The sequence below is a fragment of the Homo sapiens genome, chromosome 1 (assembly GCF_000001405.40).
Source record: "Homo sapiens chromosome 1, GRCh38.p14 Primary Assembly".
In the NCBI taxonomy this organism is placed as follows: Eukaryota; Metazoa; Chordata; class Mammalia; order Primates; family Hominidae; genus Homo; species Homo sapiens.
In genome coordinates, this window is record NC_000001.11 from 109,584,425 (window position 1) to 109,718,691 (window position 134,267).

The 134,267-nt window shown below is 46.8% G+C and overlaps 7 protein-coding genes, 1 non-coding gene and 2 pseudogenes across 27 annotated transcripts in view, besides 24 other annotated features; 8 read left to right on the top strand and 2 right to left on the bottom strand.

Moving 5' to 3' along the window:
* The window catches only part of GNAI3 (G protein subunit alpha i3), a 51,581-nt gene extending 35,810 nt beyond the window's left edge, over positions 1 to 15,771 (top strand). The window contains exons 6-9 of the mRNA NM_006496.4: positions 1,792 to 1,921; positions 2,305 to 2,458; positions 7,619 to 7,831; positions 7,921 to 15,771. Of these exons, the coding sequence (NP_006487.1) occupies positions 1,792 to 1,921; positions 2,305 to 2,458; positions 7,619 to 7,809 (475 nt within the window). The 3' untranslated portion in view covers positions 7,810 to 7,831; positions 7,921 to 15,771. The remainder of the gene's footprint in view (positions 1 to 1,791; positions 1,922 to 2,304; positions 2,459 to 7,618; positions 7,832 to 7,920) is intronic.
* On the bottom strand, positions 6,881 to 7,216 carry RNU6V (RNA, U6 small nuclear variant sequence with SNRPE pseudogene sequence; annotated as a pseudogene).
* On the top strand, positions 14,469 to 14,543 carry MIR197 (microRNA 197). The gene has a single exon (NR_029583.1). It is a non-coding gene; the product is annotated as a microRNA 197 (primary transcript).
* On the bottom strand, positions 18,667 to 35,192 carry GNAT2 (G protein subunit alpha transducin 2). 3 transcript variants are annotated; one of them, NM_001379232.1, is made up of 9 exons: positions 35,151 to 35,192; positions 28,329 to 28,499; positions 26,041 to 26,083; positions 25,616 to 25,757; positions 24,207 to 24,364; positions 21,884 to 22,012; positions 21,546 to 21,675; positions 19,527 to 19,680; positions 18,667 to 19,120 (listed from the first exon to the last, which is right to left on the bottom strand). In NM_001379232.1, the coding sequence occupies exons 2-9, from the start codon at positions 28,444 to 28,446 to the stop codon at positions 18,930 to 18,932; spliced, it is 1,065 nt and encodes a 354-aa protein (NP_001366161.1). In that variant the 5' UTR covers positions 28,447 to 28,499; positions 35,151 to 35,192; the 3' UTR covers positions 18,667 to 18,929. The 3 variants fall into 3 exon arrangements, with proteins under 3 accessions (NP_001366161.1, NP_001364224.1, NP_005263.1); NM_001377295.2 differs by having other exon boundaries at positions 35,059 to 35,192; NM_005272.5 differs by lacking the exon at positions 35,151 to 35,192 and having other exon boundaries at positions 28,329 to 28,660.
* Positions 21,469 to 21,669: a silencer, noted in NCBI's record as "peak357 fragment used in MPRA reporter construct". NCBI's record gives its function as "represses an SCP1 promoter by STARR-seq MPRAs in K562 erythroleukemia cells {active_cell/tissue: K562}" and the evidence as "EXISTENCE:reporter gene assay evidence [ECO:0000049][PMID:32103011]".
* Positions 34,580 to 35,110: an enhancer, noted in NCBI's record as "H3K27ac hESC enhancer chr1:110161626-110162156 (GRCh37/hg19 assembly coordinates)". NCBI's record gives its function as "activates a minimal SCP1, AML or CMV promoter by ChIP-STARR-seq in naive H9 embryonic stem cells {active_cell/tissue: H9 hESC(naive)}" and the evidence as "EXISTENCE:reporter gene assay evidence [ECO:0000049][PMID:30033119]".
* Positions 35,091 to 35,140: an enhancer, noted in NCBI's record as "active region_1446". NCBI's record gives its function as "activates an Ori minimal core promoter by ATAC-STARR-seq in GM12878 lymphoblastoid cells {active_cell/tissue: GM12878}" and the evidence as "EXISTENCE:reporter gene assay evidence [ECO:0000049][PMID:35858748]".
* Positions 35,091 to 35,639: a biological region, named in NCBI's record as "H3K27ac hESC enhancer GRCh37_chr1:110162157-110162685".
* Positions 35,111 to 35,639: an enhancer, noted in NCBI's record as "H3K27ac hESC enhancer chr1:110162157-110162685 (GRCh37/hg19 assembly coordinates)". NCBI's record gives its function as "activates a minimal SCP1, AML or CMV promoter by ChIP-STARR-seq in naive H9 embryonic stem cells {active_cell/tissue: H9 hESC(naive)}" and the evidence as "EXISTENCE:reporter gene assay evidence [ECO:0000049][PMID:30033119]".
* Positions 35,331 to 35,520: a silencer, noted in NCBI's record as "silent region_1156". NCBI's record gives its function as "represses an Ori minimal core promoter by ATAC-STARR-seq in GM12878 lymphoblastoid cells {active_cell/tissue: GM12878}" and the evidence as "EXISTENCE:reporter gene assay evidence [ECO:0000049][PMID:35858748]".
* Positions 35,413 to 47,631, top strand: AMPD2 (adenosine monophosphate deaminase 2). 5 transcript variants are annotated; one of them, NM_001368809.2, is made up of 19 exons: positions 35,413 to 35,854; positions 36,490 to 36,842; positions 40,879 to 41,009; positions 41,238 to 41,368; positions 41,736 to 41,804; positions 41,895 to 42,003; positions 42,302 to 42,488; positions 42,751 to 42,892; positions 43,005 to 43,094; positions 43,350 to 43,479; positions 43,659 to 43,853; positions 43,940 to 44,071; positions 44,219 to 44,382; positions 44,685 to 44,811; positions 44,903 to 45,066; positions 45,372 to 45,492; positions 45,809 to 45,982; positions 46,259 to 46,369; positions 46,519 to 47,627. In NM_001368809.2, exons 2-19 carry the CDS (start codon positions 36,752 to 36,754, stop codon positions 46,726 to 46,728), a joined length of 2,478 nt encoding a protein of 825 aa, NP_001355738.1. In that variant the 5' UTR covers positions 35,413 to 35,854; positions 36,490 to 36,751; the 3' UTR covers positions 46,729 to 47,627. The 5 variants fall into 5 exon arrangements, with proteins under 5 accessions (NP_001355738.1, NP_631895.1, NP_001295099.1 ...); NM_139156.4 differs by lacking the exon at positions 36,490 to 36,842; NM_004037.9 differs by lacking the exon at positions 35,413 to 35,854 and having other exon boundaries at positions 36,718 to 36,842.
* Positions 36,161 to 36,210: an enhancer, noted in NCBI's record as "active region_1447". NCBI's record gives its function as "activates an Ori minimal core promoter by ATAC-STARR-seq in GM12878 lymphoblastoid cells {active_cell/tissue: GM12878}" and the evidence as "EXISTENCE:reporter gene assay evidence [ECO:0000049][PMID:35858748]".
* Positions 36,161 to 36,698: a biological region, named in NCBI's record as "H3K27ac-H3K4me1 hESC enhancer GRCh37_chr1:110163216-110163744".
* Positions 36,170 to 36,698: an enhancer, noted in NCBI's record as "H3K27ac-H3K4me1 hESC enhancer chr1:110163216-110163744 (GRCh37/hg19 assembly coordinates)". NCBI's record gives its function as "activates a minimal SCP1, AML or CMV promoter by ChIP-STARR-seq in naive H9 embryonic stem cells {active_cell/tissue: H9 hESC(naive)}" and the evidence as "EXISTENCE:reporter gene assay evidence [ECO:0000049][PMID:30033119]".
* Positions 36,771 to 36,890: an enhancer, noted in NCBI's record as "active region_1448". NCBI's record gives its function as "activates an Ori minimal core promoter by ATAC-STARR-seq in GM12878 lymphoblastoid cells {active_cell/tissue: GM12878}" and the evidence as "EXISTENCE:reporter gene assay evidence [ECO:0000049][PMID:35858748]".
* Positions 37,759 to 38,288: an enhancer, noted in NCBI's record as "H3K27ac-H3K4me1 hESC enhancer chr1:110164805-110165334 (GRCh37/hg19 assembly coordinates)". NCBI's record gives its function as "activates a minimal SCP1, AML or CMV promoter by ChIP-STARR-seq in naive H9 embryonic stem cells {active_cell/tissue: H9 hESC(naive)}" and the evidence as "EXISTENCE:reporter gene assay evidence [ECO:0000049][PMID:30033119]".
* Positions 39,659 to 40,472: an enhancer, noted in NCBI's record as "H3K27ac-H3K4me1 hESC enhancer chr1:110166705-110167518 (GRCh37/hg19 assembly coordinates)". NCBI's record gives its function as "activates a minimal SCP1, AML or CMV promoter by ChIP-STARR-seq in naive H9 embryonic stem cells {active_cell/tissue: H9 hESC(naive)}" and the evidence as "EXISTENCE:reporter gene assay evidence [ECO:0000049][PMID:30033119]".
* Positions 43,216 to 43,777: an enhancer, noted in NCBI's record as "H3K4me1 hESC enhancer chr1:110170262-110170823 (GRCh37/hg19 assembly coordinates)". NCBI's record gives its function as "activates a minimal SCP1, AML or CMV promoter by ChIP-STARR-seq in naive H9 embryonic stem cells {active_cell/tissue: H9 hESC(naive)}" and the evidence as "EXISTENCE:reporter gene assay evidence [ECO:0000049][PMID:30033119]".
* Positions 43,216 to 44,901: a biological region, named in NCBI's record as "BRD4-independent group 4 enhancer GRCh37_chr1:110170748-110171947".
* Positions 43,702 to 44,901: an enhancer, noted in NCBI's record as "BRD4-independent group 4 enhancer chr1:110170748-110171947 (GRCh37/hg19 assembly coordinates)". NCBI's record gives its function as "activates an origin of replication core promoter dependent on BRD2, P300/CBP, MED14 and CDK7 cofactors, and independent of BRD4, by STARR-seq in HCT116 cells {active_cell/tissue: HCT116}" and the evidence as "EXISTENCE:reporter gene assay evidence [ECO:0000049][PMID:35650434]".
* Positions 44,901 to 45,460: an enhancer, noted in NCBI's record as "H3K4me1 hESC enhancer chr1:110171947-110172506 (GRCh37/hg19 assembly coordinates)". NCBI's record gives its function as "activates a minimal SCP1, AML or CMV promoter by ChIP-STARR-seq in primed H9 embryonic stem cells {active_cell/tissue: H9 hESC(primed)}" and the evidence as "EXISTENCE:reporter gene assay evidence [ECO:0000049][PMID:30033119]".
* Positions 46,023 to 46,582: an enhancer, noted in NCBI's record as "H3K4me1 hESC enhancer chr1:110173069-110173628 (GRCh37/hg19 assembly coordinates)". NCBI's record gives its function as "activates a minimal SCP1, AML or CMV promoter by ChIP-STARR-seq in naive H9 embryonic stem cells {active_cell/tissue: H9 hESC(naive)}" and the evidence as "EXISTENCE:reporter gene assay evidence [ECO:0000049][PMID:30033119]".
* Positions 58,963 to 59,257: an enhancer, noted in NCBI's record as "tiled region #1493; K562 Activating DNase unmatched - State 5:Enh". NCBI's record gives its function as "activates a minimal TATA promoter and a strong SV40 promoter by Sharpr-MPRA in K562 cells {active_cell/tissue: K562}" and the evidence as "EXISTENCE:reporter gene assay evidence [ECO:0000049][PMID:27701403]".
* Positions 59,632 to 60,505: an enhancer, noted in NCBI's record as "H3K4me1 hESC enhancer chr1:110186678-110187551 (GRCh37/hg19 assembly coordinates)". NCBI's record gives its function as "activates a minimal SCP1, AML or CMV promoter by ChIP-STARR-seq in naive H9 embryonic stem cells {active_cell/tissue: H9 hESC(naive)}" and the evidence as "EXISTENCE:reporter gene assay evidence [ECO:0000049][PMID:30033119]".
* On the top strand, positions 66,932 to 67,534 carry RPL7P8 (ribosomal protein L7 pseudogene 8; annotated as a pseudogene).
* Positions 71,393 to 71,442: an enhancer, noted in NCBI's record as "active region_1449". NCBI's record gives its function as "activates an Ori minimal core promoter by ATAC-STARR-seq in GM12878 lymphoblastoid cells {active_cell/tissue: GM12878}" and the evidence as "EXISTENCE:reporter gene assay evidence [ECO:0000049][PMID:35858748]".
* On the top strand, positions 71,675 to 83,303 carry GSTM4 (glutathione S-transferase mu 4). 7 transcript variants are annotated; one of them, XR_007059238.1, is made up of 9 exons: positions 71,675 to 72,001; positions 72,288 to 72,363; positions 72,791 to 72,855; positions 73,166 to 73,247; positions 73,348 to 73,448; positions 74,390 to 74,485; positions 74,576 to 74,686; positions 80,587 to 80,659; positions 81,692 to 83,303. XR_007059238.1 is itself a non-coding variant. In XM_017001085.2 (9 exons), the coding sequence occupies exons 1-9, from the start codon at positions 71,966 to 71,968 to the stop codon at positions 76,766 to 76,768; spliced, it is 765 nt and encodes a 254-aa protein (XP_016856574.1). In that variant the 5' UTR covers positions 71,675 to 71,965; the 3' UTR covers positions 76,769 to 77,276. The 7 variants fall into 7 exon arrangements, 5 of the variants coding, with proteins under 5 accessions (XP_016856574.1, NP_671489.1, NP_000841.1 ...); XM_017001085.2 differs by lacking the exons at positions 80,587 to 80,659; positions 81,692 to 83,303 and adding exons at positions 75,366 to 75,535; positions 76,741 to 77,276; NM_147148.3 differs by lacking the exon at positions 81,692 to 83,303 and having other exon boundaries at positions 80,587 to 81,073.
* Positions 72,316 to 72,901: an enhancer, noted in NCBI's record as "H3K4me1 hESC enhancer chr1:110199362-110199947 (GRCh37/hg19 assembly coordinates)". NCBI's record gives its function as "activates a minimal SCP1, AML or CMV promoter by ChIP-STARR-seq in primed H9 embryonic stem cells {active_cell/tissue: H9 hESC(primed)}" and the evidence as "EXISTENCE:reporter gene assay evidence [ECO:0000049][PMID:30033119]".
* GSTM2 (glutathione S-transferase mu 2) lies at positions 83,633 to 99,573 on the top strand. Of its 4 annotated transcripts, NM_001142368.2 has the most exons (9): positions 83,633 to 83,727; positions 84,001 to 84,076; positions 84,501 to 84,565; positions 84,866 to 84,947; positions 85,047 to 85,147; positions 86,863 to 86,958; positions 87,049 to 87,159; positions 97,385 to 97,410; positions 98,783 to 99,573. In NM_001142368.2, the coding sequence occupies exons 1-8, from the start codon at positions 83,692 to 83,694 to the stop codon at positions 97,391 to 97,393; spliced, it is 576 nt and encodes a 191-aa protein (NP_001135840.1). In that variant the 5' UTR covers positions 83,633 to 83,691; the 3' UTR covers positions 97,394 to 97,410; positions 98,783 to 99,573. The 4 variants fall into 4 exon arrangements, 2 of the variants coding, with proteins under 2 accessions (NP_001135840.1, NP_000839.1); NM_000848.4 differs by lacking the exons at positions 97,385 to 97,410; positions 98,783 to 99,573 and adding an exon at positions 90,323 to 90,862; XR_007059237.1 differs by lacking the exons at positions 87,049 to 87,159; positions 97,385 to 97,410; positions 98,783 to 99,573 and adding an exon at positions 85,727 to 85,761 and having other exon boundaries at positions 85,047 to 85,639; positions 86,863 to 86,951.
* Positions 83,715 to 83,884: a silencer, noted in NCBI's record as "silent region_1157". NCBI's record gives its function as "represses an Ori minimal core promoter by ATAC-STARR-seq in GM12878 lymphoblastoid cells {active_cell/tissue: GM12878}" and the evidence as "EXISTENCE:reporter gene assay evidence [ECO:0000049][PMID:35858748]".
* Positions 85,400 to 85,499: an enhancer, noted in NCBI's record as "active region_1450". NCBI's record gives its function as "activates an Ori minimal core promoter by ATAC-STARR-seq in GM12878 lymphoblastoid cells {active_cell/tissue: GM12878}" and the evidence as "EXISTENCE:reporter gene assay evidence [ECO:0000049][PMID:35858748]".
* GSTM1 (glutathione S-transferase mu 1) lies at positions 103,393 to 109,321 on the top strand. Of its 3 annotated transcripts, none has more exons than XM_005270782.6 (8): positions 103,393 to 103,485; positions 103,693 to 103,821; positions 104,249 to 104,313; positions 104,624 to 104,705; positions 104,801 to 104,901; positions 105,847 to 105,942; positions 106,030 to 106,140; positions 108,782 to 109,321. In XM_005270782.6, the coding sequence occupies exons 2-8, from the start codon at positions 103,812 to 103,814 to the stop codon at positions 108,869 to 108,871; spliced, it is 555 nt and encodes a 184-aa protein (XP_005270839.1). In that variant the 5' UTR covers positions 103,393 to 103,485; positions 103,693 to 103,811; the 3' UTR covers positions 108,872 to 109,321. The 3 variants fall into 3 exon arrangements, with proteins under 3 accessions (XP_005270839.1, NP_000552.2, NP_666533.1); NM_000561.4 differs by having other exon boundaries at positions 103,746 to 103,821; NM_146421.3 differs by lacking the exon at positions 106,030 to 106,140 and having other exon boundaries at positions 103,746 to 103,821.
* Positions 103,443 to 103,492: an enhancer, noted in NCBI's record as "active region_1451". NCBI's record gives its function as "activates an Ori minimal core promoter by ATAC-STARR-seq in GM12878 lymphoblastoid cells {active_cell/tissue: GM12878}" and the evidence as "EXISTENCE:reporter gene assay evidence [ECO:0000049][PMID:35858748]".
* On the top strand, positions 127,327 to 133,844 carry GSTM5 (glutathione S-transferase mu 5). Of its 3 annotated transcripts, XM_005270784.5 has the most exons (9): positions 127,327 to 127,403; positions 127,869 to 127,924; positions 128,194 to 128,269; positions 128,695 to 128,759; positions 129,060 to 129,141; positions 129,237 to 129,337; positions 130,523 to 130,618; positions 130,706 to 130,816; positions 132,913 to 133,844. In XM_005270784.5, the coding sequence occupies exons 2-9, from the start codon at positions 127,889 to 127,891 to the stop codon at positions 133,000 to 133,002; spliced, it is 657 nt and encodes a 218-aa protein (XP_005270841.1). In that variant the 5' UTR covers positions 127,327 to 127,403; positions 127,869 to 127,888; the 3' UTR covers positions 133,003 to 133,844. The 3 variants fall into 3 exon arrangements, with proteins under 3 accessions (XP_005270841.1, NP_000842.2, XP_005270842.1); NM_000851.4 differs by lacking the exon at positions 127,327 to 127,403 and having other exon boundaries at positions 127,827 to 127,924; XM_005270785.5 differs by lacking the exons at positions 127,327 to 127,403; positions 127,869 to 127,924; positions 128,194 to 128,269; positions 129,060 to 129,141 and having other exon boundaries at positions 128,689 to 128,759.
* Positions 133,845 to 134,267: the final 423 nt, after the last annotated feature.

Consider the following 134,267-nt stretch of genomic DNA (forward strand, 5'->3'; position numbering starts at 1 on the left):
ATTATTTAGTGTTGGAAACTTTCTTATTGGTGTTGTTATATAAATCAGTCTTTAGTTAGGCAAATCCTAACTGTCCTGTCTTTTTATGCCATGATCAATAGCCAGATCTAATTAAGGTGCCACACCTACTTGATTGTTGGCATGTAGATATCTTGTTATGAAGTACTATCATTTCTTCCTTTTCCTCTTCTCTCTAGGCAAAACTACTATCCATTTATTCAAACATTTATTGAGCATCTACCATATGCAAGGCATTGTGTAATTGCTTACTTGCCTCTCAGTTAATGAGGTAATGTTTATAAAATGTTGATCTCTTAGTGAATGATATTGTAAATGTTAATATGTGCTAAAAGCCCACCTTGGAACTTCACAGTGTTATACAGACTTTGTAGAAGAAAATGGGGGAGTAAATTGAAGTTACTGGTGTGTCTCCCCTTGAGACCTCCATGGTGAAATATATGATGTTAGCCTTCCTAAAACCTGTATTGTGACCCTATATTAAAGCCAACTTGTGATTACATCATTTCAGGTGTCATGACCAAAGGTCAAAAAGAATCGTGCAAGATCAACCCAAAGGAAGAGTTGGGTCATAAAGAGATAATTCCTTTCAAGCATACATTGAGAAATCACCAACTGTGTCTTATTTCTTTCAATTTCTGGGGGAAAACATCTCTGGAAATGTAGGCCTCTAGTCACTATAGATCTTATACATTAAACCAGTTTGGCAGAGTTTAGCCTTTAAAAATTGTGTCATTTTCTTCAAACACCGATCACAAGTAACAATTTGCATGTGTACATCATTAGACCTAAGTATCAGCTAAAACACAAAGCAGTGCAGATCTTTTTACTATAGGAGGTAGTTGAGGATGCTGTTGATAGAAGTTCAGCAGTTGACTCAGAATACCAAGTAAGTCACCCAGAAGACAGTATTGGACTAAAACTAATATGGAGTGTAACATAAAGTTTGTGAACAGTTGAGACTTTATTAATTAGGTTTAAGTAAGACTCGGAGTTTGGAAATATTGGTCAAGGCTGTTTTTTAGTTATTGGGTTCATAGAATCCTACCATAAAAATATAATTTATTTGTTTTTACAATTAATCTCTAATTTTTTTTTTAAGGTAAGGAAAACAAACTTAATAGGGAGAAGTTATGGAAGCAGAGTGCAAATAGGGCATTTAGAGGCAAACCATTTTGAGAGTCAGAACATGGGTGCTGGAGTTAGAGTGCCTAGGTTCAGATCCCCAGTCCCTGTTTGTTAGTAGTGTACCTTTGAGCAAATCATTTAACATTGAATGTGCCTCAATTTCTTTATCTGTATAATTGGGATAATAATAATAGTACTTCTAGGAGTGTTACAAGGGCAAAATGAGTTAAGATGTTTAGTAGTAGTGTCTGGCACCATGGTAAGCACTCAATAAATATACCATTATTATTATTATCTCAAACTGTTTTATTTAGCTCTTTGCTTTTCCTGTCTTTTCCCCTCCTTCCTTTAATCCATTTCAGTGCTTATTCTGCTGACTTTTCACACATCTGGTACAAGCTTTGATAGAGAAGAGGCTCAGCTATCTAAAATGAGAATCTAGATTATTCACAAGTTTTATTTTCTCATGTTGTTGTCTTGTACTTTTAGCCAGGATAATTATTTTGACTGCATTTAATCTATTCTTTTTCTTCTATTATAAATGAAGTTTTGAATATGTAATAGTGGGAAGTTTCCTAATCATTTCAGTTTAGGGGAAGGTGTATGTGTGACCTTGCTGAATTTGCTTTCTTTCCCCTTGCGCAGGATGTTTGATGTAGGTGGCCAAAGATCAGAACGAAAAAAGTGGATTCACTGTTTTGAGGGAGTGACAGCAATTATCTTCTGTGTGGCCCTCAGTGATTATGACCTTGTTCTGGCTGAGGACGAGGAGATGGTATGTTGGAGCTTCTGGTAAAAAGCCTGTCTAATGTAGCCAGGAAATGGAAAATAACTTATTAGGAAGATTATCTGCATCCATTTCCTCATTCAACCAAAACTTAGTATCTTTAATTTTTTTGATCTGTGCCCTATTACTCTAAAAAAGATGTTATAGCCACCTTGAGTATGTGGAAAGGATGTTAGCCAGCCCTTCCTCCTACCTCCTCTCCCCCAAAAATTACAAAAATGAGGACTGACACTCAACTTTATCTTATTGGTGTTTGACTTATTTCCGTGAATGCCATTTAGTGCTGCAAAACTTGTTGGTTTGTCTTTTTCATTAACTTAATCCACTTTTACTATTTGCTACTGACCTATCATCCTTTATTTCTTTTTCAGAACCGAATGCATGAAAGCATGAAACTGTTTGACAGCATTTGTAATAACAAATGGTTTACAGAAACTTCAATCATTCTCTTCCTTAACAAGAAAGACCTTTTTGAGGAAAAAATAAAGAGGAGTCCGTTAACTATCTGTTATCCAGAATACACAGGTAAGGGGTTATGAAAGATTTTATTGGAGGTACACATCTTACTTAGATCAACACTTTGGTGGCATTCATAAAACTGCCTTTTTTTTTTTAATGATTGATTGGGAGAGTATTCAGTGGTAGTGGCATTGGCATTAAGCCTGTGATTAAAAGCCCCTAAGTCAAGAGTGCCATATCAGACACAATTGAGTTTTCTGTGTTTATTTTAAATTTCTATCTTCATTTTTTGAGGAAAATACAAAAGGAGAAAAAGTAAATTTGGGAGCTGGGCATGGTGGCTATAATTCTAGCTACTTGGAAGCTTGAGGCAGGAGGATCATTTGAGCCCAAGAGTTTGAGATCAGTCTAGGCAACATAGTGACACCCCCCTGCCTCACAAAAAATAAAGTAAAATTTGGTATATGTTGAAGAAAATACAAGGGTAAATTTTAATCATTGTGCCCAAGAGACTGACATGTAGTTGCAGAGAGACATAAATAATTTTATTATAGTGTTTAATTGCACATAAATAATTTTATTATAGTGTAAAATATGCATTAATAGAAGTGGAATAGAAGTGGTTACTTCTGATGGGGTCACTGTAGTCTTTTTCTAGAGCTACTAAGAGGATGAAATAGAAATCATCAGGCAGACGGGAATAAAAGCATTTTAGAAAAGAGGAATTGCATATATGAGAATATGGAGGTAGGAAAATGGTATGACCAGTTGTGGAACCCAGAAGGAATTTGGTATTACTAGAGTTTACAGTGGCAGGGAAGAAGTGGTTGGAGAGATGGTCAGAGATCAACTCATGGAGGGCCTTATATCTCATGCTGAGACGATGATCAGTTAAAGGTTTAATATCCTACCATGATCCATATCATGGGGTGCATGATATAGAAGAAACTGTGCTTGAGAAAGATTATGCAATAAATAATAAAGATAGATAGTAGGGGATTTGAATTAGTAAGAACTCAGGATGGAAATAAAAACTTTTGATGGGGATTAAGGGATATATCATAGAACCCAAGGGCAAGAATGGACAGGTCTTAGAATGGAATTAGAACTAGGAAATAATTGTCAGGAACCCTGGAAGCACTCTTTATCCCCATCTTTTTTCTCTCCTCTCTGTGTATCTTTTTTATTATTCTTTCTTTCCTAACCAGCTTTCTCTGCTATTCAGTTTATGTGATAACAGCCTAGTCACAGTTTCTGTATCTCTGGTAAAAAGATCAGACTAGGCTGGGCGCGGTGGCTCACGCCTGTAATCCCAGCACTTTGGGAGGCCGAGGCGGGTGAATCATGAGGTTAGGAGATCGAGACCATCCTGGCTAACACAGTGAAACCCCGTCTCCACTAAAAATACAAAAAAAATTAGTTGGGCTTGGTGGCAGGCACCTGTAGTCCCAGCTACTCGGGAGGCTGAGGCAGGAGAATGGCATGAACCCGGGAGGCAGAGCTTGCAGTGAGCCGAGATCGCGCCACTGCACTCCAGCCTGGGCGACTGAGCAAAAAAAAAAAAAAGATCAGACTAGACTGGGATTGCTTGGCCTTGGTTTCAAATTCCAAGGAGAGAGATTCTGGCCGTGGTTAAGTCAGGCAGAAATCTGTAGGCCAATCAGTTGAGGTCAGGGGCACAAATGTAACTGCCAGGGATGGATCACTATGAAACTTATAGATCAGAATCAGGTATTTCCAGAGAAGGGGAACTCTTATTAGCAGAGACACTGTAAATGCTTTCTATAATAAAGTGAGGCTGGGTGCAGTGGCTCATGCCTGTAATCCCAGCACTTTGGGAGGCCGTGGCAGGTGGATCATGAGGTCAAGAGATCGAGACCATCCTGACCAATGTGGTGAAACCCTGTCTCTACTAAAAATAGAAAAATTAGCTGGGCATGGTGGTGTGCGCCTGTAATCCCAGCTACTCGGGAGGCTGAGGCAGGAGAATCGCTTGAACCCGGGAGGCGGAGGTTGCGGTGAGCCGAGATCGCACCACTGCACTCCAGCCTGGTGACAGAGTGAGACTCCATCAATCAATCAATCAATCAATCAATCAATAAAGTGAAGGGGTAAAGCAGGGGTAAGGAAGTGGGAAGAGTCAGAGGTACTCCCAGGTTTCTGTCTTGGATGCTGGTGCTGTGACCTGAATTCATGTATAGGAATGTTGATTTTTAATTATTCATAGAACGTTGAAATAATATCTCATGGACAGTTATATTCGAGGTTGAGGAGAGGTTGGGGTTTGAGATCATCAGTAGTGAAAACATGGAAATGGGTGAAATGACCTATGGAGATAATATTATAGAATGAGGAGAAAAAGGACCACAGGTAGAACGAGAGAGAATAGCAGCCTCTATTGGCAGGAGAGGAAGAAAGATATCATAACCAAAAGGAGAGGTTAAAAAGTGAGTTGATTAAATATTTCAGTCAACAGTGTTATCTGCAGATAAGTAAGATACATACTGAAAAAGAGCCTTTGGAGTTAACAGTTAGGAGGTCGTTGACCTGCTGTTGAGAGCAGTGTCAGTGGAAAGTTGAGTACAGTGAGTTACAGAATGGAAAGTGAAGAAAGAAGACAAGTGTAGACTACTCTTGAGCAACGTGGGTTTAAAGGGAAGGGAGAGATTTAAGAATGTTTATAGGCTGAGGGCTAAGATCCTATAAGCAAAAGAGATACATTAAAAAACAGATGTAATTGAAGGAGCAAGATTTGCAAGCAGGTGGGAAAAAAGGAATTAAGAGTCTAGGTAGGATAAATGGATAAACAAATTGTGTTATATACATACAATGAATATTACTTACCCAAGAAAAGGAATAATAATAGATGGTACAACTTGTATGAAACTCAAAACACTGTGCTAAGTAAAAGAGGCCAATACTTCTATTATATGATATATCCAAAATAGGGCAATTTCTGTCCATAGAGACAGAAAGAATATTAGTGGTTATGAGAAGTGGGAGAATGGGAAGAAAAGGGAGTGATTACTTAATGGGAATAGGGTGTTGAAAAAGTTTTGTCACTAGAGAGAGGTGGTGATTGCATAACATTGTGAATACACTAAGTGCCACAGAATTGTACACTTTAAAATGGTTAAATATCTGTTATGTTAATTTTCCTCAATAATTTTTTTAAAAGAGTATAGGTAGAGCAATTGATTTTTGAGCAAGAAGTAAGACACCTCTAAGACCAGAAGTACAAATAAGTGCAGATATGTAACATTTTGAGTGAGGTGGTAGGCCAAAAAGTTGAGATGTAGTTTAATCCTCATGGCCTCTGTTTTATCAAGGAAGTTGGAAATGTGGTTACCTGTTCAGAGTAAAGAACAGAGGGAGGTGAGAATAAGGTGAGTTTATAGAAAGCAACCAAGTTTTAGGATTGGGGGAGAGAGATGTAAGACAAGTAAAATAATTGGCATTAATGTTGAAGGCCCAGCTTAGAGTCTTCACACAAAGCAAAGAGCCTTTAATATCATTTCCATTTTCTTTGTTGTTGTTAACTTCCAAGCCTATCCTCCATTGTCTTCATTCTGTGTACAGATTCTTACGGTCCTTATTTGCCAGGTATTATTATCTGTTCCTAGCAGACAAAATTCACTTTTCACTCATCTGCCTCCTTTAATTTACAGAGGTTGTTTTCCAGATTTTAAGAACCTGCTTCAAGCACCTACAAAGCTGTTTTCCTTCAGTTCTTTAAATATTTTAATTAATATTCTTTTCCTTTCCTTTTTTTTTTTTGAGACAGTGTCTTGCTCTGTCTCCCAGACAGAAATGCAGTGGCATGATCTCGGCTCACTGCAACCTCCACCTCCCAGATTCAAGTGCTTCTTGTGCCTCAGCTCTACTACAGGTGCCCACCACCAGGCCTAGCTAATGATTTTTTGATTTTTAGTAGAGATGTGGTTTCACTAAGTTAGCCAGGCTGGTGTTGAACTCCTGACCTCAAGCGATCCACCTGCTGCGGCCCCCAAAGTGCAGGGATTACAGATGTGAGCCACCGCACCCAGCTCCTTTTTTCTTAAGCTCCGTTTTGTTACCTGGTCTTCTTTATATCTTTGTTATTGATATTTTTGTTATGCTTCACGTTACTGAAAATAGCCTGTAGTTTATTGGAATAATGAATTGTCTTTGTTGCGTTTCCCTGGCTTTATAGCCAGTTTCTAAGGCTACTCTAAAGGTTCTATAAGTAGACAAGATGGTGTAAAAAGCAGGTGATTTAAGGGTATTAATTACAAATATTGTTGAGACAGGCTTTGCTTTTGGTTCCTGTCACCTTTCTTTTTGTAAAAAATAATAGCTTCATTGAGATATAATTGGGAAACCCTAAAATTCACTCTTTTAAAGTGTATTGCTTTTCCTTATTTAAATTATTACCTTAAGGCTTTGAAGCTAAACCTCTTTAAAACTGTGGAATGATTTTGAAAAGAACAATTTACCTTGTTGAATTCCTTTTTTTTTTGTTTTAATACAAACAATCCCATAGCGTTTATTGCCATCTTTTAGTAACATAAGGGTAATCAAAACACTATGAATGAATGTTCATATTGGAAAAAGGACATCTAAAAGCAAACTGTATCCTTCTCAACAATTTCTCACTTCATTGATCCTTTCTAGTTGGAGACACTTTGTAGCAGAGTAATATTATCTCCTTTTAGCATGATCCGACCCAGTTGTTTTAAAAAATATGGAACGCTTCACGAATTTGCGTGTCATCCTTGCGCGGGGACTGTGCTAATCTTCTCTGTATTGTTCCAATTTTAGTACATGTGCTACCAAAGCAAGCACTACCCTGTTGAATTTTTATTCCAAGATCACTCCAAGGAACACAGCCTCTCTCAGACCTTTTAAGCAGTTGTGTTCCCTAGAAATGCACCTTCCTACTTTCCTAGTTTCCTTTTATACTTTCTAGATTTTTTTAGCTGAAAAGTCTAAATGAAAAGGTAAAGAGAAATTTAACGTTATGTTTTCCTCAATCTTTGTGTTTGATGATTTTATTTTGTTACCATGAGAGTCCACTCTCACGAAGAACCTAATTATAGAAACACCTAATGATTATAGAAATAGAGAATTCTACTCATATTTAATTGGGTTATGTTCCCTCTCCATAAGTAAATGGTAATGGTCTGACTTAGTTGAGTTCAGGCAGCTGTTACAATTTGAACTGAGAGTACTGGGTGTCCGTTTTAGGTTCCAATACATATGAAGAGGCAGCTGCCTATATTCAATGCCAGTTTGAAGATCTGAACAGAAGAAAAGATACCAAGGAGATCTATACTCACTTCACCTGTGCCACAGACACGAAGAATGTGCAGTTTGTTTTTGATGCTGTTACAGATGTCATCATTAAAAACAACTTAAAGGAATGTGGACTTTATTGAGAAGCATGGATGTTAGTGAAAGGTAAAGTTTCATACAAGGTAGTTATAGTGCTACAGTGATGTCTCTTGGTTTTTAAACTTTTTCTAATTAAGAATATTCTTCTCTTCTAGTTACTACAGTGTGGAGTGTTGAGACCAGACACCTTTTGCTGTCTCATGGGGCAGCTACAAGCATGAACGGGACCAGGGAATGGCAGCAGCATGCAGAATCTTAGCACTCTTTAGCACAATATTTTGTATTAGGGAACTTTTAATTGACATGAGATGCTAAAGTCAGACATTGGAATTGGAAGAACTATAAAGTGTGATTCGATCGTCAAGACATCACTTGGATTTCTTAATCTTAAATGCTTATGGAAGATGTGAAGTTGAGGTGCTGCATTCTAGAACTTCAATATGTAGCTTACTCTTTTTTTCCCCCCTTCTTAAACCACCAGTGGTTCATTTTTAAGGTTTTTTCATCAAGAGAAGAATAACTTTACTAAATTTTATTTCTTTATTTGCAAAAGAATCTTTATTAAAACAAACAATCTTAACTATGCACATGATGTGACCAGATCATCTTGAAAATATTCCTCTTTAGTAGGAACTCTTTGTTTTTAACTCTTGGTATGGTCAGAATATAATACTTCCATAATTACTTATAATTCTTTCCGGTTACTGGGGCTATAAATACAACTTTTTAAATGAAATTTATGTTATTATCCTGCTCAAAGTACCATTATGGTTTCCATATGGTAATTACATTGGAAAGTTCTGCAATAAGATTCTAGTTCTCTCTTTTCTTTAAGCTTATGGTTGAAGGTTAACCTTGTTTGTGCAGATTACCAAATTACTGCTGATGTAGTATGATAAAGTCAGCTTCTTGGATACAGACACACCCAGGGCAGCTGCCAATCAGAAATGCAAATTGCTAAATTCCAAACAGAACCAGTGACTTTGCTGCTACATATTTACTAAATTGACCACTTTGATTCTTGCTTGTTTGTCTCAGTTATAGGGAGTTTTGTACATGGTGCCTCTTGTTTTCCATCTTCATGGCCTTTTCTGTTGAGAAACATCTAAAGTGTATTAACAGTGCATGCTTTTACTTTGTAAATGTGGTGCCAAATCCCTGTTTGCCATCGTTTTTACTGTACCGATGTTAACTGTAGTAATCCTTAGCCAGTATGTTCTTTTGCTGAAACTGTTGCATTTTGGGACTTTTTTCCACTTTGTCATGTGTACATTTTTAATCTGTTATAGTTGGCGGCAGTATTAAAATGGTGAGTAAAGAGCCCAGGTTTGCTCCTGTTTGTAACTAGTCTTTTCTGGAAATACTGTCTTCTGTTTCCTTTTGCCTTTGCAGAATGTGCTTTAGCCTTTGTCTGAGAATGGGTTTAGGTAGAAGGGTTTCCTGAAAGTCTAGTCTTTTGGTGTAATAGTATTGTTGAACCTTAGGTTTTATGTTATATCTGCATATGAGTGATATGTGATCATGATTCATTTTGCAGATTTACATTTTGCTTGTGTGGAAAGTTACGTTCACTTCAACCTACAGACCCTTTTGTATAATGTACAGCAAATGTCATTAAATATTGAATGCTCTATTGGGGGAAGACAAATGAAGAGAATGCATTTTGAGCATTTCAAATCAGTAGTTTGGGCAGTGCCTTTTGGGGTCCAATCTTTTTGGATTGGATTCTATTTCATCTTTTGATGTGACTTTTCACTAGTTTACAAAAAAAAGGTTGGTGGTCAACAAAAAAAGCAAGTCATAGCAGTTCAGTGCCTTTGTTGGTAGTTTTTAACTTTTTTTGTGATTCTTTTTGGAAAATCATAGCTTACAGATGGTATAACTGTATTATATAATGGAATTTTCTTTAGGTGTGGGAAAACTTGATCTGAAAGAAAATTATCAGCTTCAATTGGCGATTGATTCAGTGCCCACAATGTAAACAGGGTTGGTAGTTGTTACTCATTTTGAATATACCTTTTCCTTATTGTATTCTGTAATATAGGATCCTGGAAATGAGACCTGGTGGAATATTATTTTCAACTGTAGTCTTTCTATACTGTGGACTAATGAAATGGTGTTGTTGATAATCTAAAATAACCAATAATCCAAAAAAGTTCATTTTACTTTGAATTTGTATTTTCATTTGAATATCTATCTGATATGTTAAATTTTTAGCCCTTCTGTTAAAGAAAAATAGCAGGTCCCCATTTTTCTGCCTCTGTACCATTTACATTTGCTCTCTGTTTGTTAACATGAAGATCACTCTTATTTCACCATCCCAAATAACTTATCTAAATGCACATTCCTTGAGGACACAGGGAGACAATTTAAGTCAGTAGTTTTTAATATGACTTAAGTAAAAATCACTTGGACCCATCTAAGGGATTGACTTTTGGCTGGTGGGCTGGCAATCGATTTTTTTTTTTTTTTTTTTTTTTTGAGACGGAGTCTCGCTCTGTCGCCCAGGCTGGAGTGCAGTGGCGCGATCTCGGCTTATTGCAAGCTCTGCCTCCCGGGTTCATGCTATTCTCCTGCTGGGACTACCAGGTTCCTGCCACCACGCCCAGCTAATTTTTTTGTATGTCTTAGTAGAGACGGGGTTTAACCGTGTTAGCCAGGATGGTCTTGATCCCCTGACCTCGTGATCTGCCTGCCTCAGCCTCCCAAAGTGCTGGGATTACAGGCGTGAGCCACCGCACCTGGCTGGCAATTTATAATTTTTAAAAGGTGATTCTGATTACCAGCCAGGCTTGCAAATCACTGGTTTGTATTGAAATAAAAGATATTTTCTTGTAGCAGGGCTAAAATGTGGGATGAAACATTAAATCTACTAGCCTGAAAAAAAACTTTGGCATTTGTAATCAAAGAAGCTGAAAGTTGCCTTGTGTGTTTCCTCTGAAGAATGCTGGAGATTTGTGATGGATAATGTTTCAGAATTCAGGTGCCTATGCTTTGGACCATCAAAGAAGCCATTAGTCTCTGTGTAAAGAAGAAGTATTCTTAATGGACAGTCCCCCCTAACCTTATAAATTCAGCTTTGCAACAGATTTCACCTCCTAGCATGAAAATTCCAAAAACTTTAACAATTACTCATAAGTGGATCTTGAGATGACATTTTCATCTTGGACAGTTTGAATTCTAAATCTCTAGTTCACAGTGAATCGTTTTTTAAATTTTTACTGATGGATCGTTATTTTTCACAAGGTACTACATTCTTACAATGTAAGACTAGATGGACCAAAATTTTAAAAAAAACTTCTTGCCTTGTTTTTTTAATTTTCATATATATTCTATTTGTTGTATATACACATTAGACTATTTTAAAATAACAGCTGGTTTTTGTAATTCATTCATTCACCCTATATTCTTATATTCTGCTCATTATTCTCTCATTTATAGCTGTGACATTCTTTGGACATTACTTGCCTGGCCTGATTAGTTACTTAATATAATTTATTCATTTGCTTAGCATGTGTGACATAGTTCTGGAATTTCCTGTTGCAGAACTCCTTGCTGTATTGCAGTCATATATAAGGTAAAGTCAGTCTCTTGTTCCTATTAAAAAGCTACCATTGATTATTTTCCCTTTTTACATGTTCAAAAAAAAAAAAATAAGCAACCCTCTACTCATTTGTATAAACCTAAAACGTCACTGTTTTCCTTGAGCGTTAGTACTTGTGGGTTCTTTCCTTTTCATGTGTAATACTGATTTTAAGAGCAATGATCTTAGTTTGCCAGTGCCAGGTAATTATTGTGTTCTACTTTAGGCTTCGTAGTGCAAATCAGGGATCTGACCTGGATCAGCCTCAGCTCTTTACATAGCTTTATGATCATCATATTTTGTTGTATTGCTCCCAACAAGCACAAGAGAAAAAGGCAGGCTTCCTAGAGACCTCAAGTTGAAAGTTGATTTTGCTGACAACTATCAGGGAGTAAAAGAAAGCCTTTTTCAGGCACTGGAGAACTAACTTTAATGATGATCAAGGTCTTTATGCCTTTATCTTTTAGTTTTTAAGATCATTTCTCTCCCTCCTTTCCCCCCAGTTTTCTCAACATTTATGAGTTAGTTCTGCTGAGAACAACATACTTCAGAACATGTCAGGATAGGGCAGTTTTTTCTTGTTTTTCTTTTTTCTTTTTTTGAGACAGTCTTGCTCTGTTGCCCAGGCTGGAGTACAGTGGCACGATCTCTGCTCACTGCAACCTTTGCCTCTTAGGTTCAAGCGATTCTTGTGCCTCAGCCTCCCAAGTAGCTGTGATTACAGGCATGTGCCACCACATCTGGCTAACTTTTGTATTTCTAGTAGAGACAGGGTTTCACCATGTTAGCCAGGCTGGTCTCAAACTCCTGACCTCAAGTGATTTGCCTGCCTTGGCCTCCCAAAGTGCTGAGATTACAGATGTGAACCACTCCACCCACTCAGGGCAGTTTTTTTTCTGATACCATATCAGGCCTAGGCCTGGGCTGACTCAAATCTTCTCAGGAATAAGAGGTAAGAAGGAATGTTAAACAGCAGTAGTTACCTGGGGTACATGGTTAATTTGATTTAGCAGATTCTTTGGCTAAACCCTAGTAAATTAAAATGTCTGAGCCAGGTCATGGGAATATACATGTTTTTAATACATTCCTTAGGTGATTTTGATGTAGCCAATCTGGGCCAACATTTGGGGACAACTGAGTAGGACCTAATACAGGTTGAATAGCCCTTATCCAAATCTCTTGGGACCAGAAGTGTTTGAGAGTTCAGATTTTTGTGAGGTTTTGAAATATTTGCATTATATACTTATTGGTTCGGGATTCCAAATCCAAAAATCTGAAATCCAAAATGCCCCAGTGTGTGCTTCCTTTGAGTGTTATGTTGTTACCCAAAAAGCTTTTGATTTTGGAGCATTTTAGATTTTGGATTTTCAGATTTGAAATGCTCAATCTATATTAAAGATCAACACAGGCTGAGCACAGTGGCTCATGTCTGTAATCCCAGCACTTTGGGAGGCCGAGGTAAGCAGATCACTTGAGGTCAGGAGTTTGAGACCAGCTTGGCCAACATGGTGAAACCCCGTCTTTACTAAAAATACAAAAATTAGCCAGGCATGGTGGTGGATGCCTGTAATCCTAGCTACTCGGGAGGCTGAGGCAGGAGAATCGCTTGAACCTGGGAGGCAGAGGTTGCAGTGAGCCGAGATCGCACCACTGAATTCCAGCCTGGGCGACAGAGTGAGTCTGTTTTTTTTTTGTTTTTTTTTAAAGTCAACACAAATATTGAAAATAAGCAACTTCAGTGCACAAATAAGCTCAAAATCACTAGTGAGTGATCTATTTTTTGCCAATAAGAAGTACCATTTGTACATGACTTAAAGTGCCTTCCACCAAGAAAATTATTGAAAACTGTTGGGTCACATAACATTCCTACACTTTGGATACAGAGTATTTAGTTTTATACAAAATTAAGACAACAAGAAACCTAGGATGTCCAAACATTCATTTCATTTATTTTACTGCATTTATTTATGCAGTGAAAATTGAAAGATACACCAAATTAAAGATAAAACCCTGTGACAGATAACAGTATATGTAATAACATGAATATTTATTTACACTTGGTAGAGAAAGCAAAGCTAGCTAGCTCTAAACTAGAATGAAAGTCGTTTTGAAATGGGTACGGGGGTATATAAGGGGAATGATTGAGTCACATGTAAAAGCCTTTGTATGCCCAGTGCTAGTGTTTTCCTGAAATCTAGTGAGAATCACAAGGTACCAGAAATAATCAAATAATAAATATTAATACACTGCTGGGATAGAAGTATCTCAGTGTACCAGCATTCACTAAGCTATAAAATCTGTGACAGCAGGAATATTAAATTATGAACAACCTGGTTTATCTGTCTCCTCTTATCTTTTACCTCTCCCTACGCCCAAAATTCTCCTTAGGTTATCCAGACATTTTTACTAAGATGCTTATTTATATGTAAGAGAGATTTCCAGTAGATACAACAAAACACAAGAAATCACCTGTTCTGTTTATTCTTGCTCATGTAGGATAAAGGTCCTGAGACCTCTCAGAATCTTACGAGGTTGGAGAGTTGTTTGGAATGCTGGGTTCTGGTCTTGTCTCTGCTTCCAACCAGCTATGGAATCTTGTGTATTCTTTCAGTCTTAAATCACTCATCTGTTATCTAAAGATGGACTAAATTATTCCTTCCTGCTGTGATATTCTGTGGTTCTCATCAGATAGAAATAACATATTTGAAAATGCTTTGTAAATGTTATGATACTCAGGATTATACTGCACAGAAAAAAAAAAATCCTAAGGCAGCACCAACAAAGGTATTCAACGTAGTGGGTGGTCTTTTACAGCATTACTTTGCCCATATTCATTTTGAAGACCTGAAATGAAGTTGAACTATAAATTGCTCTAAAATTCGTGAAGCAGGGTGAAAAGGTCTTTGCTTTGTTTTACATTTAAATCCAGCTGTCTATTTTCTGCTTATACTAGTGCTTTTTCATGGCAAAAAGACAGAAAAGTTCCCTTCTGCAGTCTCCAGTGTCTTCTGACCTCACAGAAATGTTTTCATGCTTTTACCTAGCAGGACCACCAGAGGCTCTGTCACACTTGCAGTCCCTGGCCCAACACCGAAATCCTTCTGGAATCTGTGCTCTGGGGGCTGTGCCGGGTAGAGAGGGCAGTGGGAGGTAAGAGCTCTTCACCCTTCACCACCTTCTCCACCCAGCATGGCCGGCACACTTTGGTCTACGGCACATCTCCAAGTATAGAGTGGGTTTTGAATGCTGTTATGTCTCACCGTGGGGATGGGAAGGAATACTCTGTTTTGGACTATTTGGAGGTACATGTGAGTGGATTTTATTACCAGAGTAGGAACTGTTTCAAGTTAATGTGTCTTTTATGTTGCTTTTAAGACAACTTTTGTGCCGCTTTTATCCATTCTTCCTTTTATCCACAGAAATACAAATTTCTAATTATAGTATATTTTTTCTATTTTTAAAATTGTGATAAAGCATATATAACAAAATTTGCCATCTTAAGTGTACAGTTCAGTGGCATTAAGTACATTCACACTGTTGCACAGCCATCACCACCATCCATTTCCAGAACTTGTTTTCATCTTCCTGAACTGAAACTCTGTACCTGTTAAACAGTAACTCCCCATGCCCCACCTTCTTTCAGCCCCTGGTAACCAGCATTTTCCTTTGTCTCTATGAATTTGACTATTTTAGATACCTCATATAAGTGGAATCATAGTATTTGTCCTTTTGTGTCAATCATATTGTATTTTTGTCTAAAAAAGGAAAACTATCAGATTTATGTGAAATGTAACGTAATTTACATTTGATTTACTGTTAGTAATGTCTCTTTAATCATGCTATGCTAGGGAAGTACATTATGGTCTCTCCCTCTAAGAATATGAAGAGGAAATTTTACCTTCAACAAACAAGCAAACTTAGTTATATTTTTGTGATTTTATGCTGTTTTCATATTCTATTTTGAGATCTATTTGTCTTAGCTTGGAGGTGGTTTTGTTAAATGTCCACGATTTAGAGACGGCATAATGAAAAAATGACCAAGAATTTGGTTGGGAATGGGAGGAGCTTAGAAGAACAAGAAATTGGCTTTGATTTTATAGTGTATGGTGCTCTGTTGGTAGCTGGACATCATCACAGGCTTTGGATTGAGAAGACCTGTTCTGGAGTTCTAGTTCTGCTACTGCCTAGCGTTGTGATCTTGATGAAGATACTCTTCCTTCCTGGGCTTCAGTTTTTGATCTATAAATTGCTAGTGATGGGGCTGGACTATTTTTAAGTTTGTTCTAACTTTAGCAGTCTTAAGAATTAAGGTTGCATGCCAGAAAATAGGGTTAAATATTTGTTTCTGATCTGGTTACAAAAAAAAAAAAAACTTGATGGCTTAAAGTAAATAAAAATTCAACAGTACGGTGTAAATTTAAAATGAGGCAAAAGAAAGATAATGACTTAATTTTTATTTTAATCTTTCTTATAGCTGTTTTATATAAGAACTTTTCATGAATACAATCAAAATGTCCATGAGATAAAAATAAGCTAATTGTGCAGGAAAAGTACAAATGCACTTTTTCTGCAGCTCTAACATGTAAGGTTTGGGAACAATCGTTGGGCCTGACAAACAGTTGAGCTAGGGTAAGGGTGAATGCCTTTTCTGGAAGCCTATCAAGAGCATCGAGGTGAAGTCCTCTTACCTTTAATCATGGGAGAGCCCATTCTGGACCAAGGGTTTGAGAAAATTATTCTGACTGTGTTCTAAGGTAATAGGTGAATGGGTGCTCAAGGGCCCCTGTTGCATTTCATGTAGACTTGCCAGAAGAGTTTTAGCTTGAAAACATCATAAGATGAATATAGGCAGATCCCAAACTCAGTAAAAAAACAGCTATAGAATGTTGCTCTATCCTCCAAGATGAACACTTTACATAATGTTTGTACAAGGTGGCTTGTGTGAGTTTGTTGATAAACCAGTTAAAAGTTGGGATATCCCCCAGCTATCCCAAAAGAAGAGGACTAAATACAACCATGTTTTAGTCTGCTAGAGACTTGTGTTCTGACCTAAGACCTGTCAGAAGACCTGTCCCACTGGCTCTGCTTCTGTACTAGTACTATAAGGCAGGTTCTGTGTGAACATTAATAACCAAGGATCCTGAGTTAGACTTATAGTTTGGTCAATAACCAATTTATACCTAGATTGAAAGACCAAGGAAAAGTTAATAAAATAATCAACAATCTGGTACTATTTGAGGGAAAGTAGGGCTATCCTATTTGGAGATGGAATAAATGGGATAAATTATGTTTGGGGCCTGAATAGACAAGATCATAGCTTGTATAGTAAGGGTTCTTAACCTGGGGCTTCAGAGCTCCAGCGAGTCTACAGAGAGACTATTTGATATGCTAGTTTTCTTTGTATTTCTCTGAATTTAATTTTACGTGTTTAAAAATATGATGATGAAAAGAGGCACATGGTTTCATCAGATTGCCGGAAGGATCCATGATACAAAACAGATTCAGAACTCCTGTATGTTGAGTTAAAGTGAACAGATTAGTAATGGTTGGAGCATGATATTCAGAGTAGTTCCTGAACAGCTCTTGAATATGAGAAGTCTTTCCCAGGTTTTTTGTTTTGTTTTGTTTTGTTTTGAGATGGAATCTCACTGTCGCCCAGGCTGGAAGTGCAGTGGCATGATCTTGGCTCACTGCAAACGCCTCCTGGGTTCAGGTGATTCTCCTGCCTCAGCCTCCTGAATAGCTGGGATTACAGGCAGGCACCACAACGCCTGGCTAATTTTTGTATTTTTAGTAGAGACGGGGTTTTGCCCTGTTAGCCAGGCTGGTCTCAAACCCCTGACCTCAGGTGATCCACCTGCCTTGGCCTCCCAAAGTGCTAGGATTACAGGTGTGAGCCACCGTGCCCAGCCAGGTTTGTTCTTTGGCTTGAGTTTTTTCATCAGCAGTAGCCAGAGTAGTTTCTCGGATAATTCTCCCAAGCTGCTTTCTTTTTAGGGAATCAGAAAGACTATTAAATGAGTTTAACTTTTATAGCTACAAATTTATTCTTAAGTGTATTTCAAGCTCATATGGCTCTCTAGTATTAATATTGCTAGTAGCAGCCTAAGTGTGAGTGGGTGTTTCTGGCAAGGAGCAATTTCCATTTTAATTGACATTTTCTTCTATGTACTAAATCTTGGATGCCAAGAGCTTTCCTCACTGGTAGTTGTAAATGCTAAATCTATATACTTAACTTCATCCCCTTCTGTCAAGATAAATGCAAACTTCATTTCCCCTCAAAGGAGTTCAAAGGAAAACTTCTTGGCGTGTTTGGGGAGATGTTTTCATCCACCATCACATGGACCCAACTGCAAAGATTTTCAGTGCCTAAAACAAGCTCACCTGTCTTGGTTCTTCTGAAACACGTAGCAGTTGAAAAGTTTAGAATTGTTCACTTGTTCCAAATTCTATGATAGAGAGGCGGCAGCAATACATTCATTAATACTCTAAATGAGAGTATTTGATGTCCTCTAAGTTTATTCAGGAAGTATCTTATGTAGCTAAGAAACATTTGTAGAGATAAAGGTCTGTTTGATAGCCTGGGGGCAGAGGGATAATGTTTGCTTAATAAAGATGATCGTTTTGGGATGTGCCTTAGAAACTAACAAACTCGCATCTCCTATCCAGTGATCCAGATCTCTGAGCTAAGGCACATAGAGGTCTGTTAGTAAAAAGGGAATGGCAGGTTTATTTAGGTTTGGTTAATACTAGTTTTTTACAGACTATAGGAAGCCTTGCTATTTTGCTTGGAATAGTTTGTTGCAATAGTTTATTCTAAAAACCAGGTGTTGAATTTAATATATGGCAGCTTTTATATTTTTATATAGGATTTATTTCTGTGACCCTAAGCACAAGCAGGCTTTTTTTTTTTTTTTTTTTTTTTTGAGACAGTTCTGTTGCCCAGGTTAGAGTGCAGTGGCGTGATCTTGGCTCACTACAACCTCTGCCTCCCGGGTTCAAGCAATTCTCTTGCCTCAGCCTCCCGAGCAGCTGGGATTACAGGCGCCTGCCACCATGCCCAGCTAATTTTTGTATTTTTGGTAGAGACAGGGTTTCACTGTGTTGGCCAGGCTGGTCTCAAATTCCTGATCTCGTGATCTGCCCACCTTGGCCTCCCAAAGTGCTGGGATTACAAGCGTGAGCCACTGTGCCTGGCCTGCACAAGCAGTTTTTATGTGCCTTCCCTTCAGTTATGTTCGTGCTCCTCAGAATAACCCTGTAAAGTAGGTAGGGAAGTCATCTTCATTTTATAGTTGAAAGACTCAAGACTCAGAAATAAAGTATTCACAGTTTTGTATTAAGTTGGAAAACCAGTACTGGAACCTGGGGGGTCTTCTAACTACTGGCCTGTGCTCTTTAAGCTGCAATAGCTATCCCACTTTGAAAAGAACGTATGAAATACAGTTGCAGTCATGTATACTCCATCTCCAAAGAATGGATTCATTCTTCATGTCATGGTATATTGACTATAATTTTCTGTTTTTAATTACCCAGATTCCAAGCCTGTTTATAGAACTTATACCTGAGGAATGGTGAGGATTAGAAGAGGCCGCAGTCCTTGAGGTTTTCTTTGATGATAATATCTGTAACTGCATCAAACACAAATTTGACATTCTGTGTATCTGTAGCACAGGTCATGTGACTGTAGATTTCTTTGACATCTTTTCGCATATTGAGGTCAAGGAACTGGCTCTTTATGTAATTCCCCGCATCATCATAGGAGTTGTTACCTGGTTTTCCAGAAAAATAGTGAAAAAGTAGAATAAATGAACCCTTGTTAGTTGCTGACTCACTTTAGGTGATTGACTTGATCCTTGAAATGTTATTAGACAACAGCAGTTGGGGGCCTATTTTTGGAGGGAAGATTCTCTATTGCACTCCAGTGTTTCTCACTTTAGTTGAAAAGAAATTGAGGAGAGGTGTCTTTCCACCTTTGGTTTTCAGTAGGTATCATATGAAGTCAGTGGCTCTCCTGCATCTAATGCCTGCTGTATTCCAGAGTATCTGAATTTAAACCCTGTAACTGTGCCCAAGGTTCTCCCTTAAGTTCCTTTGTGTCATCTTGGCCTAAAAAATGAGACAATTGCCAGTCTCTACTAAAAGGCATTATTATTATTTCCAGCCCCTGACACTTACCATCATACTCTGGAAAACAAATGCTGAGATGGACTTTCTTGATTTTTTCCTCAAAGAGGTCCTTCTTGTTGAGAAAGAGGACAATGGAAGTAGCCGCAAAGAATTTGTGGTTACATATGCTGTTGAACAGATGCAAAGACTCATGCATACGATTCTAGTAAGAGGAAACACCATTGGAAATATCAGATTTGGCTTATAGAATATCTACCTACTTCCTGCTCTTGTTCCCCTTGGAGAGACCAGTGCTCCAAATGTAAAAAGCAAGACAGAGAACAGCTTATCTCAATGTACCAGAGTAAAGCCAGAGAGATGTGGGATCATTCTAGTTCCCTATCTTTCTAATAGCTGTGTGACTTGTGGAAAATTATTGAGCTTTTTCTGAGTCTGTTTTCCTATCTTATAGGGTTACAATGAAAGCTAAATGAGATTGTGTATGTATATTGTCCATGATAGTGGCTGGCATATAGGTCTATAATGTGTTATGCAGATCTTTAGCAGCCAGGATGCAACTGAGAACTTGACATTTTATAAGTAGTGCTGATAATGGGTTGAAACAGGCCCAAGTTAGCATGTGCCCATATGCATCTCCAGGATGATTTTGATAGGCTTCTTTCATGGGGTCCCAGATCTCAGTTTGGGCTACTTTGGTCCTGCTGCCACATGGTGAGAGTTAGAGAATTTCCCAGTGCCATACCACAAGCATTTCTGCTCTCTCATTTCCTTCTCTGATTGCTACTTAGCGAGAAGTCGGGCTGCATATCTGCAGAGGCTGCCCATTGCCCCAGCCCAGCTTGCTTTTAGGGAGCAGGTCTTTAGGGTTTTGAAGTATACTATCAGCTGACTTGCGTTCAGTCTACTTATCTAATAAAGCAAGAACAATCCCATTTGTGGCTTTTTCCCCATAATACTCCTGTACAACCCTTTAAGGTCTCATAGACTTGTTTTATTAATGTCTCATAGACTTTAATAAACCTCATAGACTCATAGACTTTAGGGTTAAAGATGGAAAGTCTCATAGACTGTAATCTTTAGGCTTAAAGATGGGAAGTGAATAGCTCTGTAAGACATTTTGATTAGACGATATTCAGAGTGCTCTAATGTGAAGTTAAAACTACCAAAGGGAAGGGAAGAGAACAAGCTGTGGCAAGGGATAGGAGTATCCCTTTCATCAGCAAGCTGTGGACCTCCATTTGTAAGCAGATGCTTGGGTGAAATTAACATTTTTCACGCCTCTAACCTTTCCCAAATTCAGAGGTCATCAGCAAGGTGTGGACCTCCATTTGTGAGCAGATGCTTGGGTGAAATTAACGTTTTTCACGCCTCTAACTTTTCCCAAATTCAGAAAGCAGATGCTTGGGTGAAATTAACGTTTTTCTCACCTCTAACCTTTCCCAAATTCAGAAACTGGCTGGGCTCTAACACTTGTCCTATAGAACTCCTGTCCTACAGAATTCTACAGGCTAAAGAGAACCACTCTTGGGTAGTCTTCCAGCTGCCAATTTAATTGGCATGAGAGAAAGCTGGTCTGCCAGTCTCTCCTTAAACTCCTACGGACAGTACATTTTTAGCCTCCTAAGTGGGGTTACTAGCTCAACCCTTCTATTATGTTGCAATGAAGATTCATATCATATGTTATTTTCTCTGTTCTGTCATTTTCATCTCCTTCCTTAGGCAATTTGGGAGAGTACTAAGTGTAACTCCTTTGCTTTGCCTAGTTGATGGTCCCTTATCTCTTTGCACTCAATTCCTCTTATGAGCTTTGTGATGTCCAAGTGATACTTAGATGTCTAATTTGAGACCAAGCTCACTGTCAGTAAATTTGGAGCTCTAAAATGCTAATCTAGAACCTGCAGAAGAAGTTGTTTTTTAGAATTATTTGCATGAGACATTGATTGGTCTGCTGGAGGGCTGCTAGACTGAAATTACCTAAGTTGGGGCAGTAGAGTGACACAAGGCTTAGAGAAAGGGTCATGGGGAGAACTTGTTCTACCAAAGCTGCTTGATGCAAAGGCCACTCACCACTTCGTCATCTTCCACCAGCACCATATCATAGGCACTGAGGGCTGCACAGAAAATGATGCAGGTGACTCCCTCGAAGCAGTGGATCCACTTCTTTCTCTCGGATCTCTGCCCTCCCACATCAAACATCCTGAGGGAAGAAGCAGCTATTTTCATAGGTATGCCCAACATACGACCTATATGCCTTTGATGGTCACCCCGTGAAGTGGGAGAGGAAAAGGGGGAGAAGCAGAACAGTAATTTAGATTAGGCTTCACCAAAGGCCAAGAAGCCTGCCTGTGCCCCTTTTCAGGATTCCACACGTGTATCCGAGATGCCCTAGGGAACCATGCACTTACCTGAAATTCAAGTCTTTGACGGAAAACTTGGTTTCAATGATGCCCGTGGTTTTGACTCTGGATCGGAGCACATCTTGCTCACTAGGGAGGTACTCAGGGTCTGTAATTCGTTCTAATTGGTTCAGGTAGCTAGAGAAAAGTGATTAGCATCAATGACAAATTTTCCACAGACGAGGCTAAGAGACGTAAAAGGTATCTTACCCAAAGTCACACAGCTAATTTGGTGATAGAAATCAGGACTAGAAGCCATATTGTTAAATTTAGGATTCTTTCCTTCAAACCTTCATATGTCATTAACTAGAGGAAATGGGGGATGGACTGAGGGACAAGCCCATTTGAGGCTGGAGTTCCAGCGCATTTAAATCAAGTTAGATAAGTTTTCCTTGGGTTTGCCCTGACTGCAAGCTTTTGTAGATTTTTGAATGAGATTTAGTGGGTGCTAAAAGTTCCATCAAGAGGCAGTAAATTGAAAGAGACTTTAAAGACATGAACCAATGCAACACATGGACTTTGTTTATATCCTGAATCAAACTGGGGAGGAAACATTTGAGATAACTGGGGAAATTTGAACACCGACTTGGTGATATTTGATGCTATTAAGGAATTGTTAACTATTTGGGTGTGATTATATTCTTTTTATAAAAAGGGTCAATATTTTAGAGATCCATAATGACATTTTTAGGATGAAATGATACCTGGAATTTGCTTCAAAATAATCCAGTAGGGAATGGAGGTAAAAAGAAATAAGATTGGCCATGAGTTGATAACTGTTGAAGGTAATTCATTATGTTATTTCTACTTTTGTATGTTTGAAAGTTACCTTAAAAAAGAAAAAGTTATTTTTTTTAAAAAAAAAAAAGGTGGCCAGGCACGGTGGCTCGCGCCTATAATCCCAGTACTTTGGGAGGCCGAGGCGGGCGGATCACAAGGTCAGGAGATCGAAACCATCCTGGCTAACACGGTGAAACCCCATCTCTACTAAAAATACAAAAAATTAGCTGGGCATGGTGGCGGGCGCCAGTATCCCCAGCTACTTGGGAGGCTGAGGCAGGAGAATGGCGTGAACCCGGGAGGCAAAGCTGGCAGTGAGCCGAGATTGCGCCACTGCACTCCAGCCTGGGTGACAAAGCGAGACTCCGTCTCCAAAAAAAAAAAAGGCAAGAGGAAGGCAGATGTGAACTGAGATGACTGAGAGGAGGAGGGAAGTACAAGTAACACAAGTGCCTATTGTATGCCAGGCATTTTAATGTTCAGATTCTCGTTTAAACTCCTAAGCCATCAAGTTTCATATCCCCATTTTACAGATGGAGAAATTCAGAAGAGTTAAATACTTGGCTAGGGTCAAGAGAAATTGTGGTGTATTATGAAAAATATTCAGCTTTGTAGTCAAGCAGCCCAATGCAAATGCAGTCTCTGCTATTTATCTACATGACCTTGGGCAGTTAATTAACTTCTCTGAACTTCAGTTTTTCCATGTGTAAAATGAGGCTAATTAGAAAGGTACCATCTACCTTAAGGTCTTACTGCGTAGATGGGTAAAGGGCGTTGAGATGGTATACACAGTACACCTAGCAGTGACTGGGCTTTGAGTGCTCCGGGAACAGTAAGTGATAGCATTATTACAAGATTAGGAGACAGATGGTTAGGTTAAATAAACTCAGGTTTGACTTTGAAGCCCATACTTGTCTATGATCCCATACTGTCTGAGGTAGGATTGATAAATTATGTCCCTTAGCTTTTTGGAAGCAGCTTTGCAATGATGGTACTAATTCCTGACCACCTTCCCTTGGTTTGCCCTTGTAGTTTGTGTCCCCTGCCTTGGCATCGTGACATAAGATGCTCTAGGTGTAGGAGACTCATTTCTGCTTAGTGGCCTAAGTAGATCCTAGATTACCAGATAGAAAATTCTGCCCTGAAAGAGCCATCATGAATCACATTACTCCTGCGAGAGTGTATGACAGAACTGCAGGGCTATCTTAGGGTTCTGGAAGGAGAGGCTTAGTGTACACCTCAATTAAGAGAACAGGGCTGAGGGCTACTAGGCAGAACACGTCTTTTGAATTTTGCATCTTCAGCCTTGTAGGCTGTAGTGAGCCAGTGTAAAGCAATAGAAAGTCATGACAACTGTGGCAGATCTCCCCATAGCATTAAATTCAAAACATTGCTGAAGCCTAACAAAACAGATCCACAGGCTGAATTCAGTCTGGGTCTCCAGCTTTCAATGCCTGAAATTTTGGGTTGGGTGAGGTTTCTCCCAACCAGAGAGAAGACTGGCTAGAAGATTGCTTAAGCATCAACCCACCCTCTCACCAGTCAGTCTTACTAAGATGCGGAGTCATTAAGCTGGTATTCTGCAGCTCTCTCGAAGCAGGCTTGCACCCCACCATCCTTCCACAACCTCCTAATGACCTCCACGAGCTCAGGAGGCATGGTTCCCTCCTCAATGGAGTCAGCCAGGTTGTTGAGCTGTCGCCCGTCATCCTGTAATGCAGAAACCTGGTTAAGAACTTCACAGGAGTAATAGCTTTCCAGGAGGCTTCTGGGAATACTGCTGAATGGAAATCATTTTACATTACTACGAAGACCTAAGATGGAAGCAGTATCCAGTGAAGATTCTATGTAAGAAAACATACTGTTGAATTTTTGAGTATGCTCCCCAGATGCAGAGGGTGGCACTATACCCAGCCCTGGGGTGTGTCTAAAGCGGGGCAGGGGTCCCAGGTATTTCCTCTCTGGAGTTTCTGGCTTCCATCCTTAGTCTGAAAGTTTACCGCCACAAAACGTGGGTCCTCTGCTGCAGAGAGACTGAAAATGTAAAGGCCAGATTGACCATGAAATAGACAAGATAGAAGACAGGGACCCATCACCTTTGTTCTTCAGCGATTGAAAGCTAGAAAAAGTCCAGTACTAGAAGTAGGGATTTCACTTACAAAAGTTCCATGGCCAGGAACCCAAGGGTAGCAATTTAAATGGTAAAGTAAAAAAGCAGAGGAAGCTGTGAGCAGCTTTATTTTGTAAATATGTGTTATAAAGTAGGGCTTGAGGACAGGCACGGTGGCTCACACCTGTAATCTCAACACTTTCGGAGTCTGAGGCAGGAGGATTGCTTAAGGCCAGGAGTTTGACACCAGCCTAGACAAGATGGCAAGACCCCTTCTCTACAAAAAAATTTTAAAAAATAGCTGGGTGTGGTGGTGCACACCTGTGGTCCCACCTACTGGGGCTGAGGTGGGAGAATCACTTAAGCCTGGGAGGGTGAGATTGCAGTGAGCCATGATCACACCACTGCATTCCAGCCTGGGTAAGAGAGGAAGACCCTGTCCCAGTAAAAATAAGGGTGGATGTTGCTTACTTCTCCAGGACTGCATAATTGTGGTGTATTATGAAAAATATTCAGCTTTGTAGTCAAGCAGCCCAATGCAAATGCAGTCTCTGCTATTTATCTACATGACCTTGGGCAGTTAATTAACTTCTCTGAACTTCAGTTTTTCCATGTGTAAAATGAGGCTAATTAGAAAGGTACCGTCTACCTTAAGGTCTTACTGCGTAGATGGGTAAAGGGCCTTGAGATGGTATACACAGTACACCTAGCAGTGAGATCCCACCCAGCAGGTGGGATTTTAGTTACTATTTTTCTTACCCATCTTTCCATATAGTTTGTTGGCCTCTGGTATGTTTCTTCTTGCTAGCCTTTCTGCTTCCACCCTTAACCACATAATAGTAATCACATACCGCACAGCTTGGTTCAGCATAATCGATGCCCAGTGTGGTCATGGCCCGGATGATAGCCAGGATGGACTGCAGCACATTTCCATAGATGATAGCCTTGAACTCCAGGCATTCTTCTGGTGAATAGCCATCCTGGTGAATGATCCTGCAAGGGGCAGACACTCTGTCTTTAGCTGGACCTGAGTAACCAGACCTAAGGGATTAGGAATTTGGGGGTATTTAAAGGATCATAAGAATCCTATCTCTCTGTTGCTACTGCTTTCTCAAAGTGGAGGGTGAGGGACAAGGGGTACAGATGAGGGGCATTGGAATCAGATCCTTTATACCTGGGCTCCTTGAGGCTAAAGAGCCTTTCACTTTGAATACCTCCACTGGCTGTACTGACTTCTTCACCCTATCTTGTCTTTTGGGGCTTTGTTTCTACTCACTTCATCTGTTTGACGATGGTGCTCTTTCCTGACTCCCCAGCACCTGGAAGGAAAAATGCTTATGCTTTCGATTTCCACCAGTTCTCCTCAGCCTTCCAGGAGATGGCCTGGGAGAAGTCAGAGCCACTGCTTGCTTGGGGGTCTTGTTAGGGGAGAATACATAGGGATGACTGCTGCCCTCAATTTCTGGCAGGCTTGAGCTCAGGCCATTCAACCTGGATTTAGAGCAGTTTCTTAACTTCAGTACTATTTAGTTTGGGCTGTCTCATGCATGGTAGGATGTTCAGCAGCATTCCTGGCCTCTACCCACTAGAGGCCAATAGCATCCCACTTCCCTAGTTATGACAACCAAAAGTGTCTCCAGACATTTCCAAATGACCACTGGCAGTCAAAATCTTCCTGTTGAAAACCACTAACAGATTCAGGGGGAGTCCTTTAACATTTCTCCTCTCTGCCTATTTTTGACTCAGGAGAGTGATCTTGGGGTAGGATTGGAGAGAGCTGGATCATTTCACCAAAATAACTATATTTTCATCACCTTGCTGGTTCCCTTTTTTTTTTTTGAGACAGGGTCTCAGGTTTGTAGCCCAGGCTGGAGTGTAATGGCACAATCTCGGCTTACTGCAGCCTTGACTTCCCAGGCTCAAGTGATCCTCCCACCTCAGTCTCCTGAGTAGTTGGGATTCCAGGTGTGCGACATCATGCCCGACTACATTTTTTTTTTTTTTTTTGAGACAGTCTTGCTCTGTCTCCCAGGCTGGAGTGCAGTGGTGCTATCTTGGCTCACTGCAACCTCTGCCTCCTGGGTTTTAAGCAATTCTTCTGCCTCAGCCTCCTGAGTAGCTGGGACTCTACAGGCGCATGCCACCATGCCTGACTAATTTTTGTATTTTTAGTAGAAATGGGGTTTCACTATGTTGGCCAGGCTGGTCTCAAACTCCTGACCTCAGGTAGATCCACCCATCTTGGCCTCCCAAAGCGCTGGGATTACAGGCGTGCGCCACTGCATCCGGCCATTTCCCCCCGCCCCTCCGTAGAGGCAGGTTTTCACCATGTTGCTCAACCTGGTCTTGGATGGGGCTAAGTGGGTTCCCTTTATTGACTAATGTGTCCTAATGTCCTCATTCACACTCTGCTCTCTCCATCAAAAACTCATACCTTCTAGTACTGAGTTTATACTACCCTAATGCCTCGAACTCCTCCTATTTCGCTTGTGCTTGTTCCCTCTAAGCAGCTTATCCTGAATGTAGAAGAAATCTGCTTAGGCTTAAAAGATCTCTCAGTGGCCCCACCATCTCTGTTTCCCCCTGCGTAACCTCCTGGGCTCCTTAGAGTCTGGTCCAGCTTACAAAGATATGCTCCTTTAGTGTGTCCTTACGACTGTGCCACAGATCAGCTGGGGGAAAAGAAGGTGCCTTAGCCTAGTGCGTCAGCTCCCAGATCCCTTATGGGGGCTTGGAAACCCAGCTCAGGCATCTAATCTTCTGCTACGTAGACCCTACCTGCTCCAGCTACCCTACTTCTGTGGTACCAGTGGTTTGTTTTCCTAAGCCACGTGTCTCAAATGTTCTTGTCTTGGTTTTATTTACAGCTGTGATCAATTTCCCTGACAAATTGAGGTGCTTTTATTTTCTCAGCACAGACCAGTGATCTGCTTAGGAGCTCATCAAGTTGATGAACCTTCCATCTGGCAGGAGCTTTGCAGGCAGCTATTGAATAGAGAGCCAGGAAGGGACTGCTGTACATAAAGACACCATTCCTCCTTCCTCAGAGCCCCCTACTTCCAAAGTTTTTACTGAAAGCAAGAAGGAACCACTATACTTGGCAAAAACCAGTGGGACTATCTCTGGTACTGTTGGCACTGACTGTATGGTGGGACTTGTGAGCCTGTTGGTGAGGGAAGGTCCTGTTCTCTTCTGATTTCTTGGCTTAGAGTTCTCTGCAGATTGGGTACAGTCTGCAAGTCCAGGGTCCTTGAAGCCAAAAGGATGTGTTAGGTTTGGTTAGATTTGGAAATGGGTGGGTTCATGGTGGCCCTTGCACTATTCCTCGCTCAAGAGTAGAAAAACTCTGGAATAGCCTTGGCATTCTGGATCCCCTTGGGGTGGCTGTTTAGGCCCCATATTAACTCAGCTCTAGATCTCCTGATCCCCTAGCCAGACTGTGTAGAGGAGAGGAAAAATGACCTGCCACCCTTCCTTCCCATGGGGTGAGGTAGAACCCACCAACCCTTCAGGAAAGTAGGAAGGACCCCTGCCTTCTCTGGCTCATCTTCCCATCTCACTCACCCAGCAGTAGCAGCTTGACAGTCTTGGCTTCCTTATCAGCATCCTCCTGCAGCTTCTTTTCTAGCTCCTTGGACCTCTTGGCCAGTTCTTTGTCCTCAGCACTGGCTCCACTTCCCATATTTGCCGTCTTGTCAGCTTTTTCAGGCCCCTAATCCTCTCTCGTAAGGTTTCCTGTATGTGAGATGGAAGAGAAGGAAAAAAGTTGGGATTGAGTATCCCAACTTGGCTCCCCTAAAAGCTGGTCTGTACGATGGCAGGTGAGAGAGCAGGCTGTAGGGTCTTGTACTCTGCCTACATTGACTGAGACTCCCTACTTCAACTGGAGACCTACTTCTTAGTCTAGGGATTGTAGCCTTTATATCTAGCAATGTGATAGGTCAAGCCAATTAAGAGCTTTGTCAATATGGCAAGGGGTAAAGACTCAAATGTTTCTATAACTAGGGAAATGATCTGCTGGGTTCTGACGGAAGGATAGGATGCACGACTACTTCCATCCTTTAAGGGGTTCATCCCCTGAAAGTCTCTTGCTTCCTTAGATTTATTTGCATCATAGAGCTAGAGATTACTGGCACATATGTAGAAAGCATTCCTTATGTTGAGCCTCCAGATTATAAGGTCTTGATCTCAAGGGCTTCAGGGTATCAAAGCATACTCGTTTACCATAGGCTGGTCCTGGCCAGGAAATTTGTTTTGGGTGGTGCCCTTCCTTGGGAAGATTAGGAATGTTTCAGCTCCCGCAGTGGCTGCTGCTCCAGGAAGCTACTAGCATTGTTCCTTTGCATTGGCCCCTCTCTTTGTACTTCTGTTATTAGCACTTATCACTTCATATTGTACGTCGTTTTACAAATCTTTTCCCTCACTGCATTTCTCCCCCTGGAGCTCAACGGACCAAATCTGACTCATCTTTGAACCTCTCAGAACTTGTAGTTTATTTGTGGATCAAAAGGTTTGGTGAATGAATAAATGCAGGAAAAGGGTGTATGGTGAAGAGAATGGGGTTGCTTCCCTTTGGCCCACTAAAGCCAGCTGAGTCCCAACTTCACTTCATAAATGAACTTTGCTGGTATTCAGTGTGGGGTTTGTGCTGCCTCACACAAAAAACTCTGCTTCTTTGGGAAATTGGACTCCAGACTCTGGCTTCTCAAAGGTTGGGGCAGCTCTCTCTCCTTCTGGCTCTCATCCCAGCTGCCCTTTCCTGGGGGAAAAATGAGGGTGCAGTCTAGCAACTGCCTCACAGACATTTAGGACTCCACAGGTTGTACTCCTCTATGCCAATTATTTCAGTTTACTTAAATGAGTGTTGCTGGCGGAGCCTCCTCAGGTGGAGATGTTTTAGAATTTTGTTGCCCAAAATGTGGATCAAGAGCCAGCAACATCAGATCACCCGGAAGCTCATTAGACATGCAGAATCTCAGGCTTTAATCCAGAACTTCTGATTCAGAATCCGCAGTTTAACAAGATCTCAGGTGACTCTAAAGACATTAAAGATTGGGAAGTACTGCCCTAGGGACCTGTTTTCCGCTAAACTTACCTAATCCTAAGAATCACCTGGGTTGCTGGTGTCTGTGTTTCCTCAAGTCTTAGGTGCCACTGACTAGAAGATTACCCTGCTTTCCGAGATGTTAAAATAGTGTATGTTTTTAAATGGTATGTTAGCATCAAACTCCAGAGCCAGAGAAAATATTTTAAGCTAATACAGGTAGTTATCACATCTGTGAAGTTTGAAAAACCCTGGCCTGAAACAGTTCTCAACTTTTAGTGTACAGTGGCATTTACCTGGAGAGCTTTTTAAAAAATACTGATTTAATTGGTCTGGAGTGCAGTCCAGGCACAAGGATTTAAAAACGTCCCCAGCTGATTCTAGTGTACAGCCAAGGTGGAGAACTACTGAGGTCGAAGGATGTAATTTGCTCTTTCATTTTAGAGCTGGACTTGTGCAGCAGTGGCCAGTTGGGACTGGGAAGGTCAGGAGTAGAATCTAGGTCTCCCCGCCTATCAGGTACCCTGAGCCATAGCTAATTATCTTCCTCCTTCGCACCACCTTTCAGTGACTGTAGGGGCTGATGGAGAAATATGCAGCTGCTGAGGTGCTTTCCATGGTAGCCATGTTTTCCCAATCAAATTGGCAAGTCCTTATTGACTTAAGGAAAAACAGGAGAGTCTCTTTGAAATTGTGACTATCTTGGAATCTTGGTTATAAGGTTTCAGTAATTATACCCCACTGCTAGCCCTGCTCCAGCGTACTCACAATACTGGTAACTCACACTGAGGCCAGAGCCATGCTGAAGGCTACACTGTTCAAGGGGCTGCCTGGAACTATTAATAATTATTATGTTATAGTTATTATAATTAATAACTGCTGAACAATGTAAGTGGCTCATACCAGTTAATTATCACAATAACTGCTATTGTCCCCAATTTACAGACTAGATTAACTGAGACTTGAGAGTTAAGTAACTCATTTAAAGTCAGCTGGGCATAGTGGCGCATGCCTGTAATCCCAGCACTTTGGGAGGCTGAGGTGGGTGGATGACCTGAGGTCAGGAGTTCCTGGCCAACATGGTGAAATCCCGTATCCACTAAAAATACAAAAATTAGGCCGGGCATGGTGGCTCACGCCTGTAATTCCAACACTTTGGGAGGCCAAAATGGGCAGATCATCTGAGGTCAGGAGTTCGAGACAGCCTGGTCAACATGGTGAAACCCTGTCTCTACTTAAAAAAAATACAAAAATTAGCCAGGCATGGTGGCAGGCACCTGTAATCCCAGCTACTTGGGAGGCTGAGGCAGGAGAATCACTTGAACCCGGGAGGCACTGCACTCCAGCCTGGGCAACAGAGCAAGATTCCGTCTCAGAAAAAAAAAAAAAAAAGAAAAGAAAAGAAAAGAAAAAGCCCAGCATGGTGGCATGCACCCAGCTACTTGGGAGATAGAGGCATGAGAATCGCTTGAACCCGGGAGGTGGAGGTTGCAGTGAGCCGAGATTGCGCCACTGCACTCCAACCTGGGTGACAGAGTGAGACTCTGTTTCAAAAACAAAAAAACAAAGTTATATGGCCTAGTAAACAGACAAACCGGTGATCCTTCTTTCTATTACTTCCACATAAGTAGCCAGAGAGAGAAAGCATGGACAAATGCATGAACTCTATAACAGCAGCCCTTGTTAAAGGAACCACTAAGTTGTTTCACACACAGGGAAAGTGGGCTTGTTCCTTTTTCTGCTACTACCTCTGCAAACTTCTGTGCTGCTTCTGCTTTGTTCCCTAACTTACTGGATGGAAGTTCCCCTTTCTCACTGCTAAGCTGAGAGAGGGAACTGCTAGCCCTCGCCTGGCCTGAGAGTACAGATCCATTACTGTGCATACATCATCCTGATGTCTGTGACCTCCTGCCTCTGCCTCTATCGTCAGTTCCTGTGCCTTTCCTGTGGCTGTCCCACTTTATGATCACATTTACGAACAGTTTCCTGATGAAGTAAATAAGGTATGTAGTGCTAGTTCCATTTTGGAGGTGAGTGAACTGAAGTACAGAAAAGTGATCCTCACATTAATAAGCAAGTTGGTATCAGAAGCCAAGCCAGAGCTCAGGTGTTTTGATTCACAGCCCTTTATAACCATTATCATTTTGAATGAAAAGTAAATCACTGTTTCTTAGTGATTTGGGCATGTTTCCTGAGTTAAGGGATCTGTCTGACATCCGTGGTAAGCCTTGTCTTAAGTGAATTGTGGGTAAAGACTTGTCCCAGATGGAGTGGGAGGACATGAAGGATGAGGAACTACCTTCAGGACCTTCCAGTCCATAGGCAGAGGTGGGGGAAATTCACAGAAAAACAAATGAGTTAAAGGGATACTGCAGTAGTGCTGGGAAATTCAGAGCTGTTTAAGACCTAGCATTCACCCCTGGTAGGAAAGGCAATCAAACACACATCTGACTGTCAGACTGACAAAGTTCTACAGCGGAAGAAAGAAAAGGGTGATTGTGAAATGAATAGACTTTCCACAGAGAAGCAGAATAACAGTGGAAGTGGGAGATACGCATTTTGGGGAAAGGAAAGAGCATGAAAAAAGAGGTAGAGGCACAAAGTACAAGGTGTGCTCAGAGAAGACTGGGACTTTGATGTGACTGGACTGGAGTGAAAGGTGCATGGAGTGGAGGGTTGGGAGGTGAAGATGAAGACAAGAAAGGGAAATTGGAGCCAGCCAGTGAAGCGCCTTCAATGGCAAGGGGTTTGACTAAAATCCACTGGGGTCTTATAAACAAGTATAGATGGAAACAGCTGTATGGTGCTATAAACACAATGCTGGGTGACTGAGGTGAGGGGGAGAGGGAGCTGGCTGCTGGGAGAAGCTGAGAAACCAGAGCTGAACAGCTTGTTTCTAGAAGGGCCTAGGCATAAGGTATGGTTTGGGAAATTGCCTTGGCCAAGGACCTTTTTGGAGCTGCAGATATTCTCTCCCAAGTTTAGTATCTGTGAAGATTGTTCTGGCCTAGCTAGGGAGGCGGACATCACAAGTGAGCTGAAGTCCAGAAGCAAAGAAAAGCACTTCTTCAGAGAAACAGGAGTGCACCATCTTTAGGGAGCTGGGATTCCGGGAGGGCCAGTTAAGGAGCCATGTGGGGAACAGGCTAGGAGGGGAGGAAGCTGTGTTTGGAGCTAGGGAATATCTCAGAGGCTCAAAGGCAATGAATGTTAAGGCCTCAGTGTGAAAAAAGCCCAGGCCATAGGATGACTCACTCCTTTATTTCCCAAGCTCTGTTCTGCGTAGACAATGAAACCTCACTGAGATTCTTGCTGGTATGGAGTGGGTGGAGGGATTGATGCCTAACTATAATCAGGGCCGACTTCCTAGCAGCAACAATACACCAGATGACCTGGAAATAGGGGAGGGTTGTAGAGTGAAGGGTGTGTTGCAGATGGGACTAGGGGACTAGCATAAAGGGACTAATGAACTGGTTTGCCTGGGCTGGGTGGAGGGCAAGGATTGCCACCTATTGGCTGCTGAGGTAGGTAGGTCTGCATTAAGCAGGATGCTCAAGAGACCTGGCCCAATGCAAGATACTATCTTTAAAACTATGTCAACATTTGCATCTTATCAGAAGATACATGACATTTATGTAGTTACATGGTGCTTGATTTTTGAGATTCATTTTATTCATTCTTGAGAGTCCATCAGCCTCAAAATCCCTAAGCGCCCCAAGACCAATTCAGTGGGCCATAAATGTAAACAGAATAGTTTAAGTCTGGGGTTAAGACCCCGGGAAGGCTGGGTTGGGGGGACTGTGGAGGCAATTACAGATTTTTACAGATTTTTGTTGATTTCTATCCCCTTGATTATAAAAGTTATGGGTATGTATTATAATTTCTAAAATGCAAATAAATATAAAGAAAATAAATATAACCCATAATTCCATCACTACAGATAATCATTGGTAAACTTGTTGGTGTGTTTCTTTTCTACCCATGTATATCACATAAGTAGGACCATACTGTGTATAGTGTTTTGCATCCATTCTTTTACCTAACTTTATATTGTAAACATTTCCACATCATTAAACATTTCTCCAAGAACAATTTTTAATGGCTGTATTTCATGGTATGAATATTACATAAACATTCCCCTATTGTTCGACCTTTAAAGTATCTAACTTTTCTATGCAATACACATTGTGGTGCTGAACAACTTTTTGCATACATATTTTTCTGGCAGCTCTTTTTAGAAAAACAACTTCCAGAAAGTTGATTACTGGGTCAAATAATAAGAACCTTTTTGAAAATTTTGATTCTATATTACCAGATGGCTTTCAGAAAGATTATATCAGTGTTCAAGGCCACCAGTAATGTGTTTGTGCACATGTACGTGTGTGTGTGTCTCCCATCTCACTAACTATACCCTTGCCAACCTGCATTAGCGTTTATTTTTTGGTTTTTTGTTTTTTAGTCTTTGCTATTTTGATTAGGTAAACCTGGTTATCTCTGTTCTCTTTTTAGTTTTATGGATTCTGTGTGAGGTGAAGAGGCCAAGTTTTTTTTAAGTTTGTTCAGGGAACAGTAGCCAGGGATCAATGGAAGTGGCACCAGATGCAGGTGGAGAAAAGGGTTCAGGGTCCAGAATCCAGCGTGGGGAGAGAAGAGGGAGGCAGAGTTTGGGAAGGATCTCTGCTGTGGGAGTGGTAAGAACTGGGAGGAGCCAGACAAACAGCATTAGAACAACTGGGTGTGGGGGGCAAAGGCCTCCCACAAGAGGGAAAATAGGGAAGAGATTAATTCCTGCTAATGCATTTAATTATATTCAGTGAAGTCTTAGGGACTTCCCTCCACAAGTTCCCTTTAGGTCGGATTATCTACCCCTTGGCAGTGGGGATGCTTGTTGGATAGACCCCAGAACGGCTGCAAGTGAATCAACCTGTGAGTGTCAATAGAGAACCAAGGCCAAGGCTAAAGCAATGGTAATACATGAATACTGAGTACTAACTACAGGCCAGGCACAGTTCTAAGCAGTTAACTTATATTAACTCATTTATCTTAACCACCATATAAAGCAGGTACTCTTACACTCATTTTACAGACGAAATAGAAGCACAGAGAAGTTAGGTAACTTGCCCAGTATCAGTCAGGAAGTAGGTGAAATCTGGATTTGAACCCAGACATTCTGGCTAGAGTTAAAGCTCTTAACCACCAAATACAGAAATGTGGGAAGGGGAGCCAGAATTGCAGGGCACAGCCTCCTACCTACGCCGGCCGGAAGAAAACAGACGACCAAGTGAGATTGCAGGGGCAGGACTTCTGCTTAAAATGAATCCTGGGACAATGATAACAGCTACCTTTCACTGGGCCCTCACTTCGTGCCAGGCACTGTGTAAAGGGACTTTACGTTTAATCTTCACAGTAACCCCTTTGAGTGAGGTACTGTCATTACCCCATCTTACTGATGAGGAAGCTGACGCACGGAACTGGCCCAAGACCCAGGGTCGGCTCAGGCCAGCCCTACCGCGGTGTGGTGGCTGCCCACGTGGCGCCCAGGAAGAGAAAAAAATGGCGAGGCGGGGTCGGCAGGCGGAGGCGGGGCCAGGCGGGGGCGGGGCCAAGGGCCGCAGAGCCTGGCGCGGAGCCGGCGAGATTTTGGTGGGGTCTCACCTGTTGCGTGACTCCCCCACAGTCCGGCCGCGGGAGTCCGACCCTGAATGCCCAGGGAGTGTTGAGAGAAATCTGGACGAGTTTCGGGTCCCGCTCCCTTGGGAGCACGTGGCCTACCAGCCTCTCGATTGCAGGGTTGGGTGGTCGCGACACCGGGGTCGCCTTGAGGCCAGTCCGGCTGCCGAGGTCTGCGGGAGTCCACCTCCGGCCAGCTGGCAATTTTGAAAGACTGCCTTACTTTCCCCATCTCAGTGCCAGGGCAGGGGCCCTTGGAGTGACTTGGCTGGGGTCTGTGGCCCGATCCCCCTGCCGTCCCTCAGGACCCGGGCTTTCTGCTGTACAGACTTCTCGTGGGCAGCCTCCCCTCGGAACTCGGGCATCATGGCCTCAGGTGAGTGTGTGTACGTGTGTTGGAGGGAGGGTCTCTGGGACAGAGAAGTGCTGTGGCCAGAGTGACAAGAGGGTGGGAGTCACAGCACAGCAGCAGGACCTAGGGAAGGCGGTCAGCTCCTCCCAGGAGGGCCTGGGGAGCAGAGCCAGAGTGTGCAGAGACAGAGGAAAAATCCAAAGAGGCTAGGGTCTCTGTCCCAGACCCCCAGACAAGGGGGTCTCCTGGCCTTCCTGCCTTCCTGGGAGGTAGCTATTTGGCGACGGTGGAATTTTCCCGGGACAGGCCCCTCCCTCCTGGGCTGGGATTCTCGGTTCTTCCCCCTCCTCCCAGAGCTGGGCTACCCCGGGAGCTGAGGGTCAGATGTGGAAGGAAAGTGGGTGCTGGGTTTTCACGGAGTATGCCTGCCCTGCCCCGGGAGGACTGTGTTTGAGCTTGGACTCGCTCGCTGCTGAATTCCTGTTTGTTATTCTTTTTTCTTCCAGGCTAGCTGGAAGGACCAGCTAGCCTGGACTTTGGCTTCTTTGCCCGGGAGCCCTGGCATGATGGGGTGAGGGCTCTTGGTGGGTTAGTGGAGAGCTGGGGGCTGGCCCTTCCCCATCTTCTTTTCTACCCACCCCCTCCCCGCCCCCCGCCAGGCCCAGCCACCATCAGTCACGTCACTCCTGGGACTGAGGAGGCAGGGGAGGGATAAGGGGCAGAGATGGAGGCCCCACTCCCCGAGGTTGCCTAGACAACATGAGAAATCGTGGCCAGGGCCTCTTCCGCCTGCGGAGCCGCTGCTTCCTGCATCAGTCACTCCCGCTGGGGGCGGGGCGGAGGAAGGGGTTGGATGTGGCAGAGCCAGGCCCCAGCCGGTGCCGCTCAGACTCCCCCGCTGTCGCCGCCGTGGTCCCAGCCATGGCATCCTATCCATCTGGCTCTGGCAAGCCCAAGGCCAAATATCCCTTTAAGAAGCGGGCCAGCCTGCAGGCCTCCACTGCAGCTCCAGGTGAGTGTGTGCTTCCTGGCCTCAGGATAGATGCTGGGCTCTGTCTTGCCACCTCTCGCCCAAGGTGCTGGTCCCCTCAGAGGGGGCCACCTCCTCCGGCATCCTCTCTGTGGTGGTGCCCCTCAACCTCAGTCCCAGGGACAGCCGGCTTGGAAGGTGGGGTGAGGGGTGGTGGGGGGCGGGGGGTGGATCTGAGATATCTGTGCCAGGGATGCTGTCCTCTGTCACAAGGAGTGGGCATGGTGTGGGTGCAGCAAGAGGTGTGTATGCACACGTGTCAGCGTGTGCATGTGCTAAGACTGCGTGTGAAGCATGTGTGAATGGAGCGGGGGTGTGTGGGACTGACTGTTTTGTGGACTGGCCACTCTGACTGGCGCCTGTGCCTTTACCAGGCAGGCTTAGGCTGTTCTGTGGCTAGTTCCACTTTTTAGGACCCCACATCTAGATCCCCCTCACTGGGGGTCTGACATCTGGGCACAACCATTGCTGGCTGGCATCCCACAACTGGGGGCTTGACTGTATCTATCGTTTGCTATTTGCTCATTCCTGGTCTATATTGTGAGCCTCCTTAGGAGTATGGGGTGTCCTTGGTCAGGTCCGTGCAGGGTTCAGGCTGGGGCTGCTGCCCGCACTGTGTGTGCTTCTGCACCCTTTGGTTCGTCTCTCACTCTAGTAAGCATCTCTGCATCATTTGGAGCAGGCAGTGAGGTGCGGCAGTGCCTGTCTCAGTGAGGGCTTGGCTGCCTGGCTCTGTGCTTGCAGAGGGATATCTGCCTGCTGTCTGCTCCCAGGCCTTGTGGCTAAGGAAAGACCCACCCTGACTTTGATGACCAGATCATGCCGACTGCCCCCACCCTTGCAGCTGTCTGTAGCTATAGCCCAAGTATCAACCTCCTATATTTTTTTGTTTCATTGAAGATGACTGGTGCAAGGTCTCTACTGTCCTGAGGGTGTTCTCTGTGCCCAGGTCTGTGCCATCCAGAAAGGGTGTCCCCTGGGTGGGGCCCTTCCTGGCCCTGTTTGGTTCAGCAATAGGGCAACTGATACGGATCTAGCCCAGAGCTGGAGACCCTTCGGTGGTCAGATGGTAAGAGCATCTGATACTTGTGGGGTCAAAGCCGTGGACACCCCTGTGCCTACTGAGGCAGTCGTGGCAGTGTGTGAGGGGCTCCTGGTCGAGAGGGGAGATGGGGTGCTCAGAATCTCAGAGTTGGTGGGAGTGGCTCTGGAGCAGCCCACTCTGGCTTTTGCTTGACTTCTCCGTAAGTGTGGGTGTATGTGTGTGGTGCTGACCCCTAGAGAAAGGACCAGTAGGCAGCTGAGTCTTCTAGGCCTGGCCTCTGAGAACGTAGCGGTTACTGCCCGTGTGCCACCTTCAGTGAGCCTGCGGCAGCCCTGGAGAGTGGTCTGGCAGGCTGGGGGGATGGCACTGGCTGTTGGAATCTGTCCTGCTCACCCCAGGATTGCTGTGGAGCCTGAGACCCCCCTGCTAGGAGAGGGGGTTGAGATTTGAGCCTTTGACTCAACTCCTGCTGACCCAATATGAACCAGCCATGGAGGTCTGTGGTCGGCCTCCCCTAGAAGGAGTCAGAAGTGGTCTGGGGCCATATGTAGGGAGGAGGTGTGTAAAATCAGGGTTCTCGGGCAAGAAAAGATCTTACACTCTGGGGGTGAGACAGCTTCCCCTCTTTTCTTCCTCTTCCCACTTTGTCCTTTTCCAAGTAAGAGATAGAGTCACCCCATCTCCACTCCTGCCAAGTTCACTTCACTGCCCTTTACTGGCCTATTGCCTTTGCCCTGCACTGGGCCCAGGGAACCTCCCACTGTCCTCAGTGGGCGGGGCTACAGGTAGAATGTATTTTGAGGGTCCCAGGAGTTCATAATTGCAGGCCTTGCCTCAACACAGAGCCTGGTGTTTTGCAGAACACTTGCAGAGCCATTATCTCTGTGAGCCTTATGGCAGTTGTGGCTAGGCAGGGAAGGGACCACTTATCGCCCCACTTGTAGATGAGGACCCAAAGCCTCCCAGAGGTAGGTAGAGACATGCCCGGAAGCAGGAACAGAATCAGATCCATGTTCTCCAAATTCTAGCCCCCTTTCTCCCAAACTTATTCTGGACAGTTTGTCCTGTCCCTGATGATAGGCTTGGATCAGGGGTTGCAGGTCTAGGGGCCTGCGAACCAGCCCCCTGAGCAGCTGGGCAGCGGGGAAGCCTCAGTGACTGGCCCCTACCTAGACTGGGCCATTTCCCCAGCTGCCAGCCAGCTCCTACCCCAGCAAAGGCCCTGTCTCTCCTGAGGGATGCCATAATCAGGGCCCAGAGGACAGTGGTGAGCAACAAGGCCACTGCCAGAAGAGGCCAACCTGGGGCTGTGGGTGTGATGAAGAGCGCTGTTCCCCTCCTTTTTCTCCCCTCTTACTCTTTGGCCAGCCAGGCCCTGCCCACTCACTGTCCCCTAGGGCAGTGGATTTTAAGGAGGCTTGGCTCCTCCCTGTCGGCCTGCCCTGCCCAAGTCAGCCTACCCTGCTACTCCCCCTTAGGAGCCTCACATCTGGCTGGGTCTTCCCTGGCACTGTAGAGGTGGAGGCCCTCTTCAGTTCTGGAGTTCGTCTTATCTCCCAACTCTGATGCTCCTTCCCTTGGTTTCTGGGCTCCCTTGAACTCCCCTAGCTCCGTGCTCACGGCCATCTCAGGGTCTCCCCTGCTTGCAGCTGCACTTGGTACAGCCTGTGCCAGCCCCTGAGGGACCGGCTGCAGCTTCACTGGCAAACAGGCGGGCAAGGGGCACAGGGCTGCTGGCCGGAGCTGCCTGCACTCTGCAGGTAGGGTTCAGGCAGGGGCCGGGGTGCGCAGGGGACGGGGTCCTGGATCTGGGGCAGGCCCCTCCCTCTTCCCTTTGTCCAGCTTTGGGACCAGTCCTGGAGTATTGGGAAATGGGCGCAGAGACTTTAAGGCCGGCTACCTAGGCAGATCCTGTAATCCTTCCCTAAGCCAGGGTGGAGGGTGCTGGAGGGGAGCACTCCTTACAGCCGGCTGAGAGAGGCAGTTTGGGTGTGGAAAGCTTCTCACTGAGGAGCTGGGGCTGCTGAGCCCAGGGAGGGTCCTTCGGGGTAGGCTGGAAGCCTTGGCAGCCCCCATAGACCAGCAGCTTCACGGCCCTCTGGTGCCAGCCTCCTCGTGGTACAGATGGAAAGTCTAGTCTTGATGAAGAAAGACCCCTGGCTTCTGACACTCCCTTCCCCAGGGCCCTCTGTGGTGCCCCCGGTCCAGATCCTGGGGCCTGAGTGGCATAGACTGTTTGTGGCAGCTCCTTTTGGAGGGGCAGGCTAAGGCCAGGCCACATTTTGGCAGCCCTGGGGCCCTGGGGGACAGGGCGGGCCTCCAGGGAGGAGGTAGGGTTCCCTTGCCAACCAGGCCCTCCACTTCCTCTCCTCTTCCCTTGAGGGCTCGTCCCTAGGTCAGAGCTGAGCAGCAGCTGCGGCTTCTCTTGTGCTGCACAGGTCTAGGATGTCAGGCACAGGGCCCTGCCCCTTTGAGTGGAGAATCTGCTAGTCCAGGGGCGGGTCTGATCCTGGGTTGCCTGCCCTGGGAGCTGCAGGCTGGGGGTCCCTGGTGTGGCCGCCTGGTCCTTACCAAGCACCTGGTGTGTGTCTCTGAGGGTGTCTGTGTGCGTACGTGCATGTGTGTGCACACGTACACACGTGCACCTGCCTCTGGGAGGTAGTCACGTGGAGATTCTCATGGCCTGAGGGATCAGGCTCTAGTCTCATTTGTGGAGGTAATGAATCTACTTGTTCTAGGGGCAGACTCAGAATCCCCACCCCAAGCCTGGAATGGGTGAGGGGTCCCTGCGTTAGAGGTGAGGGTGAGCCCTTTGGGAGCCACACACACAGGCCTACTCCTCAGCTACTGAGGAGGGACTGCCCTCTTTCCCGACCCTGGGCTCTCTCGGGAGCTGGCCTAGGCAGGGCAGGGGCCCAGGGCTTTCAGGGGCTGCCCCTCCACCCTTTGACCCTGGCATCACTGTCTCTGCAGAGGCTCGGGGTGGTCTGGGGGCCCCTCCGCTGCAGTCTGCCCGATCCCTGCCGGGCCCCGCCCCCTGCCTCAAGCACTTCCCGCTCGACCTGCGCACGTCTATGGATGGCAAATGCAAGGAGATCGCCGAGGTATCACCTGGCACCACCCGCACCCTCACCCCGTGTCTCCATGCCCTGCCTCTGCTCCCCACACCCCTCACCTCAAGCTGTCCCCTCACCTCACGCTTGGCTGTCTCCTGATCCTCAGCCTCTCCCAGGTACCCCTGGTCCTGCTGCCCTCACCCCATCCCCAGACTCTGTAGGAGAGTGCCCGAGGGCGGAGGGCCAGCCATGCTGACCTTCCTTCCCTCCCCCCAGGAGCTGTTCACCCGCTCACTGGCTGAGAGCGAGCTCCGTAGTGCCCCGTATGAGTTCCCCGAGGAGAGCCCCATTGAACAGCTGGAGGAGCGGCGGCAGCGGCTGGAGCGGCAGATCAGCCAGGATGTCAAGTGAGCCCGGCAGGCAGCTGCTTAGTCTCCCTCCATACCCTTCCAGACCCTTTCAGAGCCCCTTTTCTGCCTCTTTCCCTCGCACCCTGCCTTGGGGGGTCTGCACAGGGAGCATAGAGTGGGCTTTGGAGTCGGGCTGCTGGGTTCTGTTCTGTCTTCTAGCCGCCGGTGTGGCTGGGTCATGTTGCTTAACTTATGGGTCTGCTTTCTCATCTCTAAAGTGAGTGAGAACAGCACAGGGTTCTGCAGCTCTGCCTTTGAGGATCACATGTGACAACATGTGCACAGCACCTAGTGCGGTGCTGGGACCTGGGAGCAAGGGCCGTCCCTCGGGATCTGCCTGACTTCTCACCCCTCTTGCCTCTAGGCTGGAGCCAGACATCCTGCTTCGGGCCAAGCAAGATTTCCTGAAGACGGACAGTGACTCGGACCTACAGTGAGGAGGGCAGAGGGGCACAGGGGATGCGGAGCTGCAGCCTGCCCTTCTGCCGGCTCTAAACCCCTCCCTTGAATGCACCCCCTGCAGGCTCTACAAGGAACAGGGTGAGGGGCAGGGTGACCGGAGCCTGCGGGAGCGTGATGTGCTGGAACGGGAGTTTCAGCGGGTCACCATCTCTGGGGAGGAGAAGTGTGGGGTAAGTATGGGGTGTATGTTGGGTGAGTCGCCATCACCTATGTCTTAGTGGGTTCCCCCAGCCTGGAGAGCTGGGGGTGGGGGCTGGAAAGGGCGTTTCTCTTTCCAGCAGCTGGAGGGGCGGAGGGGCAGAGGGGCTGCCTAGGAGCCACTTGATGTGCTGGACCAGGGTGATCTGAGTGTTCCTGGGGGTCAGGGCCTGTGGGAGGTGGGGATAGTTTGGGTTCTAAGATAAGGCCTTAGGGAGGAGGTCTCTGAGTCCAAGACTGAGGAGAGTGATCGCATATCCTCATCTCCAGGTGCCGTTCACAGACCTGCTGGATGCAGCCAAGAGTGTGGTGCGGGCGCTCTTCATCCGGGAGAAGTACATGGCCCTGTCCCTGCAGAGCTTCTGCCCCACCACCCGCCGCTACCTGCAGCAGCTGGCTGAAAAGCCTCTGGAGACCCGGACCTATGAACAGGGCCCCGACACCCCTGTGTCTGCTGGTGGGACTCCCCATCTCTGCCCCATGCCATGTGCCCTAGCCTCCTGGGCTTCTCAGCCTGGTGCCTGGGCACCTCTGCCCTGCCTGCCTCTCCCTACAACCCAGGCTCATTCCAACCTCTTGGGGTACAGGGGTGGAGGTTGGGCAGGAGCTGTCTGACCTACTGGGTCTTCAACATCTCTTGCCCTCTGTGGGGCCTTTGGGTTGGGCAGTGGGTGGCTTGGAAGAGCCCTGCTCTGACTTTACCCTCCTCACCCCTGCAGATGCCCCGGTGCACCCCCCTGCGCTGGAGCAGCACCCGTATGAGCACTGTGAGCCAAGCACCATGCCTGGGGACCTGGGCTTGGGTCTGCGCATGGTGCGGGGTGTGGTGCACGTCTACACCCGCAGGGAACCCGACGAGCAGTAAGAGGGGTGTGGTGCATGTTGGGGGGATGCAGCGTGGGAGGTTGCGTTGGCTTGGGAGAGGCCACAGGGCTCGGCTTGCTCTCCTCACCCAAGCTCCCCTCCATGCCAGTTGCTCAGAGGTGGAGCTGCCATACCCTGACCTGCAGGAATTTGTGGCTGACGTCAATGTGCTGATGGCCCTGATTATCAATGGCCCCATGTGAGTCCCCTGCCATCCCAGACACTTAGCTCCCCTCCCAGCCCAGATTCTCCAGCCCCAGTTCTGCCCCAGACTCCCATCACCTGGTGTCTTGCCCTTCCTAGTTGCTGAGCCCTCGACTTCCCCGCAGTCTACTTCCCTCTTGGCAGCCTCCATCCTTACCCTCCCACCTGCTCCCTCTGATCTGCTACCCAAGCCCTCCCCAGGTGCCTCCCTTCAGGGCCTAAGTCCCTGCCTTGTTCTCCTCATGCCCAGAAAGTCATTCTGCTACCGCCGGCTGCAGTACCTGAGCTCCAAGTTCCAGATGCATGTGCTACTCAATGAGATGAAGGAGCTGGCCGCCCAGAAGAAAGTGCCACACCGAGATTTCTACAACATCCGCAAGGTGGGCCCTCACCCCGTGGCCGTCTCCATGTCCTCATCCCACACCTCTGCCCAGCCTCCCCTTCAAGGGCCAGGCCCCCCACACAGCATCCAGTACAGAGGGTCCTTTCCCATTGCACTGCCCCAGGCCCCAGACCTTCCTGGCCTCTGGTGGATCAGCAGTGCCCTGTTCCATTCCAGGTGGACACCCACATCCATGCCTCGTCCTGCATGAACCAGAAGCATCTGCTGCGCTTCATCAAGCGGGCAATGAAGCGGCACCTGGAGGAGATCGTGCACGTGGAGCAGGGCCGTGAACAGACGCTGCGGGAGGTCTTTGAGAGCATGAATCTCACGGCCTACGACCTGAGTGTGGACACGCTGGATGTGCATGCGGTCTGTGCCAGTGGCGTGGGCTGTGGGACTGAGTCAGTCAGGGGACCAGGAGTCACGGGTGACCTGAGCCTTCCCATGTCCCCCAGGACAGGAACACTTTCCATCGCTTTGACAAGTTTAATGCCAAATACAACCCTATTGGGGAGTCCGTCCTCCGAGAGATCTTCATCAAGACGGACAACAGGGTATCTGGGAAGTACTTTGCTCACATCATCAAGGTAAGGAGGCAGCCTTCCCTGCCAAGCCTCGAGCCTGAGGATCTGGGGGCTTTTAGGGGGTGAGACTCAAGGAGGGTAGGCAGATGACCCCCTGAAGAGCTCTGACTCAGCTCACCTCATGTCTGACTCAGCTCACCTCATGTCTAGGAGGTGATGTCAGACCTGGAGGAGAGCAAATACCAGAATGCAGAGCTGCGGCTCTCCATTTACGGGCGCTCGAGGGATGAGTGGGACAAGCTGGCGCGCTGGGCCGTCATGCACCGCGTGCACTCCCCCAACGTGCGCTGGCTGGTGCAGGTGCCCCGCCTCTTGTGAGTGTCCCTGGAGTGGGAGGGGAACCTGCGGGGTCATATTCAAGGGGTCAGGGCCTGCCTCCTGCCCTCCTAGGATGGCTGAGCCTCCCTTGTCCCTGCCAACCCCTCTGAGTGCAAGGAAGGGCTTCCTGGTCCCATCCATGGTCTGTCCAGCCTGGCCCACCTGGGTATCCTTGCTTTCCCAATATGGTTCAGATGCGCCCCTGCGCTCTTGGGCCAAGCTCTGACCCTTGCTGGACCGCTGGGTTTCCTCCCACTGGCCCTGACTTGCACATACCTGCATGTTGTCTCACCTGCAGTGATGTGTACCGTACCAAGGGCCAGCTGGCCAACTTCCAGGAGATGCTGGAGAACATCTTCCTGCCACTGTTCGAGGCCACTGTGCACCCTGCCAGCCACCCGGAACTGCATCTCTTCTTAGAGCACGTGAGCAGGCAGCGCAGAGCTGGGTATGGGGAGGGCAGCCGGCTTCGCATCCAGCTGCAGCTCTGGTTCTGACCCCAGGGTTCTGTATTAGGTGGATGGTTTTGACAGCGTGGATGATGAGTCCAAGCCTGAAAACCATGTCTTCAACCTGGAGAGCCCCCTGCCTGAGGCGTGGGTGGAGGAGGACAACCCACCCTATGCCTACTACCTGTACTACACCTTTGCCAACATGGCCATGTTGAACCACCTGCGCAGGTGCCTGCACCACCCTGTGTCTGCTTGCTATGCCATCTCTCGCCCAACAAACCTCACTCTTGGCACCTTGGGCCAGGGCCACTAGACCTCTGACCCACCTGTTGCCTGGACTGGATGGGTTCTTTCTCTGCCCTTGGAGCTACATCTGTCACCCCTCACAGCCAGTAATCTACCCCTGTCCCCCTTATCCCAGGCCTGCATAGTTATTGGCTGGAGGACATATGCGTGCTGGGTGGGGGTCAGGGGCTCCGGTGAGCCCAGGTGATCCCAGGCTCAGGAGCTGACACTGTCTTCATGTCCCCCAGGCAGAGGGGCTTCCACACGTTTGTGCTGAGGCCACACTGTGGGGAGGCTGGGCCCATCCACCACCTGGTGTCAGCCTTCATGCTGGCTGAGAACATTTCCCACGGGCTCCTTCTGCGCAAGGTCAGGATCTGCACCCCTAGCCTTCCCTCCCAATTGTTCACCTTCCTCTGAACCATTCGGGCCCCTTCAGCAACCGATCCTCCTCCCACCCAGCCCTCAGATTGGATTCTGCCTTCCCAATGTAACTACCCTTCCCCACCCCAGCCTTCAGCCTGGGGCCCCAACTTGGATTTTGACTAATTCACCCTTTGCACATCAGGCCAAGCCTGGATTCCCCTCCCCCTGCCCTCTGCTGTGGCCTGGACCCCCAGAACCACTGTGCCCTGCCCAGCCTCGGGGCCACCTGACAGGCCCTCCCTCCCTGTTGCCTGCCCAGGCCCCCGTCCTGCAGTACCTGTACTACCTGGCCCAGATCGGCATCGCCATGTCTCCGCTCAGCAACAACAGCCTCTTCCTCAGCTATCACCGGAATCCGCTACCGGAGTACCTGTCCCGCGGCCTCATGGTCTCCCTGTCCACTGATGATCCCTTGCAGTTCCACTTCACCAAGGTCAGAGCCCAGCAGGCAGCCAGGCGGGCGGGCGTCCCAGGACGCTGGGGTCTCCCGGGTTGGGTGGGGGGCGGTGGGGGGGGCGGTCTCTCGGGTTGGTGCTGCCCCCTGCTGGTAGAGCATAGCTGGCCAATTGACAAGTCTTATGGAGTTGAGGGGTTGGGGGGTTGGGGGGATGGGGGGGCGGGGGTGGGGAGAGTGAGTGAGGAGGCTGGGGAAGGGAGGCAGGGGCAGCTGGCCAGGGCGCACTCGTCTGAGGGAACCTGGCCCGTGCAGGAGCCGCTGATGGAGGAGTACAGCATCGCCACCCAGGTGTGGAAGCTCAGCTCCTGCGATATGTGTGAGCTGGCCCGCAACAGCGTGCTCATGAGCGGCTTCTCGCACAAGGTACTACAGCGCCTGCCTGGACCTTGGCATGGCATCACTCCTCCCCTCCTCTGCATTTGGGGTCCTGACCTGTCCCTGGGATGGCTTGGGGTGGGGCATGACCCCTCAGCACTGGCTGCAGCCCTGCCCATTACCCCCGCTCCTTGCAGGTAAAGAGCCACTGGCTGGGACCCAACTATACCAAGGAAGGCCCTGAGGGGAATGACATCCGCCGGACCAATGTGCCAGACATCCGCGTGGGCTACCGCTACGAGACCCTGTGCCAGGAGCTGGCGCTCATCACGCAGGCAGTCCAGAGTGAGATGCTGGAGACCATTCCAGAGGAGGCGGGTATCACCATGAGCCCAGGGCCTCAATGAGCCTGGTCCATGAAGTGCCCACCACATCGCAGCACTTTTACCACGTTTTGTCCTCAGACCCCGCCCATGCTGTGTGGTCTCTGCATGTCTCCATTCTTCTCTGTCTCTGTCTTGCATGTCTCCTACCATGTCACTGTCCCTGGGCCACCCAGTGAAAGCAAAGCCTGGGAATCTGCTCATTGTTGTTTGGGCTCAGGTATTGAGCCTGATGGCCCAGGTATTGAGGGCCTCCCCTGCTGGTGGCCCTGTCCTGGGATCCTCAGAAGCCTGACTGTCCTATGGGCTTCTCCAGTGTCCACAGGGGCTTGGGATGGTTGTGGGGGGCTGGCCCCTCTAGCCTTTCCGGTCCTTCCTGGGCAAATCTAAGCCTTGGCCAGGGCCGAAGTTTAGGCCCCTGTCTTGTTCATGTAGCCGAGGGGCAGGCGGGGGACCTCTACACCTCTGCTGTGGGCACGGGGCTGCTGAGGGTCTGTGGAACTCCAGCAGCTCTGCACTGGGTAGAGCTGGGCCTAGAGCTCAGTCACAGGCCTGGGCTTCCTGGCCTGAGTGGGTAGACGCAGGCGGCAGAGGTGCTGGACCACATCTCCGCCAAGTCACTGCCCAGCAGCCTTCTCCGTCCTGTCCCCAGCCCACGTGCTCCTTGGGTGTCAGCTTCCTGTGCCTCTGTGGGAGAGGGCAGCTGCCTTGTGTTATGTCTGGGGCCACAGTTGCTGCAAAGTCCTGGATCTGCCACTCAACCCCGGGAGTGGTGTTCCCAGTGTGGCTCCCAGAGCTTTGACCAGATTGTGATCCCAGCTGGCCCCTATGTTGTGTTCTGGACTGAGGCCTTTGCTGTGAACTGCAGTGTTTCATACGAACCATCTTTCCTAGTGCATGAGAAATAAAGATTATTTAAGTAATGAGGCAGGTGGGGTTTCTGTTGGGAGAGGGAACGCCGTGGTGGGAGGTGGCTGTGGATGGAGGCACCGTGCATTCTGAGGGGAGGGACTAGGCTTGGGTGATGTGTATGTTGTGCATGTGGAAACTGACAAAAGAAGCTGTGGGAGAGAGGAGATGCCCATCCAACCCTCATCCAGCCTGTTCCCTGTGAGGGGAACACCTAGCCCCGGGTCTGTGACACATCCCTGTCACACCAGCTTGGGGGCTGGTGTCTGTTTCCCACCTTGTACTTCCTCCCCTCTTCCAGCCTCTGAGGGGATGGCCTGGTAGATGGGAAATATGCACCTACAGACAAACCTGAGACCAGGGTCTTCTGGGGGGGTCTTGTTTAGATGGCCCTCTCCAGGCCATACTCTCAGAGATTCTGATTCAATAGGCAGAAGGTGTGGCACAGACATCTGCAAACTCTCGGGCAGATTCTATTGCAAGAGGTTGGAACAAGCCTGTGCATTCCGATTCCAGCCCCCCGCCCCCGCCCCAATCCCATCTCAGCCTCTGTCCCATGTTTAATACACAATTTCTGGAGCACCTCCCTGGCACAGAGGTTGCTGAAGTCTGTTCCCCAGGTAAAGAAGGAAAGTGGAATGTGCCCTGGGCTGTGCAGGGTCCTGGGTGGGCAGAGAGAAGCCTGTCGCTGCCCCTGCTGCTGGCTGGGGAGGCCTGTCCTCCCCTGGCTGGCTGCCTCAGAAGCAATTAGCCCTGGAACAGCATGAGCCTGTTTAATTGAGGGCCTGCCCAGAGCCAGAGCAGCTGGAGCAGGAGGGGGAGGCTGGGAGGCTGCTGGCTTCCTCCTCCTTTCTTGTCAGCTGCTCTCCCCCACCCCAGCCTCTTTCAGCAAGCAGGTCTGCACCTGGCCCTGGGTCTCCCAGTGGGTGCCCCGGGAAGAAGCTCTCCTCATCCCTCTCCACTTCCCATTGGCCAAGCCCTCTCCTGGTCAAGACCCAAGGCCCTTCAGTTCAGAAGACACCCCTTGCCAATTCATCCTGGCCACTTACATGTCACAGAATTGAACGTTGGAGCCCGATGAGGGTGGGAGGTGGTGAGTCCAGGGCTCCTTCACCCATGCTGGGCCTCGGCTGCCCAAGGATCCCCCTTAGAAGGGTGAGGGGAACTCACTTTTCAAGTAGGTGAATAATTTAATAACACAAGTGAGCTGTGTCTTGTCTTTGTTTTAACAAGGAAGCAGGATTAAAAGATTTTTCTAGAAGGTCTTTTGGAGGCAAGAACTGCCTGTCCTGTCTGCCAGCACTTAGGACTCCATATTTACTTGTTGAATTTGTCATTTAATAGAATCCTTCAGTTCACTTTCTTGTCTCCTGTTTTTCTTAGTGTGTGTTGAGGCTTAGCTCTAAGAATATTACTAATTTAAAGTTCCTTAGCAGCCTCTTCACGGTTTATTTTTGAAACGAGGTCTTGCTCTATTGTCCAGGCTGCAGTGACCTCCTGGGCTCAAGTGATCCTCCCACCCCAGCCTCATGAGTAGCTGGGACTACAGGCACGTGCCACCTGTAGACGGGGTTTCACCATGCTGTGCAGGCTGATCCTGAACTCCTGGGTTCAAAGTGCTGGGATTACAGGCGTGAGCCACCGCACCCAACCCACAATTTATTTTTTAAACAACTTGCCTCTGGTTTCTTAGTTTCTCAGAAATTTCTCTTTCAAATATTTATCAAGAGAAAATAATCTTAAAAGGCCTTAATACTTCTTCCTATTTGAAAAGAAAATCATTTTCATTAAAAAAAATTTGGAAAATATAGAAAAATAGGAAGAAATAAAAGCCCACTCATAATCTACCAGTTTCACCAAATATTTGCTGCATGCCTGAGATATATGTAGATATTTTAATGCATATCTGTGCATATTTCTGTATTCTTTTCAGTTCTTTTTAAAATGCTATTTTTAAGTTGAGATCACAAGAATGATTTAGGCTTTTTAAAATTTTTTATTATTATTATTATTTTTGAGATGGAGTCTCACTCTGTCGCCCAGGCTGGAGTGCAGTGGTGCAATCTTGGCTCACTGTAACTTTTGCCTCCTGGGTTCAAGTGATTCTTCTGCCTCAGCTTCCCAAGTAGCTGGAATTACAGTTGCGTGACACCACACCTGGCTAATTTTTTGTATTTTTAGTAGAGATGGGGTTTCACCATGTTGGTCAGGCTGGTCTCGAACTCCTGACCTCAGGTGATCCACGTCAGCCTCCCAAAGTGCTGGGATTACAGGTGTGAGCCACCGTGCCTGACCCCGGCCTATTTTAAAAAGTATTTTAACATACGTCTTTCCACATGTCATCAAAATACTCTGCAAATATGAATGTGAACTACTGTGCACCACCCCCGGTGAGCCTCCCATGGTTTATGATTACAGCTCTCCTCTGTTAAGAATGACTGTGTCCTAATGTGACCAACAGTGTGCACTCTGGGTTTGACTTCTGTTTCCACCACTTTCAGGCTGTGTGACCTTAGGCAAGTTACTTCCCCTCGCTGTGCCTCCAGGTCCTCACCCATTTCATGGGGATAATAATAGCACTTTTCTCACGGGTTGATTTTGAATTCATTCAGCCACTGGATATAAAGCACCAAGCAAGAACTCAGTAAATCTTAGCTATTATTATCTTTGCCTAAATCTCTCCAGATTATTCCCTTAGTCTAGATGCCCTGAGTGAAATCACCAGGTCCAAGGTAGAATTTTTTTTACTGTTCTTGATAGAAATGAATCAAAGTATGTGAGCAGAAATAAAAAGTCATTTCCTTGCCCTCGACCTTGCCTGCACCTTCCATGCCAGCCCGCCACCTCCTCTCCTCTTTTGGAGCCCCACCCCCTGCCCTTCCTCTCGACCTGCTGTGTGTGCCTGCGTGTGTGAAGGTGCCCGCATCTTCTTCCTGGTCAGGGGCCAGATCTCACATGGAATGGGGGGGTGAGGGGGAAGGAGGGTGGGTGGCAGAGGGAGTAAATAAAATAGGCAACCCAACCTGTCTCCTTCCAAGGTTTGGGACCTGTCCTGAGTGAAGTCGACCCTGGGGGACTGTCCCTCATCTGTCCCTAAAGCTCTCAGACTGGGAAGTATGAGGGCTGTGTGCCAGGCCACATCTCACATGCCCTGCACGGGGTCCCCTCTCCGTGTCCACTCCTGGGGGAGTGGAGGGGAGCAAGTGGGGAGCTATCTGGGCCCCCAGGCTGCGGTAGAGGATGGGTAAGGGTGTTTGGTTAGGGTGACAATAATCCTGATTTCTAAACCCTACATCAGAACATTTACCCTATCAAAGTATTGCCTCACTTATGAATGTATTCATATGAAATTCCAATAAAGGCTTAAGCCTTAACTCAGGTTTAATCCAATGTTTGAGAAATCACTATATTTTCAAAATGAGAGTGAAACTGCCCAAATTAGGATGCCCTGGGCAACCTGGGGTGGGTGGTTTCCGCAGCTGGGCCTGAAGCAGGCAGCCTGCAAGTCTAGAAATGGGGGCGATCTAAGTGCCTTGCTTTTGTGCGCATACCTGTCTTCTCCCGGCAGACCCTCAATGTCACCCCCACCCCCTGGCAACATGGGAGAGCTGAAAGAAAACCTCTGAGGGCTGCAAAATATGGAAAAAAAAAAAAGTTGAAATTGACAAATGTTTAATGAAATGCCTTCAGAAAGTAGCATGTCAACTTCAATATTTGTTAAGTCACATGCCATTATATTTGAAAACAATTTGTAAGTTGGATTTTTGACAAGAGTTCCAGAATATGCAATATGATTAAAGAGAAAGCATAGCCAATAGTAAATTAAATGAGTTACTCATAGTCAAGTAATTTCAAAAGCAAATTTATAAAAACCCCTTTAAAGCAAAGCAGTTATATTTAATGAGGGGGTGTGGGTGCATTTTAAATGCAAGTGAGTGTGGGGCCTCCAAGAATCAGATGCAGGGTCTATAAAGGACTTACTTAAAATGGCTCAGCCCCGCAGTCCCACTCTGGGCCAGGGGGGTTGGCTCAGATTTTGGTCTTGCCGTCACCTTCAACTCTCCTGCCTCCCTAAATAGTCTGGGCAGATTTGGAGCAGCTACTGCTGCCACTGGCATCTTCTCTGAATCTGTGCAACAGATATGCACAGCTGGAATTTCTGTCTCCCCTTTGCAGATGAGAGACTGACCTGGGTTTAAACCTGAGTGTTCTGTTTATTAGCTGGGCAAGTCAGCCCTCCTCCCTGACTTCCCAGGCCTGGAGGAGATATGCAAAGGGGAGTGGCTACCAATCCATTCCCACCAGGGTCCCAAGCTACTGCTGGGGTATGCTGGTGTGTCTACTACGCATTTGCCATGGTGGGGTAAAATACCTATGAGCACCTGGCATTGGGCTGAACTCTTTGTAAGTGTGAATGTACTTCCAGCTCCTAGAACTCTGCATGATATCTATCACCATATTCCCTCGCGTCAACAGGGAGAATGAGGTTCGGGAGGTTATGTAACTTATCCAGGATGACTCAGCTAATGAGTGCCAGAGCTGGGATTTGACCCCAGAACTGTCAGGCTGCAAAGTCTTTGTTCCTCCTACTCTATCATGGTCCCTGGGGTACGTGTCTGGTTGAGGGGGTCCCTCTAGGGGTGGGGTGCTCAGGGAAGGGACAGGGTCAGGCTCTGATGAGCAGAAGGATCAGTGCGGGTGAGTCTAGAGGCAGAAGGGTCATGGAGGAGGCTCCTGCCACATCCCGGGTGTGATTGACAAGGACCTGGCTGGTGGCAGTGTGGGTGGAGAGGAGCTTTTGTGGGGAGGCTGCTAAGACCAGTAGTTAAGACAGAGGTGGCAGAGGTGGCCACAGGATTGTGATTGGCTGGCACAGCCTGATATGAGATCGAGAATGTGAATGCTCTGAGGCGGCTATTAGCCTGACCCCTCCCGGTTACCTTATACCCATCCCAGTCCATACACTGCCAGAGAGGTACTGGGTTTGTGATCCCCGGGCTCTATCCCACGGCACAGCTGTCACTTATTAGCCATAAGATCCTGAAAATTTCTAGGAACTCTGAGCTTTAGTTCTCTGATCTATCAAATGAGGATATCGGGGTCCACGTGTATTGGTTTGCTATGGAGATTAAATGCTGTTTATAAGGCAGAGTTCAACGACAGGGGACTTGAACAACTATGGAGCTAGGTCAGAAACTCCACTGCGGGGACAGAGAAGGGTGGGCTAATTCCTTTTTGGAGAAAATAGCAATAATACCATGCTTGCTTTGTGCTTTATAATTTTCCACATTTGGTTTTTGCAACAGCCTTTTGAGTTGGTCAAGAGTGTGATTATTCCTCCCAGCAGCCTCAAATCCTTTTGGAACCAGGTGTGAGCTAAACAAAAGTTATAAAATGTTACAAGTCCATAATGGATAATGGTACTGAAAGTCAGAGAGTCCCATACTTTGCCTGGTCACAGGGATAGGAGGTGGAGAGTGGAGTGAGGACCTGGTGCTGGACTCCCAGCCCAGTGCTCTTATTTTGAGCTCCCTTTGGGACCTGCTGGAGATTTGAGTCAGAGCCTGGCCAGGGGGCTAATTGGGGGTGGGAGGATGGCTCCAGGTGACCGTGAAGCTGAGGTGGGGATGGCGAGGGTGGAACAGGGTGTGAGGCCTGGGCCTTGATGGGGTCACTAAGACTGGTTTTTTATTTATTTATTTATTTTTGAGATAGAGTTTTACTCTTGTTGCCCAGGCTGGAGGGCAATGGCGCGATCTCTGCTCACCGCAACCTCTGCCTCCCGGGTTCAAGCGATTCTCCTGCCTCAGCCTCCCAAGTAGCTGGGATTACAGGCATGCGCCACCACGCTCAGTTAATTTTGTATTTTTAGTAGACATGGGTTTCTCCCTGTTGGTCAGGCTGGTCTCGAACTCCCAACCTCAGGTGATCTGCCTGCCTCAGCCTCCCAAAGTGCTGAGATTACAGGCGTGAGCCACCGTGCCTGGCCAAGACTTTCAAAGGCAAGTGCCCATGTGTTTGTTTATTTATTTATTTATTTATTTATGTTTTTATTTTTTGAGACGGAGTCTCGCTCTTGTCGCCCAGGCTGGAGTGCGGTGGCATGATCTCGGCTCACTGCAACCTCTGCCTCCTGGGTTCAAGCGATTCTCCTGCTTCAGCCTCCCAAAGTAGCTGGGATTACAGGTGCCCACCACCACGCTTGGCTAATTTTTGTATTTTTAGTAGAGATGGGGTTTCACCATGTTGGCCAGGCTGGTCTCGAACTCCTGACCTCAGGTGATTCGCCCGCCTTGGCCTCCCAAAGTGCTGGGATTACAGGCATGAGCCACTGCGCCTGGCCTCATGTGTGTCTGTTTAACTCCGCTGAGCTCCCTCCTCTCACTTTTCCTACCACCTTGGGCCTGCGCACCCTCTGGGAGAGCCCCTGCTGGCTCTGAATCCCAGTGCACCTCCTGGGCAGCTGTGGAGGCTTGGCGCCCCACCCTCATCTCAGCCTCTTTCGCCCCTGCTCCTGCTCTTCTACTCCTGGCCCCATCAGCTAACTCCCATTTATCTCATTTCTTTCCCTGAATAACTGTTCTTTTTAAACCCTCACAGCAGCACTGTGTAGTATGTATTAGCGTTATCCGTATTTCACAGATGGTTATCCTAATGCACAAAGAAATTAAGTAATCAGCTCTGGTCACTCAGCGGTCATCAGGTAGAGCCAGGACTCAGCCCCAGGCCCATCTGACTCCAGATTCCAAGTGGAGCCATTATGGCGTATCTTCTCCAGTGGACTGGCAACCTCCAGAATCCTGCATGACCAGGCTGTCTCAGAGCATCTGAATCTCACATCAGCTGAGACACAGCGACATCCAGCCAGGATACGGCTGAGATAAGCGGCCTTCGGGTTTTGTCACAGGGTAGCAGGGGAACCTGGGACAATACCCAGCGGCCCACCAACTGCTCCCTTGTTGGGGAATATTCCTTGCCTCGTAGCGTGGGTGAGCCTGCTCCTAGCTGGTCCTCCTGCCTTCCTGATGGCTTCCTCGCTGCCTCCCTCTCTCTACCCACCTCTTCCTTCTCCCCAGCAGGCCAGGAGGCCAATACCTGCTGCAGGTGCCTCGCCTTTCCTTGCAGCTCTTTCCTCAGAGCCTGGAGTCAGGATGGAAGTTGGTTGGGAGAGAAGCAGGTGCTGGGGCAAGGTGGAAGGAGGAGGGGCGAGAGGAGGAGAGGCTTCTCCATGGTGTTCATCGAAAGCCCTGGGTGGACAGATGCAAGATGGACCAGCAGCTGGTGTTCAGGAGGCCACTGGTCAGGCCCTCACTCCGTTCCCTCATGCAAATGTGACTGCCCATAGAAACCAACTCCCTCTAACCCAGCACACAGGAGCTGATAAGCTACTTATCAGCTTACAATAAAGACTGAAAACAACAAGCACAGGATTTTTTTTAAAAAGTCAACCAGAAGTGGCTTGATGAGCAATATATTGGAACCAGGGTTTCGAAGAGTCTGGGTCAGCCCTGGGCCTCCTTCTCCTCTGCACCCATGTGCACTTGAGCAGAGCCCTTCTGCCCAGAAAGTGCCTTTGTGGGTTTAGAAAAAGATGTCCCTTCCTTGGGTAGACACAGCCTCCTGATGGGGAGCACAGCTTGGCCAGCAGAGCACAGGCTGGCTTGCAGTCTCTGATCACCCAGAGGCTCTCGCGCAGCATGTAACCCACCTGACATCTGTGTCAGCCTGGCTGGGGGTCTCTGGAGTGCCCACAGCCTGAGGGTGCACGTGTAGCTGCATTCTCACTGATGCCACTAGTTCTTGTGCCTACTCTTGGAGGATGTCACCTATCCAGGTCTGAACGTTCCAGGCAGCATCCTACATGAGTCTGTAAATCAACTGAAGCTCCAGCAGCCCCCACTCCACCCAGTTGTGTCCTGCAGCTGAATACTTCTCAGTGCCCACAGAGCTGCCAATCACCTCGGGTTGCCATGGGAGTGTGCATATTCATGCCTCAGTGTCCCCAGAGTGGCCGGCCAGAGCCCCACCCTGAAGAAGCCCAGTGCACGGCTCTCTCCTTTCCCTCTGTCACGTCCTCTCCCTGTGCACCAGATACCCTGCTGGGCTGCTTGAGCCCTGGGGTCACGCACAAACCCAGAGCTGAAACATCCTCATGCCACCTTTGTGTGAGTTAGGAAAAGGTGAGCCTCCTGGGCAGATATACCCCTGAAAGCTCAAAGAACGAAGGGCATATTTTGGTAGAGTGTCTCTCCCTCCAGGTGACTGCAGCTGTGCAGCCTGAGTTTTTGGGTGAGCAGAGTGTAGGCTGGGTTTCAGCTCCTGCTTGCCCTTTGGCTGGTAGTCCTTGTGCAGTACCCAACTGGTCCACAGGGTGGCGGTACCTCCTGAGAACAGCTTCTGCCTGAGGCTGGGTTCTGGGAATGGATGGGCTGGGGCACCCTCTCTAGGCACCCATGCCCACTAACTCTGCAGCGGGCACACTTGGGGCCCCACTCACCAGCCTGGTGGGCAGGCTAGCTCATGTATGACCCCTCCAGTGAGAGCTATGGCTTAGGCTCATGCCAGGATCCCTACTAGGAGAGCTGCACTGCCACTAGCTGAGGTGGACCCCGTTTCTGCAGGGCAAGGCTGGAGCCACATGCACACACTGGCTTTTTGCCTGTCCTGTCCTAAGCCCCCACACCACCCACATTATCTCGTGACCACATTTTTCCTCCAGATAATGTGGGCCATGTGTGGTTAGGCCATATCTTCTTTTACATCGGCAAAACCTAATGGGGTTTCCAGACTCCTGCTCTTCATGTGGAATGCCTCTGAATTTCTAGATGATGTCTGCAGGCGTGTTTTGTTTTTGTTTTTCAAGACCGGGTCTTGCTCTATAGCCCAGGCTGGCATGATCTTGGCTCACTGCAACCTCCACCTTCGGGCTTAAGCAATCCTCCCACCTCAGCCTCCCGGGTAGCTGGGATTATAGGCGCACACCACCACACCCAGCTAATTTTTGTACTTTTTATAGAGATGAGGTCTCACTATATTGCCCAGGCTGGTCTCAAACTCCTGGCTTCAAGCAATCCACACACCTTGGTCTCCCAAAGTGCTGGGATTACAGGCATGAGCCACCATGCCTGGCCTTTCTGGGGGTGTTTATTTCATCTCTGAGTGGATTTTCCAGTAACCTTCAGAGCTTTGAGGAAGGCCTAATTGTCAGCCTCATAGACTGGTCACACCCCAGGAGATAAAGCTCCTTGCTAAGAGCCCTGGCAGAAGATTACATGGGCTGTGGGTAGTCAGGACATGGAGGAAGCTCTAGGGTCTGGGGCACTTGGATAAGTCTCCAAGGAGGAGATTGGCTTTGACCAGATGGATGGGGAGAGCCTGCATGGAGGAGCAGGAAGGAGGAAGGCATTTGGGGACTGTGTTGGGGGCATCTTCCCATCCTGCTCTGGTGTGGGGTCAGTGCTCCAAAGGCCCACGGTAGAAGAGGATGGCACTGCCCTTCACTCTCAGACCAGTGCCTCCCTGAGATGGAAACCAGAGGATCTCCTTGCCTCCCTCAAAGAGAGAGAGAGAGGCTCTGCTGGCACAAGAAGCTTGTCCCATGGCACTTAGTCCAATAATTGTTCCCCGTGTGTGCTTAGCCCTGGGAACCTGCTGATCTTGGGTAAGGACACAGGGCCATAGCAGAGCCCAGGAAGGACACTTGGGGCTCCAAGGTTAGGTTCTTGGTATTAAGGTGAGAGACAAAATGATGGCCCTCTGACTGAGGAGATTTGGCTTAAAGAGGATGACCGAGCTCGCCACGTGGCACGGGATAGAAAAGAAGATTTGCTGGCCTCTTATGGAGTTAGGGTTGGGGTTGGCATGGGCTACTAGAGGGGAGGTGGTGGGGCCAATAGAGAGGGACAGGTCTGCAGAAAGCACTTTTCTATCCAAGCTGTAGGCCTTGGGTTTCTCAGTCTCACCCACCCTATCCACATAAGCCTCAGCGCAACTTTACACCCACTAGGATGACTACAATAAGACAAGAATGGAAAATCAGTGTTGCAAGGATGTGGGGAAATTGGAACCCTCATAATTGCACGTGGAAATGTACAGTTGTGCAGCCACTATGAAAAACAGTTTGATGGTTCCCCAAAATGTTAGAATACAATTACCACATGACCCAGCAATTCCCCTCCCAGGTATATTCCCCAAAGAAGTGAAAACTGGCACTTCAAAAATATATGTACACTCTCTGGGCATGGTGGCTCATGCCTGTAATCCCAGCACTTTGGGAGGCCGAGGCAGGTGGATCACCTGAGGTCAGGAGTTCGAGACCAGCCTGACCAACATGGTGAAACCCTGTCTCTACTAAAACAATACAAAATTAGCCGGATTACATGCCTGTAATCCCAGCTACTTAGGAGGCTGAGGCAGGAGAATCGCTTGAACCCCTGAGGCGGAGGTTGCAGTGAGCCGAGATTGTGCCACTGCACTCCAGCCTGGGTGACAGAGTGAGACTCTGTCTCAAAAAATAAATAAATAAAAATTATACACACACACACACACACACACACACACACTCATGTGTACAGCAGTAATGTTCACAATAGCCGAAAGGTGAAAATAGTCCAAATGTGCATCAACAAATAAATGGATAAACAACATGTGTTATATCCATATAATGAAATATCATTCAGCCATAAAAGGGATAAAGTACTGATTCTTCCATTCAGTGGATGAACCTGGAAAACATTATGCTGAGCAATACAAGCCAGACAAGACACAAAGATCACGTGCTGTATGACTGTATTTATGTGAAATACCCAGAATAAGTAAATCTGTAGAGACATATACAGATTGGTGGTTTCCAGAGGCTGGGGAAGTGGGGTGATGGGAAGCAACTGCTTAATGGGTATGGGTGTCTTTTGGGGGTGATAAAAATATTTTGAAACTGGATAGAGGTGGTGGCTGCCCAACATTGTGAATGTACTAATTGCCACGGAATTGTTCACTCTAAAATTGTTCATTTTATATTATGTGAATTTCACTTCAATGTAAAAAAAAGAAAAAAACCAACCTCAGTGTTCTTAATAGTAAAAAGAGGCTAATAACACTACTTATTTCATGGAGAGGTGGTAAGAAATAAAATAATAGGCGCAAAGTAGCCACCATTCAGCTATTGAATAAAGGGTGGCCAATGTTCTCCGAATGCTACTTTCTGGGGTTGCACCAAGGGTGCTCCAAAACTCTTTCTTGGTCCCTGGGGAATGTGGCTTAAGTTCCTGCTCAAAGAACCGAAAAGCCCAAAGAGCTGTAGCTGCGAGGTGGCGCCTAACGGGCTGTCCCTCTACTGTGGTCAGAGCCGTGCCCCTTGCAGGTGGGTAGCGCTGAGAGCAGAGCAGCGCCCGCGGGACTGGCCTGAGGATCCCGCAGGCAGGAGGGACCCCGCGGGCCTTTCCCTACCTGGGAGGTGCACGGTTGGCCACCAGGGCGCGCTGCTGGACTCTCCCCAGAAATCGGGCGGAGGTTTAGGCCTCAGAGTCACTTAAACTTGTAACCCTACCGGTAGCCGTGGAGTCTAGTAAATGTGGGGTCGGCTGGGGTTCGCCAGTCATCCCATGCTGCTGAGGGGCAGGCATGGGGCCCGTTGGCCACAGGAGACCTCCAGGCTTCTCTCCCACTCTTCTGCCTGCACCCCCTCTCGGGTAGAGGCTGCACCTCCTGCTTGGGTTCAGCCACCTTCAAATACTGCATCAATGGCTCGTGCCTCTGCCTGCGGGGCTGGGCCAGCGCGGGAGAGGCAGGCGGAGGGTTCAGGGAGCTGGGGATCTGCGGTATGTCCTGACCCCACACACTTTGTGTGTGCCATAAAGCCACAGCCTTTCCTTCCCACCCAGCCCCGTCTGAATGAGAAAGCATCACCTCTGCTTTCTGTTTGATCCGGCAGTTCTCAGCCAGGCTGGAGGCGGCCTGGAATCCCAGATCGTCTACTGACACCCCTAGTTTCCCTCGCCGCTCCTCTGGAGGACGTCCTTAACCCCTGATGCTGCACCACAGGCAGAGCTGCCAGAACCCCACCACCACCAAGATTGCTACCTGGAGATTCCTGCTTGTCCCCCCAACCCCAGGTCAAACCCCTGCATGCATCCATGGCCCAGCTCCCGTGTTCTGGGGCCATCTTTATAACCTGCTGTGCATTCCTGCCAGATTGAACTCATTGCCTCCCCCACTTGACCTCATTCTCTCTTTGTGCACTTGCTTTCTTTTCTTTGCTTTTTCTTTGTCTTTTTTTTTTTTTTTGAGACGGAGTCTCGCTCTGTCGCCCAGGCTGGAGTGCAGTGGCGCCACCTCGGATCACTGCAAGCTCCGCCTCCCGGGTTCACGCCATTCTCCTGCCTCAGCCTCCCGAGTAGCTGGGACTACAGGCGCCCGCCACCACGCCCAGCTAATTTTTTGTATTTTTAGAGACGGGGTTTCACCGTGTTAGCCAGGATGGTCTCGATCTCCTGACCTCGTGATCCACCCGCCTCGGCCTCCCAAAGTGCTGGAATTACAGGCGTGAGCCACTGCGCCTGGCCTCTTTGTGCACTTTCTTTGTATTTAGGGAAACAGCAACAGTAAACCCCAAATGACAAAGGTCATTACAGGGACCTTTTTTGCAGCCAATGATGTTTGTGTTCCCCGGTGCACTGCTCTGAAGCTTTCCCACGCATTCGGGCTCAGGTCTCTCTCCGGCATGTCTGCTGCCTTGTTTACTCCCCGCTTAGCGTGTGTTTATAGGATCACATTACACGAAATATTCCAGCCTTGTGAAGTAGCATTTCTTGCTGATAATGAAAACAAAAGACACAAAGAATTCTAAGAAATGCCTACAGTGCTTGGCACGTGAGGGCCTCTTGGCCTAGGGCCAAGTTTGTCTACTATCAGCCCCCACGGTGTCTGGAAAGTCTTGGATTGTTGTTGGCTCTTTGGATCCTGTGGTTTCACCCTGCAGCGTTTTGTAGGCAGTGTGGTGTCCTGGGTAGACCCAGGTCTTGGGGTTGACTGGACTGGTCAGATACAACTTGGTGACTTGCTAGCTGTGTGTCCTTGGGCAAGTTACTTAATTTTCCTGAGCCTCAGTTTTCTCATCCATAAAATGAGGGAAGAAAGAAATAATTCAAAGAGATGTTTTGAGAATTTGGTGAGGAGGTATATATAGTAGACAAGTCATAGACACTCAGTAAGTATTGGCTGGGATTATTAGCAAAAGCAAATAAGCCCCTTCTTTAAAGGGAACATAGCTTTTTTCTAAACCCCACTGTCATACTTAAATTGGTGATCAAGAAGTTATGTTTCTCAAGACACCCAGGAGCAGAGGCCAGGGAGAAGGATGTTCCAGGGCACAGGGGAGACCTGGACTGCCACGTGCACTTAGGGATGACCTGCACCTTCAGACGAACAGCAGGAAAAAAGACTCTTTTCCACTTCTCCTGGTTTGAGGTGGAGTTGGGCCCCCTGTCTGAGTAGGGTGAGGTGGCTGGCAGAGAGCTGGATGCCCCTTCCAATAGCTGGCCAAAGGTAGCAGAGGCAGGATTGTTCTCAAAGGAATTAGGTAAAAGCCCCGCAGCCAAGTGTGAGATCAAATCTCAGAAAATATCAGTACTGGGCTGGGCATGGTGGCACCGTGGCCAGTCTTAGCTGGACAGTTTTAAACTTTCTTTTCTCGGGGCTTTTTTTTTTTTTTTTTTTTTGAGAAAACAAGAAGATTGGTTACTCTAATTAAATATAATAATGAGAGTAGATGGTTAATTGTACTGGATACACTAATGCAGAGAGATACAGGTATGTGTACAGAATAAGGTATGATTTTCTGTTTATTTAGAAAAGTTACTACAGTTTATTCAAAATACATTTAATATACACATATTTTATTCAATTATATTTTAAGGCTATAGTTAAAAGCTTTAAAGTAATTTTTGCTATTGAGTTGTGGGAGTTCTATATGTATTTTGGATGTTAGCTAACCTCTTCTCAGATATGTGGTTTGCAAATATTTTCTCCAATTCCATAGACTGCCTTTTCACTGTTGTTTCTTTTGCTGTGCAGAAGGTTTTTAGTTTGATGTGGTTCCATTCGTCTATTTTTGCTTTTGTTGCCTGTGCTTTTGATATATAAAAGAAATCATCGCTTAGACCAATGTCATGAAGACTTTCTCCTATGTTTTCTTCTAGGAGTCTTATAGGTTTAGGTGTTATATTTAAATCTTTAATCCATTGTGAGCTCATTTTTGAGTGTGGTGTAAGACAGGGGTCCAATTTTATTCTTTTGTATGTCCATATTCAGTTTTCCCAAAACCATTTGTTAAAGAGGCCATCGTTTGTCCATTGTGTATTCTTGGCACCCTGTTGAAGATCAGTTGATTATATACACTTAGGTTATTTCTGGGCTGTCTGTTCTGTTCCATTGGTCCTTGTGTCTGTTTATATGACAGTACCATACTGTTTTAATTACTATAGCTTTGTAATATATTTTGGAATCAGGAAGTTGATGCCTCCAGCTTTGTTCTTCTTTCTCAAGATTGTGTTGGTTATTTGGGATCTTTTGTGGTTCCATATGAATTTTAGGATTATTTTTTCCTATTTCTGTAAAAAAATGCCATTAGAGGCTGGGTGTGGTGGCTCATGCCTGTCATCCCAGCACTTTGGGAAGCCAAGATGGGTGGATCACCTGAGGTCAGGAGTTCGAGACCAGCCTGGCCAACATGGTAAAACCCCGTCTCTACTAAAAATATAAAAATTAGGCAGGCATGGTGGCGGGTGCCTGTAATCCCAGCTACTCGGGAGGCTGAGGCAGGAGAACTGCTTGAACCCAGGAGGCAGAGGTTGCAGTGAGCTGAGATCGCACCACTGCACTCCAGCCTGGGCAAGAGAGTGAGACTTTGTCTCAAAAAAAAAAAAAAAATGCCATTAGATTTTGATAGGGATTACATTGAATCTGTAGATCAAAGTAGCGTGAACATTTAAACATTATTAGATCTTTCAATCTATAAACATGGGATGTTTTTCCATTTACTTGTGTCTTCTTTGATTTCTTTCATCAATATTATGTAGTTTTCTTTGATTTCTTTCATCAGTGTTACATACAAGTCTTTCATCTCCTTGGTTGAGTTTATTCCTAAGTATTTTATTCTTCTTGGTGCTATTGCAAATGGGATTGTTTTTTGTAATTTTCTTTTGGATACTTTGTTGTTAGTGTACCAAAACATAACTAACTTTTGTATGTTGATCTTGTATCCTGCAACTTTATGGAATTTGTTTATTCATTCTAAGTTTTTTTTTGTGTGTGGAGTCTTTAGGGTTTTCTACATATAAGATTATGTCATCTGCAAACAGAGATAGTGTTACTTAATCGTTTCCAATTTGTATGACTTTTAAATTTCTTTTCCTTGCCTAATTGCTCCGTTAGGACTTCCAGTACTATGTTGACTAGAAGTGGCAAGAGCGGGTATTCTTTGCCTTGTTCCTGATCTTACAGACAAAGCTTTCAGTTTTTCATTGTTGAGTATAATGTTAGCTGTGAGCTTGTCATATATGGTCTTTATTTTGTCAAGGAAAATTCCTTTTATACCTAGTTTGTTGAGAGTTTTTACTATGAAAAGATGTTGAATTTTGTCAAATGCTTTTTCTGCATCTATTGAGATGATCATTTGATGTTTATCCTTCATTTTGTTAACGTGGTGTGTCACATTAATTGTTTTACATATGATGAGCCATCCTTGCAAAGGACTTGAATAGACATTTCTCAAAAGAAAGCATACAAATGGCCAACAGGTATATGAAAAGATGCTCAACATCACTAATCATAAGAGAAATGCAAATCAAAACCACAATGAAATATCACTTCACACCTGTTAGAGTGGCTATTGTCAAAAAAAAAAAAAAAAAAAAAAAAAAAAAAGGTAAAGAAAGTGAGACAAGCTCCCAACTGGTAACAAGTGCTGTTGAGGAGAAATTGGAACTTTTGTACACGGTTGGTGGGAAAGTAAAATTGTGCAGCCACTGTGGAAAACAATATAGAGGTTCATAAAAGAATGAAAAATAGAACTACCAAATGATCCAGCAATCCCACTTCTGGGTATATATTCAAAAGAACTGAAGGATCCCAAAGAGATATTAGCAGTCCTTTGTTCATTGTAGCATTATTCACAATATCCAAGACATGAAAATGACCTAACTATTCATCAACAGATGAATGAATAAAGAAAATTTGGTATGTACATTCAGTGAAATATTAATCAGTCTTAAAAAGAAGGAAATTCTGCAATATATAACACTATGGATGAACCTGGAGGACATTATGCTAAGTGAAATTAGCTCGTCACAGAAGAACAAATACTGCATGATTCCACTGACATGGGGTATCCAAAATAGGCCAACTCATAGAAACAAAGTAGAATGACGGTTTTCAGGGGATCGGGAGAGGAGGAAATTAAAACCAATCCAACTGTCCAGAGACAGTTTTTGTTTTGTTTTGTTTTGTTTTGTTTTGAGACGGAGTCTCGCTCTGTCGCTCACGCTGGAGTGCAGTGGCGCGATCTCGGCTCACTGCAAGCTCCGCCTCCCGGGTTCACGCCATTCTCCTGCCCCAGCCTCCCAAGTAGCTGGGACTACAGGCGCCCGCCACCACGCCCGGCTAATTTTTCGTGCTTTTAGTAGAGACGGGGTTTCACCGTGTTAGCCAGGATGGTCTCGATCTCCTGATCTCGTGATCCGCCCGCCTCGGCCTCCCAAAGTGCTGGGATTACAGGCGTGAGCCACCGCGCCTGGACATAGACAGTTTTTAAAAAATAAACTTAAAGCTTGAAACTCACCAGATCCAGACAATTAAATACCAGGCCTCTCAGAAGGTATCAAAGAACGGAAACTCACCAGATCATCACATCCAGACAATGAGATGCCAGGCCCCTCATTCATCATGATTGCTTCCTTAGCCCTTCAGAATTCCTGTTTTCCCATACATTGTTACATTTTTTTCTCTGCTATATAAACCCCTAATTTTAGCCAGTCAGGGAGATGGATTTGAGACTGATCTCTCATCTCCCCTACTGCAGCACTCTATTAAAGCCTTCTTCCTTGGCAGTAATCATCTCAGCCGTTGGCTATCTGTGCAGCAAACAGCAGGACTCAGACTGAATCCCTGGTGTTTCGGTAACAAAATGGAGAGTTGCTATTCAAGAGGTATAAAGTTTCAGTTATACAAGATAAACATATTCTAGATATCTGCTATACAACACCGTGCTCATAGTTAACAATACTGTGTACCTGTTTACTTAAAAATTTGTTAAGAGAGTATGCGGCAGGAGAATAGGGTCTGGAGGCAGGGAACCTAAGGCTGATTCACACTGAATTTCTAGAGCTAAATCGAAAGGAAAATCCCAACTTTCCATGCCTAAGTAACAAAAGGACCAGAAGCTACTCCCTTTGCAAACCCCCTGCTTTTCTGCTCTGCAGATGGAAAATGGACAGTTCCTCTGATTGGTTGCTTTCTGCAGCCAATCAGATATTTGCATAGAAGTGTAACTTTGTAACTTCACTTCAGCCTCTGATTGTGGACCACTATTCATTTGCATGGGGTGAACACCAAGTGGCCAATGGCAAACTTCTAGGAGGTATTTGGACCCCAAAAGATTCTGAATCCGGGCTCTTGAGCCCCTATGCTTGGCCTGCTCCCACCCTGTGGAGTGTACTTTCATTTTCAATAAATGAAAATTTGTTTGCTCCTTGTTTTGTTTGTGCGTTCTGTCCAGTTCTTTGTTCAAAATGCGAAGAACCTGAACGCCCTCCACTGGTAACAAGCAGATCTCATTTTAAGTGTTTTTATTACAACTTAAAAAAGAAAGCTTTAATTTGTTACCTATTTGTATATTTATATATCTGTGTATGCCTAAATGCATACAAATAAAGGAATATTAATAGAGCCTTTATTATAATCTATTAGAAAATTATGTACCAAAGGAGTAAAATTAGGATTTGGCTCTGTCATGTAAAATGACTCAGTTGTTTTGCACCCAGATTACTAGAGGTTATTTTTTTTCACCAAATTATTCTGTTAACTCTCAGTGTTTTTCACATGCTCTTAAAACATCTTGTTAGAAATTCCCTTGGATAGCCCTGACCTGATTTTATTTGTTCATATTTTAAAATGCTATCACAGACCTAAATTCACCCTTAAAGTAGAGACCACTCCAGAAATTAAATCAGCTCCAATGACTGAAATAATTGCCTGCATCTGGGTCTGCTGGCTGCTAAAGTGTAAAAGAGTAAGCATATACACTAATGGCAGATGCACTTTTGGGGAGTCTGTGAATTGGGAATGCTTTGGAAATGAAGAGTTTTCTAACCTCCACAAAAATCTGCAAAAATTGGATGACGGATTAAAAATAAAACTTTCAGCTGCTTTGCTGTTACCTGAGGAAATAGCTGTAATAAAAGTAGACCACCATTCAATGCACAAAGACCCAGAATTTCTAGTAATACTTTAGCTGGCCACCATGCTAACCCCAGTAGCGTCACCAAGATCAATGCTCCTGCAAATCACACAGAAAAGAGGGGTCTTGGAGGATTCAAAGAGGCCATTTTTAACTGTCAGAGACAAACCCCTGATTCCCAAAAGTAGAAAAGTGAAAAAATCTGGAAGTGGGAAAAGTTTGGATGTTCATGGCAAAAGAGACTATTTGATGCTGTCAGGATAGCTGACACATAATGGCAAATGATTTAAAGGGGAATTTCAGAAAAATGCTTTGCGATATTACTCATAATAGCAGGGACAAATTGGCAACTATACTAAATCAACATTGGTGGGGGTAATTTTAGAGGTATTTCCAAGGATATTTTAAAAACTTGTCCTACTGCCAACAATGCGATCCTAGCAAATGCAAAGGTGGGATATGAACAAGAACTAAGATCTCGAGGGCCCTTCAGACCTCCAATCACTTTATACAAATGCCTCCTGCAATGGACTATAAATATGCTCTGATTATTTTGGTTTTTTTTTTTCTCCTTCAAGATGGATTAAAGCTTTTCCTTGCCGGAGAGTTATGGCTGTTATAACTGTGGCAAAAATTTCTGCTTGATTTTGTTTTCCAACCTGGAATTTCCACTTATTTCTCTAATAATGACAACGACACTCATTTTACTGGTATTGTTATTAAGGAACTCTGTAAAGTTTGCCTTTTACCCAAAAACTTTACTGTCCTTATCATCCACGGTCCTCAGGAAAAACAGAGAGAACTAATGAAATTTGACAGCTAAGATGAACAAAGCTCCCTTAAACTCCAATGGTCTAAAATCTTCTCTTTTCCAGCTGGAACCATAGAGGGTGTCAAAGAGAAGAAGAAGAAGGTTCCTGCTGTGCCAGAAACCCTTCAGAAAAAGAAAAGGAATTTTGCAGAGCTAAAGATCAAGTGCCTGAGAAATAAGTTTGCCCAAAAGATGCTTCAAAAGGCAAGGAGGAAACTTATCTGTGAAAAAGCGAATAGGCAGATGTACAGAACTGAAATTTGAATAGTGAGGGGGGCAAGAAAAGCTGGCAACTTCTATGTACGTGCAGAACCCAAATTGGCATTTGTCATCAGGATCAGAGGTATCAATGGTGTGAACCCAAAGGTCCAAAAGGTGTTGCAGCTTCTTCGCCTTTGTCAAATCTTCAATGGAAACTTTGTGAAGCTTAACAGGGCTTCAGTTAACATGCTGAGGATTGTAGAGCCATATATTGCATGCGGGTACCCAAATCTGAAGTCAGTAAATGAACTAGGCTACAAGCGTGGTTATGGCAAAATCAATAAGAAAAGAATTGCTTTGACAGACAACGCTTTGATTGCTTGATCTCTTGGTAAATATGGCATTATCTGCATGGAGGATCTGATTCAAGGGATCTATACTGTTGGAAAAGTCTGCAAAAAAACAAATAACTTCCTGTGGCCCTTCAAATTATCTTATCCACGAGGTGGAATGAAGAAAAAGGCCACCCATTTTGTAGAAGGTGGAGATGCTGGCAACAGGGAGGACCAGATCAACAGGCTTATTAGAAGAATGAACTAAGGTGTCTTCCATGATTATTTTTCTAAGCTGGTCAGTTAATAAACAGTACCTGCTCTCAAATTGAAAAAATAAAAATAAAATAAAATCTTACCTCTAGCTTCAGTGTGTATAAGATCAGCCCCTTCTGGGACCCACAGGTTACCTCCTTATGAATTAATACGAGGCCAAGCTGGGTGCGGTGGCTCGCGTCTATAATCTTAGCTATTCAGGAGGCTGAGGTGGGAGATTGCTTGAAGCCAAGAGTTTGAGGCTGTAGTGCACTATGATTGCACCTGTGAAGAGCTACTGCACTCCAGCCTGGGCAACATAGCAACACCCTGTCTCTAAAAAAAAGAAAAAGAAAAAGAAAAATGGCCTGTCCATGTATTTGAAAATTTCACCACCAATCTTTGATTTGGTCCTATTACAATTATGATGAAATATGATTAAGAATTGCAAGGGCGTCATAGAATACCTTCAGCTTTATCATCAACAGATATGATCTTCATTTCCAAACAACTCACCTGTGATTCACAACAAGAGATTTAGTGTTCTGGAAAAGACCTGAGATTAACTGCCTTTGATCCTCGAGGAAATGGACCTTATCAGATACTTAACAACTGACCCAGCAGTAATATTCCAAAGTATGGATCCTTAGGTAAATTATTTCCTAGCTCAAAAGACATACAATATTTCCTCCTGACTCTTGGACACCCATTCCACTGGAAATCTTAAACTGAGATTCTTAGGTATGCTCCAGAAGATGCTGACTTCAGAGGTGGATAGCTTCTGCCCAGCACTTTGGATAAGGATTAACAATCTGACTCAACACCCTTTCCTGGCTATTATTCTACTCTGAAGCCATCTAAAATATTAATGTTAGCTTCCTATTTTCATCCTATTATTTATTTATTTATTTATTTATTTATTTATTTATTTTTATTTAAAAGCCAGGGTCTCACTCTGTTGCTCAGGCTGGAGTACAGTGGCACAATCATGGCTCACTGCAGCCTCAGACTCCTGGGCTCTAGTGATTCTCCCACCTCAGTTTCCCAAGTACCTGGTATGATGGGCACAAGCCACTGTACCTGGCCCTCATCCTGTTACTTCTGACCTCTTATGTTCTCTATCTACCACTTAACAGAAAACAAAATTTTCTTATACTTTTTTTTCCCAAACCATTGCTGCCACTCTGAATCTAACAACCCTGCTGACAAAAATTTCATAGCTGTCCTTTTAAAACCTTCACAAGGCAACCTCCCTTTAACTGGCTCCTTATGGTAATTATGTTTCACTCACATCATTCATCCCAACCTTCAGTCTTGCAACAATTGTGCTTAGACTTCGTGCCAACAAATTGCTTCTGCTGAGGCCATTACAAGGCCAATAAATCAGGACTAATATTGGGTCTATTCTGGCTACCACGGTTGTTTGCTTTCTTCAGAGACATCTGAGCCTGCTTTGCAGAAACTATTTAATTCCACTCAAGGAATCTGTCCATCTTGAGGAACACAAAAGTGACTCATTCCTATTGTAATAAATGATACTTAATACCAGTATAATCAGTGCTCCACTAAAATCCTGTTTCTTACATGACATCAGGATCATTCTGTCCACTGCTACCCTGTGATTCCAATGAATTGTTAGAGATTGCCAGATATTTAAAACTATCATCCCACCAGGAAATCATGTTTTCTTGAAAAAGATATACAGAAGTGCCCAGGCGCGTTGGCTCACGCCTGTAATCCCAGCACTTTGGGAGGCCGAGGGGGGCAGATCACCTGACATCGGAGTTCGAGACCAGCTTGACCAACATGGAGAAACAGTGTCTCTACTAAAAATACAAAATTAGCCGGGCATGGTGGCGCATGCCTGTAATCTCAGCTACTCGGGAGGCCGAGGCAGGAGAATTGCTTGAACCAGGAAGGCGGAGGTTGTGGTGAGCCGAGATCGCACCATTGCACTCCAGCCTGGGCAACAAGATTGAAACTCCATAGAAAGAAAGAAAGAAAGAAAAGAAAGAAAGAAAGAAAGAAAGAAAGAAAGAAAGAAAGAAAGAAAAGAAAGAAAGAAAGAAAGAAAGAAAGAAAGAAAGAAAGAAAGAAAGAAAGGAAAGAAAGAAAAGAAAGAAAGAAAGGAAAGAAAGAAAGAAAGAAGGAAGGAAGGAAGGAAGGAAGGAAGGAAGGAAGGGAAGGAAGGAAGGAAGGAAGGAAGGAAGGAAGGAAGGAAGGATACCCAGAAGCTTCTAAAATGAGGAAAGCACAGATAATCTGGTGGACCATCCAGGAAGGATAATTGATTTCTCTCATACAAGATGCAATTCCCATAGTAGGAATAAAACAAGATATATGCAGCAAAATTTGACAGAATTGAAGGGAGAAATAGACAGTTCTACATTAACAATGGGAGGCTCTAAAACCCCTCTTTCAATTATGGAAAGGCTGAGACGGAAGGTAAGTAAGGAAATGCAGAATGTGAACACACAATGAACCGGTTAGATCTCACAGGCATGCAGAAAATAACCTGACAACAGCGTGCACATTCTTCCCCAGGGCACCACTTCCGCCTCCCTCATCCCCACTGCTCCCGATCCCTGTCCACAGACCCACTTCCCGCCCTGGTGTGATCCTCGTGGCCACTGTGGCCCCTACTTTGGAGATCCTGCTGGTCCAGTTCTTCCCGCCTTCCGCAGAGCCGTACTCCTCCTTCTGAAGAAGCCACCTGGGACCTGGGCCCCGTCTTCCTGGCTCCTCAGAGTCCTTGCAACAGCAGGCACCGCTTCTCTCTCCTACACTCAACCCCTCTCCCACTCCACTGCCTCTCAGTGTGCAAAAACAGTAAGAAGTGTCCCGTATTTTCAAAATCTCTCCCCTGTAGTTCCCACCTGACTTCTAGTCGTAGGTGGCCAAAGTACAGTGTTTTTGAAGGATTGTTTTATTCCCAGTGCCTGGAATATGGTAGGATCTCAACAACTGTTGTTTCAATAAAGGAATGACCAAATGGGTGAATACTAATGTAACAATATCAATTCTGTTTCTTTCATAATTATTCTCATAAGTGTTAGCTTTCTTAAAAAATCATCTTCACAATTGGACCTAGACATTTTATCTTTCCCAGCTCAAGATGGATAAACTCAGAATGACAGGCCAGGCACCGTGGCTCATGCCTGTAATCCCAGCACTTTGGGAGGCGGAGGCGGGTGGATCACTTGAGACCAGGAGTTCAAGACCAGTCTGGTCAACACGGTGAAATCCCATCTCTACAGAAAATACAAAAAAGTTAGCAGGGCGTCGTGGCGCTCGTCTGTAATCCCAGCTGCTCGGGAGGCTGAGGCAGGAGAATCGCTTGAGCCCGGGAGGCGGAGGTTGCAATGAACCGAGATCGCCCTACTGCACTCCAGCCTGGGCAACACAGCGAGTCCCCGTTCCAAAAAAAAAAAAAAAAAAAAGACTCAGAATGACACATTCTTAATGTCTTAATGTATAATGAGAAGTATAACTATTCAGAAGTCCAAGCACTTGTGTGTGCATGGTGCTATCGTCTTGCTGTAGGCAAACCTACATGGGAATCCACCTTGACACATAGGCCACTTCCTGAGCCTGGACCCAGTCTCAGAGCTGGGGAACTGGCCCAATGCAAAAGGGTCGGGAGCATCTGCAACAGAGACTGAGCTCTATCAGCTTCGGTGACATAGCCTCCATTCACGCTCCCCAACTCAGCAGAGAGAGCACACCATCAGACTTCTAAGACTTAGTAGCCAAGAAGTGTTGAATTAAACTCTCTGAGACCTCTCTTTAGTCTGACCCTGGCAGCCTCAGTCTCCCAGAGCCTGTGGGAACTCGGCAGCCGAGAGGCAGAAGGCTGGGCGACGTCCGGAGAAGAAGAAACGGGGGAAGAACTTTTCTCTTACGATCTGGCTTTACTCTCACGCGCACAGCCGAGTCCCTGGGGACCCAGCAGAGGTCCGAAGCGGAGCGGGGCGGGGCGGGGCTACGGAAGCTGGCGAGGCCGAGCCCCTCCTAGTGCTTCCGGACCTTGCTCCCTGAACACTCGGAGGTGGCGGTGGATCTTACTCCTTCCAGCCAGTGAGGATCCAGCAACCTGCTCCGTGCCTCCCGCGCCTGTTGGTTGGAAGTGACGACCTTGAAGATCGGCCGGTTGGAAGTGACGACCTTGAAGATCGGCGGGCGCAGCGGGGCCGAGGGGGCGGGTCTGGCGCTAGGTCCAGCCCCTGCGTGCCGGGAACCCCAGAGGAGGTCGCAGTTCAGCCCAGCTGAGGCCTGTCTGCAGAATCGACACCAACCAGCATCATGTCCATGACACTGGGGTACTGGGACATCCGCGGGGTGAGTGAGGGTCCGCTGCACTGTGGGACCGGGCGCGTGGGCGGGAAGTGCCGAGCGGCTGGGGACCGGCTCTAGGGACGGTTCCCTCCTTAGGGCTATCTCTCACAGGAGGGCCTGTGCATGCCTGTGTGTGTGTGTGTGTGTGTGTGTGTGTGTGTGTGTGTGCGTGCGCCGGGGTGGGGGGGGGGTGCAGTGCAGTGTAGACTAGGGGCTCACCTGGTGCAGAGAAAGTCACCAAGTCAGGGACCCTCCATCTCTGACACGACCTGCGGGCCATCTCTTCCAGCTGGCCCACGCCATCCGCCTGCTCCTGGAATACACAGACTCAAGCTACGAGGAAAAGAAGTATACGATGGGGGACGGTAATGACACCCTTGTGTCCGGGCTCTGCCCACTCACGCTGAGTTGGCACCAAGCAACCCATGGTGGCCACCTGTGGCTACCTCTGCAGGCCTCCCCTGCTGGAGCTGCAGGCTGTCCCTTCCCTGAGCCCCGGTGAGGGAGTCCTGTGGCCTTGCAAGGCAGAATGCTGGGGCGGGATGCTGGGCCCCCTGTTTAATTGGGTTGGGTGTCCCTCAGAGCTTCCCTAAACCCTGGAAGCCTTAGCCGTGTGGGGTCCAGAGCCCTCAGCGGGATTCTTTGTCCCTGAACCCTGGGATGTGGGACTGAGTGGTCAGATTCTAGATCCACCTGTCTCAGGGATCTTGCCACTGGTTCCTTGGGAGGGTCCCCGGGAAGGAGGGCTGGGCTCTGGGGAGGTTTGTTTTCACTTCTTCTTCCCCACGGCAGCTCCTGACTATGACAGAAGCCAGTGGCTGAATGAAAAATTCAAGCTGGGCCTGGACTTTCCCAATGTAGGTGCAGGGGAAGGGGCGGTTTTGGGGGAAAGTGCGACGTGTCTCTGACTGCATCTCCTCTCCCCAGATTAGAGGTGTTCGGATCAGGAGTCTTCTGCCCAATTCCTCTCACTCCTGGTTGTCTACACAGCCCCTGCATGATGTTCTGTGTCCCAGCTCATTTGTTCATGTGACAGTATTTCTATGTCAGGCCTGCCATGAGCGGGCACAGTGAGTGCCTGGTCTCCCCTCTGCCCTTGCATATGGGAAGGGGATGCTGGGGAGCCTGCTGGCCCAACTGAGCTTCCCCGGTTTCCCATCTATCCAGCTGCCCTACTTGATTGATGGGGCTCACAAGATCACCCAGAGCAACGCCATCCTGTGCTACATTGCCCGCAAGCACAACCTGTGTGAGTGTGGTTGGCTGCAGTGTGTGGGGGGAAGGTGGCATCCTCCTTGGCTGGATTGGGGTGCTATGCTCAGAGTGAGTCTGTGTTTTGTGGGTGGCAGGTGGGGAGACAGAAGAGGAGAAGATTCGTGTGGACATTTTGGAGAACCAGGCTATGGACGTCTCCAATCAGCTGGCCAGAGTCTGCTACAGCCCTGACTTTGTGAGTCCCTCCCTGGTCTGGACCAGAAGCCAGGCTTGTATTCCCATCTACTCTGGTCCTATTCACAATTTGAACTCCTCACTGCTATTGATCCTCTGAGGGTTCCCTGTACTGTAGCAGAGTGACTGTCATATCATTAAACTTATAAAATAAAAACTTGAAATCAGTCCCCACCAATCATAGGAAGTCCTATGAAAGCTAGCAATTCAGTTCCTAGACAATAAAGTCATGCGTTCAGAATTCCCTTCACCTCTGACCCCTGACCTCTGCCACGGGCCATCTAACCCAGCTGGTTCATGCCATCTGCCTGTTCGGGGAATACGCAGACTCACACTATGGGGTAAAGAAGTATGTAGTGGGATGTAATAGCACCCTCCTCTGTGGAATTCCGTGCTATTCTTTTCCTAGTGCTTCTCCTTGACACGCACAGGGATGAATGCATTTTCCTAACAGGCAGCTCAGGGGCGGCCAGAGGGCCTTTGTTCCTCTGTCTCCTTCCATGCAGCCTCTCAAAATCTCATCTCTCCAGAAACTACTCAATGTCCATTGTATTATTCTGCCACTGCACTAGGAGGAACTTTCAACTTCTTTCTCTGAGCTCCTTTAGTTCTTTGTATCCTTGATTTTGCTCATGTCTGGGTCCAGAGCCTGCCAGGTACTCAGGTGCTCCTGGGCTGACCCAGAGGAGGGTGGTTGGGAGGTCAGTGGGGACAGATTCAGGGATAGTGTTGCATTCCTCTCTGCCTTCCCATCACCACAAAAGCCTCCAGCTACCCATTTGGAGTGTAATAAATGCTGGTATGTCCAGCTGAAGCCAGTTCCAGCTGTGGGGAAGATGGCTGCTTGCTCGTGGCCAGCTGGGGCCATACACAGCCCTGGGGAGGCCACATCTGTGCAGGGAGCTTGTGTCTGAGGGTGGTGACAGCTGTTTTCTGCCTCAGGAGAAACTGAAGCCAGAATACTTGGAGGAACTTCCTACAATGATGCAGCACTTCTCACAGTTCCTGGGGAAGAGGCCATGGTTTGTTGGAGACAAGGTAATGGGGGCATGTGATGAGGACACTAGAGATTTGCCATACATCCTACGTTACAGAGATTCCAGCCCACACATTCTTGGCCTTCTGCAGATCACCTTTGTAGATTTCCTCGCCTATGATGTCCTTGACCTCCACCGTATATTTGAGCCCAACTGCTTGGACGCCTTTCCAAATCTGAAGGACTTCATCTCCCGCTTTGAGGTGATGCCCCCATCCTCCTTTCTCTTTGATGCCCCTTGTTCCGTTACCTCCTTTCAGATGCTTTCCCAGTCCTGGAGCTACATAAAGAATAACTTGCATTTATTGAGTGCTGGCTTCATGCCAGGAACCTTGCCCAGCACATTATACCTATCGTGTGGAATTTGAAATTTCCAACATTCCTACAGGGTGACAGAATTATCTTGCCCATTTAGAGATAAGAAAACTTTGAATGAGAGGGTCAGTCCTTTGTTCTGGGTCCCAGAGCCAGTGGAGGCTGTGCTGGGCTCCCTGTGAGCATCTGGATCTATGGGTGGCAGTCAGGGCTCTCCCTTTTGTGACAAAAGAAAGAAGCCTCAGGCCTCATCCAGCCTGGATTTCACAGCCCAGGGCACTTTGGAAGAGGCAGAGAACTTTAGGAGCATGGATGCAGCTGGCAATAGTAGGACTGACACACGGTGGCATTGACGTCGAGTACGAAACCCACAGGCAGTATTCATAGCTACTCCCAGAAGCTTTGCACGATCAGACCCCCACGTGGGGAATCCTGAGAGCCAGAGCTGTGGCCAGAGCTGGATTAGGGTACATATGTGGGTGCCCCTGTTGAAGGAGTGTATGTTGAAGTGCTCTGTGCTGGGGCACTCTCCTTCTTTATCTTTTTTCCTCTCTTTTTTCCCTCCAGTGTTCCAAGTGTTCCCCCTGTGAGATGAGTAGCACACTGATTTTACTGCTATTCACCGACCTTCTCCTCTGCATGAGGCAGGGTGTGAGGCACAGTGGGAGTTGCATAGATGACTGCCCCATCCTGGAAATGAGTGCAGTGAGAGGCCTGCAGGCAGAGCAGCCTGTGAGGTGTGTGGCACCACCTGGGTACCAGGCCTGGGGCCTGCCCCTCACTCATGGGGAACCATCCCTCACCCGTGCTGAATTTGTTTGAGAGCAGCAAATCCTACTTTTAGTACAGATGTGAGAATTTGAGGCATTAGTCCAACAAGTTTTTCAGCCTAGAATTTGTTTTCCTTTCCCACTACCCATCAAGGGATCTGGTTACTCAGCTAGTTCCCATCAGCTCTGGCTGTGGTCTCGGCTGAGTGGCCTTGGGGTTATGTAAGAGGTAGTGGGAGGGGAAGAGAGCTGAGGGCTGCAGCATATGGTCCACCTGGGCTTGGCCCTTTGGGAATAGGCAGCCCTGGCTCTCTCTGAATCCTTAGAAATTACACGGCTATTTGATCCTGGAAAGATCGTGCAGAGCACACCTGAGTGTCATACAGCCTGGTCTGAGGTAGTGGGGTTGGAGATGAGGTGGGTTGGGGCACAGTGGTGTTTAGCTCAGGTACCAGGTGGGGAGGTTTAGACTTTCTGCTTTAAAAGGAATGATTAGAGCCTGGTCTGGCGTTTCTTTTGCTGGTCCAACACACCTTGACCACTTTCATCCAGGTTTTGCCAGGTCCTTGGGTGAGATCTGGGCTCTCTTCCAGGCTGCACAGACATTTTCAGAGGTCCCCTCTGTGTGTGCAAACCTAGGCAAGCCAGGTGCCTCCCTGTGAAACAGGAGAATGTTGTGTAGTCAGAGAGTGACAGGACCTCCTGAGGGATTTGGGGGAGGATGGGGATTTGACAGAAAGAGGCCAGAACTGGAGAGAGACAGAACCAGTCTACGTTGCAGCTCTGTCCCCCTTAGTAGCTATTTGAGTGTGAGGAAGTTACTGAACTTCTGTTTCCCACATGAGAAATGGTGATAATAGATTCAGCCTTGCAGAGTAGTCGAGTGGGTTTTCTAAGCTTATGTTGTAATTTCTCTTGGGTACAGAGCACCCAGCACCGGGTAGAATCTTCATAAGTGTTAGCTGTTACTGTGGTACAACATTACTTAAAGGAAGTTGGAAGAGTTAACTCCGCAAATCTGGGGACCCTAAGAGGCTGTGTGATGCCTCAGCACTTGAGCCCACGTGGAAAGGCTGTGGCCAGGGCCCTGACCTGCTGTGTCTGCAGTGGGGTTGTCCCAGCCCTCATGGGCAGCTGACCTTGAGTTCTGGCCTTATTTTCCCCCCTCTCAGGGCTTGGAGAAGATCTCTGCCTACATGAAGTCCAGCCGCTTCCTCCCAAAACCTCTGTACACAAGGGTGGCTGTCTGGGGCAACAAGTAATGCCTTGAAGGCCAGGAGGTGGGAGTGAGGAGCCCATACTCAGCCTGCTGCCCAGGCTGTGCAGCGCAGCTGGACTCTGCATCCCAGCACCTGCCTCCTCGTTCCTTTCTCCTGTTTATTCCCATCTTTACCCCCAAGACTTTATTGGGCCTCTTCACTTCCCCTAAACCCCTGTCCCATGCAGGCCCTTTGAAGCCTCAGCTACCCACTTTCCTTCATGAACATCCCCCTCCCAACACTACCCTTCCCTGCACTAAAGCCAGCCTGACCTTCCTTCCTGTTAGTGGTTGTATCTGCTTTGAAGGGCCTACCTGGCCCCTCGCCTGTGGAGCTCAGCCCTGAGCTGTCCCCGTGTTGCATGACAGCATTGACTGGTTTACAGGCCCTGCTCCTGCAGCATGGCCCCTGCCTTAGGCCTACCTGATCAAAATAAAGCCTCAGCCACATTTGCTATAGTCTTGTCTTATTTGCTCCTGGCTGCCCAGACTGTGTCTGTCACTGCCTCTTCTGAGGGACTGGCTGGTGACCCTGGCAGTAGCTGGGTTCATAGAGATTATGATGGGCTTAGTAAGGTGTTTCCAACTTTGTTTTTTTTTTGAAATAAGGTCTCCTGCTTCCCAAGGTGAAGGGCAGTGGCGGCATCGTAGCTTACTGCAACATCCAGTCCTGGGCTCAAGAATCCTCCCACTTCAGCCTCCCAAATAGCTGAGACTATAGGTGTGCCACCACACCTGGCCACATTAAAAAAATTTTTGTAGAGATGTGTCTCTTTATGTTGCCCAGGCTGGTCTGGAACTCCTGAGCTCAAGCGATCCTCTTACCTTGGCATCCCAAATTGCTGGGATTGCAGGTGTGAGCCACCATGCCTGGCCCTGTTTCCAACTTCTTGATCTCTTTTCTGACTGCCTTAGAGCAGGAAGCCACATAAAGTGCTCTATAGAAAGGATGCCTCTTTCTGGGCCTAGATCTTCATTTATTTTTATGTATTCAGTATTATTCAGTGCTTTCCATGGTTAGGCAGAGCTAGGTCTCAGTGAGTACGTCTTAGATGCCCAGAGGTGGTGGAATTCCCATCACAGAGAACCAGGATCCTTCTGTCTTCCACACTGACTGACTCCATCACAGCTTAGATCTCTAGGACGCAAGCTCTACTGTGAGCTGCTTCACCAGAAGGTTCTCCCACTCAGCAGTTCCCAAGCTGTGTTATCACAAATAGTTGTTGATTTTGTGGGTTAGGAATTCAGGTGATGCCCAGCAGGGAGAACTTATTACAAATCAACAAAGGTCTTTTCTCCAAAAACTATATATCCAGAAATACGGCCCATTAAAAAATGAGTCAAAACTTGAACAGGCATTTCCGAAAAATGAATATCCAAATTGCCAACAAGCTCATGAGAAGGTGCTCAACATTATTAGAAAGCAGAAAGTTAAAAACCCATAAGATCCTACTGTATCCCCACTAGAATGGCTGACATTGAAAGGACTGACAATTGCTGGTGATTTATGCAGTAACTGGAACTGTCATGCATTGCTGGTGGGAAAGCCACTTTGGAATACTGGCAGTGTCAACTAGAGCTAAACATACATCTACCCAGGACCCAGAAATCCCACCCTATAGGAATGAGTCTTAATGGATTCCAAGAGCCAGGTATAATGATGCCAAAAGCAGCTTTATTTTAAATAGCCAATAACTGAAAACAATCCAAATTCCATGAATAGAAGAATGAACAAATAAACTGTGGTTTATCAACATAATTCCATCATTCATATAATGGTATATTTACTCTGCTATAATGAAAATAAACATGCTAACACTATGTGCAAAAACATGGATGGGTCTCACAGAAGTGTTGAGTAAAAGGATCCAGACAGGAGAAAGGACACACGATCTCATTCCACTTACACGAAATTCAGGAGAGGGAAATGAGTCCATGGTATCAGAGGTCAGATGATTGGTGACCTTGGTGAGAACTGGAAGGTTGCCTATTGAAGGCTCCTGGTGCAGTGCTGTAAGTTTTCTCTCTTTATCTGGGAGGTGATTCCAGAAGAGTATCCAAGTGGAAAAGCCCACAGAGTAGCACACTTAAGGCCTATGCACTGTATGTATTACACTTCAATGAAAAGCATGCTTGGCCAGGTGCGGTGGCTCACGTCTATAATCCCAGCACTTTGGGAGGCCGAGGCGTGTGGATCATGAGGTTGGGGGTTTGAGACCAGCCTGACCAACATGGTGAAACCCCGTCTCTACTAAAAATACAAAAATCAGCCAGGCGTGGTGGCAGCGCCTGTAATCCCAGCTACTCAGGAGGCTGAGGCAGGAGAATTGCTTGAACCCAGGAGGCAGAGGTTGCAGTGAGCTGAGATCACGCCACTGCACACTCCAGCCTGGGCGACAGAGCAAGACTCCGTCTCAAAAAGAAAAAAAAAAAGCATGCATTAAGGCCTGTGCACTGTATGTGTATTACACTTCAATGAAAAGCATGCTCATATGTCTTACATTATTTGTGTGCTTGTGTTGGTTTGCTTTCCCTCATAAGATGTCAACGTCCTCAGGACATGTGTTTTTGTCTCTTCTTGTTCGCTGATGTAACAGGTGTTTGCATATCACCTAGGACAGTCCCTGAGCATAGCAGGTGCTCACTGAATAGTTATTAGGCAAATTATAGGCTCTATCTTAATGGTGTCATTTCAAATTCCCTTTAGATTTTTATTTATGCCTACTTCTTTGGATAGGTGAGATTGATGGGCACATACACTCTTAGGTTCTGCAGTTTTTTCTCTTTAACATTTTACCTAAGAATCTGTACATGTTGGCAGTCTATATGCATGCCTATTTCTAGCATTTAATGGCTATCATTACTTCCTGTGGATAAATTATAGTTTGCTTAGTCATTCTTACCCTATTGGGCATGTGGATTTTTCTCATTTATTTATTTTTAGAACAGAGTGATCATGTTTAAACTAATTCCTTCTCTGGTTTTTGGGTACTTTATTTGAGTTGGTCCCCAAAGGCAATTACTACAAGGCAAAAGGTGAGAATGGTGTTATGGTATTATCATAGATAAATTGCTCTCTAGAGAGAATAGCTTTTTTTTTTTTTTTTTTTTTTTTTTTTTTTTTTTTGATGTGGAGTCTTACTCTGTCACCCAGGCTGGAGTGCAGTGGCGCGATCTCAGCTCACTGCAACCTCCGCCTCCTGAGTTCCAGCAATTTTCTTGCCTCTGCCTCCTGAGTAGCTGGAATTACGGGCGTGTGCCACCACCCTCGGCTAATTTTTGTATTTTTAGTAGAGATGGGGTTTCACCATATTGGCCAGGCTGGTCTCGAACTCCTGACCTCACGTGATTTGCCTGCCTCAGCCTCCCAAAGTGCTAGGATTACAGGCTTGAGCCATCGCGCCCAGCCCAGAGAGAATAACTTAATTCATGGTGACACCTGCAAGTCACATGGATCTTTCTGCACTACCTTAGGTACTTGAGGGATTGCAGTTTCATCTTATAATATTTTTATAGGTTTATAGAATACCTTCAAGTTTTCTACCTTCACCTTTTTTGTTTATAGTGTGTGCATGTTTCTGCCAATGAATCACAGTCTATGAATCTACCCGTCCTTGAATCTCCTGTATAAAACTCTCTGTTTACCCATTCTCTACCTGTGGCTTAGTCAACTCCTGGAGAAAGGTTAAAGAATGATCTTGTGGCAGTCAAGACCTTCTCTCTAATAGGCACAATGTAATTAATTATGATTCTGTTCTAGGTTTCCTGTGGCATAATGTGATGGTCAATTTTCTGCATCAACTTGACTGGGCTAAGGGATGCTCAGATGGCAGGTAAAATCATTGTGCTTGTGAGGGTGTTTCCAGAAGAGATTTGCCTTTGAATCAGAAGACAGCAAAGATTTCCTTCAGCAATGAAGGAGGCATCCACCAAACTGTCAGGGCCCAGAGAGAAGAAAAAGACAGGAAGGGTGAATTTGACCTCTCTGACTGGGACATCCATCTCTGCCTATCCTGGGACCTCCACACTCCTGGTTCTCTGGCCTTCAGACTTGATCAGGGACTAACACCATCGCCTCCCACCCCCACCTTTGTTCTGAGGCCTTTAGCCTCTGAATGATACCACTGGCTTTCCTGCTTCTCTATCCTGCAGTCGGCAGATCATGGGACTTCTTCACTCCAAAATTGTGTGAGCCAATTCCCATAACAGATAGATAAATTTATAAATAAACACACAAATTTCCTACAGCCTTATCTTAGTGGTGTCACTTCAAATTTTGAAGAACCCTGACCTAGTACACATAGCAAAAAACAACAACGACAACAACAACAAACAAAAACACACACACACACAAAAACTCATCATCAATAAGTTTTAAAAAATCAAACACAAGATAAAACGCTGCAGCATATCTATTACCTGGGGGCTTTTCTATATGGAAAGCACTTTCTGAGATGCCTTGCAGTAAACTCCAAGGAGATTTTGAGGGAAGATATTCTCTTTTCTCCTGGTAAATCTCCCTGTTGATGATCATTATTTTAAAGACTCCAAAGATGAAAACATCTGCTTGCACATTTTGTCGATTCATTTTGGGTGAGGGTCTCTGGCAGGCTTGGAAGGGTGGGTGAACAGTGGAAGGGGGCTGCCTCTGGTGACTAGCATCACTCATATCCATGTCTGTGGCAGTCATCAGGTGCTTATTATATATTCGACTTTTGGCCACCCCTAATGGGGGTGTTAAATGCAGGAAGAGTCCAGTCAAGTCATTGCAAATTGGCATTGACTTTTGGGACCTTTCTACACACGATAGTCAGGTAGATACCTTCTTTTTAAATTTGACTTGTTATTACTTTTTTTTGAGACAGGGTCTCATTCTGTCACCCAGGCTGGAGTGCAGTGGTGTGATCACGGCTCATTGCAGCCTCGACTTCTCAGGCTCCAATGATCCTCCCACCTCAGCCTCTCAAGTAGCTGGGACCACAGGTAAAGGGCCACCATGGCCAGCTAATTTTCGTATATTTGGTAGACAATGTTTCACCATGCTTCCCAGGCTGGGTGGATACTTTTCAAAAATAAGTTCAGTTCATCCTGCCTAGCCTTGCCCCAGCAGCTCTAGAGGAATTACCCACTCTGGTGCTGGGCTCAGGCTGCCTGTCTCTGGAATAATGTGCTCAGAGCTGCAGGGTAGGCCTGCTGTCTGACTGGCAGAGAGAGTCCCATACTCCCTACCCTGTACCCTGAAAGATCAAGGCTGCCCAGCCTGTCCACCTGGTAGACCATTTCCCTGCCCAATTCTCCTTCTCTCATTCCTGATGTGCAGCTTGATGCCTGCAGGGACTGTGCCAGCTGAGATTGTCTCTAGGTCCTCCCTTCTGCCAGCTGGTGTCCAGGGAAGTGGGTCCTTTGGCCTGCTTCCTGCCACCAGAATTTTGAGGACCTTGTTTCTCCCACTGCAACTTTTGACCCATTCCTGGGTTTCTTTTTCTTTTTTTTGAGACGGAGTCTTACTCTGTCGCTCAGGCTGGAGTGCAGTGGTGCAACCTCAGCTCACTACAACCTCCACCTCCCTGGTTCAAGCGATTCTCCTGCCTCAGCTTCCTGAGTAGCTGGGATTACAGGCACCCGCCACCAGGCCTGGCTAATTTTTTTGCATTTTTAGTACAGTCGGGATTTCACCACGTTGGCTGGGTTTTAGACTAGGGTTTCTTCACCTCAGCAGTACTGTCATTTTGGAGGGCAAAATCATTTGTTGTGGGGCACTGTCCTGAGCATTGCAGGGTGTTCAGCATCCTACGCAAACTCTACCCACTAGATGCCATGGGCGCTTCCCAGTGGTGACAATTAACAAAGTCTCCAGACAGACCTACATGTCCCCTGAGGGGCAAAGTTACCTCCACTTGAAGACCAGTGGTGTGCTGGATGGATACTAATATTAAAATAATAATAATAATAATAATAGAAATCATAATATAACTCATGTAGTTAAGGTAAGTCCTTTTTGATGGAACATTTATTTCAGTTAATAATATTTGTGTATGTCTGTCCTGGTAGTTTTTTTTTTTTAACTTTTTATTTTGATTTAACATGAGAGTTTGAGAAATTTACAAAACGAATGAATACAAAGACCTCTGATTACCCCAGATTCTAACGTTTCCACATGGGCTTTCTCCTCCCTCCCCAAGTCCACCAGCCCCTGCTCCCCACCTTTCTGTCTCTCTTCCCACCCAGCAAGCTCCCTAGGAGCACAGCACCACTTATGACAAAAACATCATTTTCTTTTCTCTGAGGCGGTATTCCTGACGTTTGGATTTAGGCTGATAAGTGACAGTGAGTTATAATCATCCTTGCCTGTGTTGTCCTTCCCACGTTAGGTCTGTCATGCCACGTATGTCCGCAGTTTATAACAATCTCTATCATACATTGAAAAGTTTTGAAAACTTATCCAGTGAATCCCTGAGCACCAAATGTTCTTTTGTGTTATTTTTCTTTATTAGGCTATTATTACTTTATTCAGAATCTCTCTGTTTTAGAGAGAGCCTTTCTTTCTTGCCTAACCTAGAGTGCAGCGGCGCGATCATAGCTCAGTTCAGTCTTGAACCCCTGGACTCAACCAGTTCTCCCCCGCCCTGGGCTTCTGGGCGTCCTGATCTCTCTCCTGAAACCCACGGGGCTGGGAGGTGGGAGGAGATCCTACTCCTAGCCCCATGAGCGCGCTCCAGGCCTCCAGATTGGCCCGTTTCGGGGGCAGGGCGGGCCGTGGGGCGGGGTCGCAGCAAGGCTTCCCCTCTACCCTCTCTGGGCCTCTCACAAACGCTGAGCCCCGCCCCGCTGAGGCCTGTCTGCAGAATCCACAGCAACCAGCACCATGCCCATGACACTGGGGTACTGGAACATCCGCGGGGTGAGCCAGGGTCCGCTGGGCGGTGGGACGGGGGTGCGTGGGGGCGGGGAAGTGTGGAGCAGCTGCAGGACGGGCTCTAGGGACGGTTCCTCTTCAGGGCTGTCCCTGACAGCGGGGTCTGTGCTTGCCGCTGTCTGTGCGTGTGGCTGGGCGTGCGGGGTGGGGGCGGGTGAGGCAGGAACGAGAGGAGGAGATGGGGCTCCCCTTGTGCAGAGTCGTCACAAAGTCAGGGACCCTCCATCTCTGACCCGAGCTGTGGGCCATCTCTCCCAGCTGGCCCATTCCATCCGCCTGCTCCTGGAATACACAGACTCAAGCTACGAGGAAAAGAAGTACACGATGGGGGACGGTAATGGCACCCTCGAGTCTGGGCCCTGCCCCCTCACACTAAGTTGGCACCAAGCAACCGATAGTGGCCACCTGTGGCTGACTCTGCAGGCCTCCCTTGCTGGAACTGCAGGCTGTCCCTTCCCTGAGCCCTGGTGAGGGAGCTCCTTGCAAGGCAGAATGCTGGGGCGGGATGCTGGGCCCCCGTCTGGGTAATTATGATGGGTGTCCCTCAGGGCTTGCCTAAACCCTGGAAGCCTTAGCTGTGTGGGGTCCAGAGCCCTCACTGGAATTCTTTTTCTCTGAATCCTGGGATGTGGGACTGAGTGGTCAGATTCTAGATCCACCTGTCTCAGGGGTCTTGCCACTGGCTCCTTGGGAGGGTCCCCAGGAAGGAGGGCTGGGCTTTGGGGAGGTTTGTTTTCACTTCATCTTCCCCACCACAGCTCCTGATTATGACAGAAGCCAGTGGCTGAATGAAAAATTCAAGCTGGGCCTGGACTTTCCCAATGTAGGTGCAGGGGAAGGGGCGGTTTTGGGGGAAAGTGCGACGTGTCTCTGACTGCATCTCCTCTCCCCAGCTTAGAGGTGTTAAGATCAGGAGTCTTCTGCCCAATTCCTCTCACTCTTGGCTGTCTACACAGCCCTTGCATGATGTTCTGTGTCCCAGCTCATTTATTAGTGTGACAGTATTTCTATCTCAGGCCTGCCATGAGCAGGCCCTGGTCTCCTCTTTGCCCTTGCATATGGGAAGGGGATGCTGGGGAGCCTGGTGGCCCAACTGAGCTTCCCCGGTTTCCCATCTATCCAGCTGCCCTACTTGATTGATGGGACTCACAAGATCACCCAGAGCAACGCCATCCTGCGGTACATTGCCCGCAAGCACAACCTGTGTGAGTAGATTTGGTTGCAAGATGCGGGGAGGGACCGTGGCCTCCTCCTCGGCTTGGCTGGGCTGTGAGGCTGAGAGTGAATCTGCTTTACGAGGGTAGGCGGGGAATCAGAAAAGGAGCAGATTCGCGAAGACATTTTGGAGAACCAGTTTATGGACAGCCGTATGCAGCTGGCCAAACTCTGCTATGACCCAGATTTTGTAAGTCCCCCCACCCCACTCCCAGTCTCCCCTTCCCTACTCCCAGTCTCCCCTTTCCCTGCAGAGTTTGTGTCCAAAATTGATTCCTTCTGGTGAGTTCTTGGTCTTGCTGACTCTAAGAATGAAGCCGCGGTCCTACACGGTGAGTGTTACAGTTCTTAAAGATGGTGTGTCCGGAGTTTGTTCCTTCAGATGTTCAGATGTGTCCGCAGTTTCTTCCTTCCGGTGGGTTTGTGGTCTTGCTGACTTCAGGGGTGAAGCCGCAGACCTTCGCAGTGAGTGCTACAGCTCTTAAAGGTGGCGCGTCTGGAGTTGTTTATTCCTCTTGGTGGGTTCATGGTCTGGCTGGCTTCAGGAGTGAAGCTGCAGACCTTCATAGTGAATGTTATAGCTCATAAAGGTAGTTCAAACCCAAAGAGTGAGCAACAGCAGGATTTATGGTGACGAGTGAAAGAAAATACACTTCCACAGCCTGGAAGACAACCTGAGCAGGTTGCTACTGCTGCTTGGGAAGGGCGGAGGTGGGGGGGGAAATCCCTTATTTGGCCCCACCCACATGCAGATTGGTCCATTTTACAGAGAGCTGATTGGTCCATTTTACAGAGTGCTGATTGGTCCGTTTTACAGAGTGCTGATTGGTCTGTTTTTACAGAGTGCTGATTGGTGCGTTTACAAACCTTTAGCTAGACACAGAGCGCTGATTTGTGCATTTACAATCCTTTGGCTAGGCAGAAAAGTTCTCCAAGTCCTCACCTGACCCAGAAGCCCAGCCAGCTTCACCTCTCATTTTGATCAGGAGCCAAGACTGTGGTCCTGCCAAATACACGGGTCCTGTTTTCTGTTTGAACTCTTTAGTGCTACTCATCCTTCAAGCTATTTCCTATACTGCCACCAGAGTGACCCTCAAACCCCAAAGTCGTGTCAAATAAAACCTCTAAATCAATTCCCCACCAATCTACTTATAGAATCCTGACTCCCCAGGGTATGAATTCACTCTCTAGACAGTAATGGTTACTTCCAGAATCCCTTCCATCTCTGACCCATGACCTGTGCTTTGGGCCATCTCTCCCAGTGGTTTATATCATCTGCCTGCTTTAGGAATACACAAACTATGAGGAAAACAAGTGCAAAACAAAGGAGTAATGGCACCTGAAATTTTGGTGTCTTCCGAGTGCTCTCTTGACATACACTGAGATCAGCGAATTTTCCTAACAGACAGCTTAGGGGCAGCCAGAGGCTCTTTTTCCCCCTCCTTTCTTCCACTTATCCTCTGAATATCTCCTCATCTTTCCAGAAACCACTCAATGTCCATTGTATTCTACTGCTGCCCAACTAGGAGGAAATTTCTACTTCTTTCTCTGAGCTCCTTTAGTTCTTTGCATCCTTGATTCTGCTCATATCTGGTCCAGAGCCTACCAGGTGCTCAGGTGCTCCTGGGGCTGACCCAGAGGTTGTTGGGAGGTCAGTGGGGACAGATTTAGGGACAGTGTCACATTCCGCTCTGCCATCCCATCACCTCAGAAAGACTCCAGCTACCCAGTTGGAGTCTAATAAATGCTGATGTATCCAGCTGAAGCCTGGACAGTGACCCAGTTCCAGCTGTGGGGAAGATGACTGCTTGCCCGCGGCCAGCTGGGGCCATGCACAAAACTGGGAGGCCGCATCTGTGCAGGGAGCTTGTGTCTGAGGGTGTTGACAGCTGTTTTCTGCCTCAGGAGAAACTGAAACCAGAATACCTGCAGGCACTCCCTGAAATGCTGAAGCTCTACTCACAGTTTCTGGGGAAGCAGCCATGGTTTCTTGGGGACAAGGTAATGGGGGCGTGTGATGGGGACACCACAGATTTGTCATACTTCCTATATTATGGAGGTTTCAGCCCACATATCCTTGGCCTTATCCAGATCACCTTTGTGGATTTCATCGCTTATGATGTCCTTGAGAGAAACCAAGTATTTGAGCCCAGCTGCCTGGATGCCTTCCCAAACCTGAAGGACTTCATCTCCCGATTTGAGGTGATGCCCCCAGCCTCCTTTCTCTTTATGTCTCTTATTCCTTTCCCTCCTTTGTGATGCTTTCCCAGTCCTGGAGCTACACAAAGAATAACTCACATTTTTGGCCATGTGCGGTGGCTCACGCCTGTAATCTCAGCGCTTTGGAGGCTGAGGGAGGCAGATCACCTGTGGTTAGGAGTTTGATACCTGCCTGCCCAACATGGCAAAACCCCATCTTTACTAAAAAAAAATACAAAAATTAGCTGGGCGTGGTGGCGAGCACCTGTAATCCCAGCTACTTGGGAGGCTGAGGCAGGAGAATCACTTGAACCTGGGAGGTGGAAGTTGCAGTGAGCCAAGATCGTGCCACTGCATTCCAGCCTGTATGACAGAGTGTGACTCCATCTCAAGAAAAAAAAAAAAAAAAAAAAAAGGAGCCGGGCATGGTGGCTCACACTTGTAATCCCAGCATTTTGGGAGGCCGAGTTGGGTGGATCACCTGAGGTCGGGAGTTCGAGACCAGCCTGACCAACATGGTGAGACCCCTGTCTCTACTAAAAATACAAAATTAGCTGGGCGTGGTGGCACATGCCTATAATCCCAGCTACTAGGGAGGCTGAGGCAGGAGAATCTCTTGAACCTGGGAGGCGGAGGTTGCGGTGAGCCAAGATCGTGCCATTGCACCCCAGCCTGGGCAACAAGAGTGAAACTCCATCTCAAACAAAAAAAAGAAGAAAAGAATAACTTGCATTTATTGAGTGCTGGCTTCATGCCACGAACTGTACCCAGCACATTATACCTATTGTGTTGAATTTGAAATTTACAACATTCCTACAGGGTGGTAGAATTATCTCCCCCATTTTAGAGACAAAGAAACTGAGAATGAGAGGGTCAGTCCTTTGCTCAGGGTCCCAGAGCCAGTGGAGGCTGTGCTGGGCTCCCTGCGAGCCTCTGGATCTATGGTTGGCAGTCAGGGCTCTCCGTTTTGTGACAAAAGAAAAGCCTCAGGCCTTGTCCAGCCTGGGTTTCATAGCCCAGGACACTTTGGAAGAGGCAGAGCACTTCAGGACCACGGATGCAGCTGGCAATAGTAGGACTGACACACAGTAGCATTGATGTTCAATACTGAACCCACAGGCAGTATTCACAGCTACACCCAGAAACTTTGTATGATTGAACCCCCATGTGGGGAATCCTGAGAGCCAGGGCTGTGGCTGGAGCTGGATTAAGGTACATATGTGGGTGCCCCTGTTGAAGGAGCTTATGCTGAAATGCCCTGTGCTGGAGCACTTTCCTTCTCTACCTCTTTTTTTTTTTTTTTTTTTGAGACGGAGTCTTGCTCTGTCACCCAGGCCGGAGTGCAGTGGAGCAATCTCGGCTCACTGCAACCTCTGTCTCCTGGGTTCAAGTGATTCTCCTGCCTCAGCCTCTTGAGTAGCTGGGATTACAGGTGTGTACCACCACGTCCAGCTAATTTTTGTATTTTTAGTAGAGATGGGGTTTTGCTATGTTGGCCAGGCTGGTCTCAAACTCCTGACCTCAGGTGATCCACCCACCTCAGCCTCCCTAAGTGCTGGGATTACAAGCGTGAGCCACCGCGCCTGGCCTCTTCCTCTCTTTTTTTCCCTCCAATGTTCCAGGTGTTCCCCCTGTGAGATGAGTAGCACGCTGATTTTACTCCTGTTCACTGACCTTCTCCTCTGCATGAGGCAGGGTGTGAGGCACAGTGGGAGATGCATAGATGACAGCCCCATCCTGGAAATGAGTGCAGTGAGAGGCCTGCAGGCAGAGCAGCCTGTGAAGTGTGTGCTGAACTTGTTTGAGAGCAGCAAATCCTACATTACTACAGATTTGGGGATTTGAGGCATTTGTCCAACAGGCTTCTGAGCCTTGAATCTGTTTCCCTTTTCCACTCCCCATCAAGAGATCTGCTTGCTCAGCTAGTTCCCATCAGCTCTGGTTCTGCGGTTCTGGTCCAGGCTGAGTGGCCTTGGAGTTAGGTAAGAGGTGGTGGGAAGGGAGGGATGGAGGAGAGCTGAGAGCTATGGCCCGTTATGTGCCAGGGTCAAGCCTGTCACCCAGGCTGGAGTGCATTGGTGCGATCTTGGCTCACTGCAACCTCCGCTTCCTGGGTTCAAGCAATTCTCTGCCTCAGCCTACCAAGTAGCTGGGATTACAGGTGCCCGCCACCATGACCAGCTAATTTTTGTATTTTTAGTAGAGATGGGTTTTCACCATGTTGGCCAGGCTGGTCTCCAACTCTTGACCTCAGGTGATCCACTCGTCTCGGCCTTCCAAAGTGCTGGGATTACAGGTGTGAGCCGGATGTTTTTGAATACCTTATCTGGGCATTCAATCCTGGTAAGATTGTGCACAGCACATCTGAGTGTCATGTAGCCTGATCTGCAGCAGGGCTGGAGATGCCATGGGTTAGGGCACAGTGAGATTTTGCTAAGATACCAGATGGAGAACCTTGGACTTTCTGCTTTAAGGGGAATGATTAGAGCCTAGTCTCGCCTTTGATTTTCTTGTGCACTGCCACTCCCCATTCCACTTTCATCCAGGTTTTACTGAGACATTGGGTGAGTGTGTTCAGAGCCCCTTTGTTCTGCTGGAGGTCCCTTCTGTGTCTCTATACCCAGACAAGCCAAGAGCCTCCCTGTGGAAAAGGAGACTGTTTGTGCAGTCAAGGAGTGACAGGGCCTGGTGTGAGGGGTGGTGGGGCAGAAGAAGAAGAGAATTTGGCAGAAAGAGGCCAGAACTGGAGAGAGACAGAACCAGGCTACATTGAAGTTCTATTCCCCTTACTAGGTATTTAAATGTAAGGAAGTTGCTGAACTTCTGTTTCCCACATGACAAATGGTGATAATAGATTCAGCCTTGCAGAGTAGTCGAGTGGGTTTTCTAAGCTTACGTTGTAATTTCTCTTGGGTACAGAGCACCCAGCACCGTGTAGAATCTTCATAAGTGTTAGCTGTTACTGTGGTACAACATTACTTAAAGGAAGTTGGAAGAGTTAACTCCGCAGATCTGGGGACCCTAAGAAGCTGTGTGATGCCTCAGCACTTGAGCCCACATGGAAAGGCTGTGGCCAGGGCCCTGACCTGCTGTGTCTGCAGTGGGGTTGTGCCAGCCCTCATGGGCAGCTGACCTTGAGTTCTGGCCTTATTTTCCCCCCTCTCAGGGCTTGGAGAAGATCTCTGCCTACATGAAGTCCAGCCGCTTCCTCCCAAGACCTGTGTTCACAAAGATGGCTGTCTGGGGCAACAAGTAGGGCCTTGAAGGCCAGGAGGTGGGAGTGAGGAGCCCATACTCAGCCTGCTGCCCAGGCTGTGCAGCGCAGCTGGACTCTGCATCCCAGCACCTGCCTCCTCGTTCCTTTCTCCTGTTTATTCCCATCTTTACTCCCAAGACTTCATTGTCCCTCTTCACTCCCCCTAAACCCCTGTCCCATGCAGGCCCTTTGAAGCCTCAGCTACCCACTATCCTTCGTGAACATCCCCTCCCATCATTACCCTTCCCTGCACTAAAGCCAGCCTGACCTTCCTTCCTGTTAGTGGTTGTGTCTGCTTTAAAGGGCCTGCCTGGCCCCTCGCCTGTGGAGCTCAGCCCCGAGCTGTCCCCGTGTTGCATGAAGGAGCAGCATTGACTGGTTTACAGGCCCTGCTCCTGCAGCATGGTCCCTGCCTTAGGCCTACCTGATGGAAGTAAAGCCTCAACCACATTTGCTGTGTGTCTTGTCTTATTTGCTCCTGGCCATCTACCCAGACTGTCTGTCTGTCTGTCACTGCCTCTTCCAAGGGACTGGCTGGTGATCCTGGCAGTGGCTGGGTTCTAAAGGATTCTGCTGGGCATAGTAAGGCGCTTGAGAATTCTTGCTCCCATTCCTGAGAGACTCAGAGCAGGAAGCCCCATGAGGCACTGTGGAAAGGATGTCTCTTTCTTGGCCTGGATCTCCCATTCATTCATCCAGCCGTATTGAGTACTTTCCATAATTGCACAGAGCTTGTGTCTCATTGAATAGGACCCCAAGGGGGTGGAATCTCCATCAGAGAGAACCAGGGTCCCTTTTACCTTCTCCACTATATGACTGCATCACTTCTGTTAGGTCTCCAGGACCCAATCTCTATTGTTTTTCTCAGATGGCTTCCAGGTACCCTCTCCAGGCTTGCTGCACAGCTGTCATCAGGACGTTCTCTCTGGGTTTACTTCCTCTCTTTCCTGGGTACCTGTGAGAGAAATGTCTTTAGTCCTTGCATAACTGAAAGTGCCTTTACATGCTTACTGAATACTCTGGCTGAGGATTTAGTCTGTTCTCACGCTGCTAATAGAGACATACCCGAGACTGGGTAATTGATAAAGGAAAGAGGTTTAAAGGACTCACAGTTCCACAGGGCCTGGGAGGCCTCATAACCATGGCAGAAGGCGAATGAGGACCAAAGTAATGTCTTACATGGCAGCAGGCAAGAGGGCGTGTGCAGGGGAACTCCCACTTATAAAACCATCAGATCTTGTGAGACTTATTCACTACCGTGAGAACAGTATGGGGGAAACTGCCCCCATGATGGAGTTTTCTGCACCCGGCCCCCACCCTTGACACCTGGGGATTATTACAATTCAAGGTAAGATGTGGGTGGGGACACAGCCAAACCATATCAGCTGGGGATAGAATTCTATGATGAAAACCTTCAGACTTCTAATAGATTTATTCACTTTTTTCTAGAATTGAGCATTTCTGGTGAGTAGGTCGATGCCAGTCTGACTGCATCCTTTGCTTTTTAAAAATTATTATTATTGTTGTTATTTTGAGAGGAAGTATTACTCTGTCGCCTAGGCTGGAGTGTGGTGGTGTGATCTCGTCTCACTGCAACCTCCCCTTCCTGGGTTCAAACAATTCTCCTTCCTCAGCCTCCCGAGTAGCTGGGACTACAGGCGTGCACACTGTGCCCAGCCGATTTTTGTATTTTTGTTTTAGAGACGGGTTTTCACCATGTTGGCCATGCTGGTCTCGAACTCCTGACCTCGTGATCCACCCACCTCGGCTTCCCAAAGTTCTGGAATTACATGCGTGAGCCACTCTGCCTGGCTATATCTTTTGCTTTTTTACGCTTTTTCTGTTTGTCATTCTGAGGTCTATAATTCCAAAGGCTGTGTGGGGATCTACAGGTTGATCTCTTCTTGATTCACATCCTTGCAGGAACATGCTAAGCATAGGCTTCCTCCACCCTGACAGCAATCTGCATTGCCTCTTGTTGAAGTAACTTAAAATCTCACTGGAGAGTGAACTGCTTCAGAGGAAGATTCTCATAGCTTAGCAGTTCCTAAGCTGTGATACCAGAAATAGCTGTTGAGTCTGTGGGTCATGTATTCACGCAAGGCTCAGCAGGGAGATCTTGTTACAAATCAACAAAGGTCTCTTCTCCAAAAACTATATATCCGAAAATACAACTCATTAAAAAATGAGTCAGAATTTCAACAAGCATTTCCCAAAAGTGAATATCCACATGGCCACTAAGCTCATGAGAAGGTGCTCAACATCATTAGACAGCAGAAAGTTAAAAACCCCTAAGATCCTACTGTATCCCCACTAGAATGGCTGACATTGAAAGGACCGACAATTGTTGGTGATTTATGGAGTAACTGGAACTGTCATGCATTGCTGGTGGGAAAGCCACTTTGGAATACTGGCACTGTCAACTAGAGCTAAACCTACATCTACCCAGGACCCAGAAATCCCACCCTACAGGAATGAGTCCTAATGGATTCCAAGAACCAGGTGTAGTGATGCCAAAAGCAGCTTTATTTTAAATAGCCAATAACTGAAAACAATCCAAATTCCATGAACAAATGAACTGTGGTTTATCAACATAATTCCATCATTCATATAATGGAATACTTACTCTGGTATAATGAAAATAAACATGCTAACGCTATGTGCAAAAACATGGATGGGCCTCACAGACGTATTGAGTAAAAGGATCCAGACAGGAGAAAGGACACACAATCTCATTCCACTTACACGAAAATCAGGAGAGGGAAATGATTCCATGGTATCAGAGGTCAGATGATTGGTGAACTTTGTGAGAACTGGAAGGTTGCCTATTGAAGGGGCCTGGTGGAGTGCTGTAAGTTTTCTCTCTTTATCTGGGAGGTGATTCCAGAAGAGTACACAAGTGGAAAAGCCCACAGAGTAGCACACTTAAGGCCTGTCCACTGTATGTATCTTACACTTCAATGAAAAGCATGCATTAAGGCCTGTGCACTGCATGTGTATTACACTTCAGTTAAAAGCATGCACATTATTTGTGTGCTTGTGTTTGCTTTCCCTCATAAGATATCAACATCATAAGGGCATGTGTTTTTCTCTCTTCTTGTTCACTGATGTAACAGGTGTTTGCATATCGCCTAGGACAGTCCCTGAGCATAGTAGGTGCTCACTGAACAATTATTAAGCAAATTATACGTTCATCTTAATGGTGTCATTTCAAATTCTCTTTAGATTTTTATTCATGCCTACTTCTTCAGATAGGTGAGACTGGTGTGCGTGTTTACTCTTAGATTCTACAGTTTTTTCTCTTTAACATTTTACTTCTTTTTTTTGAGACAGAGGCTCACTCTGTTGCCCAGACTGGAGCACAGTGGTGCAATCTCAGCTCACTGCAACCTCTGCCTCCTGGGTTCAAGCGATTCTCTTGCCTCAGCCTCCTGAGTAGCTGGGACTACAGGCATACACCTGGCTAATTTTTGTATTTTTAGTAGAGATGAGGTTTTGCCATGATGGCCAGGCTGGTCTCAAACTCCGGGCCTCAAGTTATCCACCCACCTCTACCCCTCAAAGTGCTGGGATTACAGGTGTGAGCCACCACTCCTGGCCTAACATTTTACTTAAAAATCTGTATATGGGCTGGGCGCAGTGGCTCATGAGTGTGATCCCGGCACTTTGGGAGGCCGAGGGGGCAGATCACGAGGTCAGGAGATCGAGACCATCCTGGCTTGTACACGGTGAGACCACATCTCTACTAAAAATATCAAAATTATTTTTTTTTGTATTTTTGGGCGTGGTGGAGCTTGCCTGTAGTCCCAGCTACTCAAGAGGCTGAGGCAGGACAATTGCTTGAACTCAGGAGGCAGAGGCTGCAGTGAGCCAAGATCATGCCACTCCTCTCCAGCCTGGGCAACAGAACAAGACTCCCTCTCAAAAAAAAAAAAAAAACAAACTGTATATGTTGGCAGTCTATATGCATGCCTACTTCTAATATTGATGGCTATCTCATATTAGTTCCTGTGGATAAACTATATTTTGCCTAGTCATTCTTATGCTATGGCATGTGTAGATTTTTCTAACTTATTTATTTGTTTTTAGAGCAGGGTGATCATGTTTTGACTAATTCTTTCCCGTTTTTGGTGACTTTGAGTAGATCCCCAAAGCGCTTACTACAAGGTAAAGGATGAGACTGGTTTAATGGTATTACAACAGATAATTTCATTGCTCTCCAGAGACAATAACTTAATTTATGGTGCCACCAGCAAGGTACACGGATCATTCTGCACTATTTTAGACACTTAGGAGATCGCGATTTCATCTTATGATTTTTTTTTTTTAATAAGAACACCTTCACATTTTCTGGCTGGGCATGGTGGCTCATGCCTGTATTCCCAGCACTTTGGGAGGCCGAGGCGGGTGGATCACTTGAGGTCAGGAGTTTGAGACCAGCCTAGCCAATATGGTGAAACCCTGTCTCTACTAAAAATACAAAAATTAGCCGGGCATGGTGGTGGGCACCTGTAATCCCAGCTATTCAGGAGGCTGAGGCACAAGAATCACTTCAACCTGGGAGGCAGAGGTTGCAGTGAGCCAAGATCGTGCCATTGCACACTGCACTCCAGCTTGGGTGACAGAGTGAGATTCCATCTCAAAAAAAGAAAAAAAGAATACCTTCAAGTTTTCTACCTTCACCTTTTTTGTTTATTGGTTGTGCATGTTTCTGCCAATGAATCACAGTCTATGAATCTACTTGTTTGTGAATCTCCTGTATAAAACTCTCTACCCATTCTCTACTGGTGGCTTAGTCAACTCCTGGAGAAAGCTTAAAGAATGATCTTGTGGCAGTCAAGGCTTTTTCTCCCATAGGCACAATGTAATTAATTGTGATTTTGTTCTTGGTTTCCTGTGGCATAATGTGATGGTTAGTTAGTTTTCTGTGTCAACTTGACTGGGCTAAGGGATGCTCAGATGGCTGGTAAAATTATTGTGTTTGTGAGGGTGTTTCCAGAAGTGATTCGCCTTTGAATCAGAAGACTGAGCCAAGATTTCTCTCAGCAAATGAAGGAGGCATCCACCAAACTGTCAGGGCCCAGAGAGGAGAAAAAGACAGAGGAAGGGTGCATTTGATATCTCTGACTGGGACATCCATCTCCGCCTATCCTGGGACCTCCACACTCCTGGTTCTCTGGCCTTCAGACTTGATCAGGGACTAACACCATCGCCTCCCACCCCCACCTTTGTTCTGAGGCCTTTAGACTCACACTGAATGATACCGCTGGCTTTCCTGCTTCTCTGTCCTGCAGCCAGCTGATTGTGGGACTTCACTCCAAAATTGTGTGAGCCAATTCCCATAAGAGATAAATAAATTTGTAAATAAACACACAAATTTCCTACAGGCTTATCTTAGTGGTGTCACTTCAAATTTTGAAGAACCTTGACTAGTACACATAGCAAAAAAAAAAAAAAAAATACACAAGTGGGTCACCATCATCAATAAGTAAGTTTTATAAAATCAAACACAAGATAAAACGCTGCAGCATATCTATTACCTGGGTTTCTTTCTATATGGAAAGCACTGTCTGAGATGCCTCACAGTAAACTCCAAGGAGATTTTGAGGGAAGATATTATCTTTCCTGGTAAATCTCCGTGTTGATGATCATTGTTTTAAAGTCTCCAGAGATGAAAACATCTGCTTGCACATTTTGCTAATTCATTTTGGGTGAGGGTCTCTGGCAGGCTTGGAAGGGTGGGTGAGCAGTGGGAAGGGGGCTGCGTCTGGTGACTAGCATCACTCATATCCATGTCTGTGGCAGTCATCAGGTGCTTATTATATATTTGACTTTTGGCCACCCCTCTGGGGGTGTTAAATGCAGGGAGGGTCTAGTCAAGCCATTACAAGTTGGCAGTGACTCGTAGCAACTTTCTACACACCCTTCTCAGTCAGGGTGGATACCTTTTGAAAATAAGTTCAGTTCATCCTGCCTAGCTTTGCCCCAGCAGCTCTAGAAGAATTACCCGATGGTGCTGGGCTCAGGCTGCCTGGCTCTGGAGCAATGTGCTGAGAGCTGCAGGGGAGGCCTGCTGTCTGACTGGCAGAGAGAGTCCCACCACTCCCTACCCTGTACCCTGGAAGACCAGGCTGCCCAGCCTGTCCACCTAGTAGACCGTTTGCCTGCCCAATTCTCCTTCTCTGATTCCTGATGTGCAGCTTGATGCCTGCATGGGCTGCACCAGCTGAGATTGTCTCTAGGTCCTCCCTTCTGCCAGCTGGTGTCCAGGGAAGTGGGTCCTCTGGCCTGCTTCCTGCCAGCCAGAATTTCGAGGACCTTGTTTCTCCCACTGCAGCTTTCGACCCTGTCCTGGATCACAGACTAGGGTTTCTTAAGGTCGGCCGTACAGAGATTTGGAGGGCAGAATTCTTTGTTGTGGGGCGCTGTCCTGAGCATCGCAGGGTGCTCAGCATCCTACCCATCCTCTACCCACTAATACCACGGGCGCTTCCTGGTGTTTACAATTAACAAAGTCTCCAGACAGACCTACATGTCCCCTGAGGGGCAAAATCACCTTCACTTGAATCACATCCAGTGGTGTGCTGGATGGATACTAGCATTAAAAATATTAATAATAATAAAAAGATTCATAATGTAGCTCATGTAGTTAATTCCTTTTTGATGGAACATTTATTTAAGTTAATAATATAAGTATCATTAATACCTAATAATATGAGTATATGTATATGTAATTTTCTTGTTTACCTTTTTATATTGATCTAGCGTCAGAGTTTGAGAAATTGTAGAAAGATTAGAAACGACTCTGATTACCCTAGATACTAATGTTTCCACATGGGCTTTCTGCCCCCCAGAGTACCCTCTGCCCCTCCTTCTCCTGCCCCCGCCTTTCTGTCTCTGTCTCCCCCAGCAAGCTCCGAATGAGCACAACACCATTATAAGAAAAACACTATTTTCTTTTCTCTGAGGTAGCATTCCTGATGTTTGGATTCAGGCTGGTAAGTGACAGTGATTTATAATCATCCTTGCCTGTGTTGTCCTTCCCATGTTAGGTCATGTCTGTAGTTTATGACAATCTGTGTCATCCATGCCATTTTCAAAATTTTTGAAAACATATCCAGCCTAATGCTGAGGATAAAATGCCCTTTTGTGTTGTTATTTTTCTTTATCACGCTTTTTGTACTTCATTCAGAATCTTTATCTCTTAACATGTTTTGGCCTGTTTGTGTTTCTTCCACTTGGTGGTAACATCAATTAACATAGAGTTTAGAAAAATGTTTCCCCAATTTAAAAAATCACTTGTACTACATCTTCTTTCTTAGTTCTGATTTGTATTAACTTATAATTATATTTTTTGTTTTTGTTGTACTAATGCTGTGTTAATTACCTAAGTTTTTTTTGTTTTGTTTTGTTTTTGTTTTTGAGACGGAGTCTCGCTCTTTCGCCCAGGCTGGAGTCCAGTGGCACTATCTCGGCTCACTGCAAGCTCCACCTCCCTGGTTCATGCCATTCTCCGGCCTCAGCCTCCCAAGTAGCTGGGACTACAGGTGTCTGCCACCACGCCCAGCTAATTTTTTGTATTGTCAGTGGAGACAGGGTTTCACCATGTTAGCCAGGATGGTCTTGATCTCCTGACCTCGTGATCCGCCCGCCTTGGCCTCCCAAAGTGTGGGGATTACAGGCGTGTAGTTACCTAACTTTTAACAGAATAAACTATTACATATAACAAGCAAATTGGTTAAAGTTTCAATATTTCTCTTAAGGTCACTTATTGCTTCCACTTCTTTTTCCATCTCTAACTTTGTGCCTGTTCTACTTTCTTGAAATTCTAGTTTGTTTGCCTTATTCTTGGTATCACAGGCATGTTGGAAAAATGTTTTCTCAATTCAAATTTGGTAGCATCTTCAAATGGTGATTTCTATTTTCTTCTTTTCAGATTGAAGAAAAGATTCTTTATATTTCAGATTTCCTAAGTTTACCCAAACAATATTTAAGAGACTTTAATACATTTCCATGAATTAGGATACATTTTATTTTGTCTGTCAGTATTTGTTTCTAATAGATTAGTTTTTAAAATTCTGACAACATGTTAGGTAGATTTTCTGTTAATTTGCCTTGAGAATGTAAGAATGTTGTCAGAAGAGACAGAAGGAATTATGAATTCCAGTCCAGAGGTCCCATTACAGGCCCTTGGTAAAGTGGGACCCAGTGCATTTTGACTGTCTGGCACAGCATTGTTTTAAAAATTAGAACTTTTCCACATTTTGCAGTTCAGACAGCACATACAAATGCAGAAGTCCAGGCCCTGTCGGGACTGAGTTTCTGTGTGGTGACAACTGGCTACAACCCCTTCCTTCTGAACACTTGCAGCTTCCCTCATCCCTGCTGCTCCTGATCCCCGTCCACAGACCCACTTTCCCCGCTGGTGTGATCCTTGTGGCCACTATGGCAGCTACTTTGGAGAGCCGCTAGTCCAGTCCTTCCCGCCTTCCGCAGAGCTCTACTCCTGCTTCTGAAGAAGCCACCTGGGGCCTGGCCTTCTTCCTGGCTCCTCAGAGTCCTTGCAACAGCAGGCACTACTTCTCTCTCCTGCACTCAACCCCTCTCCCACTCCACTGCCTCTCAGTGTGCCAAAACACGAAGATGTGTCCTGATTTTCAAAATCTCTCCCCTGAAGTTCCCACCTGATATGTAGTTGGAGATGGGCAAATACAGCGTCCTTGAAGCATCATTTTATTCATAGTGCCTGGAATGTAGTAGGATCTCGACAATTGTTGTTTCAATAAAGGAATGACCAAATATATTAATACTGTAAAAAGTAAAGTAGAGGTTCCTCTTCAAAGAGACTTTTCTCCCCATCTAATTAAGAATAAGTCGTAACTTCTCTTAGAAGCAAAATTTATTCAAAGACCGGTGCTGATATTCTGAAATATCTGCTAGCTGTAATAAAGAAATTAATGTACTTTATGTTCTTAACTCCCACAATTTAGCCTAAATACTTGCCCTGGCATGCTTATACTGATCCAAACAAGCATGAGGTCATAGCCTGTTCCTCTTCCTTATTTGAAGGTGTTTTTACCTTACTCAGCATTCCACAAGTGAGTTCCCCCTTCCTTTGTTCTCCTCTGCCTCTGCCTCTTTTAAAAAGTTCTAAGTTGCTAGCCAATCAGGACAAATACAGAATGTGAGGTCCCGTTCCAGCCAGTGGAAACTGGACACAGCAGTAGGGTGGACACATCAAGTTATAAATGACCCTTTCTCCTTTGTTCAGTGTACTCTCGTGGTAAAACTGCTGGCGAGTGTACCCTTTCTGCAGAAAGTAAAAATGGCCTTTGTTGCAGGAAGTCAGGGACCCCGAACGGAGGGACCGGCTGGAGCTGCAGCAGAGGAACATAAATTGCAAATATTTCATTTTAATATGGACATTTATCAGTTCCCAAATTAATACTTTTATAATTTCTTATGCCTGCCTTACTTTAATCTCTTAATCCTGTTATCTTCTTAAGCTGAGGATATAGGTCACCTCAGGACCACTGTGATAATTGTGTTAACTGTACAAATTGATTGTAAAACATGTGTGTTTGAACAATATGAAATCAGTGCACCTTGAAAAAGAACAGAATAACAGCGATTTTTAGGGAACAAGAGAAGACAACCATAAGGTCTGACTGTCCGCAGGGTCGGGCAAAATAGAGCCATGTTTTTCTTCTTGCAGAGAGCCTATAAATGGACATGCAAGTAGGGAAGATATTGCTAAATTCTTTTCCTAGCAGGGAATATTAATATTAATACTCTGGGAAAGGAATGCATTCCTGGGGGGAGGTCTATAAACAGCCGCTTTGGGAATGAATGACTGTCCTATGCAGTTGAGATAAGGACTGAAATACACCCCGGTCTCCTGCAGTACCCTCAGGTGGGGAAAAAACCTGGCCCTGGCAAATTTGTGGTCAGACTGGTTCTCTGCTCTTGAACCCTGTGTTCTGTTGTTTAAGATGTTTATCAAGACAATATGTGCACCACTGAACATAGACCCTTATCAGGAGTTCTACTTTTGCCTTTGTCCTGTTTCCTCAGAAGCATGTGATCTTTGTTCTGCTTTTTGCCCTTTAAAGCATGTGATCTTCGTACCTACCCTCTGTTCGTACACCACCACCCCTTTTGCAATCCTTAATAAAAACTTGCTGGTTTTGAGGCTCGGGCAGGCATCATGGTCCTACCGATATGTGATGTCACCCCTGGCGGCCCAGCTGTAAAATTCTTCTCTTTGTACTCTTTCTCTTTATTTCTCAGCTGGCTGACACTTATGGAAAATAGAAAGAACCTACGTTGAAATATTGGGGGCAGGTTCCCCAATAGCCTTGCTGAGGAAATTAAATTTATGTTCAAGTGCTATTTCTTTATGGCACCAAGGAACAAGTATTTCAAACAATACTAATGTAACAGTACTGGTTCTATGTGTTTCAAAATTATTATTCTCATGAGTGTTAGCTTTCTTAAAAAATCGTTTTTTTTTTCAATTGGATCTAGACATCTTATCTTTCACAGCTCAAGACGGATTAACTCAGAATCATAAACTCTTAATGCATAATGAGAAATATAATGTTTCCTAGGGCCAGGCACTTGTGTCTGTGCTGGTGCTATTGCCTCAATGCAGGAAAATCTATGTAAGAGTTCACTGTGAGGCCAAAACTGCTTCCTAAACATGGATACCTGCCAGGTATCTGAGCTGGGAGTACTGCCCAGGTCTGGATGGGCGGGGAGTGTTTGCAACAAGGACTGTGCCTTGCCAGCCTCAGTGACACAGTGTCCAAGTGCCCCAACTTAGCAGCCACCTGCTGACCACCTGATTTCTGTGGCCTAATAGGGATGTGATGAAGTCTACCTGTTTACTCAACCCCAAACCACACATTATCCAGGTGGTTTGAAACTTTTTTGATATACTGGGTTCATCCTCTGGAGTCCTAACAATGTTTTAGCTAATTTACAAAAAACAAAACAAAACAAAACAAAACAAAACAAAACAAAAAAACTACTTTTTTTGCAGCACAACAGCCTGGTTTACATTGCAAAATGATTTCTCATTAAAGGTCTATCATCTATTTCCATATGTCCATTATTATTTGCAATATCCTTTAAAGCAGTCAACCCCAGGCTAATCCATTGCACAACTCTTTTGAAAGTCTTCCTTCTACCTTGAAAGAAGAAAGTTGGCAGGTTGGACATTGTTCTCGTGGAGGTTGTACCATGGGTCACATATCACGGTGTGACTTCAAAGGCCACTGGAGCCACCGTCTCATACTGAAGAACACACATGGGTCAGGAGCCAGGTCCAGGTCCGGAATGGTGGATCTGGAGAGGGGAGGGTCCCTGCCTGTGGTCCTGTGGGGAGCCCTCAGGCTCCTCTCTGGCCACCATCCTCTGACCTCCCTCCTCAGCAGGACAGGGTTCTGGCTTCTCTGAGGGACAGGTTCTGTGGCAGGCCAGGCGTCACTAACACAGGCCTCCATAACAACTGTTTCAGTACTGACTGAGTGGTGAAGTTAAATATTAAAAGCTGAAAAAAGCCAGTACCTTTATACAGAGGCTGGATGTAACAAAAGCCCACCAAGAGTTTTGCTTAGGCCTTTCCTGGGCCTTAAAGCATGACAAAACAATGAAGGAATTCTTAACAGGACCTATTTAGAATTAAACAAGTTTTATTGTGAGTCTGAAGAAACTCCCCAGGCCTCCACAAACAAGTTTATTGGGCGTCTGAAGGAACTCCCCAAACCTCCGTGATTTAGCAGGAGACAAGATAAGGGTAATCATCCCCCGCACCTGGACCCATTTAGATTAAATAAATAGACTGAGGCTCCAGAATAAGGTCCTCAGGACCCAGACCTCAGTTACAGATTAAAGAAGTTAATCACTTATGTCTTTAGATGAATGCACACTTACTTGTAGACATATACCTTAGAAGGTATATATGCTCTGGAAAACTTTGTAATATTGAGTTGGTCTGGTGGTAATTTCTAGGCCTTCTCCCTGTTACCGGTTGCAGAAATAAAACCTCTCTTCCTCCCCATTTGATCTGCATCTCGTTATTGGGCCTAGAGAAATAGCAGCCGGACCCTCAGTTTGGTCCGGGAAGTTCTTCCATCCTCCCTCGCCTGCTCTCTGTGGCCACTGCACTCACTGTTGCTGTTGCTGTTCCGGTCTCTGTGAGGTTCACCTAGTGGACTGGCTGGACATTTCTAGGGGGCACCTCAGATACCTCACCAACTTGCTGGATCTGATCCTTGGATTTCGATTCATAAATTGTGCCAAAATACGAAGTGGCTAATTTACACAGTACTTAGCCAGATGACCGAAGGACTCAGTACCCGAGGGCCCCTAACAGAAAACACAGACCACATTTCCTTTACTCTGGCCCTTTTCCTGGGGGTCCTTCCTATACCACTGACACTGTTCCTGTGTAGGCGGGGCTAGAGGGGAGACTAAGCCCTGGGAGTAGCTTTCGGATCAGAGGAAGTCCTGCTCTTACAGTGACAGGGGCTGAATTAAATTCCCAGGTTGGGGCCACCACTTTTTAGTCTGACCCCTGCAGCCGGAGTCTCCCAGAGCCCTTGGGAACTCGGCAGCGGAGAGAAGGCTGAGGGACACCGCGGGCAGGGAGGAGAAGGGAGAAGAGCTTTGCTCCGTTAGGATCTGGCTGGTGTCTCAAGCGCACAGCCAAGTCGCTGTGGACCTAGCAAGGGCTGGATGGACTCGTGGAGCCTCAGGGCTGGGTAGGGAAGCTGGCGAGGCCGAGCCCCGCCTTGGGCTTCTGGGCGCCCTGACTTCGCTCCCGGAACCCTCGGGCCTGGGAGGCGGGAGGAAGTCTTACTGAGTGCAGCCCCAGGCGCCCTCTCCCGGGCCTCCAGAATGGCGCCTTTCGGGTTGTGGCGGGCCGAGGGGCGGGGTCGCAGCAAGGCCCCGCCTGTCCCCTCTCCGGAGCTCTTATACTCTGAGCCCTGCTCGGTTTAGGCCTGTCTGCGGAATCCGCACCAACCAGCACCATGCCCATGATACTGGGGTACTGGGACATCCGCGGGGTGAGCGAGGGTCCGCTGGACGGTGGGACGAGGGCGCAGGGGAGGGAAGTGCGAAGCAGCTGCGGGACGGACTCTAGGGACCGTTCCTCTTCAGGGCTGCCCGCCTCAGAAGGGCCTGTGCATGCCGCTGTGTGTGTGTTGGGGGTGTGGGCGGGTAGAGGAGGCAACGGGTACGTGCAGTGTAAACTGGGGGCTTCCCTGGTGCAGACAAAGTCAGGGACCCTCCATCTCTGACGCGACCTGCGGGCCATCTCTCCCAGCTGGCCCACGCCATCCGCCTGCTCCTGGAATACACAGACTCAAGCTATGAGGAAAAGAAGTACACGATGGGGGACGGTAATGGCACCCTCGTGTTCGGGCTCTGCCCACTCACGCTAAGTTGGCACCAAGCAACCCATGGTGGCCACCTGTGGCTGCCTCTGCAGGCCTCCCCTGCTGGAGCTGCAGGCTGTCTCTTCCCTGAGCCCCGGTGAGGGAGCCCTCTGGCCTTGCAAGGCAGAATGCTGGGGTGGGATGCTGGGCCCCCTGTCTAATTGGGACGGGTGTCCCTCAGGGCTTGCCTAAACCCTGGAAGCCTTAGCTGTGTGGGGTCCAGAGCCCTCAGCGGGATTCTTTGTCCCTGAACCCTGGGATGTGGGACTGAGTGGTCAGATTCTAGATCCACCTGTCTCAGGGATCTTGCCACTGGCTCCGTGGGAGGGTCCCCGGGAAGGAGGGCTGGGCTCTGGGGAGGTTTGTTTTCACTTCTTCTTCCCCACCACAGCTCCTGATTATGACAGAAGCCAGTGGCTGAATGAAAAATTCAAGCTGGGCCTGGACTTTCCCAATGTAGGTGCAGGGGAAGGGGCGGTTTTGGGGGAAAGTGCAACGTGTCTCTGACTGCATCTCCTCTCCCCAGCTTAGAGGTGTTAAGATCAGGAGTCTTCTGCCCAATTCCTCTCACTCCTGGCTGTCTAAACAGTCCTTCCATGATGTTCTGTGTCCACCTGCATTCGTTCATGTGACAGTATTCTTATTTCAGTCCTGCCATGAGCAGGCACAGTGAGTGCCCGGTCTCCTCTCTGCTCTTGCTTATGGGAAGGGGATGCTGGGGAGCCTGGTGGCCCAACTGAGCTTCGCCGGTTTCCCATCCATCCAGCTGCCCTACTTGATTGATGGGGCTCACAAGATCACCCAGAGCAACGCCATCTTGTGCTACATTGCCCGCAAGCACAACCTGTGTGAGTGTGGGTGGCTGCAATGTGTGGGGGGAAGGTGGCCTCCTCCTTGGCTGGGCTGTGATGCTGAGATTGAGTCTGTGTTTTGTGGGTGGCAGGTGGGGAGACAGAAGAGGAGAAGATTCGTGTGGACATTTTGGAGAACCAGACCATGGACAACCATATGCAGCTGGGCATGATCTGCTACAATCCAGAATTTGTGAGTGTCCCCAGTGAGCTGCATCTGACAGAGTTTGGATTTGGGGCCAGGACTCTTGCATTCCTGCACACACTGGTCTTAAGTCCCTGGTACCATTCATCCTCCAAGTGCTTTCCCATACTATCAGCAGTTATTCTCACGACTCCAATGTCATGTCAACAAAAGCAGAGGCAATTCCCACCAACCTTAGGACACGATCCAGGCATCCCAGGGTAGAAATTCAGTTCCTGTATGGTAAAGTTTGTGTTCAGAATCTCCTTCATCAGCTCTGGCCTCTGACTTCTGTCCTGGGTCATTTCTGTCAGCCAGTTCACATCACCTGCCTGCTCCTAGAATATGCAGACTCAAGTAGAAGACTCAGGAATGTAATGGCACCCTCGAATTGCATCTTCTCCTCAACAGTTTTCTGAGTGCTGTCATTGACATGCACAGGGATCTGCGCATTTTCATAACAGACAGCTCAGAGGCAGTCAGAGGGCCTTTATTCCTCTCCCTCCTTCCTTTCAACTTGAACTTCTCATCTCCCTGGAAACTAGTCAATGTTCATTGTTTTCTTCTGCCACCCCATTAGAAGGAACTTTCTACTTTCCCTGAGCTCCCTTAGTTCTTTGCATCCTTGATTCTGCTGGTCTGGATCCAGAGGCTGCCAGGTGCTTGGGCGCTCCTGGGGCTGACCCAGAGGCTATTGGGAGGTCAGTGAGGACAGATTCAGGGACAGCATCTCATTCCTCTCTGCCTTCTGATCAGTTTAGATAGGGTCTGGCACTCAGTCAGAGTCTAATAAATGCTGATGTATCCAATTGAAGCCTGGGCACTGCCCCAGTTCCAGCTTGGGGAAGATGGCTGCTTGCCCATGGCCAGCCTGGGCCGTCCACAGCCCCGGGGAGGCCACGTCTGTGCAGGGAGCTTTTGTCCGAGGGTGGTGACAGCTGTTTTCTGCCTCAGGAGAAACTGAAGCCAAAGTACTTGGAGGAACTCCCTGAAAAGCTAAAGCTCTACTCAGAGTTTCTGGGGAAGCGGCCATGGTTTGCAGGAAACAAGGTAAAGGAGGAGTGATATGGGGAATGAGATCTGTTTTGCTTCACGTGTTATGGAGGTTCCAGCCCACATATTCTTGGCCTTCTGCAGATCACTTTTGTAGATTTTCTCGTCTATGATGTCCTTGACCTCCACCGTATATTTGAGCCCAAGTGCTTGGACGCCTTCCCAAATCTGAAGGACTTCATCTCCCGCTTTGAGGTGATGCCCCCATCCTCCTTTCTCTTTGATGCCCCTTGTTCCGTTACCTCCTTTCAGATGTTTTCCCAGTCCTGGAGCTACACACAGAATAACTCGCATGTATTGAGTACTGGTTTCATGCCACGAACCGTGCCCAGCACATTATACCTATTGTGTGAAATTTGAATTTTATAACATTCCAGTAAGGTAACAGAATTATCTCGCCCATTTTAGAGATAAGGAAACTAAGAATGAGAGGGTCAGTCCTTTGCTCAGGGTCCCAGAGCTAGTGGAGGCTGTGCTGGGCTCCCTGTGAGCCTCTGGATCTATGGGTGGCAGTCAGGGCTCTCCCATTTGTGACAGAAGAAAAAGCCTTAGGCTTCACCTAGCCTGGGTTTCACAGCCCAGGACACTTTGGAAGAGGCAGAGAACTTCATGACCATAGATGGAGCTGGCAATAGTAGGACTGACACAACGGTGACATTGATGTCTAGTACTGAACCCACAGGCAATATTCATAGCTACCTCCAGAAGCTTTGCATGATTGGACCCCAGTGTGGGGAATCCTGAGAGCCAGGGCTGTGGCTGTAGCTGGATTAAGGTACATATGTGGGTGTCCCTGTTGAAGGAGTATATGTTGAAATGCCCGGTGCTGGGGCACTTCCTTACTCCACCTCTATTCTTTTTTTTTTTTTTTTTTTTTTTTTGTGCTGGAGTCTTGCTCTGTTGCCCAGGCTGGAGTTCAATGGAGTGATCTTGGCTCACTGCAACCTCCGCCTCCTGGGTTCAAGCGATTCTACTGCCTCAGCTGCACGATTAGTTGGGATTACAGGTGTGCACCACCACGTCTGGCTAATTTTTGTATTTTTAGTAGAGATGGGGTTTTGCCATGTTGGTCAGGCTGGTCTCGAACTCCTGACCTCAGGTGATCTGCCCACATCAGCCTCCCTCAGTGCTGGGATTACAGATATGAGCCACTCCTCTTCCTCTTTTTTCCCTCCAGTGTTCCACGTGTTCCCCCTGTGAGATGAGTAGCATGCTGATTTTACTCCTATTCACCGACCTTCTCTGCATGAGGCAGGGAGTGAGGCACAGTGGGAGATGTATAGATGACTGCCCCATCCTGGAAATGAGTGCAGTGAGAGGGCTGCAGGCAGAGCAGCCTGTGAGGTGTGTGTGGCACCACCTGGGTACCAGGCCCGGGGCCTGCCCCTCACTCACGGGGAACCATCCCTCACCCTTGCTGATCTTGTTTCAGAGCACAAATCCTACTTTAGTACAGATCTGGGAATTTGAGGCATTAGTCCAACGGGCTTCTGAGCCTAGAATCTGTTTCCCTTTCCCATCAAGAAATCTGCTTGCTCAGCTAGTTCCCATCAGCTCTGGTTCTGGTCCAGGCTTAGTGGCCTTGGAGTTATGTAAGAGGTGGTGGGAAGGGAGGGGTGGAGGAGAGCTGAGGTCTATGGCCTATGACATGCCAGGGTCAATCAGTTTGAGAACAGGCAGTCCTGGATCTTTTTTTTTTTTTTTTTTTTGAGATCGTGTCTTGCTGTTGCCCAGGCTGGAGTGCAGTTGCGTGACCTCGGCTTACTGCAACCTCTGCCTCCCGGGTTCAAACAATTCTCTGCCTCAGCCTCCCGAGTAGCTGGGATTACAAGTGTCTATCACCACGCCCAGCTAATTTTTCTATTTTTAGTAGAGATGGGCTTTCACCATGTTGGCCAGGGTGGTCTTGAACTCCTGACCTCGGGTGATCCACCCACCTCGGCTTCCCAATGTGCTGGGATTACAGGTGTGAGCCGGATGTTTTTGAATACCTTATCTGGGCATTCAATCCTGGTAAGATTGTGCACAGCACATCTGAGTATCATGTAGCCTGATCTGCAGCAGGGCTGGAGATGCCATGGGTTAGGGCACAGTGAGATTTTGCTCAGGTATTAGATGGAGAACTTTGGACTTTCTGCTTTAAGGGGAATGTTTAGAGCCTAGTCTCGCCTTTGATTTTCTTGTGCACTGCCACCCCCCATTCCACTTTCATCCAGGTTTTACTGAGACATTGGGTGAGTGTGTTCAGAGCCCCTTTGTTCTGCTGGAGGTCCCTTCTGTGTCTCTATACCCAGACAAGCCAAGAGCCTCCCTGTGGAAAAGGAGACTGTTTGTGCAGTCAAGGAGTGACAGGGCCTGGTGTGAGGGGTGGTGGGGCAGAAGAAGAAGAGAATTTGTCAGGAAGAGGCCAGAACTGGAGAGAGACAGAACCAGGCTACACTGCAGTTCTATTCCCCTTACTAGGTATTTAAATGTAAGGAAGTTGCTGAACTTCTGTTTCCCACATGAGAAATGGTGATAATAGATTCAGCCTTGCAGAGCAGTCGAGTGGGTTTTCTAAGCTTACGTTGTAATTTCTCTTGGGTACAGAGCACCCAGCACCGTGTAGAATCTTCATAAGTGTTAGCTGTTACTGTGGTACAACATTACTTAAAGGAAGTTGGAAGAGTTAACTCCGCAAATCTGGGGACCCTAAGAAGCTGTGTGATGCCTCAGCACTTGAGCCCACATGGAAAGGCTGTGGCCAGGGCCCTGACCTGCTGTGTCTGCAGTGGGGTTGTCCCAGCCCTCATGGGCAGCTGACCTTGAGTTCTGGCCTTATTTTCCCCCCTCTCAGGGCTTGGAGAAGATCTCTGCCTACATGAAGTCCAGCCGCTTCCTCCCAAGACCTGTGTTCTCAAAGATGGCTGTCTGGGGCAACAAGTAGGGCCTTGAAGGCCAGGAGGTGGGAGTGAGGAGCCCATACTCAGCCTGCTGCCCAGGCTGTGCAGCGCAGCTGGACTCTGCATCCCAGCACCTGCCTCCTCGTTCCTTTCTCCTGTTTATTCCCATCTTTACTCCCAAGACTTCATTGTCCCTCTTCACTCCCCCTAAACCCCTGTCCCATGCAGGCCCTTTGAAGCCTCAGCTACCCACTATCCTTCGTGAACATCCCCTCCCATCATTACCCTTCCCTGCACTAAAGCCAGCCTGACCTTCCTTCCTGTTAGTGGTTGTGTCTGCTTTAAAGGGCCTGCCTGGCCCCTCGCCTGTGGAGCTCAGCCCCGAGCTGTCCCCGTGTTGCATGAAGGAGCAGCATTGACTGGTTTACAGGCCCTGCTCCTGCAGCATGGTCCCTGCCTTAGGCCTACCTGATGGAAGTAAAGCCTCAACCACATTTGCTGTGTGTCTTGTCTTATTTGCTCCTGGCCATCTACCCAGACTGTCTGTCTGTCTGTCACTGCCTCTTCCAAGGGACTGGCTGGTGATCCTGGCAGTGGCTGGGTTCTAAAGGATTCTGCTGGGCATAGTAAGGCGCTTGAGAATTCTTGCTCCCATTCCTGAGAGACTCAGAGCAGGAAGCCCCATGAGGCACTGTGGAAAGGATGTCTCTTTCTTGGCCTGGATGTCCCATTCATTCATCCAGCCGTATTGAGTACTTTCCATAATTGCACAGAGCTTGTGTCTCATTGAATAGGACCCCAAGGGGGTGGAATCTCCATCAGAGAGAACCAGGGTCCCTTTTACCTTCTCCACTATATGACTACATCACTTCTGTTAGGTCTCCAGGACCCAATCTCTATTGTTTTTCTCAGATGGCTTCCAGGTACCCTCTCCAGGCTTGCTGCACAGCTGTCATCAGGACGTTCTCTCTGGGTTTACTTCCTCTCTTTCCTGGGTACCTGTGAGAGAAATGTCTTTAGTCCTTGCATAACTGAAAGTGCCTTTACATGCTTACTGAATACTCTGGCTGAGGATTTAGTCTGTTCTCACGCTGCTAATAGAGACATACCCGAGACTGGGTAATTGATAAAGGAAAGAGGTTTAAAGGTCTCACAGTTCCACAGGGCCTGGGAGGCCTCATAACCATGGCAGAAGGCGAATGAGGACCAAAGTAATGTCTTACATGGCAGCAGGGAAGAGGGCGTGTGCAGGGGAACTCCCACTTATAAAACCATCAGATCTTGTGAGACTTATTCACTACCATGAGAACAGTATGGGGGAAACTGCCCCCACGATTCAGTTTTCTGCACCCGGCCCCCACCCTTGATACCTGGGGATTATTACAATTCAAGGTAAGATGTGGGTGGTGACACAGCCAAACCATATCAGCTGGGGATAGAATTCTATGATGAAAACCTTCAGACCTCTAATAGATTTACTCGCTCTTTTCTAGAATTGAGCATTTCTGGTGAGTAGGTGGATGCCAGTTCTGACAGCATCTTTTGCTTTTTAAAAATTATTATTATTATTTTGAGAGGGAGTATTACTCTGTCACCCAGGCTGGAGTGCAGTGGTGTGATCTTGTCTCACTGCAACCTCCCCTTCCCAGGTTCAAACGATTCTCCTTCCTCAGCCTCCCAAGTAGGTGGAACTATAGGCGCACACCACTGTGCCCAGCTAATTTTTGTATTTTTGTTTTAGAGACAGGTTTTCACCGTGTTGGCCAGGCTGGTCTCAAACTCCTGACCTCGTGATCCACCCACCTAGGCCTCCCAAAGTTCTGGAATTACATGCGCGAACTACTGCGCCTGACCATATCTTTTGCTTTTTTACTTAAGCTTTTTCTGTTTATCATTCTGAGGTCTATAATTCCAAAGGCCGTGTGGGGATCTACAGGTTGATCTCTTCCTGACTCACATCATTGCAGGAACTTTCTAAGCATAGGCTTCCTCCACCCTGACAGCAATCCCATATCTTTATCTGCATTGCATCTTCTTGAAGTAATTTAAAATCTCACTGGAGAGTGAACTGCTTCAGAGGAAGATTCTCATAGCTTAGCAGTTCCTAAGCTGTGATACCAGAAATAGTTGTTGAGTCTGTGGGTCAGGTATTCACGCAAGGCTCAGCAGGGAGTACTTGTTACAAATCAACAAAGGTCTCTTCTCCAAAAACTATATATCCGAAAATACAACTCATTAAAAAATGAGTCAGAATTTCAACAAGCATTTCCCAAAAGTGAATATCCAAATGGCCACTAAGCTCATGAGAAGGTGCTCAACATCATTAGACAGCAGAAAGTTAAAAACCCCTAAGATCCTACTGTATCCCCACTAGAATGGCTGATATTGAAAGGACCGACAATTGTTGGTGATTTATGGAGTAACTGGAACTGTCATGCATTGCTGGTGGGAAAGCCACTTTGGAATACTGGCACTGTCAACTAGAGCTAAACATACATCTACCCAGGACCCAGAAGTCCTACCCTACAGGAATGAGTCCTAATGGATTCCAAGAACCAGGTATAATGATGCCAAAAGCAGCTTTATTTTAAATAGCCAATAACTGAAAACAATCCAAATTCCATGAATAGAAGAATGAACAAATGAACTGTGGTTTATCAACACAATTCCATCATTCGTATAATGGAATACTTACTCTGCTATAATGAAAATAAATGTGCTAACACTATGTGCAAAAACATGGATGGGTCTCACAGATGTGTTGAGTAAAAGGATCCAGACAGGAGAAAGGACACACAATCTCATTCCACTTACACGAAAATCAGGGGAGGGAAATGAGTCCATGGTATCAGAGGTCAGATGATTGGTGACCTTGGTGAGAACTGGAAGGTTGCCTATTGAAGGCTCCTGGTGCAGTGCTGTAAGTTTTCTCTCTTTATCTGGGAGGTGATTCCAGAAGAGTATCCAAGTGGAAAAGCCCACAGAGTAGCACACTTAAGGCCTGTACACTGTATGTGTATTCACTTCAATGAAAAGCATGCACATATGTCTTACATTATTTGTGTGCTTGTGTTGGTTTGCTTTCCCTCATAATATGTCAATGTCATGAAGGCATGTGTTTTTGTATCTTCTTGTTCACTGATGTAACGGGTGTTTGCATATCACCTAGCACAGTCCTTGAGCATAGTAGGTGCTCACTTAATAGTTATTAAGCAAATTATAGGTTCGTCTTAAAGGTGTGATTTCAAATTCCCTTTAGATTTTTATTCATGCCTACTTCTTTGGATAGGTGAGACTGGTGTGCATGTATACTCTTAGATTGTACCATTTTTTCTCTTTAACATTTTACTTCTCTTTCTTTTTTTGAGACAGAGTCTCACTCTGTTGCCCAGGCTGGAGCACAGTGGCGCAGTCTCAGCTCACTGCAACCTCTGCCTCCTGGGTTCAAGCGATTCTCGTGCCTCAGCCTCCTGAGTAACTGGGACTACTGGCATACACCACCACACCTGGCTAATTTTTGTATTTTTGGTAGAGATGAAGTTTTGCCATGATGGCCAGGCTGGTCTCGAACTCCGGGCCTCAAGTTATCTGCCCACCTCTACCCCTCAGAGTGCTGGGATTAAAGGTGTGAGCCACTGCGCCTGGCCTAACATTTAACTTAAAAAATCTGTGTATGGGCTGGGCTTGGTGGCTGACGCCTGTAATCCCAGCACTTTGGGAGGCCAAGGCAGGCAGATCACGAGGTCAGGAGAGCGAGACCATCCTGGCTAACATGGTGAAACCACTTCCCTAGTAAAAATACAAAAATTAGCCGGGTGTGGTGGCTCTTGCCTGTAGTCCCAGCTACTCAGGAGGCTGAGGCCGGACAATCGCTTGAACTTGGGAGGTGGAGCCTTCAGTGAGCCGAGATAGTGCCACTCCTCTCCAGTCTGGGCAATAGAACAAGACTCTGTCTCAAAAAAAAAAAAAAAACTGTATATGTTGGCAGTCTATATGCATGCCTACTTCTAATATTGATGGCTATCTCACATTAGTTCCTGTGGATTAACTATAGTTTGCCTAGTCATTCTTATGCTATGGCGTATGTGGATTTTTCTAACTTATTTATTTGTTTTTAGAGCAGGGTGATCATGTTTTGACTAATTCCTTCCCATTTTTGGTTACTTTGAGTAGATCCCCAAAGGTGATTACTATAAGGTAAAGGGTGAGACTGGTTTAATGGTATAACAGATAATTTGATTGCTCTCCAGAGACAATAACTTAATTTATGGTGCCACCAGCAAGGTACAGTACACGGACCTTTCTGCACTATTTTAGGCACTTAGGAGATCGCAATTTCATCTTACGATTTTTTTTTTAATAAGAACACCTTCAAATATTCTGGCTGGGCATGGTGGCTCATGCCTGTAATCCCAGCACTTTGGGAGGCTGAAGCCGGTGGATCACTTGAGGTCAGGAGTTTGAGACCAGCCTAGCCAATGTGGTGAAACCCTGTCTCTACTAAAAATACAAAAATTAGCCAGGCGTGGTGGTGGACAACTGTAATCCCAGCTATTCAGGAGGCCGAGGCACAAGAATCGCTTGAACCTGGGAGGCAGAAGTTGCACTGAGCCAAGATCGTGCCATTGCACACTGCACTCCAGCTTGGGCGACAGAGTGAGAGTCCACCTCAACAACAACAACAACAACAACAAAAAGAATACCCTTAAATTTTCTACCTTCACCTTTTTTGTTTATAGGTTGTGCATGTTTCTGCCAATGAATCACAGTCTATGAATCTACTTGTTCGTGAATCTCCTGTATAAAACTCTCTGTTTACCCATTCTCTACCGGTGGCTTAGTCATCTCCAGGAGAAAGATTAAAGAATGATCTTGTGGCAGTCAAGGCTTTTTCTCCCATAGGCACAATGTAATTAATTGTGATTTTGTTCTTGGTTTCCTGTGGCATAATGTGATGGTTAGTTTTCTGTGTCAACTTGACTGGGCTAAGGGATGCTCAGATGGCAGGTAAAATCATTGTGTTTGTGAGGGTGTTACCAGAAGAGATTTGCCTTTCAATGAGAAGACTGAGCCAAGATTTCTCTCAGCAATGAAGGGGGCTTCCAACAAACTGTCAAGGTCTAGAGAGAAGAAAAAACAGAGGAAGGGTGAATTTGACCTCTCTGACTGGGACATCCATCTCCACCTATCCTGGGACCTCCACACTCCTGGTTCTCTGGCCTTCAGACTTGATCAGGGACTAACACCATCGCCTCCCACCCCCACCTTTGTTCTGAGGCCTTTAGACTCACACTGAATGATACCGCTGGCCTTTCCCGCTTCTCTGTCCTGCAGCCAGCTGATCGTGGGACTTCACTCCAAAATTATGTGAGCCAGTTCCCACAAGAGATACATAAATTTGTAAATAAACACACAAATTTCCTACAGGCTTATCTTAGTGGCGTCACTTCAAATTTTGAAGACCCTTGACTAGTACACGTAGCAACAAAAAATACACATGGGTCACCATCATCAATAAGTAAGTTTTATAAAATCAAACACAAGATAAAACGCTGCAGCATATCTATTACCTGGGTTTTTTTCTATATGGAAAGCACTGTCTGAGATGCCTCACAGTAAACTCCAAGGAGATTTTGAGGGAAGATATTATCTTTCCTGGTAAATCTCCGTGTTGATGATCATTGTTTTAAAGTCTCCAGAGATGAAAACATCTGCTTGCACATTTTGCTAATTCATTTTGGGTGAGGGTCTCTGGCAGGCTTGGAAGGGTGGGTGAGCAGTGGGAAGGGGGCTGCGTCTGGTGACTAGCATCACTCATATCCATGTCTGTGGCAGTCATCAGGTGCTTATTATATATTTGACTTTTGGCCACCCCTCTGGGGGTGTTAAATGCAGGGAGGGTCTAGTCAAGCCATTACAAGTTGGCAGTGACTCGTAGCAACTTTCTACACACCCTTCTCAGTCAGGGTGGATACCTTTTGAAAATAAGTTCAGTTCATCCTGCCTAGCTTTGCCCCAGCAGCTCTAGAAGAATTACCCGATGGTGCTGGGCTCAGGCTGCCTGGCTCTGGAGCAATGTGCTGAGAGCTGCAGGGGAGGCCTGCTGTCTGACTGGCAGAGAGAGTCCCACCACTCCCTACCCTGTACCCTGGAAGACCAGGCTGCCCAGCCTGTCCACCTAGTAGACCGTTTGCCTGCCCAATTCTCCTTCTCTGATTCCTGATGTGCAGCTTGATGCCTGCATGGGCTGCACCAGCTGAGATTGTCTCTAGGTCCTCCCTTCTGCCAGCTGGTGTCCAGGGAAGTGGGTCCTCTGGCCTGCTTCCTGCCAGCCAGAATTTCGAGGACCTTGTTTCTCCCACTGCAGCTTTCGACCCTGTCCTGGATCACAGACTAGGGTTTCTTAAGGTCGGCCGTACAGAGATTTGGAGGGCAGAATTCTTTGTTGTGGGGCGCTGTCCTGAGCATCGCAGGGTGCTCAGCATCCTACCCATCCTCTACCCACTAATACCACGGGCGCTTCCTGGTGTTTACAATTAACAAAGTCTCCAGACAGACCTACATGTCCCCTGAGGGGCAAAATCACCTTCACTTGAATCACATCCAGTGGTGTGCTGGATGGATACTAGCATTAAAAATATTAATAATAATAAAAAGATTCATAATGTAGCTCATGTAGTTAATTCCTTTTTGATGGAACATTTATTTAAGTTAATAATATAAGTATCATTAATACCTAATAATATGGGTATATGTATATGTAATTTTCTTGTTTACCTTTTTATATTGATCTAGCGTCAGAGTTTGAGAAATTGTAGAAAGATTAGAAACGACTCTGATTACCCTAGATACTAATGTTTCCACATGGGCTTTCTGCCCCCCAGAGTACCCTCTGCCCCTCCTTCTCCTGCCCCCGCCTTTCTGTCTCTGTCTCCCCCAGCAAGCTCCGAATGAGCACAACACCATTATAAGAAAAACACTATTTTCTTTTCTCTGAGGTAGCATTCCTGATGTTTGGATTCAGGCTGATAAGTGACAGTGATTTATAATCATCCTTGCCTGTGTTGTCCTTCCCATGTTAGGTCATGTCTGTAGTTTATGACAATCTGTGTCATCCATGCCATTTTCAAAATTTTTGAAAACATATCCAGCCTAATGCTGAGGATAAAATGCCCTTTTGTGTTGTTATTTTTCTTTATCACGCTTTTTGTACTTCATTCAGAATCTTTATCTCTTAACATGTTTTGGCCTGTTTGTGTTTCTTCCACTTGGTGGTAACATCAATTAACATAGAGTTTAGAAAAATGTTTCCCCAATTTAAAAAATCACTTGTACTACATCTTCTTTCTTAGTTCTGATTTGTATTAACTTATAATTATATTTTTTGTTTTTGTTGTACTAATGCTGTGTTAATTACCTAAGTTTTTTTTGTTTTGTTTTGTTTTTGTTTTTGAGACGGAGTCTCGCTCTTTCGCCCAGGCTGGAGTCCAGTGGCACTATCTCGGCTCACTGCAAGCTCCACCTCCCTGGTTCATGCCATTCTCCGGCCTCAGCCTCCCAAGTAGCTGGGACTACAGGTGTCTGCCACCACGCCCAGCTAATTTTTTGTATTGTCAGTGGAGACAGGGTTTCACCATGTTAGCCAGGATGGTCTTGATCTCCTGACCTCGTGATCCGCCCGCCTTGGCCTCCCAAAGTGTGGGGATTACAGGCGTGTAGTTACCTAACTTTTAACAGAATAAACTATTACATATAACAAGCAAATTGGTTAAAGTTTCAATATTTCTCTTAAGGTAACTTATTGCTTCCACTTCTGTTTCCATCTCTAACTTTGTGCCTGTTCTACTTTCTTGAAATTCTAGTTTGTTTGCCTTATTCTTGGTATCACAGGCATGTTGGAAAAATGTTTTCTCAATTCAAATTTGGTAGCATCTTCAAATGGTGATTTTTATTTTCTTCTTTTCAGATTGAAGAAAAGATTCTTTATATTTCAGATTTCCTAAGTTTACCCAAACAATATTTAAGAGACTTTAATACATTTCCATGAATTAGGATACATTTTATTTTGTCTGTCAGTATTTGTTTCTAATAGATTAGTTTTTAAAATTCTGACAACATGTTAGGTAGATTTTCTGTTAATTTGCCTTGAGAATGTAAGAATGTTGTCAGAAGAGACAGAAGGAATTATGAAATCCAGTCCAGAGGTCCCATTACAGGCCCTTGGTAAAGTGGGACCCAGTGCATTTTGACTGTCTGGCACAGCATTGTTTTAAAAATTAGAACTTTTCCACATTTTGCAGTTCAGACAGCACATACAAATGCAGAAGTCCAGGCCCTGTCGGGACTGAGTTTCTGTGTGGTGACAACTGGCTACAACCCCTTCCTTCTGAACACTTGCAGCTTCCCTCATCCCTGCTGCTCCTGATCCCCGTCCACAGACCCACTTTCCCCGCTGGTGTGATCCTTGTGGCCACTATGGCAGCTACTTTGGAGAGCCGCTAGTCCAGTCCTTCCCGCCTTCCGCAGAGCTCTACTCCTGCTTCTGAAGAAGCCACCTGGGGCCTGGCCTTCTTCCTGGCTCCTCAGAGTCCTTGCAACAGCAGGCACTACTTCTCTCTCCTGCACTCAACCCCTCTCCCACTCCACTGCCTCTCAGTGTGCCAAAACACGAAGATGTGTCCTGATTTTCAAAATCTCTCCCCTGAAGTTCCCACCTGATATGTAGTTGGAGATGGGCAAATACAGCGTCCTTGAAGCATCATTTTATTCATAGTGCCTGGAATGTAGTAGGATCTCGACAATTGTTGTTTCAATAAAGGAATGACCAAATATATTAATACTGTAAAAAGTAAAGTAGAGGTTCCTCTTCAAAGAGACTTTTCTCCCCATCTAATTAAGAATAAGTCGTAACTTCTCTTAGAAGCAAAATTTATTCAAAGACCGGTGCTGATATTCTGAAATATCTGCTAGCTGTAATAAAGAAATTAATGTACTTTATGTTCTTAACTCCCACAATTTAGCCTAAATACTTGCCCTGGCATGCTTATACTGATCCAAACAAGCATGAGGTCATAGCCTGTTCCTCTTCCTTATTTGAAGGTGTTTTTACCTTTCTCAGCGTTCCACAAGTGAGTTCCCCCTTCCTTTGTTCTCCTCTGCCTCTGCCTCTTTTAAAAAGTTCTAAGTTGCTAGCCAATCAGGACAAATACAGAATGTGAGGTCCCGTTCCAGCCAGTGGAAACTGGACACAGCAGTAGGGTGGACACATCAAGTTATAAATGACCCTTTCTCCTTTGTTCAGTGTACTCTCGTGGTAAAACTGCTGGCGAGTGTACCCTTTCTGCAGAAAGTAAAAATGGCCTTTGTTGCAGGAAGTCAGGGACCCCGAATGGAGGGACCGGCTGGAGCTGCAGCAGAGGAACATAAATTGCAAATATTTCATTTTAATATGGACATTTATCGGTTCCCAAATTAATACTTTTATAATTTCTTATGCCTGCCTTACTTTAATCTCTTAATCCTGTTATCTTCTTAAGCTGAGGATATAGGTCACCTCAGGACCACTGTGATAATTGTGTTAACTGTACAAATTGATTGTAAAACATGTGTGTTTGAACAATATGAAATCAGTGCACCTTGAAAAAGAACAGAATAACAGCGATATTTAGGGAACAAGAGAAGACAACCATAAGGTCTGACTGTCCGCAGGGTCAGGCAAAATAGAGCCATATTTTTCTTCTTGCAGAGAGCCTATAAATGGACATGCAAGTAGGGAAGATATTGCTAAATTCTTTTCCTAGCAAGGAATATTAATATTAATACTCTGGGAAAGGAAAGCATTCCTGGGGGGAGGTCTATAAATGGTCGCTTTGGGAATGAATGTCTGTCCTATGCAGTTGAGATAAGGACTGAAATACACCCTGGTCTCCTGCAGTACCCTCAGGCTTACTAGGGTGGGGAAAAACCTGGCCCTGGCAAATTTGTGGTCAGACTGGTTCTCTGCTCTTGAACCCTGTGTTCTGTTGTTTAAGATGTTTATCAAGACAATACATGCACCGCTGAACATAGACCCTTATCAGGAGTTCTATTTTGCCCTTGTCCTGTTTCCTCAGAAGCATGTGATCTTTGTTCTGCTTTTTGCCCTTTAAAGCATGTGATCTTCGTACCTACCCCCTGTTCGTACACCCCCTCCCCTTTTGCAATCCTTAATAAAAACTTGCTGGTTTTGAGGCTCGGGCGGGCATTACGGTCCCACTGATATGTGATGTCACCTCCAGCAGCCCAGCTGTAAAATTCCTCTCTTTGTACTCTTTCTCTTTATTTCTCAGCCAGCCGACACTTATGGAAAGTAGAAAGAACCTACATTGAAATACTGGGGGCAGGTTCCCCCAATATCTGGTGCACCAACATGGTTTTCTTTTTCCTAAGTGCATGTGGGAACCTGATTCCCTTTGGTAGGTGTGGAGAAACGATCATCAGTCCAGTCCTCAGAAACGCTTGTTCGGCTCCCTGATGATTGGTGAATTTTCTATGTATTGTCTCGGGTAACTATGGGTCACATGGAGTCTAAATATTATGCTTATCTCTGCTATATTAAACTCCTGTTAAAACAGGGTGGAGTTTGGGTGCCCATGGAAAATATGGTCACCCTATTCAGGGTGTTGGAAGAACACTGTCCTTGGTTTCCTGAAAAGGGAAAATTAGATGTGGAACTATGGGATCGCGTTGGTGCAAAATTCCAGGAACTGATCCCATCAGGAAATTATGTTCCCTTCACTGTTTGGGGTGATTGGGCCTTGGTATGTGCCATCCTAACGACATACCAATCCCGTGACCCCCTGCAGTTACCACAGTTTTCTGAATCTGGCGACCTTCTACCTCTTCCACAGCTTTCCTCTCCCACTCGGGCTTCATTATCTGCTCAGCCTCTCCCTTCGCCTACTCCTCCCCCACCTAACGATATTGAGGATTCAATATCTAACTCCGGTGACTTTGGCTTAATGTCACCCCCGATGGTCTTATTTCTTTTCATGAAGACCTGATACTTGTAGCTCCCATGGCCCTGACTCGGACAGCTCTGCACCATATCTATGCTAACTCTTCCCTTTTCAAATCTTTGCAGGCTTTGCCTCCAGAGCCATCTAATGGCTCCAGACCAAACTACAATTTACCTGTAATTCTGCAGGCCCTCCCCCACCGCAGCCCCTCACCCTCCTGTCATTTCGGTCCCTCAACCAGTCACTTTGCCATTCACTCAACCTGCTTCTCTGTACCCTTCTTCACACATGGACGCCCCTGCCACTCTGGTTGCACAGGATTTCCCAATAATCACCAGTATGCTTCTGTCTCTTCTGCTCCCCCAATGCCCCTTTCTCACACTCTCATACTGGTCTGACCTCCTGAACCTCAGTTTCCCTTATCTACACATACTTTTACTGTCACTTCTATGCCAACTCCATCTCATGTGCCTGCTCTTGAAACTTCCATGCAATGCTTATTACGCCAGAACAAAGAAACAAGTGGATTAGAGGTGTGGGCTTATCCGGTCACGCTGGAACCTCCCAATGCTCAAGGGGTACAAATGCGTTGATATGCACTGCTCAATCTTACCTTTTCAAAAGAATTCAAGGATGCTTGTGCTCAGTATGGTCCTGCTTCTCCATATGTTAAAATGGCATTACAGACTCTTTGTACTGAGGTCATTTTGCTTCCTTCAGAATGGGACCTTTTGGCGAAAGCTGTTCTAACTCCATCTCAGCATTTACAATTCTGTACCTGGTGGTCAGAGGAGGCCCGTCTGCAGGCTCAGCTAAATTGGGTTGATGGCATTCTAATTACTCAGGCTCAGCTCACAGGCTCTGATAATCACTCTGACACTACCGCCCAATTAGACTTTGACGCTCTCACCACGGAACAAGTAACAAAGTTGTGTATGAGAGTTTGGGATAAACTAGGTGCCCCAGGCCAAGCTCCTGTTTCTTTTACTACTGTTAAACAGGGTCGCAGTGAATTACATCCTGATTTTTTGGCTAAATTACAAGATGCTGTTCAAAATCTGTCTCTGATGATTACGCTCAAGGTATTCTCCTTCATATGTTAGCTTTTGAGAATGCGAACCATGAGTGTAAAGTGGTCATGCGTTCTGTCTAATGACAAAATTTACCTGATCACGAGGTGTGCCTGCATATATTAAAGCTTGTGAAAGCATTGGATCAGAGACCCACAAAGCTATTCTGTGGGCACGGGCCATGAAGGATGGCAATCAAACTGGCTTGACTGAATTCTTTTCTTGGAGCCTGCTATAATTGTGGTCAACTTCATCATACCCAAAAAAATTGCACTGTTAAAAGCGGCCAAGCCAGCTCAACAAACATGGCCAAATGCTCCTGCTACTGTTTGCCCTCATTGTCGTAAAGGTAAACACTGGGCAAGTACTTGCCACTCTAAGTCTGATATAGATGGCAATCCCTTGCCACAGAACCAGGGAAATGGGAAGCAGGGCCAGTCCCAGGCCCCAGTATCAAATGGGACACCTCAGACTCAGACCAATATTGTGTTTCTGCTTCAAGCGGTCCCAATACAGCCCCCAGCACAAGCAAATTTACCTACAGCCAACCCAGATGGGTCCCAGTCGCTTCTTCTGTCTCAGTACAATGCTTGTCTACCTCCACAGTAGGGGGCAGGGCGGTCAATCTCTGTAGTACCACTCCTCTAAATTTACTACCGAATTCTTTGCCTTTAATTGTCCCCACGGGGGCCACTGGCCCTTTACCTCAAGGTTTGGTGGGCCTGGTGTTAGGTAGGGCATCCACCTCTGCTAAAGGTATCATAGTTCATACTGGTCTCATTAATTCTGATTCCTCTGATGAGATTAAAATAATCGTGTCTGCCAAGGTTCCTGTTTCCATTCCGGCCAGTGAGTCAATTGCTCAACTACTTTTACTACCTAATATTGTTTTAAACAAAGGAGATAAGACAGGGGGCCCTGGGATGGGCTCTGGCGGTGAAAAAGCCGCTTATTGGATTAAAGTAATTTCTAAACAACAGCCCACCTGCACCATACATATTAAAGGAAAAAAGTTTGAGGGCCTAGTAGATACTGGGGCTGATGTTTCTATTATTTCCTCTAATTTATGGCCTTCTTCCTGGCTTAAACATCCCACTAACATGGGACTAGTAAGGGTTGGAAAAGCTGATGAAGTTCACCAAAGCACATTTATCTTGCCTTGCACTGGGCCTGATGGTCAAAAGGGAACAATTCAGCCTTATATCATGCCAATCCCCATTAATCTTTGGGGTAGATATTTGCTGGAACAATGGGGGGCTGAAATTAATATTCCACATAACTCTTCTCGTGCTCCCAGTCAACATATAATGGAAAACGTGGGGACTGTTCCTGGACTCAGTCTCGGTCCAAAACATGAAGGAATTACTAAATTCCTTTATGGTTTAAAAGCATAATTTAACCACTCCCCACTCCCAATTCCATTTAGCATTGTTTACTTTAAACTTTCTAAATGTTCCTAAAGACAATACTCTGACTGCAGCCGAACACCATTATACAGGCAAAAAATTCTCCCTAAATGAAAGCAAGCCAGTGTTATGGAAAAACTCCCAGACAAATACCTGGGAACCTGGAACAATTATAATGTGGGGAAGAGGGTATGCTTGTGTTTCACCAGGAGATCATCAATCCCCTGTCTGGGTGCCCACTAGAAGACTTTAACTTCGTGTGAATACTGACAATGAAAAACACAGGGAAGAGATGTCCACGTCAGAGACTGCCCTCATACCTGGTGAGATCTGTGCCAACTCCTCAAAAACTGGCACACCAAATCAAAATGGATCTCATTCAATCCTCCCTAATGGCAACAGAGACCCCTCTAACTAATCCCACTTCTCCTAATTACCTTTCTTTTTCTCCTTACAAACCTGAAAATCTCACCATTTCTATTAGCCTGAAAATAACATCCCTCTGTTCTTCTCTTCCTCCTTCAGCACTGGATCTCGCTTACAATAGGTTTTATTTAATAATTCTACTCCTTATACTTTCTGTCTCACCAGTTTCCCCTCACACTGATTTGCCTGCTACACAAAATTATTCTTATTGGGCTTATGTGCCTTTTCCTCCACTTATTCGACCTCTCACCTGGATGAATGCTCCTGCGGAAATCTACACTAACGATAGTGTGTAGATGCCTGGAGCTATAGATGACCATTGCCCTGCTCAACCAGGAGAAGAAGGCACTGCATTTAATGTTACTATGGGTTATAAATACCCTCCTCTGTGCCTCGGACATGCAACTCGTTGTATCCATCTAGAAACTCAAGTCTGGGCTGCTTATCTTCTGGAGAGATTAGCTACAGGAAAATGGGGACATTTGGTCTCCGGCCTCTCCCTTTGTCCTTTAAGACAAATGAAAAGGGGAGTAATAGGAGATACCCCATACTTTCAATATAAACCTGTAGGAAAACTATGTCCTAAAAATTTTGAGGGCCCATCTAAAACTTTAATTTGGGGAGATTGTGTTAACTCACATGCAGTAGTATTAAAAAATGACTCATATGCTTTAGTAATAGACTGGGCACCAAAGGGCTATTTAAAAAACACTTGCTCCTCTGGGGGAGGGGAATTCCTGGAGGCTACTTATTTTATTTCTTATTGGGAGGACGAGGATCATCATCCTACTTTGCATAGGTGGTTCGGCTCATTCTTTACCTTAAAATGGGAAGATAAGGACATTACCCTCCACCCCCAAGGCCTTGTATGATATTCCCCATTCTGAGCCCAGAACACCCAGAACTTTCGAAATTGGCTATTGTCATGTCTGGACTGCCAGTATCTGTGATTCTGAACCCCATGATAAATCCCCTTTGAACCTTTTTCCTCTTTTTGATGCCGATCCTCCTTTACGGGACTCCAATTGGCATTACGATAATTCTTATCGACCCAGGTATGCCCCTCTACTTCTTCAGCATCCCCAGGCACCTCGGTTTGCTTCTTTATGGTGGAGAACATCGGGCATTGCCACCGCCGCTCCTCTCCCTCAGTATCAACATAGATTCAAGCATTCTGCTTTGTTTACCTCCAACCTGACTATTCCTATACAGAGTTGTGTTAAGCTTCCTTACATGCTGTTAGTGGCAAATATCAAAATTTGGACAAACAATCAAACTGTCCAATGCATTGTCATTTATACACTTGTGTTGACTCCCGTTTTGACTCCAGGAAAAGTGTAATGTTGGTTGGAGCTCGAGAAGGAATCTGGATACTGTGTGCCGGACCAGCCAAAGAATCCTGTGTCAAAACCGAGAGAACGAATAAGCCTTCATCACCATGGCACATTTATATAAAAAGAAAGGGAGAGATGTTGCGGGAAGTCAGGGACCCCGAATGGAGGGACTGACTGGAGCCGCGGCAGAGGAACATAAATTGCAAATATTTCATTTTAATATGGACATTTATCAGTTCCCAAATTATTACTTTTTACATTTCTTACGCCTGTCTTACTTTAATCTCTTAATCCTGTTATCTTCATAAGCTGAGGATATATGTCACCTCAGGACCACTGTGATAATTGTGTTAACTGTACAAATTGATTGTAAAACATGTGTGTTTGCACAATATGAAATCAGTGCACCTTGAAGAAGAACAGAATAACAGTGATTTTTAGGCAACAAGAGAAGACAACCATAAGGTCTGACTGCGTGCAGGGTCAGGCAAAATAGAGCCATATTTTTCTTCTTGCAGGGAGCCTATAAATGGACATGGAAGTAGGGAAGATATTGCTAAATTCTTTTCCTAGCAAGGAATATTACTATTAATACTCTGGGAAAGGAATGCATTCCTGGGGGGAGGTCTATAAACGGCCGCTCTGGGAATGTCTGTCCTATGCAGTTGAGACAAGGACTGAAGTACACCCTGGTCTCCTGCAGTACCCTCAGGCTTACTAGGGTGGGGAAAAACCTGGCCCTGGCAAATCTGTGGTCAGACTGGTTCTCTGCTCTTGAACCCTGTGTTCTGTTGTTTAAGATGTTTATCAAGACAATACGTGCACTGCTGAACATAGACCCTTATCAGGAGTTCTACTTTTGCCCTTGTCCTGTTTCCTCAGAAGCATGTGATCTCTGTTCTGTTTTTTGCCCCTTAAAGCATGTGATCTTTGTACCTACCCCCCGTTCGTACACCCCCTCCCCTTTTGCAATCCTTAATAAAAGCTTGCTGGTTTTGAGGCTCGGGCCGGCATCACGGTCCTACTGATATGTGATGTCACCCCTGGCGGCCCAGCTGTAAAATTCCTCTCTTTGTACTCTTTCTCTTTATTTCTCAGCCAGCTGACACTTATGGAAAATAGAACCTATGTTGAAATACTGGGGGCAGTTTCCCCGATAGCCTTGCTGAGGAAATTAAATTTATGTTCAAGTGCTATTTCTTTATGGAACCAAGGAACAAGTATTTCAAACAATACTAATGTAACAGTACTGGTTCTATGTGTTTCAAAATTATTATTCTCATGAGTGTTAGCTTTCTTAAAAAATCGTTTTTATCAATTGGATCTAGACATCTTATCTTTCACAGCTCAAGACCCATTAACTCAAAATCATAAACTCTTAATGCATAATGAGAAATATAATGATTCCTAGGGCCAGGCACTTGTGTCTGTGCTGGTGCTATTGCCTCAATGCAGGAAAATCTATGTGAGAATTCACTGTGAGGCCAAAACTGCTTCCTAAACATGGATACCTGCCAGGTATCTGAGCTGGGAGTACTGCCCAGGTCTGGATGGGTGGGGAGTGTTTGCAACAAGGACTGTGCCTTGCCAGCCTCAGTGACACAGTGTCCAAGTGCCCCAACTTAGCAGCCACCTGCTGACCACCTGATTTCTGTGGCCTAATAGGGATGTGATGAAGTCTACCTGTTTACTCAACCCCAAACCACACATTATCCAGGTGGTTTGAAACTTTTTTGATATACTGGGTTCATCCTCTGGAGTCCTAACAATGTTTTAGCTAATTTACAAAAAAACAAAAACAAAAACAAAAAACAAAAAACTACTTTTTTTGCAGCACAACAGCCTGGTTTACATTGCAAAATGATTTCTCATTAAAGGTCTATCATCTATTTCCATATATCCATTATTATTTGTAATATCCTTTAAAAAAAGCAGTCAACCCCAGGCTAATCCATTGCACAACTCTTTTGAAAGTCTTCCTTCTACCTTGAAAGAAGAAAGTTGGCAGGTTGGACATTGTTCTTGCGGAGGTTGTACCATGGGTCACATATCACGGTGTGACTTCAAAGGCCACTGGAGCCACCGTCTCATACTGAAGAACACACATGGGTCAGGAGCCAGGTCCAGGTCCGGCATGGTGGATCTGGAGAGGGGAGAGTCCCTGCCTGTGATCCTGTGGGGAGCCCTCAGGCTCCTCTCTGGCCACCATCCTCTGACCTCCCTCCTCAGCAGGACAGGGTTCTGGCTTCTCTGAGGGACAGGTTCTGTGGCAGACCAGGTGTCACTAACACAGGCCTCCATAACAACTGTTTCAGTACTGACTGAGTGATGAAATTAAATATTAAAAGCTGAAAAAAGCCAGTACCTTTATACAGAGGCTGGATGTAACAAAAGCCCACCAAGAGTTTTGCTTAGGCCTTTCCTGGGCCTTAAAGCATGACAAAACAACGAAGGAATTCTTAACAGGACCTATTTAGAATTAAACAAGTTTTATTGTGAGTCTGAAGAAACTCCCCAGGCCTCCACAAACAAGTTTACTGGGCATCTGAAGGAACTCCCCAAACCTCCATGATTTAGCAGGAGACAAGATAAGGGCAATCATCCCCCGCACCTGGACCCATTTAGATTAAGTAAATAGACTGAGGCTCCAGAGTAAGGTCCTCAGGACCCAGACCTCAGTTACAGATTAAAGAAGTTAATCACTTATGTCTTTAGATGAATGCACACTTACTTGTAGACATATACCTTAGAAGGTATATATGCTCTGGAAAACTTTAATTTTGAGTTGGTCTGGTAGTAATTTCCAGGCCTTCTCCCTGTAACTGGTTGCAGAAATAAAACCTCTCTTCCTCCCCATTTGATCTGCATCTCGTTATTGGGCCTAGAGAAATAGCAGCCGGACCCTCAGTTTGGTCCGGGAAGTTCTTCCATCCTCCCTCGCCTGCTCTCTGTGGCCACTGCACTCACTGTTGCTGTTGCTGTTCCGGTCTCTGTGAGGTTCACCTAGTGGACTGGCTGGACATTTCTAGGGGGCACCTCAGATACCTCACCAACTTGCTGGATCTGATCCTTGGATTTCGATTCATAAATTGTGCCAAAATACGAAGTGGCTAATTTACATAGTACTTAGCCAGATGACCGAAGGACTCAGTATCCAAAGGCCCCTAACAGAAAACACAGACCACATTTCCTTTACTCTGGCCCTTTTCCTGGGGGTCCTTCCTATACCACTGACACTGTTCCTGTGTAGGCGGGGCTAGAGGGGAGACTAAGCCCTCGGAGTAGCTTTCGGATCAGAGGAAGTCCTGCTCTTACAGTGACAGGGGCTGAATTAAATTCCCAGGTTGGGACCACCACTTTTTAGTCTGACCCCTGCAGCCGGAGTCTCCCAGAGCCCTTGGGAACTCGGCAGCGGAGAGAAGGCTGAGGGATTCTGCGGGCAGGGAGGAGAAGGGAGAAGAGCTTTGCTCCGTTAGGATCTGGCTGGTGTCTCAAGCGCACAGCCAAGTCGCTGTGGACCTAGCAAGGGCTGGATGGACTCATGGAGCCTCAGGGCGGGTTGGGGAAGCTGGCGAGGCCGAGCCCCGCTTTGGGCTTCTGGGCGCCCTGACCTCGCTCCCGGAACCCTGGGGACTGGGAGGCGGGAGGGGGCTTATTGATTCCAGCCCCGGGCGCTCGCTCGGGGGCCTACAGAATGGCGTGTTTCGGGGTTGTGGCGGGCCGAGGGGCGGGGTCGCAGCAAGGCCCCGCCTGTCCCCTCCTGGGCCTCTCAAAGTCTGAGCCCCGCTCCGCTGATGCCTGTCTGCAGAATCCGCACCAACCAGCACCATGCCCATGACTCTGGGGTACTGGGACATCCGTGGGGTAAGCGAGGGTCCTCTGGTGGGTGGGACAGGGGGCGGAGGCGGGGATGTGTGGAGTAGCTGCAGGACTGGCTCTAGGGACCGTTCCTCTTCAGGGCTGCCCGCCTCAGAAGGGCCTGTGCATGACGCTGTGTGTGTGTTTGGGGGTGGGGGCGGGTAGAGGAGGCGACGGGTACGTGCAGTATAGACTAGGGGCTGGCCTGGTGCAGAGAAAGTCACCAAGTCAGGGACCCTCCATCTCTGACCCGAGCCGCGGGCCATCTCTCCCAGCTGGCCCACGCCATCCGCTTGCTCCTGGAATACACAGACTCAAGCTATGTGGAAAAGAAGTACACGCTGGGGGACGGTAATGGCACCCTCGTGTCCGGGCCCTGCCCACTCACGCTGAGTTGGCACCAAGCAACCCATGGTGGCCACCTGTGGCTGCCTCTGCAGGCCTCCCCTGCTGGAGCTGCAGGCTGTCCCTTCCCTGAGCTCCCGTGAGTGAGCCCTCTGGCCTTGCAAGGCAGAATGCTGGGGCGGGATGCTGGACACCCTGTCTAATTGGGTTGGGTGTCCCTCAGAGCTTCCCTAAACCCTGGAAGCCTTAGCCGTTGTGGGGTCCAGAGCCCTCAGTGGGATTCTTTCTCCCTGAACCCTGGGATGTGGGACTGAGTGGTCAGATTCTAGATCCACCTGTCTCAGGGATCTTGCCACTGGCTCCTTGGGAGGGTCCCCGGGAAGGAGGGCTGGGCTCTGGGGAGGTTTGTTTTCACTTCTTCCCCACCACAGCTCCTGACTATGACAGAAGCCAGTGGCTGAATGAAAAATTCAAGCTGGGCCTGGACTTTCCCAATGTAGGTGCAGGGGAAGGGGCGGTTTTGGGGGAAAGTGCGACGTGTCTCTGACTGCATCTCCTCTCCCCACCTTAGAGGTGTTAAGATCAGGAGTCTTCTGCCCAATTCCTCTCACTCTTGGCTGTCTACACAGCCCTTGCATGATGTTCTGTGTCCCAGCTCATTTATTAGTGTGACAGTATTTCTATCTCAGGCCTGCCATGAGCAGGCCCTGGTCTCCTCTCTGCCCTTGCATATGGGAAGGGGATGCTGGGGAGCCTGGTGGCCCAACTGAGCTTCCCCGGTTTCCCATCTATCCAGCTGCCCTACTTGATTGATGGGGCTCACAAGATCACCCAGAGCAATGCCATCCTGCGCTACATTGCCCGCAAGCACAACCTGTGTGAGTGTGGGTGGCTGCAATGTGCGGGGGGAAGGTGACCTCCTCCTTGGCTGGGCTGTGATGCTGAGATTGAGTCTGTGTTTTGTGGGTGGCAGGTGGGGAGACAGAAGAGGAGAAGATTCGTGTGGACATTTTGGAGAACCAGGTTATGGATAACCACATGGAGCTGGTCAGACTGTGCTATGACCCAGATTTTGTGAGTCCCACACCCCACTCCCAGTCACCCATTTCCCTGCCTTTTGGCCCAGACCAGGGAGGGACTTCCAAAGTCAGGTCTGTAGCAGACTCCGGCCAGCTGACTGGAGACGTCTATAACCTGGTTCTCCAAAATGTCCACACGAATCTTCTCCTCTTCTGAAGATTCTTGTGGACATTTTGGAGAACCAGACCACGGACAACTGGATGCAACTGGTCATGATCTGCTACCACCCAGAGTTTGTGAGTCTCCCCAGTGAGCTGCACCTGGCAGAGTTTGGATTTGGGGCCAGGACTCTTGCATTCCTGCACGCACTGGTCTTTTCTTAAGTCCTTGGTACCACTCATCCTCCAAGTGCTTTCCCATACTATCAGCAGTTATTCTCACGACTCCAATGTCATGTCAACAAAAGCAGAGGCAATTCCCACCAATCTTAGGACACGATCCAGGCATCCCACGGTGGAAATTCAATTCCTAGATGGTAAAATTTGTGTTCAGAATCTCCTTCATCTCCTCTGGCCTCTGGCCTCTGTCATGGGTCATTTCTGTCAGTTGATTTATATCACCTACCTGCTCCTAGAATATACAGACTCAAGTACAAGACCAAGGAATGTAATGGCACCCTCAAATTGCATCTTCTCCTCAAAGTTTTCCAAGTGCTGTCATTGACATGCACCGGGATCTGCGCATTTTCATAACAGACAGCTCAGAGGCAGCCAGAGGGCCTTTATTCCTCTCCCTCCTTCCTTTCAACTTGAACTTCTCATCTCCCTGGAAACTAGTCAATGTTCATTGTTTTCTTCTGTCACCCCATTAGAAGGAACTTTCTACTTCTTTCCCTGAGCTCCTTTAGTTCTTTGCATCCTTGATTCTGCCCCTGTCTGGATCCAGAGGCTGCCAGGTGCTCGGGCGCTCATGCGGCTGACCCAGAGGCTATTGGGAGGCCAGTGAGGACAGATTCAGGAAGAGCATCTCATTCTGATCACTTCAGATAGGGTCTGGCACCCAGTCAGAGTCTAATAAATGCTGATGTATCCAATTGAAGCCTGGGCACTGCCCCGGTTTTAGTTGTGGGGAAGATGGCTGCTTGCCTGTGGCCAGCCTGGGCCATCTACAGCCCTGGGGAGGCCACGTCTGTGCAGGGAGCTTTTGTCTGAGGGTGGTGACAGCTGTTTTCTGCCTCAGGAGAAACTGAAGCCAAAATACTTGGAGGAACTCCCTGAAAAGCTAAAGCTCTACTCAGAGTTTCTGGGGAAGCGGCCATGGTTTGCAGGAGACAAGGTAAAGGAGGAGTGATATGGGGAATGAGATCTGTTTTACTTCATGTGTTTCGGGGTTTTCAGCCCACACATTCTTGGCCTTCTTCAGATCACCTTTGTGGATTTCCTTGCCTATGATGTCCTTGACATGAAGCGTATATTTGAGCCCAAGTGCTTGGACGCCTTCCTAAACTTGAAGGACTTCATCTCCCGCTTTGAGGTGATGCCCCCATCCTCCTTTCTCTTTGATGCCCCTTGTTCCTTTCTCTCCTTTCAGATGCTTTCCCAGTCCTGGAGCTACACAAAGAATAACTCGTATGTATTGAGTACGGGCTTCATGCCAGGAATCATGCCCAGCACATTATACCTATCGTGTAGAATTTGAAATTTCCAACATTCCTACAGGGTGACAGAATTATCTTGCCCATTTTAGAGATAAGAAAACTGAGAATGAGAGGGTCAGTCCTTTGCTCAGGGTCCCAGAGCCAGTGGAGGCTGTGCTGGGCTCCCTGTGAGCCTCTGGATCTATGGGTGGCAGTCAGGGCTCTCCCATTTGTGACAAAAGGAGAAGCCTCAGGCCTCATCCAGCCTGGGTTTCACAGCCCAGAACACTTTGAAAGAGGCAGAGCACTTCAGGACCACGGATGCAGCTGGCAATAGTAGGACTGACACACAGTGGCATTGATGTTGAGTACTAAACCTGCAGGCAGTATTCATAGCCACCCCCAGAAGCTTTGCATGATCGGACCCCCATGTGGAAAATCCTGAGATCCGGAGCTGTGGCTGGAGCTGGATTAGGGTACATATGTGGGTGCCCCTGTTGAAGCAGTGTGTGTTGAAGTGCTCTGTGCTGGGGCACTCTCCTTCTTTATCTTTCTTCCTCTCTTTTTTTCCCTCCAATGTTCCACGTCTTCCCCCTGTGAGATGAGTAGCACACTGATTTTACTCCTATTCACCGACCTTCTCCTCTGCATGAGGCAGGGTGTGAGGCACAGTGGGAGTTGCATAGATGACTGCCCCATCCTGGAAATGAGTGCAGTGAGAGGCCTGCAGGCAGAGCAGCCTGTGAGGTGTGTGTGGCACCACCTGGGTACCGGGCCTGGGGCCTGCCCCTCACTCACGGGGAACCATCCCTCACCTGTGTTGAAGTTGTTTGAGAGCAGCAAATCCTACTTTAGTACAGATTTGGGGATTTGAGGCATTAGTCCAACAGGCTTCTGAGCCTAGAATCTGTTTCCCTTTCCCACTCCCCATCAAGAAATCTGCTTGCTCAGCTAGTTCCCATCAGCTCTGGTTCTGGTCCAGCCTGAGCAGCCTTGGGGTTATGTAAGAGGTGGTGGGAGGGGAGCGGTGGGGAACAGCCGAGGGCTGGGGCATGGAGCCTGCCTGGGCCTGGCCCTGGCCCTTTGGGGAGAGGGAGCCCTGGATCTCTTTGAATTCTTTAGAAGTTACATGGTCATTGAATCCTGGTAAGATTGTGTGCAGCACACCTGAGTGTCATGTGGCCTGGCTAGCAGTAGTAGGGCTGGAGATGTGATGGGGGCACAGGGACATAGGGAGATTTAGCTCAGGTACCAGGTGGAGAAGTTTGGACTTTATGCTTTAATGGGAATGATTAGAGCCTGGTCTGGCCTTCCTTTGGTGGTTCACCCTTACCCTATTCAGTTTCATCCAGGTTTTGCTAAGTCATTGGGTGAGATCTGTGCTCTCTTCTTGGCTGCACAGGTGTGTTCTGAGCCCCTTTGTTCTGCTGGAGGTCCTTTCTGTGTGTGCAATCCTAGGCAAGCCAAGAACCTCCCTGTGAAAAAGGAGAATGTTTGTGCCGACAAGGAGTGACAGGATCTGGCATGGGGTGTGGCTGGGTGGAAGAGGAGGAGAATTTGGCAAAAACATGCTAGAACTGAAGACAGAACCAGGCTATATTCCAGCCCTGTCCCACTTACTAGCTATTTGAGTGTGAGGAAGTTGCTGAACTTCTGTTCTTCTATATGAGAAACGGTGATAATAGAACTGACCATGGAGGGTAGTCGAGTGGATTTTCTAAGCCTGTGTTGTAATTTCTGTTGGATATAAAGCACCCAGCACAGTGTAGATCTTTCGTAAATGGTAGCTGTTATTATGGTATAACATTACTTAAAGGAAGTTGGAAGAGTTAACTTAGAAGAGCTGGGGACCTAAGAGACCGTGTGATGCTCCAGCACTTGAGCCCACATGGAAAGGCTGTGGCCAGGGCCCTGACCTGCTGTGCCTGCAGCAAAGCTACTTGAGCCCTTCTAGACAGCAGACCTGGCTCTGGCCCCTTCTTCCCGCCCTCAGGGTTTGAAGAAGATCTCTGCCTACATGAAGTCCAGCCAATTCCTCCGAGGTCTTTTGTTTGGAAAGTCAGCTACATGGAACAGCAAATAGGGCCCAGTGATGCCAGAAGATGGGAGGGAGGAGCCAACCTTGCTGCCTGCGACCCTGGAGGACAGCCTGACTCCCTGGACCTGCCTTCTTCCTTTTTCCTTCTTTCTACTCTCTTCTCTTCCCCAAGGCCTCATTGGCTTCCTTTCTTCTAACATCATCCCTCCCCGCATCGAGGCTCTTTAAAGCTTCAGCTCCCCACTGTCCTCCATCAAAGTCCCCCTCCTAACGTCTTCCTTTCCCTGCACTAACGCCAACCTGACTGCTTTTCCTGTCAGTGCTTTTCTCTTCTTTGAGAAGCCAGACTGATCTCTGAGCTCCCTAGCACTGTCCTCAAAGACCATCTGTATGCCCTGCTCCCTTTGCTGGGTCCCTACCCCAGCTCCGTGTGATGCCCAGTAAAGCCTGAACCATGCCTGCCATGTCTTGTCTTATTCCCTGAGGCTCCCTTGACTCAGGACTGTGCTCGAATTGTGGGTGGTTTTTTGTCTTCTGTTGTCCACAGCCAGAGCTTAGTGGATGGGTGTGTGTGTGTGTGTGTTGGGGGTGGTGATCAGGCAGGTTCATAAATTTCCTTGGTCATTTCTGCCCTCTAGCCACATCCCTCTGTTCCTCACTGTGGGGATTACTACAGAAAGGTGCTCTGTGCCAAGTTCCTCACTCATTCGCGCTCCTGTAGGCCGTCTAGAACTGGCATGGTTCAAAGAGGGGCTAGGCTGATGGGGAAGGGGGCTGAGCAGCTCCCAGGCAGACTGCCTTCTTTCACCCTGTCCTGATAGACTTCCCTGATCTAGATATCCTTCGTCATGACACTTCTCAATAAAACGTATCCCACCGTATTGTAATCATGGTACTTGTTTTTCACCCAAACTCAATCATAAATTTATTGAAGAGAAAAGCCATGTCTTACTGAACTTTTTACCTCGAGTATCATTCACAGTTCCTGAAATACAGTAAATGTTTAACACATGTGAAAATTTGAAAGAATTCCCTCAAGGGAAGATTCTGCCAACCTGTACAGTCATTATTGGGATTTAGAGCTCTGGATATAGTTGTATTAACCAGAGAAGATATAGGATAACGTTCAGAAGATTTTACATGTACGTGTCTTAGAGAATGAGCCAGCAGCTCTCTGTAACTTCAGCTTTAATAGCTGCTAGCTGTCCTTTGAATAGCTTAACCTGAGATGGGGCAGCCTGGTTTGTTGGGTCACACAGTAGCAATCTGTGTGGTCAGCAGGTGTCAGTATTTTATATGAAGTCATCTGC

Coding starts and splice junctions, on each gene's coding strand:
- GSTM5 (XM_005270784.5), top strand. CDS start 127,889: ATGCCCATGACTCTGGGGTACTGGGACATCCGTGGG. Junction 129,338..130,522: donor TGTGCTATGACCCAGATTTT/GTGAGTCCCACA, acceptor TTTCTGCCTCAG/GAGAAACTGAAGCCAAAATA. Junction 130,619..130,705: donor CATGGTTTGCAGGAGACAAG/GTAAAGGAGGAG, acceptor GGCCTTCTTCAG/ATCACCTTTGTGGATTTCCT.
- GSTM2 (NM_000848.4), top strand. CDS start 83,692: ATGCCCATGACACTGGGGTACTGGAACATCCGCGGG. Junction 84,948..85,046: donor TGCCCGCAAGCACAACCTGT/GTGAGTAGATTT, acceptor TTACGAGGGTAG/GCGGGGAATCAGAAAAGGAG. Junction 87,160..90,322: donor ACTTCATCTCCCGATTTGAG/GTGATGCCCCCA, acceptor CCCCCCTCTCAG/GGCTTGGAGAAGATCTCTGC.
- GSTM4 (XM_017001085.2), top strand. CDS start 71,966: ATGTCCATGACACTGGGGTACTGGGACATCCGCGGG. Junction 72,364..72,790: donor GAAGTATACGATGGGGGACG/GTAATGACACCC, acceptor TCCCCACGGCAG/CTCCTGACTATGACAGAAGC. Junction 74,486..74,575: donor CATGGTTTGTTGGAGACAAG/GTAATGGGGGCA, acceptor GGCCTTCTGCAG/ATCACCTTTGTAGATTTCCT.
- GSTM1 (NM_000561.4), top strand. CDS start 103,450: ATGCCCATGATACTGGGGTACTGGGACATCCGCGGG. Junction 104,706..104,800: donor TGCCCGCAAGCACAACCTGT/GTGAGTGTGGGT, acceptor TGTGGGTGGCAG/GTGGGGAGACAGAAGAGGAG. Junction 105,943..106,029: donor CATGGTTTGCAGGAAACAAG/GTAAAGGAGGAG, acceptor GGCCTTCTGCAG/ATCACTTTTGTAGATTTTCT.
- GNAT2 (NM_001379232.1), bottom strand. CDS start 28,446: ATGGGAAGTGGAGCCAGTGCTGAGGACAAAGAACTGGCCAAGAGGTCC. Junction 21,676..21,883: donor GTCAAAGACTTGAATTTCAG/GTAAGTGCATGG, acceptor TTCTTCCCTCAG/GATGTTTGATGTGGGAGGGC. Junction 19,681..21,545: donor TGGTGGAAGATGACGAAGTG/GTGAGTGGCCTT, acceptor TCCTCTTACTAG/AATCGTATGCATGAGTCTTT.
- AMPD2 (NM_001368809.2), top strand. CDS start 36,752: ATGGCATCCTATCCATCTGGCTCTGGCAAGCCCAAGGCCAAATATCCC. Junction 42,004..42,301: donor CTGGGGAGGAGAAGTGTGGG/GTAAGTATGGGG, acceptor CCTCATCTCCAG/GTGCCGTTCACAGACCTGCT. Junction 43,095..43,349: donor CTGATTATCAATGGCCCCAT/GTGAGTCCCCTG, acceptor CCTCATGCCCAG/AAAGTCATTCTGCTACCGCC.